The following is a 121,256-nucleotide window of genomic DNA, read 5'->3' as shown; positions in this document are numbered from 1 at the left end:
ACTTCTTAATTTACTCACGATTATTTTTACAAAGTTCCAAAGTTAATATCGAGAATATGAAATTTTCATTTTTCAACTTTTTTTCTTATGAACACTAACTACTTACTATGTTTTTTAGCTCATTTTTTTCAAAACTTTTCGGGAGGTAGCATCTGAAGTTCCAACAATCCAAGGAAACAAGTTTGAACGAACAATTACACCCCTTATCCTTTAAAACTTATATACTATAAGAATCAAATTGGTCAAATACTATTTCACCAGTTAGAAAATCTTTTTAAATTCTTGTGTATTAAACTAAAACTATGTAGGATTCTAATTGCTCATATACAGAGTTCAATAACCATAAGATAGATTTTGAACCGCACAAGTTTATGCCTTTGTCTGTTGTCAACTTGTCATTTAGCTCGAGGACCAACTTCTCCTAATGATCAAATGACTACGTTGAGATTAACTGCAAAAACAAACACAGATCTGCCCTTTACGTTCGTGTTATGCATATCTGAATAAGGCTTTAACACAACTTTTAAGTTGGCATGTTAAGATGAATGTTTTGTCCGTTCGATTGAAAATTTGGTTTGGGAAAGGCGAGCAAGTCCTATACTGTATGGGAGAACACCAAATTATCCTATCCACCTGTTTGGACTATTTTCATAATAGATACAGACACAAGAGGATTTTAGAACTGACAAGGAGGAATCACAAGCTTCTCGTACTGTTCACAACAAATAATATTCATCCTTGGCAAACGATTCATCTCTCATTTTTAATAATTTAACAAAAACAATGGAGACTTTCCGCTTGGTCATCTTCACAAGCCGATTCCCCTCGCACCGTCTTCACCTCACCCTGACAACGAGGACAGAAAGGGGTAATTGAACATCGGCTTAAAAGATGCAAATATGTGAAATCCTAAACTTACCGATCTACTTAACCACCCAACACTTCTGCCACCAAAATTACCACAATAAGAGCCCAACTAAGAACTAACAACACTACCATATTTATTGCGATAGCAACACCTTTTAAATAAATTATATCCAGCCACCATGCCGTACTAAAAGCAATACTTGAAACATGCATTTCGGATATAATAGCTGCCACTGCGTTTTGAACTGTGAGAATTGATTCGGAAGCCCAAGAAATTCAGATGGACACACGTCATTTGACCCTTAATGCAACAGAATTCAGTCGAATTACAGATAATGGAATCATACCTCCAATACAGCTTTAGCGTCTTCATTAAATGCCTTGCAAAGAATTTCATAGCTCGTTTCGACTGCCATCTGGGAATAAGCAGCAACTAAGTTCAGAGTACTGCTTTAGAAAACGTCAGCCTGCAGTCTAATGCATGGTAGTGCAGTGCATAGCATACCGATAAATTGACACGCGAGGGTGAAATAGATGAAATGGTATAACTGTAAAAGAGAATAAGGAAGGCAAATATGAGTCAATACAATAAAAAATAAAACAGCTACAGATAATTCCAATCAATTCAGCATTAAAACCCAAGAAGTGAATTAGATGTACTATTAAGTTGGCCTAAACTATACATTTCATAGCAAAAGCAATCTTGGTTTTCACGTAATGTCCTAAGTCCCGTTTCGTCTAAATGAAGTGTCAATCAAAACACATCTCCAGATCCTGCCAACTCATCGAGGACAGAAATAACGTGCATGGCATAGGATGCGGTTTTACAGTGACATTTTTTCATAAGAAATAGCTTTTCCGTTGGGAATAAAATAAAATAATATACGGGCCTCCAAAAGAAAAAAAGTATCCCATATCCAAAGGAGAGCGCTTCCACAGAAAGGCCCTCCAATCCAATATTGTAAATGACAACTACCCAAAAAAAAAAAAAAAAGAAAAGAAACAGAACCTTTGTAACAAAAGCCAGGGAGAAAACATGAAAAACTAGAGGTCCATACATCACTCGGATCACTTCTTAAGCCTATAAACACTTAATATTCCTCACCCCCAAAGATTTCACAATTACGCGCACACTCTGACCATTCTCCCTAAAAAGCAGATGGAGAAGAAACTCCACAATCATATCAACCTGGTTTTTATGGCAAGCCAGTTGAAACATATACACTATAGAAAAAAGTAACTCCACACGGAACACGCAACGTTGCAATTCCAATGGAGATGAGTTGATAAGTTAAGTCACAGACTCGCAAAGGTATTTGTTAGTGATATATAATTAAATTTGTTTTCAACCACCAGCTTAAACTTTTGGGTGAATTGGTGGTTTAATATGGTATCAGAACAGATGATCCAAGGAGGTCCTATGTTCAAGCCCCTGCATCGTCTTTTTCTCCCCAATTAAAATTGATTTCCACTTGTTGGGTCTTTCAAATATTTCAAGCCCACAAGTGAGGGGGAGTATTAGTGATATATAATTAAATTTGCCTTCAACCACTAGCCTATACTTTTGGGTGAATTGGTGGTTTAATAGTATCATTCTTGCAATCGTAAGAGCTCAAATTGTGGCATTTGATCAACTTCTCAAGTTGTATGCTTCAGCTAGTGACTTTAAAGAGATTTGGGATAAATGTGTTGATCACCAACCATATAATGATTTTCATATTGTTGATGGGTTTCTTATCAAAAGTGATGTACTTTGTGTACCTCATACTTCCCTTCGAAAATCCATCATTCATGAGATTCACTCCGGAGGTGTTGGAGGCTATTTTGGTAGGGATACAACTTTAAATACTATTGCTTCTAAATACTTTTTGGCCTCAATTTTAGAAGGATGTTTCTAATTTTGTTAAAAAATGCTATATATCCCAAACTGTCGAAGGTTTGGTTCAGAATACAGGTTTGTACTTTCCTTCCCATATTCCTTCTACTATTTAGGAAGACTTGTGGATTTAATTTTAGATTTACCTTGGACACAACAATGTAACGATTCGATGTTAGTTGTTGTGGATTTTTAGCAAAATGGCCCACTTTAAAAAACATCTAATGCTTTAAATATAGTTCGCCTTTTCTTTGTGAGATCGTTAGGCTTCATGGAATTTCTAAGATTATTGTCTTTGATCGAGATGTGAAATTCATGAGCTACTTTTGGAGATCTTTGTGGAAGAAATTTGGCACGGATTTATATAAGCACTCAAAGTCAATCCTCAAACAAAGGGCCAAACTGAGGTGACAAATCACACAATTGGCAACCACATCCAATGTGTTAGTGCTGACAAACCTAAACAACGGTGTTTAGCCTTGCGCAAGCACAATTAACCTTAAATCATGTGCACAATAGATCAATGGGGAAGTTGCCGTTTGAGGTGGTTTGCACTCATCTCCCTCGCCTTACTTTGGATTTGGCTAACCTTCCCTCTTTTGTTGATGTTAGTTCGGTAGTTGAAGCTATGGTTGATCAAATATCAAAGTTGCACCAAGAAGTTAAAGATGACCTTGAAGCTGCCAGCAATGCTTATAAACCAGCAGCTGATTCAAAGAAGAAGCTGGGCTCCAAATGTTTCCAACCAGTTGAACAATTATTGTTTTTCAGCAGTTTTGTGGTTTCATCTTAGCGAAGATTCAGCAAGGCTGGTTGTTGTTCTCTTAGTGTTTCCTTTTCACTCATCTCGAAGCTTATTATGGGCAAATTCTCAGCTTACTTTGGGTTCCTTTTGACAATCTGTTTTAATTACTTTGTACCTAGTTTAGTTTACATTTCAGTTTCCATTTGTTGTTCAGGGTTAGAGGATTTTGATTAGCTCACTGTTATTGATAACTTTGTTTTGGTTATTGTTTTTTTTCAAAAGGAGACAAGCCTCTTAAATTATTAATAATAAAAGAGACTTTAGCTCAAAATACAAGAGTATTATACTAAGACAAGAGAAAAGAGAAAATTCAGTCTACCTCTGCAAAAAAGCTACAAAACAAATTCAAACTAAACATAGAAGAGATCAAGCTAAACAAAACCATATACAAATAAATCTAATTACAAAGCATAATGCAAAATCCTCTTGTAAAGAACTAAATTGAAACCAAAAACTCTCAAGAAGATGCAACCCACTACCTCGAAACTGCCTAACCAAATTAATCCATAATCCAGAGGAAGCTCGAAGAAGTCTTCCACTATTTAGCATCGCCGTGAAGGATTTACTTGCCACCCATATGAAGGGAAATCCAAGAATGACTAATGTTGGTCTTACATTGAGGAAAAATACATTAAACTACTGAAAGATCAAATAAGAATAATTCCACAATCAGCTACTATTGATTTTAAATGATCTGGTATTTCGCAAGACCGGGGACAAAACTGAGTAGCAGACGGAAACTTCGCAGATCCCGGCTCTTCCTCGCATTGAAACAGGACATTGAGATCGGTTTTTAGAGATTCAAAATGTTTCTGACTTTCAAGTTCAATTGACCTATCCAAATGCTTCAATTCCTCACTACTAACGCTGAAAGGAGAGTCGAAAAAAGGCTCATCCTTCTTGTTGGATTGATTGAGAGAGGTTTAGGATTTATGTTTTGGCCCTTTTGCGTTCTGTATAATTCTCTTGTACTTTGAGCGTTAGTCTCTTCTATTATTATTAATGAAGAGGTGTCTCCATTTCAAAAAAAAAAAAAAAAACAATGGTTGATATCCATAATCGGGTTCAAGACTTTAAAATTAGAGATTTAGTAATCGTTCACCTTTAAAAGGCTTGGTTACTCGCTGGAAAACACAACAAACTAACTAGTCGTCAACTTAGACCTTTCCTTAAGAGAGAGTTTGATAGAGAACATATGTTGGGAATCTTTCATATTCTTTCTTCATTCTTAGCTATCTTGTAAAATTCATAAAATTTCTTGTTTTGAACTTGTCTCGATTGGAGAAAGTCTTTTGTTGTATTTAGTCTTTTATTTTGGGTTGTTTTCTTTAGCTAAGCTGTTAGATAGCCAGTTAGTTGATTGTATCAGCTTGTCTAGCTGTCCTTTTGGGAATTCTAGCCCCTTGTTCTAGTTAAAGGGGCTGCCATCTATAATAAAATGATCATTGAACTCATCTCTACTTTTGTTTGTGATCACTCTTTTCGCTTTTAGTATAATTCTCCCATACTTTGAGCCTTAGTCTCTTTTATTAGTACATTTAACAAAGAGGCTTGTATCATTTTAAAAAAAAAAAGATCATTGAACTTCTTTGGAAATCCATGTCTTCCTCAACTTCATCAGAATTGGAATAAATCTTGAAACCTATCGTGAATGCAACTAGGAGGAACCCTTCCCCAAATAAAATTATAAATAAAAAGAAAAAAAGAAATCCAACTCAAAATTATATGGGAGAAAATATATTCAGCTGAAATTAAAATAGATTAGTCCTTGTAAAGTGACACGTTCAAATGGTTCACCGGAAATTACACCACCAAAGAATTAGAGTTGAGAAGATATTTCAGTATTTTACCGCAGCTTGCTTTGGTAGAAATTCAAAGCTTTAGAGTTAGCTTTTTGAACAGTGAAAACCACCGCACCCATGCAGTTCTACAAAAATTAACACACAGATTAGAGGAATGATTTGGTAAAAGAAACATCCTAGAGAGAGGTTGGCAGAAGATATAAAGACGATATGGAAAAACTAGTTAAATTAACCTAAGAAGAAAAAAACTTTTGTTGGAGTTTCAAGTCTTGTTTGAAATTTTATTTATTCAATGTATCAACGTTTGCAAACACAAGGAAACAAAGAAAAGGCAAAACGGAGAACAACCTTGCAAGCAATAAGCTCAATTAACTCCATTAAGAAAGTCCCCAAACCCCTCCCTTGGAAACGAGGCTCAATCTGCAGTTCATATACATAAAGCACCGGAATCGTCTCTTCTAATATAAATCGAAAGTGTACAAATGCAACCACGGGATCCTTTTTATTTAGAGTAGTGGTTGTCTTCTCCGCATCTGATTTTGAAGACATCCCATTGGCATTAGCATTTGAAGTCTCGTGCACAAATATATAATGAGCGTGTGTTGAAACCATTTCCCTGTGCTTCACCTTCTCTTCAGTTGGCCACTGGGATCCATATGGCCCCGCCATATTGATCTTAGGAAAAAAAATTGAATAATCTATCAACCCAAAAAATAATGTGTTCGAAACATTTCCTGAATTAGAATGACTGCATATAAATGAGAGAAACAAGACAGTCAATTTGTTACCTTGAGGAGATTTTGAACGTATTTCTTAACAGAATGAGAAAGTTTATTGCCATGGCCTGATTGCAGGTATAAAGAAAGACCTAGAAATGAAAGAGAAGTAGGCATCCTATCAAGTGAAGCATATGTTTATACCTCAACAAATGTGTCGGGACAATAGCTGCAATAGAATCAAAATTATGGCCCAAACAGAACAAAATGTTTAACAACAGTCCCACTCATGCAAAACCATCCAAACTAAGTTGATAAGCTCGTATTCAAGTTAACTCAGGAAAGAAAATGTTTGTGCCTGATAACATGATCTAAAACCTTAACTTGTAATATTCAAAATCAAGGAGACCCATACCGCCGCAGTTGAAGTGGTGAAAGGATGGAAAAGATGAAAGATGGTCCTTTTGAGCGCAAGCAACATCAATAAGTTGATCCATGACTTTTTTCTGCTCAAGTATCTATTTTTGTAGTAAAAACGTATTAAACATCCTTAACTTCTATCAAATTTGAAAAACATTATAGATATACATGCGTGTGTGCTAGTTCACGAATTATTTACCTTTCTTCGCTTTGAACTTTGGTCTCTATTAGAATCACCAGAACCGTTGTTCTCAAAACGACTATGAGAAAGCAAACCTTTATTCTCCATATGATTGTTTCAACAATTGCCAATAGCCACCCCATGGTCTCATCGCATAATCTTTGTGATGGGTAACATATTCAGTCTTACAAAGATTATCTCAAAACATCACCAACAAAAAATATATTATTTATTGTAATTAATTAATTAAATTTTAATGCATCAACTTTAACTGCTAGCCATTTACTAGTTGAATGAATTCAAAAAGAACAATTCATGTGTGTAATAAAACAAAGCTCTATTGGCTATGTGGCGTTTTGCCCTTGAGCCTGGATCCTTGTGGCATAGAATCATTTTGAGTAAGCATGGCTCCCATCCCTTTGAATGGGTGGTGAAGAGGTTAAAAGTGCTAGACATCCAATTAAGAAAGTCTACAAAAGGAGGGGCAAAAGAGGAATTACACCCTGGCAAAAGGGTTAGTTGGGTGTGGTCCAAAAAGTACGTTCTCAAGGGAATGTCAGTATTTAAGCATCTCTTTGTTTGGGGTTAGTTATCTTGAGTTTTGTGTATGAACAATAGTTTATTGGTGGGAGAGAGCAACCTTCTGATTTGGCTGTACTTTAATTTTGCTTGTTACATTTTGCGATCAACACTATTTTCCCCTGTATTTTGGTTAAGAACTACTTGAAATACTAAATCAAAAGGGAGTATCCTTACATAAAAGCACATACCAAAACCCTTGTGAATATATTTATCTCGAGTTACCCTCTTTCTCTCATTTGGTCTGTTGCATGCATTGAAGGGGATGGTAAGAATATGTACTTTTTGAATGATTGGTGGGTGGGGAATAGTCCCCTTTGCTTTGCATTTCCTCGTTTTTATCATTTATTTTTCCTTAAAAATTGCATGGTCTCTGATTTTTTATTTGGTTGGGGAGCTCCATGTCCTTTTCTTTTGCATTCCATCATCATTTATCCAATAAGAAGACAACGGAGGCTGCCTCTTTTCTTACTTCGTTGGAGTCCAATTTTAGGGAGGGGAACGGGATGTTTGTGTCTAGAGCCCTAATCCTATTGATGGTTTTTCTAGTAAATTCTTCTTTAGATTGATGTTGCATCCCTCTGTCATGAGTGAGTCAGTCTATGATGTGGTTTGGAAAAAAGAAAATCAAGTTCTTTTTGGCAAGTTTTGCTACGTTGAGCGAACACTTTAGATAGGCTTGTTAGGAAAATGGCCACATTAATGGGTCCTTTCTGCTGTATTTTGTGTCAAATGGCAGAGGAAAACCTGCATCACCTTATTTGGGGTTATCATTTTGATAGGCTTGTGTGGATTTGCTTCCTGAAGGAGTTTGATACTCAGCTAGCCAAAGGGATATTCATGAGATGATCGAGGAGTTCCTCATCCATACGTCTTTCAATAAGATAGGTTGAGCCGAAGGAAAATTCACAAGTCCAATCAGATAATCTAAGTGTTGGGTCGGGTCACTGTTGCTTTTTCCCCTCCTCCTCCCTCTGTCTCTCACTCTCTCCATATTGAACCCCTTTTACCTATATTGTGAATGACCTACAAATCATTAAAAGTCAAATAAACGATTTCCTCCTCCCTCTGTCTCTCACTCTCTCCATATTGAACCCCCTATACCTATATTGTGAATGACCTACGAATCATTAAAAGTCAAATAAATGATTATAACAACTGATAGTTGATACGACAACAGTTATAAACTACATCGACAAAATTATCAATAATATCCTAATATAAACACAACATTAGTACAATACTGGGCTGCCTCGTTTGAACTGTTTGCTGACTTTCTTGATTTGGGATTTCAAAATCACAAAAAAGGTTAAGATTTTCTTATTTTCCATGGCTCGCAACAAATTGAGTATCACAAGATAGTCTGCCGAAGAAATATCCAAACCTCTCCCTCCATCCATCAATATGTTTTTTTCTGGTTAGCCGATGAAAGAGATCTTGGATCATATTATGTTACATTGCTCTTTTACTACGCAATATTGTGGCAGACTGATTGAATTTTTTGATATTCAACCTTTTCTTGCCATGAAGGTGGATAATTCACTGTTGGAGTCACTGGACGGTCTCTTTTATGGAGTTTGTAGTTGGAACAGAATAGAAGGACTATGGAAGATAAAGGTTACCTTTTTCTTTGGGGGGGGGGGGATTATGTTCAGCTAAATGCTTTTTGGTGATGCCAAAGTTTTAGGCTGTTCTTAGATTGTCTTTTTTTCTATCTCCTTGGCCAACACAATATAAATTCTATGAAGTTGCAAAAAGTAAAATTGAACTAAGGTCCAACCTCGATGGATTTAATTGCCACTTGCTTGACACTTTCTGATTCCCAATAGAACTCCAAATTCATTGTTAGGCTTCAAGACACTATAAATAACAAAAAACGTTGTTTGACATTAAAGTAAAGTAAAATTCATACAAATAGAATGTGATATTTGATAGTAGAAATTTAGAAGCATAGAACAAAATTGAATCACAACTCAATTTCTAGAGTTCCTAGAGTTGTCTCTCTCACTTCCGATCAAAGAACAAGTCCATTTTGTCAACCAAACACGACCAATCATCAACTACAAAAACCAGAACTTTACAAGTATCTAATCCGGACAACAATCTAAAGAAACTCGAAACTACGTTTCAATCAATCTAAGCATCAACAGATATAGAGATAGAAAATTTATATCGATAGATAGATCGATATGAGGTTAAGTCTCACGTCATAAATGGTGAAATCCAGAATACCAATTTCTTCAATCACAAAAGCCAGCCTTCAAATTGGCATTTAGCTTATAATTAAATGAAATAACAGAATATTCACAATTCTAATATCAACTACCACAATGCCCTCTTTTTTCTCCTTCTGATCGAAACAATCCAAACAACAATACCTCCTTCTTAAAGATACGGTGATAGATAAATGAAGAGAAGAATGTAACTAGCCGTAGAAGACATCGGATAAACGGCAGATACTTTGGAAGCTTTGCAGCCTGCAAGTCGCCGGAGAAGCTTCGCTACAATTTCAGTGGGGATTCAAATATGGTGATTCGTCGTTGGTGAGAAAATGTTTGGGCTTGTTCAAGGTTTTTTTTTTCTTCTTCTTCTTTTTTCTTTTTACCTAGGGGCCACGTTTCTTAGTGGTCCTTTGATTACATCATCACCATACAAAATTATCACATTGTATGAACTTCATGAGGGCTGCTTGATGCATGTTGGTTGATACACGGTTGCTGTTACACGTCTTACGATAAACAATTATTATTTTATTTACTTGGTTGGGGATGCTCTCTACGGGTTACACAAGACTATTTATAGTAAAATGTGTTGGGAAGAATTATATGTCGAATAACGGACATCGACTGTCGAGTGACCTTCACGAAGTTTAGACTTGCAAACAGGTTTGAGGGACAATAAGATAACTTCGTGCGATGACGTTGCTTTTCATTTAAAAAGAACCATTTTTTAGTTGGATCCCTCAAAATGGACCACTCATAAAAAGAAAAAAAAACCCAAATTCAAGTAAATGAACTTGCTTTTACGATTTACTAGATAGAAAAGTATGAAAAACTAGCTCTTTGGAAAAAATAATTAAAATGTTATAATTTGAAATCAAGTTACTCGTACTACGACATATAGAAATATTAAATAATAAGCGACGTGTTTAATAATGAATGAAACGAGTGTCGACATTATTTTTTGTACTTTTTCTTCTTCTTAAGAGTTATGTTATTTGTGAATGTAGATAAATACATAAAATAATTACATGCTCGAAATTATATATATCGTGCCTCCTATAGAATATTTCAAGACTACCCTTAGAATTACTTGTTAATTAACAGTTATTTTATATATTTGTTAAACATACACAATATATCTATTTGGGTTGATTTCATATGAGTTTTATCATCTAAAATAATTATCCTATTTGTTTATTTTTAATTTATATCTATTTTTAAATCAATATAATTTTATTATAAAAATTATTTTAAATGACAAAACGACTCACCATTCACAAATATAACAAACAATCCCGCTTCTTTTAGGTATTACATGACGAAACTAGGTAATTCTGAAAATGCACATAAATTCTTGTGAATTTACAAGTTTACTATCTGATTATATTTATATTTTATAACAATTTTAAAATTCCAACTAAATTTGGAAGACAATTTCGATAACTATTATTTTATGTTATTTAAACATTAGCTTTTCCCAAAGGTGAAACTAAAATTAATTCATAACAATATTTATACAGTAATAATCTAACTCCTTCCCCCCCTTTTGTTTCGGTTGCTTCCTTTGTTTTGTTCCGCTGTGCAAAAGTCAAACTAAAAAAAGTAATAAATAGCGTGAAAAAAATTTCAATTCAATCAACAACGAAAGACAACCGAAAAATAAGAGCCTGGAGATCGGCTTTAAAAAGGTCGTGGGAGCTGAGGAAACCTCCGTGACTTGCTGGCATGGCATTTCAAGGAAAGAAGCTCATCAACAATCCCGACAGTCAGTTCTCCTGCTTGGCACTGTTTATTTACCCGATTCTTTCCTCTTTCCATCCCTACCGATCACCGATTTCATTCGTTTGATTTTTTGGATGTCCGCTGATTCAGTATCGAGAAAGGATAACTGAATAAGCTTCTATTCTTCTACATTTGCTGATATACTCTGCATTCTCCGTATATGATTTATCTCTAATTATAATTGCATATTAAATACTTGGAATGAAAGCAGATAGAAAACGAAATGTGTTAAACTGGCCTCTAATCTACTTGCTCACACGTACTGCTAGTTCGTGAATACCCGAATTCCCGATTATCAGACATTTCTTTCGGTGTTCTTTTTCCACCCCATCAACAAAGGATACAACGCTGCCCCTTCTTTTTCTCCTCATTTTTTCTTTCTTAACCTGAATAGACGTAGAAAGAGCGAGGACTCATTTAACTGTTTTTTTTTATTATATGGATGCATTTCAGATGTGGTGACGGAATTTATCGAGGGTTTGGTGGAAACATATCCTGGATTACAGTACTTGGATGGTTTCCCTAAGGTTATTACGTTTGTCTACCCAATTTGATTCAGAAATGATCTTTGGTAATACTAAGGCTAATTTTGACCTGTCCTTTTATGGCAATACAGGTGAAGGTTGTTTTACGAGCCGATGTTTCAAGTGCAACATACGACAAAGTCGCCATTATATCAGGTGTACAATTCTAAATAATATGATAATATTATGAAGTGTTTGTCAACTTTAATATACGTTGTCCTAGCATGCTGAACTGGGTTATGAGCTATAAAGATGACAACCTTGTAGAGGCCATTCGAGGTCGAATATGCCTTACTCTTGACATGTGGAATTCTAGTCGATCAGTAGGTCATGTGTTTATTATGGGTAGTTTTATTGACAGTGAGTGGAAGTTGTACAAATGTGTTTTGAATGTTGCATTGGAACCATTTCAAGAATCACCTAATGCACCTAGTCATGCTGTTGCTGTGTGTCTCTCTGATTGGAGATTAGGAGGGAAGTTATTCTAATAAAAGACAGAATGAAGCTTCCCTTGACAACCTCAGGCCCCTACTTGCCATAAAAAACTCCCTTATTCTCAATGGTTAGTTTTTAGTTTGAAGTTGTATTGCTTGGACTTTAATCGACAGTGCAAAGGATGTATTAGAGGCAGGAGAAAATAAGATAAGTCAAATTTGGGACAATGTGAAATATGTCGCAACATCCGATTCTCATGAGGAAAAGTTTTTAGAGCTTAAGCAACAACTTCAAGTGCCTAGTGAGAGAAATCTCTTCCTTGATGATCAAATGCAACGGAATACAACTTATCATACGTTGGTGGCTGCCTTCAAGACGAAAGAAGTATGTTCCTGTTTGGATACCTCTGATCCTGATTATAGGGAAGCATCCTCACTGGAAGAGTGGAAGTTGGTCAAGATTCTCTGCATGTACCTAAAACTTCTTCTTGATGCAACAAACATCTTTACCGCCATGACTCACCAATCTGCCATTATGTCTTTCATGAAATATGGAGAATTCATTCAGAATTAGCTCAAGCAATTACGAAGGAGGATCTCTTCATAAGCAGCCTTAGTCAAATGATGCTTGAAAAGTTTGCTAGAGATTGGAAAGATTGCAACATAGTTTTGGCTGCTGCTGTCGTGATGGATCCTTGGTTCAAAATGAAGCTTGTTGAGTTTAGTTTCACCAAAGTCTACGGTGAATGTTAGAATTAGTGGGTTTGTTGTGTGTTGAAAGCTCAAGGGTAGTTTTGTAATTTATGTTACCCTAATTATTCTTTTCTTTTTATTTAGGCTCTTATTGCCTATTAATTTCCCGCTTTGTAATCCTTTGTTGCATAAGAAAATAATAAAAAAAGTTCTATCGTGGTTTTTGCCCCTGTACCAGGGTTTCCGCGCAACTTGGTTTTATTTTTCTTTATTGCTTTCAATATGGTAGCAGAGGGGGATAACGACGAAACCCTAAACACCGATCTTGATGGAACCCAAATAGAGAACCACATTGTTGGCAAGACTGCCGCTGTCGACGCTCGAATCAGCATCGCCATGGACGATTTGATCTGTCACCTTTAGATCTTCCTGACTAGTACTTTCCTCTAGTCACACGCACCGCCGCTTCCTCTAGAGCCGAATGTGCCGCAACCAAATCCTTCTATCTACATGTTGTCATAAAAAACCCAGCCAAACCCCACTGCTGCAAAACCAGCCAAACTCCACCACCCTTCTGCAGCCACCGCCATAAACCCAACCAATCCCTACTGCCCACACGCCGCTGCAAACACAACACATGAATCTGCTGTAGCTGTCTTCCTCCATCCTACCATCCTTAGTGAGTCGTAAACCCTAGGTCAACCAAACCAACTTCTTTCTCAACACTATCCAACAAAAAATTATGTCCTATTGGAAACTCTATCCAATGGTCATCCAAGTGTTGGTAACTTCCATACCCAATCAGAATTTGAAGTTGGTGAGTCCTTGGTCCAATCTAAACCAAGTGTATAATACCACCCAACAATAATTGGCTATGTTTCGGCAAGAACTTCCAATGTTTGATGAGCCCTTAGAGCCCCTACACACACACCCAGTCCTGACATCCCAACCAATTCACCGATGTATTCTGAGAATCCGATAATTTTGTTCCCTAATTTGTCTTCTACTTGCATGTTTGGATTTGTGGCACAAAGTACAGAAGTCTTTACAAGGGAGAAGTTGAATGACCAGAACTACTTCTCTTGTTCACAACCCGTTAAAACGATCCTAGAGGGGCGTGACAAATTTGGCTTTCTAACAGGAGAAATATCTCGCCCTCCATTAGGTGATTCCTAGGAACGTTTTTGGGAAGGCGAGAATCCTCTCATTCAAGCCATGTTAATCAACAGTATGGAGCCACAGATTGGCAAGCCTTCGTTGTATGCTACAATTGGCAAGGATATATGGAACACAACTTAGACACTTTATTCGAAGTGTCAGCATGCCTCTCGTCACTATACTCTGAGAAAACAAGTCTATGAATGGAAGCAGAGGACTATGGATGTCACATCCTATTTTAACAAACTTTCCCTCATTTGGCAGGAAATGGTTCTTTGTAGAGAGATTATCTGGAATTGTCTTAGTGATGGCATATAACACTCTAGACTTGAAGAGGTTGACAGAATATATGACTTCATTGCTGGTCTAAACTCAAAGTTCGATGTGGTTCTGTGGTTGTATACTAGGTTATAGCCTATTCCCTCCCTAATGGAGATTTGTTCTGAAGTCTACCTTGAGAAGGACCGTACGAGAGCTATGAACGTTCTAACCACTCCTGCCATTGATTCTGCTGCCTTCAGTGAGAGGTTCTTTACTCATGACGGTGAGAAACACAACAGATAATCGGTTCCTATTTGTGAGCATTGCAAGAAATAATGGCACACCAAAGAACAATGTTGAAAATTATATGGTTGTACCCCAAGAGGTAAGAAGCGTCCTCCAAACAACAAACAAAATGCAGAGCGAACTTATGTGAGCAAGTCTATTGGAACCCCTCAACCATCTAGTCTCATTGGTAACCAGAACAATCCCAGTTTGTCCACACTCGAGGCCATTGCTTAGTCAGGTATGCTTCAATCCCTCAGTCTTATAAGTATTAATGAGAAGAATGCTTGGATTCTGGATTCAGGTGCTACGAATCATCTAACAGGTTCCTCTGAGAGTATTGAAGATTTGGGTGTGCAAGTTCTTATATTCGAATAGACTCCTCTTGAGAGAGTTGTCAAATTTTGCTTTGTATTTAGATTTCTACGGATGTCGCCTTGGAAAGGCTTTGTACCATTTGTTACTTTTTTGTTTGACTTCGTTTGTTTAGGTTGTCTTCTTTTTGTTGCCCGAGTTTTCACTTTAAATTGTATTCTCCTCTAGTTCTTTTGCTTTTAGTACAATACTCTTGTACTTTGAGCTTAAGTCTCATATATTATCATTAATAAAGAGGTTTGTCTCCGTTTTTTTTTTAAAACCAGACGTAGATCTTCTGTCTGTAGCACTTTTTTCCAAATCTGCATCTATGTAGACTTCTAATTGGAATTGATTATTCCATTTGAATAGAATGCCTTTCTCAGGAGACCTTTTCTAATACCTCAAATTTCTAGAAGCAGCTTCAAAATGAGTCAATCTTGAAGCATGTTTAAACTGACTAACCATGCTTACAGCATACACAATATCAGGGCGTGTATGAGACAGGTAGGTTAATCTACTAACAAGTCTTTGATATCATTCCTTGTTCTTTATTTCTTCACCTTTTGCTAGTAGTAACTTCTGATTAGGTTCAATAAGAGTTTTTGCAACTCTGTAACCAAGAAGACCCGTTCTTCAAGTAAGTCAATGACATACTTTCTTTGATTAACAAAAATTCCCTTACTTGATCTTGCAAATTCCATTTCCATGAAGTATTTCAACATTCTTAGGTCCTTGACAAAACAAAAAAAAGGTAAGTTCCCTCCCTTCTCCTCCCCTTTGCCTGTAGCTGGTTTTCTCTACAAACTTTTCCGACAAGTCTCAAAGCACAGCATGGAGATTGTCGGTTGCAAAATTGATCAGTCCCACTACTGCATTTGGAAAGAGGAAGATAGTTGTTTCATTGAAGATGTGGAAGCTTGCAGAAGCATTTCTACTTCCATTAGCCAACTTAGATGGACTAAGTCAGTAATATCTAATTTACTCAGAACTTTGGTGGACAATAATTTCAAAAAATTTGGGGACATCGATGGAGGAAGATTGAGAATTTCGAAGTTTCAAGCAAAGTCAGGATGGGTCCTAAGCTGCGATCACTGGCCATATTCAGGGGGTCTTTTCAATATTAGAGATTGCTCAGGAAAAAATCAGCAAGGATGGATGTCGCTTTGCAGGATGCTGGAAAAATTTGTTGAAAAAATGGATTATGTTAGATGGTACTTTGGCAATATCTATAGTTTTCCTTCTCCTCAAACGGTAGAAAAGATAAGTTATGTTGATAAGGCTTATCCTCAAATAAGCCCTATACCAGTTTTCCTTCTCAAATAAAATTTTTATTTTGAAACATGGTAGTACATTTGCTTTCTCTGAATAGATTTCTTTATTATATATATATATATATATATATATATATATATATATTTACTTATACACTTCTATAATGCTAATTTCTCTATTCTGTAATTCATGATACAGGCGGTGGAAGTGGACATGAGCCTGCACATGCTGGATTTGTTGGGGAAGGAATGCTGACAGCAGCTATTTGTGGTGATGTTTTTGCCTCTCCACCAGTTGATTCGATTTTGGCTGTATGTTTTATTGGCTGTGTATTTACGCGTACTAGCTTTCTCTCATGTTATTACTTTGCATTTAATTCACATGTTATTACTTTGCCTTTAAATAATTAAATTTCAGGGAATTCGAGCTGTAACTGGACCTATGGGGTGTCTTCTCATCGTGAAGGTCTGGAATTTCTTATCCTTCATTAAGTGTGCAATATTTGTAAATTTCTCATTTCATTGGACCCTTCATTTTGTAGGTTCTTTTGTGTCATTCGTTCATTCACGTCTTTTTCTCTATATGAAGAAACAACATTTCAAAGATTGAAAATACATTCAAGGAATTGCTCTTTTATGTTTGTATATACTCTTACACGTGTATCTTACTTTGCTTTGCAACTTTTTGCCAACTTAATAAAAGGACATTTAAGTCTTAGAAGTCTTTGGATAAGTATCTCTAAATCTTGGAATAACATCAAAGATCATCGCTCGTTTTTGGATCCAATGACGAAGTAGCCTTTAGTATAGGGCATGAAATTGAAGGAGGTTGTTGTTGACCATAGACCTTAGTGATGGGTGGACGAATAGAGGTAGACACATGTAGAGATGAAGTGGGAAGAGGATAGAAAAGGGAAATAACACTATAGACAAGGAAATCATCCTCAGACTCCTAATGCTCCCCCCGACTCGTATTCAAAGAGAAAGAGGGTAAGGAATTAAAGGAGGAATGCTCAAAGCATATGACATCAGGAGAGATGAAATATTTGTTTAGACTAGGATAATAACACCGATACCCTTCTTGAACAAGAAAATAACCAAGGAAGATACATTTTAAGGCCTTAGGATCCAACTTTGCATGTTGGGCCGAGCATCTCGAACAAAGCATGTCACACCTCCTCCCAAACTACTTACTCTTAGCCTAAGAGATGGTGTGAAGCCAACAAATATCGTTCTCCTCTTAACAATACTTGCTGACGCTCAACTAACACTAAACCTAACCTCTACACTAAATGCACAAAACATTCACACAACGTGGAAACTTGAAAACAAACTTTATAAATATAAGCAGTGCAACCCATAGAACTAAGTTCTGACAAGTCTGATATAGACAACATATGCACAACATCCCAAAGACTAACATCTGATCATCCCACAACTTTACTCAAAATACAACTAAGAACACATACACAGGCGACATATATGTTTCAATTGCAAGACAAATTGGAATAGAACTCAAGACTCTTTAGCAAATAGGCAGTGGTAGTCAGCTCTGGGTCTACAATCTCTACTTGGAAAGTGAGAAAATATTTTGAAGAGTGATATAAAACTCAGTGAGTGACTAGCTTTTAAATACAACATGCTTTCTAAAACAGATTATATAAATAATCTCAATAAGAAATCTCGTAATAAATTCTTAGTGAGAAATCTCTAGCAAAGCAGTTTATGTTTGAACATAACTAGCATGACTTTTACGTTGTAGTAGGGCACCTCCAGTACTCCCAACGTCTCTAGCTATATAATAATCTATACGATGTAGTAGGGCTCGCCCAATACTCCCATCGTCTAGGATTAGTGTTGAAGCTGAATACAGAGCTATGAGTTTGAGAATTTATAAAGAAATCTGGCTACAAAAAGTTTTGTTTGATCTTTATCAGGATGGTAAGTTACCCATGCAGCTCTTCTGTGACGATAAAGCTACTATAAGCATAGCCAACAACTCAGTTCAATATGACAGAACGAAACATGTGGAGATGGATAAACATTTTATAAAGGAGAAACTTGACAATGGCAGCATCTGTATCTTGTACATTCCTTCTAGTAAACAAATTGTTGATGTCCTAACACAAGGGTTACTCAGGCAAAGCTTTGACTATTGTGTTAACAAGTTGGGTCTAATTGACATCTACGCTCCAACTTGAGGGGGAGTGTTCCTCAAAGTGCCTTTTTAGAAGGAAGGCAAATCTTCGATCCCTTTCTTATTGCCAACGAAGTGGTGGAAGAATATCGAGCGAAAAGGAAAAAAAGGGTGGTTGATTAAGTTGGACCTTGAAAAAGCCTTTGATAGAACCAATTGGGACTTTTTAGAAAAAGTAATGGTGCAGAAAACTTTTAATAACAGAAGGATAAAATGGATAATGGGCTGTGTGCGCGACACCAAATATTCAATCTTTATAAATGGACGACCACGAGGAAGAGTTCAAGCATCAAGAGGCCATCGACAAGGAGACCCACTTTCCCCATTTCTCTTCCTCCTAGTAAGTGAAGTTCTAAGAAGCCTAATTTCAATGATACATGGCGAAAGGATTGTATGAAGGCTTTGTTGTAGGCAAAGACAAGGTTCATGTTTCCTTACTCCAGTTTGCTGATGATACACTCATATTCTGCAAAATGGATGAGGCAATGATGGAATCCTTCGAAAGACTTTTGGTCTTATTTGAATGGTGATCAGGACAAAAAGTCAATTGGGAAAAATCTGCCATTTGTGGAATTAATATAGAGGAAAGAATGATTAGTGAAACGGCTTCAATTCTAAGATGTAAGACAAAAAAGCTTCCTTTAATGTACCTTGTTTTACCAATTGGAGGCTACCCAAAATGTTCCTTATTCTGGCGGCCTATTATAGATAAAATCCAAGGTAAACTAAGCAAGTGTAGGAGTTCCGACTTATCTCGTGGTGGGCGAATCACACTATGCAAATCAGTCCTCTCCAATCTTCCTAATTACTACATGTCAACTTTTCTCGTGCCAATCTCAGTGTCTATTTCTTTGGAGAGAATCATGAATTTTTTTTTTTGGGAAGGTAATAATGGGGAAAGCTGAACCACTTAGCTAAATGGTCTAAAATAATCAAAAGCGAAAGAGATGGGGGCCTCGGCTTAAGTGATTTGAAAATAAGAAATATGGCTCTTTTAACTAAATGAGGGTGGAGATTCATGTCAGAATAGAAGGTCTTATGGTGCTAAGTAGTTAAAAGTATTCATGACACCCACCCCTTCCTTTGGCACATCATAGGGAAGGAGGCTTTGAGTTTGAGAAGCCCGTGGATTGGTATTTCAAGGGAATGGCGCAAGATAGAAGCTCTAGCCAATTTTAGAATTGGTAATGGCAGGAGAATGTTTCTTTTGGAATGATCCATGGCTAGATAGTATCCCCTAAACAGCAAGTTCCCTAGATTATTTCGTATTGCGCTTTTGCCTAAAGGGTCGATTTCTGAGCACTGGGATAGCCAAACTAGTTCTTGAGCGGTCTACTTTAGAAGATTATTGAACGAGGAGTTTGTTGACTTTCAATCACTGATGATTTCCTTAAATGGGAAAATGATAAATTCTAACCAATACAAGAAAGTTTGGTCCCTAGAACCAAATGGCTGCTTCACCGTTAAATCCTTGGTTACTCATCTATCGTTTGCTTCTCCTATTGATGCTTCTTTATTCAGGGGGCTTTGGAAAACTAAAAGCCGTAAAAGAGTTAACATATCCGTGTGGATTATGCTTCAAGGGAATTTAAATTGTGCCTCTACACTGCAAAAGAAGCTTCCCTCTCATTGTCTTTCTCCTCATATGTGTCATTTATGTTGTATGAATCAATAAGATCTTTAGCACCTTTTTTTCGAGTGTCCTTTTGCAGCAAATTGTTGGTGTAAGCTGCTGCAAATTTCTAATTTCAGATGGGTTTTTTATGGCAGTTTTAGAGGTAATATGCTACAAATTCTCTCTGGACCAAATTTAAAGAAACCTCATTAATACTATGGTGCAATGCAGTCAATGCTTTATTAGTAGAAATTTGGTTTGAAAGAAATCAACGCGTTTTCCATATTATGGCTTTAGTATGGTCTGATCGCTTTGAGTATACTCGTTTAAATGCTTCATCTTGGTGCTCCATGGTTAAAGGATTCCAGGATTTTTCCTCATAAGACATTCATCTTAAGCGGCAAACCTTTATTGTTTAGTCATTTTGAGTCCAGCAAAGGAGAGTTAGGAAAGTGCCCTGTTTAGATTTTTCTTTTAGTCTTTTGTTCATGAAAGGATGTCGATGTAAAGATCTAATGTTTTCGACCACTTTCATTAGCTCTATGTCATTTCATTACCTTTGTTTTTGGATATGATGAGGACGCTAAGAAGGTGTCAACCTAGTTGAGATATCCGGGTACGTCTACTGATCCCTAGTTTTTTAATTGCTCATTGTATAACTCTCGTACTTTGTCCTCTGCCTCACTTTTTAATAAATGAGATTTGTTTCCTTTTTAAAAAAACTTGGGGGAGTGACGGAAATTAGGGTCTAGTGGAGTGTTTATAGCCCCAAGGGTATTTGTGTAATTTATTGTACCCTAGTTTTATTTCCTTTTTTGTTAGGGATTATTTTATCCTATATAAATTCTTACTCTTGTACTCTTTTGAATTCATTAGAAAATAACAAGAGCGGCTTTTATCGTGGTTTTTTCTCCCTGTACTAGGGTTTTCCACATCTACCTTGTCTTCTTCTTTTCAATAGTCTTCCATGATCTCTTTAATGGTTCAACCATTTTAGGTGTTTAGGGTTCGTTGTTCATTGAAAATAGGATTTGTGTGTAAAAAAGCATGGGATGACGGACAAACAAATTTACTTATTTTCAGAATCATAGAAGATTATTTCTTCATCTTATGCTTTAACACAGTAACCTTGTTGCATACTTGTTTATATTTTTCTTTGCACCTTAATAGAAAGTGCTTTGATATTAATGTTCACAGAATTATACTGGTGACCGTTTAAATTTTGGTTTGGCTGCTGAGCAAGCAAAATCTGAAGGATATAAAGTAGAGGTAACTTTTCACATTTTTTCTTCTGGTCAAGGTGAAGTGTAAAAGCAGTAATAGAATTAAAATTTAACATTTTATTTTAAAGAAGTTAGTATTATGATTTTTAGTAGCCATCTAAAAAAAAAAGTAACTATTTTTTGTTTGACCTGGAAGACTGTTATTGTTGGGGATGATTGTGCCTTGCCTCCACCTCGAGGTATAACCGGCCGTAGAGGATTGGCTGGGACTATACTCGTTCACAAGGTTTGTACTCTCTTTCTCTCTCTGCAACTGCATGCATTCATATATGTCTGTGTGTGCATGTATATATATAAGGGGATTTAGATTTTTGTTTGGTTTGTATTGGCTCTTACGTTTGTCGGGTCTTGGCTCTCTTCTATTACTGGAAATGATGAAAGTGCTAAGGGAATGTCAACCTAGTTGTGTCATCATTTTTGTATTGTCTATTCATTATTTTAATGATTTCCATGCAGACCAATGTTACCTAGATTCAAAATTAGTTTTGGATTAAAATTTAAATGTTTCGATAACAACATATACAAAATGTTCTACCTTTTAGCGATTATAGTCTAAACTCATTTCTTTTTTTGAAACAAGAAAAAAGCCTCCTCCTAAAGATAATGGAATGAGACTAATGCTCGATGTACAAAATGATACGAAAGAAGGAAGGAAAAGTCTCACCTTGACTAGGCGTGAAAAGGATTTCTGAATTACTCCAAGGGCAGGTTATTAACTTCTTCCTTCGAAAAGCCAAAAACGATGAGGGGGTTGTCAAAATTTCAAAGTTCAAAGATACTTCAGGTTGGGTGTTGCGATGTGTCGTTTTGGCCTGCAAGCGGCGGTTGTACCTTCATTCATGTCCCGATGGGCCCATAGTATCAAAAATGGAGGTTGTTCTACGAAATGTTGAAAGGTTTCTTAAATAAAATTGAAATGGAATTTGCTTTGAAATCAACAAGGGTGGGTATGATAGAATTTTCAGCGATACCTCAAAAAGAAAGGGAGAATCTAATGGACTACTCGGACAATGATAAGAAAGTACAAACTCAGAGTAATGACCCAACCTGCAGAGCAACAAGCCTCTGTTTTTGCACCAGTAAAACAGAGCACCTTGTCATCATCAAATCAAAACATTTCTTCCTATTGGGTTCATAAAAATAATAAAGTGTTTAAGGAAGACTTTAATAGTTTGTGGGTTATATCAAGGTTGTTCGTTTTCAATGAACAACATTAAAAAACTTTTAGAAGATTTTTCCAAACCAAAGTTTCCATTAATCCTCTTTTTCGTGGACAAGGCTATCATCAGAATCTGAGAAAGAAATTTGGAAGAGCTGATTGAAAATCTAGGAAAATGGCCGAGGATTGGTCATTTCTTTTCGAAAAATGGAATAGTTTCAACCATATTGGACTGGTTGTTGTCAAAGAGTTTGGAGAATGGATTTCTATTAAGAACCTACCTCTAGATTACTGGAGCAGGAAGTTTTTAGTGCAATTGGAGCTTATTTCGGATGGCTCGAGTCCATATGATTAGAAATATTGAACTTGATCAACTGTTCTTAAGCAAAATATAAGTCAAATCAAACCTTTGTGGTTTTATTTCAGCAACAATTGAATTAAAAGATGAGAACCGTGGTAACTTCTTTCTTAACTTGGGAGATATTGAAGCACTTGAATAACCAAAGATTGTCCAAGAAGCATTATTCATTAAAGACGTCTCCAACCCGATAGATTTAGGAAGATTGAATTAAGTTTAAAAGATAAGGGTCTGATCTAAATGTCTTGAAGTCTAATTGGGCATTTTAAAATTCAGATCAGTCGAAACCAGGATTCGCAAGGAATCCATTCACGGACCTTAAAGAGAAGAAAGCAAAGGGAAAGATGGCCGGAGATTCTTCCTCCTCTCATCAGAGTTCTTCATCCACGGCAAAAGATTCAACATTGAAAAGTCAGTCTGGTGTGAACGCATCAAAGGAAGCTGAAGAACCACTATTAATGAGGAAAGAGAAGGAGGTGGCTGTGACCCTTTCAGATTCCAATGAGAATTCAAGGATGAATTTTTCCAATGAAGAGCAACGGTCTCCTCTCTCTCCTATAGTTTTCTTTTCCTCTGATATTTATGTTATGACAGGCTGTAGAGAGCAGGATAGAGAAAGCAAAGATGTTGATATTCCTATTTTGGTTAAAGGAAAGTCAAAATTAATTCCAGATGTTCTACCCAAGCTGGAAGCCCAAAAGGCATGAAGACCCACTTCAACCAATCCAAAATCAGTAGGTTTTGCTGCAACAGAATCCAGCCTGTCGTTTAGCACTCGAGTGGCTTCTCCTCTTCCCTCTCGACTTCTCCTTCTTTTGCCACCTCTTCTTCAGCTAGATTCACTTCTGGATTAGGGTCTAAACGCAACTCAGAGGCTGGTATTTTCACATCCCTTCAACCTTTTCCTAAAGCATTACGTTGGAAGGAACAGAAAGAAGGTGAACACTAAGAAGAAAAGCTCCAAGGCAAAGTTGATTGCAGAAATTAATCCTGTTGGAAGAAACGTGCGCTCAATTGCAAGTTCCTGCCCAAGTTGTCAGGTCTAATTCTCAAGCTTCCCATACTCACCAATTCAAGTACTCTTTTTTCTCTTTGCTGAACTCGAAGGTGAAAGTTTTTAGAGAGAGTTCCAAATCATACCCCGAGCTTTTCATCTAACAGGAAAGGAAAGTTACGCATTGATTCCCCTTTCAGTGTAACAGCGAGGAAGTTGATCATTTTGAAAAGTGGGTTGAGAATGAGAGGAAGAGACAAATTGAACCAGTTGAGGCATATCTGAATGTTTTGTTTCAGTGTGAGGAAGATCTGGTTAATATTCAGTTGTCCTTGGATAATCTATCTCAAAGTCATTCTTGTGGTATTCCTGAACATTTGAAGTCCTTGATAGCAGAATGCAATCTTGTTTTTGGATGATTCTTCATTTCATAGTGTTAGTAACACAAGCCGGTTTTGGTGCTTATTCAAGTTTCATTGCGTGCTTAGCTTCTTCCTTCTGTTGATTGGTCAACCTTTTTAATGCCTTCTCAGAATTTCATCCATCCAGCTTTTAATCCTACTCCTAATCCGGGTGTTCATTTTCCAAAAGATTGAAACTGTGTTTCTTTGCTCGAAAATGATAAACGCTACCTTAAACTCTTCCCAGCTTACCTCGCTTTGTCTGTTCTCTTCCAATGCCCACCAATCTTCTCCTCCTTCTTGGAGCAAGAAAACTGCTAAGTCCACCTTTTCCCCTGGGGGCACTGCATAACTCGAAAACACTTTTCTAGCGTCCTTAACCACTTTTCCGCCTGCTTTGGTTCCACTATTCCTGAGAATTCCTTGGCTCCTAACGCCTTAAGCTGTTCTGTTCCATACTTCTTCTTCGGCTCTCTTGACAAACCATCTATTAATCTTTGCGCAACTTGATCATATAATTCCTCTTCCATCACTCTCCTAGGATCTAAGTTTACTGACTGAGCTTCTGAGTCCATAGTGGGCTCAATTGTTGTATGCGACCTATTCCCTAATCGTTCACGTCCTCTTCCTCATGACATGATTCTTCCAACTTTTCCTACAAAGGGCAACTTTAGTAATTAACTTAACTTTACTTAATTCCTCAGGCTTTGCTTACTTCTCAAGACTTTTATATATGCTTTGATAGCAAGTGTTTAAACATAGGTCCTCCCTGAACCACCTGCTTTGATACCATCTTATATCACCAATTGATTCAAACGCTTAAGCTAGTAGGCGAAGATAAATTTAATATAATGTCCAACATGTTATTTAGGGCTTCTCGGGAGTTGTTATTGGTTTGCTTTTTTCTCCTATTGGTTTAGCTTGTTCTCTTGGTTCAGATGTTTTGGGTTGGTCCTTTTTGTTTCTTATGATCTTGTTGTGTTTTGACTCGTTACTTTGTACTTTGTACTTTGAGCTTTAGTCTCACTCATTATATCAATGAAGAGGCTTGTTTCCGTTTTTTTTTTCAAAACCTCTTATCCGTTGGATCTATTTAAAGGAGGTTAGGTTTGGATAGCTAGTTAGGTAGTTGGGTATTTTTTTAAGAGGAAACAAGTCTCAATATTATTAATGTTTAAATATAGAGAGACAACCCCAACAACAGGCGCACAAAAAAAAAAAAGTAGAGAGACAAAAGGTCATAGTACAAGAGGGTTATACAATGAGCAAAGAAAGAGATCTATTTAAAGGAGGTTAGGTTTGGATAGCTAGTTAGGTAGTTGGGTATTTTTTTAAGAGGAAACAAGTCTCAATATTATTAATGTTTAAATATAGAGAGACAACCCCAACAACAGGCACACAAAAAAAAAAAAAGTAGAGAGACAAAAGGTCATAGTACAAGAGGGTTATACAATGAGCAAAGAAAGAGAGAGAGACGGATGAACAGGTGCACCCGGACATCTCAACAAAGTTGATACCCTTTTAGCGCCCTCATCATATCCACAAAGCTAAAATGAAATAAAAATTATCCTTCCTCTAGGCTGATAGTAGCCAATACAAAGCCAAAATAAAGTAGTCGGCCTATACAGAACATAAAACAAATTCATAAAAAATACATTAGAAAAGCAGTTCTCATTTATTCTAGGATCCGGTAGAAGCAAAAGGCTATTCAAAGATCATGTTGCCCAAGGCATCAAAGTGGGGGGATATGAAGGCTGGCCAGTTCAGCAAAGTCTCCTGCAGAGAGTAATCCTGAAAGATTTTGAATCAGGAGCAGCACGATGTTGCATTCAAGCCAGCAGATTCAAAATGGTCCATCCATGTCGAAGGCTTTGCATGGAAAACCCACTTATTTCTTGTCAGGTAGTTAGGTGTAAAACCACCTTTTCCCTTTGGGTTTATTTAAAAGGATCATTGCCAACATTTGACTCATTATTCACATTCAATAAAACTTTTACTTCAAGAATTTCTCCAATAATTTTCCAAGACTTTTAATCTTCACCAGTTTTCATTTTTTTTTTCTTAAAAGAAAGGATTAGATCTTGCTTTTAATAGGTCTGACCTTAAATTTGATACTGTTTAACACGATGCTTGCTTTCTCATCTTTTCTCTACCTCTCTCTTGTGTGTGGATAAGTATCTGCTTTTTTTTGTGCAATAAACACAAAAATCGTCACTTACTTTAGAATGCTCATAACAAAAATAGCAGAACAGTGTAAACAAAACCAAAATCAACAATATCGGTGGAGAGAGAGACTATCTGCTTTGATGTCACCTGTTGAGCTTGTAGATAGGCACAGACTTCCTTGTGTATCAAGTCTGCGTAGTAAGAAGCTAACTGTTAGGTACCCAACCTAACAAGAGACACTCAAGAACACACAAACAACTCAAGAACAATCAAATATGGAAACTATATTGAAATATATGTTATAATATCACAAGAACGAGTAACAATGTAATCCTAGCCTTTCGAGAGGGCTTGACTCTCCCGAATTTCCATTCAAGGAAATCCCACAAAATTCTTCATCTCTTTCTCCAACCCCTTTCCTATTTATAACTAAAATTCCCAACAGACTTAATATCTAATTACCTATATTCCACTTCTAAACTCTTTACTAATATTCTTCTAGTAACCCCATTTATCTCTAACTAGGTCCCTTACACTGACCCTCTGACCAGTCTTTTTGTTCCATTATTGACGGTTTTAGATTGTGTTATTGAGTTTCAATAATTAAGCACTGAACTTATTGTTTCACTGCTTCCCGAGTATTCAGACAGGAACAACTACTTCTTTTGCTTACGTTATTTTTCCTTGCATTGTGTTGAGGAAAGGTTGCTGGAGCTGCTGCTGCAGCGGGGCTTTCTCTTTTAGATGTCGCCACAGAAGCAAAACATGCAGCTGAAATGATTGGAACGATGGGAGTTGCATTGTCAGTTTGCACACTGCCTGGCCAGGTCACATCAGATCGTCTGGGCCCAGGGAAAATGGAACTTGGTCTTGGAATTGTAAGTTATTGTTTGAGTTATCTCATCTTTAAAACTAAAGCATTTCCAGGAGTCTTTTTTTCTGTAATCCCTAGCCTTGTCGGGTTATCTTATCTCTTTCTTCGGTGCTTCTTCTGCTAAACGTGTACTCTCCTTATAACAATGACTGAGGACAGAACAGAACTAAGTTTCCTCATCTGACGTTCAATATTTTTTCCCCCTTCACTCCCAGTCATTTCTCTTGGGTTCAATACGTTTAGGGTCTTTGTGAATTATGATCATCTTTATTTATGATTTCTCATGTTTTAAGTGATATTTGTTTTGTTTCAGCATGGTGAACCTGGTGCTGCTGTGGCCGATCTTCAGCCTGTTGATGTGATAGTATCTCATGTTCTCAAACAAATTTTATCACCGGTATGCTGGTAGTTTGGTCACAATTTTCTCAGCCTTTGTAAATGTTGCTTGTTAAATGGCAACATTTTTTTTGGTGCTCGATTGTGTTTGCTTATGAAAATCTGAAGCAAATATTTAATGGAGTACACATGTTTAAATAGGAATGAAACAACTAAACTTGCTGGACTTTCAATTATAGTCCAATTTCTGAACGGTTCTACGACCTCTCCTTGGGACATGCTATATTCTTTTCAATATTCAATCTTTGGGAGCAGGGAATTTCCTTTTTGGAGGGCAAGGAGTAGACTACAAGACCTCTTATTTGTTTATTTATTTATTTATCTTTTTGAGAAAGAGAATAAATTTCATGGATTAATTTAAATGAAGGGGGAAACCTCAAAACACTTAGGGGGCATTGAGGCGAGGACTTTGCTAAGACTATAATAACCATCTCTTGCTAGAGTAAATACTTTCTTTTTGAAAAGGAGACAAGTTTCTTTATTAATACAAAAACTCAAAGTACAATAAAATTATACAATGAGGATAATAGAGAAACCTAAAAGAAGAAGAGAGGAGAGGGGGAGAGAGAGGACTAGGAGGCACACTTGGACATAGAGTAAATACTATTTTGTACTCCCCAATTAGATACACAGTCAAAACTATCTTACAACCCTCGTTTGCTATGATATTTACTATTTGCTACAGTTTTTACTATTTTACCTTCATTATTTGCTACAGTGTTTACTATTTCCTTCTCAAACTAAATTAGTTTACACCTCAAACACATACTATTTTCTTTTTAAGAATACTGGCCTCTTTATTGTTAACAATAAAGCTCAAAGTACAAAAGGTTTATACAAAGAGCGAAACAAAAAAGACCAAAGGATTAGCAGGCATTTGGACATCTTAACTAGGTTGATAGCCCGTAGCGTCCTTATCATATTCAACAAAAGATACAGCCCAAGATAAATGATAAATCTTACAATAATACAACAAGCTAGGACTATAAAACAATATAAGCAAATAAAATAAAAGCAAGAAATCAACACAAAGGATGTTAAGAGGTTATCAACCTAGTTGAGATGTCCAAAGTGCATCTGTTGATCCAAAATTTTATTTTGCTCATTGTATAAACCTCTTGTACTAGGAGCTTCTACCTCATTTATTCTTAATAAAAGAGGCTTGTTTTCCTTAAAAAAAAAACTACCATCGGTGATGCAAATTTTTTCATTGCAATATATAGGGAGTAGGATGCGAATAAGGAAGAGAACTGGTCATATGATCAGAGGCTTCAAAATCTATAATTTATGGAGACGAGTTTATGCAAGAGAGGGTTTAAGGAAAATTATCTGAATGTGCCAAGGAAACACTAGGATTACCAGATTAAGTAGTTTTTAGCCATTTCAAGATTTGATCAATTTTCCCCTTGCTAAACAGGTTGGAATCACCAACATTTGCATTTAAGGTGTGTAGGAGGGAATTTCTCTCCCCTTTCTTAGTACTTTTGCAATTCGCAGGTTTTCCATAAAGCTTCTAATAGATTTCACGTGTATATCGAGGTTAATTGGAATGGTCACACTAGACTCGAGGCTTTTCATGTGCCTTGTTGAAGTGATCGGAGGCCTTCATGGCTATTTGTTTAGTCATCAACGCATAACTTTCTACTTAATTAATAGGCTTTTTTCCAATCATAACATTCCTGCGGCTTTCTCCCCGAACTTTAGAAAACACATCCTTAATAGATGGAAGAGAAAAACTTCAAACTTGTTTAAAACATAACAGGTAAGTTCTCTCCCCTCTCTCCTTTCTCCTCCCTCCTCTCCTCCCCTCTCCGGCAGTTGGGTTTCTCAGCAGATCTCTCCGTTAATTCTCAAAACACAACATGGAGGTTGTTAGTTGCAAAATAGATCGGTCACACTATTGCATTTAGAAAGAGGAAGATGTTTGCTTTATCGAAGATGTAGAAGCCGGCAGAACCATCTTTCTTTCTTATAGCCAACTTAGATGGACTTGGTCAGTAATAATCGATTTACTCAGAATTTCGGTGGACAACCATTTTAGGAAATTCAGGGACATCGACAAAGGAAGATTGAGAATTTCGAAGTTTCAAGCTAAGTCTGGATGGATTCTAAGTTGCGATCACTGGCCATATTCAGGGGGTCTTTTCAATATTAGAGTGTGCTTAGGAAAAGATCGGCAAGGTTGGAAGTTGTTCTGTATGATGTTGGATAAATTTGTCGAAAAATTGGATTACAATAGATAGTATTCTGATAATATCTCTAAGATCCCTTCTTCAAATATGAGAGGAAAATTAAGTTGTGTTGAAATGACAAAATCTAGTCTTTCTATCTCCCCTACTCCAAGGTTTAAATCCAAGGAAATCGGTTAGATTCCTAGTCAAAACAGGAAGCTTTAAGCCCACCATTCTTCCCCTCCAAAACAGAAGCTGTGGTTGATTGAACGATGAAGTTGTGAAGGTCAATTTTGAAAATCTATAGATTATATCAAAATTATTTGTCTCAGACAATTGGAGACTGATCCGTAAGAGGTTGGAAATTTTTTTCCAAACGAAAATTGTTTTAAATCCTCTTTATGATGAGAATGCCCTCATTAGCATTGACCAAAGATCAATATTTGACTTCATCTGTGAGGAAGGTAAATGGCAGACGTTGGGAAACTTTCATCTCAAAATTGAAAGATGGGATAACCTCAAACACAGCTGGCCACTTGTTCAAAAAGGCTATGGCGGTTGGCTCAAGATTAAAAACCTCCCTTTGGATTACTGGTGTAGAAGTACCTTTGAGGTTATTGGGGATCATTTTAGAGGTCTCACGGATATAGCCTTTGAAACTTTGAACTTAACCAACGTTAGTGAAGCTCGGATTCAAGTTAAGAAGGATTTATGTGGTTTTGTGCCATCCACGATTGAAATTACTGACCTAAAATGCAGAAATATCTACCTTCATTTTGGAGATTTTGAATTCCTAAACCCTACCTCCAAAGTTCCTTCCTTATGAAATGATTTTAATAACTCTATTGATTGTTTGAGAGTTAGAGATGTTTTGCTTGATGAAGATATTGATCATTCTTCCTTTCCATCAGTACCGAAAGTCTCGAAATCAGTGTTTGCAGTTCTTCCCTGAGGTAGAAATCCATTTGAAATTCTTAAGAAATTTCCGGCCATCCCGTCGGTGCTGGAGAAGAAGACAGTGGCCGGCATTCAGTTTGAAGGGGAATTAATTACGTGGGCAACTGAATAGGCTCCTAATTTAAATTTTACCGAAACCAAGACTAACAACCGTTGAAAAAAGGCAGTGGGGTCCACTTTATTAATCCAGATTTTAAGATTCTAGTAGCCGAAGAGTCATTAAATGAGTCATTAAGTGAGGGGATTAATGAAAAAAAGGCCCACTTTATTTCCAATAAGAGTAATTATGAATTTTGTCCAAAAGTTTCTGTTGACAACTTAACACTTCTAAGGAAAAAACGTTTCAGATTGCCCCAAAAACGGAAAATTCAAATTTTGTTAGTGCAGGGGTCCATCGTTTCATATGTGCCGAAGGAAGTAAATCCTCTCATGCTCCAAAAATTCTCAAACATTATATCCGCAAGCAAACCTCCTTCAACAATGTTTTGGACTGCTCTACTATAATCTGAATTAAATGGGGTTTGTGACCTTAAAGTTTCCCCTTTGGACTCTCTTCGGATTCATCCCATCAAGCACTCCATTTCTGATAAAAACCCAGATCTGCTGGAAGTATACAACTCTAAAGTTCAGGCCCCTGAATGCTTCATTTGGTCAGTAAATGCAGATTCTACATTTGAACTTTTCAATTTTTCTAAATCCACCATCACTAACACAAAGGCTTCTATTCTGCGAGGCTCCCCTTGCAAAGCTAATTTTTCTTTCAAGAACCAACTTGATATTTCTTCTCCATTAAGTGTTAGTAGGGAAGAATCAGCCGGTGCTTTCAGCGTGTTTGACCTTAAATTAAACTTAGAAATTGAAGGGGTGGATCTTAATGCTCCGTTTAATGATGAAGGTTTCTCTCCAAATAAAGTTACCATGGATCTGTCGAAGGATTTGTTGCCAATAGTCAATGATTGTGGAATTATTTTGGCTTAAATTAGCAGTTCAGCCCTCCATGTTGTTAGTCCCCCAATTTTATTCCAGTATAGTAAGAGAAAGCAGAAAGAGAAGTTGGAGAGAATGTTAATGTTTCGTGCAACTCATCTTTGGAAGTCTTCATTGCAGAAACTTTGGCTGCCTAATATTTCTCAATCCTATTCTCTGAGATTATCTTGTTCATCATGAATCGTGTTATGGTCGAAAAAGGTGCTGGTATCTATTAGAGTGGCTTACGGGAGAATTATTTTGGTGAATACTTTTATACTTCTGCACACTTGGGGGATGTGTTTCCATTTGAAACATTAATCTTTGTCTTTGAAGTTTCAACATGGGGTGTTGAGGTGTTGCAAAAGGAAGTACAACCTTTTGCTGTTGCCGATATTTCGAAAGATTTTTTCAGGCCCCTTCTGGTTTTGGACCACTTTGGCATGATAGCTCTGAGATAGCTGACTGCTTTTTCTTGCTAGTCTCTAGATTCAAATGTTTCCTTTTGAGAGAGTTATTTCGTTATACTTTGTATTCAGATCTCTTCGTTTTGGTTCTGTTTTAACTTCATTTTTCTGTCGGATTTCACCTTTTTAGCTTGTTCTTTGTGATTGTTTTGTTCTGGTCTTTTTTCCTTGTATTGGATGAGATCATCTTTGGGTAGTTTGTTTGGTAGTTTTTGTCTTTTCTTTTTGCTCTTAGTATAATTATCTTGTACATTGAGCATTAGTCTCATTTCCCATTATTGATAAAGAGGCTTGTCTCCGTTTAAAAAAAAAAGATGGAAGAGAGGTTTTCCCAAGCATTCAACCTCTAACCTCATAAAATTCAACATCGAGGCCAACAAGAAACTTGTAAATATGACCGTCTTCTATAGTTTTCATGTAATGCTTTTGATCATCTGCAGATGTTCACTTGTATGAATTAAAGAGATCCAGGTCATGCAAAATCCTTTTAGGGAGTGAAAGTATTGTGTCACCGAGTTATCTCCTTGACATATATCTCCTAATTTGGGATTTAACTCAAATACCTATGATTGGTTGCCCAAATCAAAGTACATTTGTGTCACACTATCCCACAATTCTTTGGCTGTAGAGTAGTACATATACTTACAGTTGATGTCTTCAACCATAGAGTTTACAAGCCAAGTCATAACCATGGAGTTTTCAGCATCCCATGTAGCAAACAAAGAATGGTCTAGTTTTGGGGCAATTTTCTCTCCGGTAATTTGGCCAATTTTCTCTTGTCCACGAATGTACAGGCTAACACTTTGTGATCAACGAAGAAAGTTGTCTCCATTAAGTTGAATCGTGGTTATTTGTGTCATGACCCCACTTGGAACGGATCCCCCACGTTCTTGGGCGCTAATGTGACTTGGGCGACTCCAACACCTCTAAATGCAGTGCCAGAACGACTACTCTTTACTTAAGCTTAACTTGTCCTTACTTAAAAGAGAGTGTGCTTTGCGAATTGGAAATGCAACAACTTGTAGCTTGGGAGAAACTTAACATCTTTATTTCTTCTTTAAAACTTGATACAAATATAGGGCAAAACTTAGAAGAAACCAAACTAAAACTTCAACATCTTGCGCAACACTTATCGCTTGGCACAACCAGCGACTCGCGTACTCTACACGGCCTCCTTGCGTTGCTTGCCTGGGAAGGAAAACTTAAAATGTAAGCCTAATGCTTAGTGAGTGACATTTTAGGAAAACCCTATGAGGATTTATGCATAAAAAACATCATAGATTCTTGATGTTTCTTTAGGTTCTTGATGCATCTTTAGCTGTTTCTTAAGTTTCTTGATTTTAGTTTAGGCTTATTATTCTTGTATCTTGAGTTAGTTCAAAAATAACTAACTCATAACAAAGTTAGCTCACAAAAAACTAACTCATAACCAATTATTGTTAAGCTTTTAACCTATAAAAGGCTCCCGTATTCATTAATAAAATCATATCTTGAAGTATTATCATAAATTTTTCCATGCTTTGTGTCATAATTTCTCAACGCCTCAACACGCGCTGAGAACAATAAGTACTACATTAGCCTCTACTTATTTCTTTTGCTTAGACATTAAACCTCCTTAACGCAAAGACTACTGTGATGATTCTCATTTCACCACCCGTACCTTTGTGGAACCTCGTCTAATTCCAGTTGCTTCGGCGATCAACTCGAATGCAGACCTCTCAACACATCCAGCCACCTTCTCACCGTTCGGACCACTCAACACATGATTGCCATTACTCTTATGTGCACATACTAGCTAGCTAATGATAGGAATTGGTTTACTTGCATACAAGCATCACAAGAATGCATACTTTAACTCGTAAATGTACTTCCAAAACCGTCATGCTTTTCATATAAATTATAAACAGGATTACAACATGCATTACAGTATACATAACATGACATGAAGGAAATTTAGAACTTTGCTTTTTTCTTTGGAATGATCACTCACTGAACTAAGACACTTCCTCCTAACCCCTTTCTTATAGCCTAAGCTAACTTAAGTTCTCCTCTTCTTGTTTGATATTCTCTTGGCAGAGCTTTAACACTTAGAACTTCCTTGTATCTTTTCTTTAGACTCATAAGGACTATTTTTACTAATCAAAAACGGGATTAGTCCTCAAACTCATCTTAAGTTGTCAGCTCCTTCTATTAGTCTAACACGTATAGGTTTAATATTTCCTCTAATATGCTTAACTTTAATCCAACACATTTTTTGCTGACTAATCTTGATTAATGAGTCACTACCCTTTCACTTCCTTTCCTCACATGGCTCTTCCTCGCCTAGCACAATTAGTACACTACCCTTCCTTACGTCGCCTAGCCAAAACACATACTTTACTTCCCTTCCTTGTGCCGCCTAGTCAGGACGCATCAAATTCTTAAACTTAGTAATTTTCCACTTCTTTACAGAAGTCCTTCTTCGCAGCCCTTCTACTTCGGATCGTGGGCTTCACAATTTGGATAGTGGAGCTATTGGAATGGATACGATTGTTGACTTTAGCCATAGGCGACTTAGTAGTATCTAACATGGTTGTTGCAATGAAGGTCAGAAAACGGACATAACATATTTGAAAAGAAAACCCTACTCGTCACTGACGGTGGACGGCATGGGATAGTGACGGGTGGTGGCAAACGTCTCGGGCAGGGGCGATCAGCGAGGAACACTAGGAACGACAACGAAGACAAAAAAGCCACCAATTTACAGCAAAAAACTCAAGAAAGAAAAAGCAATTGTCAGCGATGTTCGCAAGCTTGGTGGCCGTGACTGGTCGGAGTAGAGTGATCGACGGTGCTAAGCCTCGAGGCGATAGACATACGTGGGCGGCGAGGTGCTGTAAGAGATCTAGGGTGTTTTTTTGGATTTTTCAAAACATTAGGGTTTTCAGGGTTTTTGCTATGATACCATGCTAAAATAATATAATTTTCTGTATATTTGACACATAGAGAAGAGTTTTCTTAAATAGAAGAACAACTCATTACAAAGAAAGGAAATATAGATTTGGTAAATATAATACAACCAATGCAATAAAATATAATACAAGAAAGCAAATAATAAACAATTATTCATACCAAAAATGATTATCAAAATTTTGACTTTGTATTCTTACATTTTTATGGGTACATTATCTGTCTCAATATTCTTTTTCCCTTAAAAAGAACGATGGGGTTCAATTTAACCAGCATTCTTGTTCTAAAATAATTTTGTAATATTGGCAGGAAACTAATTATGTTCCAATAACACGAGGTAATAGAGTGGTGCTCATGGTTAACGGGTAGGTTGATATATATATACATTGTTTTAAGTTTTGTGCCTTCTAGTTTTGACCAGCATCATGTTATTGAGAATTATAAAATCTTAAAATTTTTTGCTTTGCTTACATATTTATGTGAAATTTAAATGTCATCATTGTGTTGAAACTTTGGTCTCAATTCTCATTGAGATGGAATTGTACCTGAGAAGAAACAAAAGTGTTTTCTTAGAATAAACAGGGTTAAAATGGGGAGGTCTTCTAATGGAAATTATAGAATTATGTATTTATTTGTTATTGTAGATTTTTTTTTAGTATTGTTGATATGGTTGAGGTGTATATTTATGTATCTAGGTTTTTTAGGTAACAGAATATTTTGTAGATTTTTCTCCTAGTTTGTTACTAACCCTAGATTGTTAATTTGTATCTTTAAAAAGGTCATCTGACCTAGTGAATTATGAAAGGAAATAATTATTCTTCTCAAAATAAACCAAGTGAAATAAGTTGGCACAATGCCTACAAAATGAGTTATTACAAACATTCTTTGTTTTTGGTTGCAAATGAAGGGTTTGCTTCTTTCAAGCTGGACTTCAACTCTCAGATCTCATTTTGGACTGATAGTTGGCTGGTTGACCAACCCCTTAGCCTGAATCTTCCTTGGTTATTTGGAGTTCCTTACTTGTCATTTGTTTTGGTTGCAATATTTCTGTTTTTTGGAGATCCTGTGCTATAGACTTCAATTTAATTTTTAAAAGGCCTTAAAGATGCAGATTTGTGCATTTCTAGCAGCTGCTTCTCGATTAATCAAGTTCAAAGCTGGGGTTCTTCCTGTTTTAAATTGTTCTATCTCTAAGATTTTTGTATTTTCTCTATTGAGGTTGTAGCTTTGGGGGCGTCTCGTTTGTCTAATTATTAACATTTGGATGTACAATGACACACATCAAGCTTTGGTGGAAGCCGTGTGGAAGGAGCTCACACTTCTCTGCAGTCTTCGTTATTGACATTTGGATATATTTTCTTTTATTTTTTTTTCATCTATTCTCAAATTTCTATTTTTCTGTATTTTGAGCATTGACTTCTTTTCATTATTTTAATAAAAAGTTTTGTTTTCTAAATCTAAAATCACCAATTCAACCAAAAGCTTAAGTTGGTGGTTGAAGGCAATTTGATTATATATCACTAACACTTCCCCTCACTTGTGGGCTTGAAATGTTTGAAAGACCCAACAAGTGGAAATCAATTTTAATTGAGTAGGAAACAACAACCTGGACCACCTGCTCTAATTTCATTTTTTTTAAGAGACAAAACTTCTTTATTAATAAGAACTCAAAGTACAAAAGAGTTATACAAAGAGAGCAATAAAGAAGTTGTAATCGAGGGAGTCTTAGGGGGATCAGGAGGTGCACCCGACTCACTAGGTTGACACCCCCTCAGCACCAAACATCATATCCCGAAAAAACATAAAGGCAAAAAACCGACAGAGGAACAATATCTAATTTCATTTTAGATCACCAATTCAACCAAAAGCTTAAAAGAAATTTAATTATATATCACTAACATTAAAAGGAAAAAAAAATCTCTCTCAGCAAGTTTTAAAATCTTTCATTTTTCATTTCATTTTATGATCCAACAAAGAAGGTAAGTTCTCTCTCTTCTCTCCTTCCTCCTCCCTCCGCCTCCCTCTTTGATTCCTTCTCTCTTTGCAGAAGCTCCACCATGACTGCATCCTAGACTACCAGCACTAGCCCTTCGATGGCGGCTGCCTCTGACCATTCACCAAACTTGCGCAAGACAGTTTATTATTCCGGCAAATTTTCAGTCTACCGTTCGTTCGAATTCAAAGTTAGAATGGGTGTCGAAGGATGCAAGATAGACAACCTGTCCTACATTTGGCACGAGAATGGTATTTTCTAGGTGGAAGACATCAACACCAACAAAATCCTACCAATTTTGAACTCACAGCTTTTTTGGTTTCTTGAAGTCATCTCGAAACTGAATTGAAGAACAGAAGATTGTTATTTTTATAAAAAAGAAAAAGTTGAAAATGGAATGGTTGAAGTTTCTAAATTCAGATCTGAAAAAGGCTGAATATTGAGATGCCTTATTTGGCCTCATACAAGTGGAAGATCTTTCATTCATGTTCCCTTAGGTGCAGATAAACAGAGTTGGAAATTATTTGGCATGATGTTAGAGAATTTCAATTTCAGTCACGAGTATAAATGTTGGTACTTTTCCCAAGCTTCGCCCTAAAAATTCCCAACAAGTTAGAGAAGCAGTCATACGAGAGGAGGAAAGATAGCTTTGTTGATTTGGTGAAATCTAAGTACAGTCAACACCCTGTTTGGGCACCCAAGAAATAGAGCACAAGCAATTATTGGGTGATTAAAAATTCTGAAGTTTTCAAAGCTGATCTCGACAACCTTTGGGTGGTTTTGAAGCTCTTTGAGTTTGATAACTGGGTAGAGATCAAGGATACTTTGAAACTGTTCTTTGATTCAAATGTCATCATTAGTCCCCTATTTGCAGAAAACGCTTTGGTGGATATGGACCGTGGACCTTTAAACGAGCTCCTTGAGAACCCAGGTAAATGGCAAAAGTTTGGCGCCTTTCATTTAAAATTCGAAAAGTGGAACAGATGTTCCCACAGCAGGCCAGTTTATTCGAAGGTTTATGGAGGATGGATTTCAATTAGAAACCTAGCTCTAGACTATTGGAGCAGGCAAACGTTTGAAGCAATTGGAGCTCATTGTGGGGGATTAGAAAATATTGCAGCTGAAACCATAAATTTCCTTAATGTCTCATAAGCTAAAATCCAAGTGAAGAAAAATGTATGAGGATTTATCCTTGTAACTACTAAAATAACGGATGATAAGAGGGGTAGCATATTTTAAAATTTTGGTGATATCTCATCAATCAATCTGCCCAGCAAGGTTCTTGATCTCTTCATATATGATCTTTCCAATCCTATAGATACAGTTCGCTTAAATCAGCTTATGATTGATGAAGAAATTGCTTGTGAAACATTAAATTCTAAGTTAGATTTCCTTCTCCCCTTGAGGTTCAACTTGAACTTTCAAAGGAATCCTTTCGTTCCCACCAATAAGAAGGTTGTACCTCACTGGAAGTCCAAGGAAGATTCTGAGTACAGGGAGCAATCTTGTCCATCTCCGGCAATTGTTAACTCCTTTAAGGGTAGTTTGTCGTTATTCACTAAGCTGTTAAGTAATTCAAATTCAGAAGGGTGCAAAGCTGTTGAAGATGAAGAGGTGCAATTAGTGAGGGAAGACAAAAATCAGGTTGTCCCACCTGTCTTACCCATTGAAATTCCAAGGGCCACTCATGAGCTTAATGATCCGGCGGCTAAGTCCTTTTCAGTAACCAATAAGAAGTTCAGAGTTAATTTTCCTGATAGCAAAAAATTGAATGCCAAACTGCCCAATCTTTTTGAATCTTCATCAAAGGCTTCTCGTCAGTCACAAGGCTTTCTTGCAAACACTTCGACTCCTCCAACAGCAGGTTGTTGCCCCAAGTTTATTCAGTTCGTTAGCTCCTCTTCATTTTACGCTACAAAATCAAGCAAGGCCTTGTTTGGAAAACGCGCAAGTAGCTCTTCCTCTTCCCTTTCAAATTCTTCTTCGTCTTCTTTCTCGGGTAGGGATACCTTAGAAAGAAAAAAAGGAGCAAGAGCCAACAAAATGCGAGGAAATACTCGCAATTATTCAATCCTTTCCCAAAGTTTTTTGTTAGAAGAAAGAGACCAATGGAAGTAACTGAATTTAGACTCATCAAGGAAAAGTTGTTCCCTGAGCAGAATCATGATGTTTTAGAAAATTATTGTTATAAAATCCAAGCTCCCTCTCAAGCTAATAGGTTAGATTCTCATTCCTCTCATCTTCACCACTTTGAATACTCTAGCTTCTCAATGCGTAATTCAGAGGTGAAATTCCTGAGAGGAGTTCCAAGCCATTCTCCCATCATTCCATCCGAAAAGAAGAGCGAGACAACCTTCGATTTTCCATTAAGCGTGAGTAATGGAGAGTACGAACAATTTGAAAAGACAGACGGAAATGAGGGGCAGTTGCAAAGGAGCCCTTAGAAATAGACCTAAATGCTCTGTTTCAAATTGATGAAGAGTTGGAAGACGAATCGAATGTTGATGATAAATGTTCAACTTGGCCGCCATCAGTGCAGCCCATTGGAGTTCCAGATCATCTAAAATCGAATGTAGCTGATTGTGGTGTAGTGTTTGTTTGATCATTCTCAGTAGATTTTGCGTCCTCCAAAGGCCCCGTGGTCTTTTTGCTCGAGTGTGAGCAGTGAAGGGTTAGAAGAGGGTGTGCATTAGGGGTTTTTCATCAAGTTTGCCTTGTCAATTGGCTTGCCTCTTTCAACTGAGGTTTAGAAGTTTTCTTCTCATGTTTGGTACCTCGGTGTGCATCAGAAGTCTTGGTAGTAGTTTGACAGCTCGTGCAGTTTGAATGTTTTACGAATCAGATGGTTTTTGGTTGGAATTGAGATAATTACACTTTGAACGCTGCTCCTGGCAGAAGATTAATTGGCAGAAATCACCCTTATATGGAGTTAATGTGGAAGAGGATGAGCCGAAATATATGGCTGGGAGAATGGGATGTTCCGCGGAAAATATGCCCTTCTGATACTTAGGGCTTCCTTTTGGGGGTCAAGACAGGGCTCTTTTTGGCAGCCCATGATTGATAAAGTGCAGAGAAAACTAGACAAATGGAAGACATTCAACTTGTCACGAGGAGGTAGAGCTACTTTATGTCAATCCGTACTAGCTAATCTTCCTACATATTTTCATGTCTCTGTTTGCAATGTCGATTTATATAGCATCATCTTTGGAGAGACTAATGAGGAATTTTTTCTGGGAGGGGCACACAGGAAGTAAAATTAATCATTTAGTTAAATGGGCCAAAGTTATCCAATTCTAGCTTGACGAAGGTTTGGGCTTGGGAGCATTGCAAAATAAGAACATGGCCCTACTTGCCAAGTGGGTTGGAGGTTTATGAATGAAGAAGACTCTTTGGAGACAAGTCATCCAAAGCATCCATGGAAAAGAGCCCTTCGATTGGCACACGGTGGGGAATTCTGCCACAATCTAAAAAGCCCTTGGATTAGTATCTTACGGTATGGAGGAAGGTGGAGCCTTTAGCTACTTTTGAACTTGGAAATGGTTCTATGACTGCCTTCTGGACAGATGGGTGGATTGACAACCTTCCTCTCTGCACTCAATGTTCCCGCCCTTTCAGAATTACACTTCTACCAAAAGGCTCCATAGCATCCCACTGGGATTATTCAACTTAGATGACTCAACTAGCTCCAAAAAGGATCTCGGACAATCCTGAAAGAAGGATTTGGTCTTTGGAAGAGCATGGGAAGTTTACGGTAAAATCCCTTACCATACACCTATCGGCTTTCTCCCCATTGGACAAGGATCTTTACAAATTCTTGTGGAAATCCAAATGTCCAAAGAGAGTAATTATTCTTGTTTAGATTATGATTTTTGGCCTCATGAATTGTGCTTCAGTCATGCAACGGAAGACACCCAACAGATGCCTATGACCTTCAATGTGTCCACTGTGCAAGCAAGATGGTGAAGATTTACAGCACCTATTCTTCAAATGCTCTTTCTCTGCAAATTGTTGGTGGAAGCTTTTCTTGATTTTTGATGCGGCTTAGGTCTTTGGAGATTCTTTTGGCCAGAATATTCAGAAAATTCTAGTGGGTCATTTATTTAAGAAGAAACTGAGGCTAAGGGCACTAAGGGGGGTCAACTTAGTTGAGATGTCCGAGTGCGCCTTCTGATCCTATATGGTCTCTTATTCTTTTCTGCTTTGTATAAATCTTTTGTACTTTTAGCTATTATTATCAATAAAGAGGCTGGTTTCCTTTTCAAAAAAATTGAGATAGTTCTGCTCTTTCGTTTTGTCCTCTTGAGATGCATCTTCTTCAAGCTTCTCAAAGAATTCTTTTTTCATGGTCATGATTTTTTTTTTTGGTGCTCCTTTGTTTTCCCTTCCCAGCATCTTAATTGTATTGATTTTTTTCAGCTGCTGTTTTGGTTGTTTTTCTGCCTTGTTTGGAGTTTGTTTAGCTTTTGGGCCTCGTTTTGTTTGTCCGCGTATTTGGTTTCCAGTTTCTTTGTCCCTTAGAAATTCAAGCTCTTTCTATATTTTTCTTTTACTTTGAGCATTAGTCTCATTATACTAATGAAGAGGCTTGCTTCCTTTAAAAAAGACAGATTGCTGCCATGGATACTTTTCACCACTTAACTTCACAAGGCATTTTCTTCCTTTGTGAATCTCCATCCCCACTTAACTAATAAAGCTAAGTTTTTTGTTTTCCCCATTTGACAAGATGATTGAGCTTACCCCTTATGACCTTCCCAAAGAAAATTCCTCATAATATGTTTAACTTCTTCAATTACCTTTTCCGGCATCAGAAAAACTGACATGTAATAAGTTGTAAGATGGGAAATAAAATATTTGCATAGAGTGGCTCGGCCTCCCCTTGATAGGTTATATCTCTTCCATTTTTCCAATTTGCCTTGAATTTTATCAATGACCGGCTGCCAAAAAGTTACCTTCTTTAGCTCATCTATGATAGGAGATGAGATTTCAGCGTTGATGGGAATAGTAAGAACGGTGGAGGCAGAATCAACTTCCAAAGACTGATTTTCAAAGGTGAAATCCATGGATGTATACATTTTTCTAGTGGTTGGGGAATAACATTTGTACCCCTTTTTTGGGATGCATAACCTAGAAAAATGCGCTTTATTAAGTTTGACTAAGTTACCTTAGTTCTTTTTGCTCTTAGTCGTTGTTTAAGTTTTAGCTTGTATTTTCCCATAGTTCTTTTTGCGCTTAGTATAATACTCTTGTACTTTGAGCTTTAGTCTCATTATCATTAATAAAGAGGCTTGTTTCCGTTTCAAAAAAATTAAGTTTGACTAAGTTTGATGAATTCAGTGAGAAATTTTGTTTGAGAAATTAGCCAAAGTTATTCTTTCAAAATTATGGATTGAGAGAACTCAGATAATATTTTAGAGTTATTTTCCATCAACTTTAACAACAAAATATGCCTAATTCTCCAAAGAATCAATTTGCAAACCTTTTTCTTAATATCTGAAAGTAGCAAAATTATTCTGTTGTGAATCTTGTGATGATGAACTTTCTGGGATGTAAGAATTTTGGTCACTTCATTTGCTCTTTTCTTTTCAATTCAGGTTAGGTGCTACCCCAGTGATGGAATTAATGATTGCATCTGGGAAAGCAGTTCCTAAGTTGCAGTTGGAGCATGGGTTGGCTGTTGACAGGGTGTACAGTGGTTCATTTATGACTTCTCTTGATATGGCCGGTTTGCTACTTCCTACATGAAAGAATTTTCCTTTTAATTATTTATTTATTTATATAAGTTTTTTTTAGCTCAGTGGTAGAGCGCGTGGCTTTTAACCACGTGGTCGTGGGTTCAATCCCCACAGACAGTAGTGTAATCTAATATATAAGTTTTTTTTTTTGGTCTTTAACAATAAATAAACATTTCATTGATAGAAGAAAGGGAAGATGATAGGTTTTCTGAAAATGTGTGTCAGGGTTTTCAATTACCATCATGAAATCAGATCAAACAGTTTTGCAACGGTTGGATGCTGCAACCAAGGCTCCTTCTTGGCCCATTGGTGCTGATGGTCCGTATCAAGTGTGAACTATACTTTGCTTCTTCTGGATGCTTTTCTGTTCTACTGATTAGGTATTTTTTCTAGTATGGGGTAGATATTTAAATGAGGTATTGTCTTTTACTGTAGGTTGTCACCTACCTTCCAAAATACCTGTTCCACTACCACCACCTGCTCTTGCTACAAAGAACGGTGAGGTATGGCCATAAAACCACTAAATAAACTGAGAAAAAGTTATGCCGTGTACATGTTTTAGAAAGTTACCACATTTGATAGCTATTTGTACTCTTTAATTAGACACTAGGTGGACCCGTTCAACTAAATCAACAAGGCATTATTCTAGAGGCTGCAATTGAGGCAGCTGCCAAAGCAGTGATCAATCTCAAGGACACATTAAATGAATGGGATAGCAAAGTGGGGGATGGTGATTGTGGGTCAACGGTCGGTATTACTGTAATCTATATCTTATTCGTTTATGAATCACGATTGAAAAGATATTCAAGTGTTCATTCTTTCAAATTTTTCTACAGATGTTCAGGGGTGCAACAACTATTATTGAGGACCTAAAATGGTAAATATGCTTGCAGTTAAATGGTCAAATGCATCTTTTCCTTCTCTGCAAGGGAAGTTCCTTTGTGTATGCGTGTGTTTTTGTTTTTGTTTTTTAAAACCAGAAACAAGCCCTTCATTAAAGAAATGTGTAGAAATTGAAGGAATAGGAATATTTATGTCCCTTTTTCTCTTATTGAATATGAGCAAATTAGGTCTTCTTATGTAGAAGAAAGACCCTTTTACAAGAATGGAAAGAATAAAAGCAATAATTTGTCAAATTGCTCTGAAGATGTCTTCCATAGCCAGCTTGTCAATCAATTTGCCAAATTGTTTCTTTGAATGACCTTTAATTAACACATCGGCAATTTGGTCTGATGTAGGAAGATAAGGAATGCATATTGTTCCTGCTCCAATTTTCTCTTTAATGAAGTGCTTATCAAGCTCAATATGTTTTGTTCTATCACATAAAATTGGATTATGTCCAAGACTTTAGACCAAACAGTTTAACCACTTTAACATATAAACTTGTTGCTAAGGTGCTAGCCGAACGCCTCAAAAGAATCATGTCTAGTGTAATTGCCTCCCCCCCCCCCCCCCCCCCAAGCTCATTTATTGAAGGAAGGAAAATCTTGAATCCAATCCTTATAGCAAATGAAGTTGTGGAGTATTGTTTTAAAAGGAGAAAAGGGTGGATTCTAAAACTGGATATAGAAAAGGCCTTTGAGAGAGTAGATTGGGAGTTCCTCGAGAAAATTATCATAGAAAAAAACTTTGACACTAGATGGATCACATGGATCCTCGGTTGTATTTCTAATCCAAAATTTTCAATTTTCATTAACAGGAGACCAAGGCATCAAGGCTACAAGAGGAATTAGGCAAGGAGACCCACATTCACCCTTCATTTTCTTATTAATCAGCGAACTTTTAAGTGCCTTGTTAAGTAGGCTTTATGAAAAAGGAAAGTTTGAAGGGCTAAAGGTGGGAAAGAACAGCATTCATGTCTACTGCCTTAATTTCGCTGATGACACATTAATTTTTTGTAAATAGGATTATGGTATGCTGGAAATTCTTAACAAGACAAATGAATTCTTTAAGTGGAGCTCCAAGCAGAAGATTAATTGGGAAAAATCTGCGCTTTGTGGTATTAACATTGAAGACAATGAGCTGCTTGAAGAGGCATCCAAGCTGAACTGTAGAGCGTCCCATGTTCCTTTCTCTTACCCAGGGCTCCCCCTCAGTGGTTAGCCTAAGCGAGCTTCTTTTTGGCAACCAGTAATTGACAAAATTCAAGGACAATTGGAGAAATGGAAAAGTTAGTTCTTTCAAGAGGTGATCGTGCCACTTTATGTAAGTTAGTTCTTTCCCATATCCCAACATATTATATGTCAATATTCGTAATGCCGGAAAAGGTCTCCTAATCAGTGGAGCGTTTATCAAGAAACTTCTTTTGGGAAGGACACTCGGGAGGTAAATTGAATCATCTAGTTAAAGGGAACATGGTGATTTGAATGCAAGAGGATGAGGGGCTTTCTTTGGGGGACTATGGAAAACAAAGATTTAGCAGGAAGGACACGATGAGGAATCTCACCATTGAAGACAGAGGAAGGCATTTGATTAATCAGGAAGCAAGCAGTGGAAACAGCATCAACCCAAAAGGGATTAAGCACATGCATCTGAAATGATAAAGCTCGAGCTGTTTCAAGTAAGTGCCTATTCTTTCTTCCCGCGACTCCATTTTGGGATGGATTGTCTGCACAAATGGATTGATGAATGATGTCATGATCACGTAAGTAAGAACCAAGTACATGAGAGAAATATTCACCAGCATTATCAGTGTGCAAGGTTTTAAGAAACATTTAATTGAGTTTGAATTTCAACATGAAAAGTACAAAAGTGAGACAACAACTTTGAGCGATTTTCATTAAATATAGCCAAGTTACACAAGAGTAATTATCAACAAAAATAACCAAATAACGAAAATCTGTTTAAGACAATTGGACAAGGACCCCACATATCGGAATGAACTAACTCAAAAGGAGCACTGGCTTGTTTTTGGACTCTATTACTAGAACTAAGACGATGAAATTTAGCAAACTGACACGAATCTCAATTCAAAGAGGACAAGGAATGAAATTCTGGACAAACTTTCTTCAACATGAACAAAGATGGATGGCCCAAACGGCAATGAACTTCAAATGAAAATGAATGCCAGAGCAAGCTACAACTTTAGGTATCGGATGGTAAAAAACGTAAAGGCCCTCCGACTCCTGTCCCCTACCAATAATCTTCTCCTGAAGCAAGCAATAACCAGGAAAAAACAAGACAAAACAGTTAAGATCACTAGTAAGTTGGCTAATAGAAATTAAATTGAAAGACTGGTTGTTGTTTTATACTATATGTTTGAGCTATAGTGGATGTGAGATATAGACTCTAAGTTTGCGACTAGACCTAGCGACTAAGATAGGGTCATGCGATAAAAGAGGTTGACACCGACTTAAATGTTGCTATGTCTAAGGATATATCATGTACGTACAAGTTTTCCTCCCTCTTGCCCAAGTGTAAGTGAAGAGAGGTTTATTTATTCTCTATGTGAAAGATCATTTTGTACTCTCAATTATTGTGATTTATTCAATATATTATATAAAGTTATCAGGCCTAACAAGTGAGAATCAATATTAAATGGAGAAGAAACAACGACATAGAGACTTGAACACATAATGTATCTGGACCACTTGCTCTGATACGATCTTAAATCACCAATTGACCAAAAAGTTTAAGCTAATGGGTAAATGTAAATTTAATATAATATCTAACAAGAGCAAAGGTTCTTGGTCACCTATACCATATGATTGGGTAAAACCTTTGACAACAAGTCTAGCTTTAAATCGTTCATCCATTGCCTTTTTCCATTTTGGATCTTTAAGAGCATCATGAGTGATCTAAGGGATTTGAAAACTATCCTGCTGAGTCACAAATGCTCGATAGGAAGGACGCAATTTCCCATAGGCAACATATTTTTCAATAGGATTGGTGTAACTTCGAACATCTTTTCTCTAAGCAATTGGTAGAGTTGAATCATCAATTAAAGGTGCCATATAAGTAATATCCTCTTCAGTAGAATTTAGCGATAACGATTCTTGTTCTGGTGATTAGCATTCTTGGTCGTGGGAGGCAACCTCTCTTCTTCTCTTATAAACAATAGGTGTTTGGTTTTGTGATGCTTCAGGGATATGATGGTTAGACTCATGAGTAACTGGCTCATTTGTGGTAGAAGATGAGACTTCAGCGGTGACAGGAATAGTTGGAATGATGGAGGAAGATTCCACTTCTTGCTTGTGGCTTCTCTATACGAAGTATTTGAGTATAATCTTCTTCTGATGATAAGATACTTGAGCTCGGCGAAATCTAATCTTTGGCCATCTCATATTTAGGTGCAAGAACAACTAAGAAACTAATGATAAACAATTTTTGAAGTTGAGCCTTTCATTGGCCAACAGAACAGATTGTGTGATTGAGAGGATACACCCAGGTAATCTTGCATTTCTTCAAAAGTTCATGTTGACGACCACCTTAGGGCAGGCCTGTAGGGCCATTGCAACTCCCAAGTAGGTTCAATTTTGTCTATAATGTGAAGAATTTATAATTTCATTTGTTTGCTTTTACTTCTTGCTTACTCATGTGAATTGCCGTTTTGATTCTGCTATTATCTGCTTCGCTTTGTAGTAAATTGAAAAGTTTGCACATACTACTTTCCGCTCCTTTAAACTTTATCTCGGTAACAAAATATTTGTTTCTAGATTTGGGAGATTTTCATTCCAAACTAAAGTTATAACTTATATCATATTATGCTGTGCTACAAAAGTCAAACTTATATCATATTATCATCACTCTCACCTTAGTTGCTACCCATCCTCAGCTATCCACTGAACGATGCTGCTGAGACAGTGAATGAAATTGGATCGTCCATTAGAAGGGTTATGGGAGGAACTAGTGGGATTATGTACTTACTCTGCCTTTCTCTTTTATGTGGGTCTTCATCATTAGTTTAAAATTCGTTACATTTTTTTTTTGTTCTACCAGATATACTATATTTTGCAAGGCAGCATATACAACATTGAAATCATCCAACCTAGATAACATCACCCCGCAAAAATGTAAGATATCTTCACCAACCAGTAGTCGGATTATCTTTTGGACCAATGTGCCTTTTATTTGTTTTTTTTTTCTTTTGTCTTCCATTTCTTGTTTTCTGGCTGCTACTATCGATTTTTTTGCCTTTTTTTCAAGATCTGATTCTCTTTATCTTAATATAAATCATATGTTGCCAAAGTTTCTGACAATCGAATCCAACACAATAACCATATTGTCCAAAGAACCACAATTCAGCTTAATGGTGATAACTTTCTTCATTGATCTTATAAAGCATTTAGATGTGTATTTGCAGACAAAGAAAGATTGGCTACATCTCTGTTGCACCCGACAAATTTCCCTTCATTTACTGGGGATAACTTTCTTCGTTGATTTTATTTTCTCCTATTAGTTTTATACTTTCACATTTTCAAATTTCCTATTTTGTACTTAGAGTATTGCTATTCTTGACACTTCATTCTAGTATTGCTTTACCATTGCCATCCATCTCAAGCACGCGTTAATGTTTCCTTCAGGATCAACTCCAATTAATTTTGCCTCTTAACCTCTGCGGAAAAGCTCTAAGTGGCCTCCCAAAATCTGATGATGAGAGTTGATGCAAGGCCTCCTCATTTATGTAGGCAAACATTTTTCAAAATTATATATATATATATATATATATTTTGGAAAAGGGAATGAGAAAATTCATTAATATAATGAAAAAAAGGTACATGGTACAATACAGTGATGGAAATAATAATATAAAGGATCTAAAAGTGCATTCAGGCTCCCCACAGTACCATCACATGCCAAAATGAAACGAACCAAAGAAAACAATAACTTGCATACCCTACATACATGGAGTAAAAATGTCTTTCCAAAGAAGACCCACCACTAAACTACCAGAGAAACGACATGATGAAAACTACACAAGGGAATGCTACAAGCTTTATGATCGGAGAACAGCTTCACTTGTCTCAATGCTCTTGTGTTATCATAACTTTTATCCCATTCCTTTGAAATAAAAAATCTGTCTACGAGCGATCTAGAATTTCTGTTGCTATTCTGACCCAAGAAAATCTCCCATTTTTCAAAACTATATAGGATTTAGATTCCTAAAATGATAAGTAAAAGATATAACATCTATTTGATTTGATTATCAAAAGTAGATGAAATAAAATGATAATTAAAAAATAAAACCTGTAACTACAAAACATTTTGTATTGTCTTGGTAATTGTGGTTTCAGCTTTGTTTTTCTTTTTTCGGCATGCCTCATCCTGTTGTTTTATTGATTCTATAACTTTTTGTTACTTTCTTTTATCACTTGTAAAGTCTCGTCGTACTTTCATTATTTCAATGAAAAAGTTATATTTCCTTTTCAAAGAAAGGTATAATCTAAAATATAATGTTGTAGATGGATAGAGCACAAAAAAAATGAAAAAAAGGGGTAGTCATTTGCCTAATATGGCTACCAATTAAAAGTTATGACCAAATTACGAATTACGTGTTTGACAATACAGAATGTAACTATTTGCATGCTTTCTTTCTTACCATAGGTTGTCTGACTGTCATAAAGCCTTCACTTCTAAGATAGCCAACCTATTTATTCCATGGAATGTAGTGGAGGTGCTAAATTTTTTGAATTGAAGAGATGAATGCTTTAATTAGAAAACTATAGGTGGGACGTAGTTAACTACCTAAGAATAAGAAAATTGTAGGATGCAAATAGGTATACGCGGTAGTATTGGAAAGTACAAAATCAGATTGGTCACTTAGGGGTTCACTCAGACAGTCAGACCTATGGAATTTTGGTTGGCCTTCTATCAACTCAATGTCTAGAATGTATTTGTTAGTGGAGTCTTGAAGAAGAGGTATTTATTGACTTGCCACTTGGTTTTGAGGGAGATCTTGGAATGATCAAAAGTTCGCAAGTTAAAGAAATTGTTATATGGCCTTAAACGGTCACAAGATATGATTCATTCTATAAACATATTGGAAATGACTAAGTTATTGTTCTAATAGTGTATGTTTATGAAATTATTCTTACAGAAAATAACGAAACAAGGCCGACTATTATAAAAATAAAAACTAGCTAATTTCAAAATTACGACATGGGAACTTTGAAGAATTTCCTAAGGATGGAATTTTCTAGGTCCAAAAATGGCATCCCTATCAACCAAAGAGACATTACGTGGGTGCAGGACAAAAAAATTCCCTTCGAGACACGATTACTTGGGTGCATGATAGCAAAAACTCCCATTGATTAGAACTTTAAATTGCGAGTTGCAATGGAGTAAAAGACAAGGAAAAGTGTCAAAGACTTATGGGGGAGTGCTGGTTATTTTCTTCAAGTTAAATATATTCTTGGTGTGCATTGTATAACATTCTGATTTTGTATTTACCTTATTTGTGTTGGGTGTTTCTTTTATTTAAGAAACTCTCTCTCTAAGCAAATAAGACAAGCCATTATTATTTTCAGCAGTTTCTACTTTAATTTTTTTTTAATCAGGGGCTGAAGCATTAGAAGCTTCCATAGCTGCAATTAGCAAGTATGGTGGGGCTACTGCTGGTTATCGAACATTACTTGATGCCCTCATTCCAGCATCTGAAGTTCTTAGGAAGGTAAAAATAATAATATGTTTTACTAAATTTGTGACTGCTGCTGATTATTAAACATTAGCTGATGCCTGAATCCAGCATATATAGTTCTTTTGAAGGTAAAAAAAAGAACGGCATAGTCTTCGTAAACTTGTCTTATGATTTACCATACATCTCTGCTTGGATATACAGAAATTAGATACTGGTGAAAATCCGATTACCGCTTTTATTCACTCATCTGAAGCAGCATTGGCTGGGGCTGAAGCAACAAAAAACATGCAGGCTCAGGTATCATCTCATTGCATTTAATTATCTGATTAGCTTTCTATATATTATTGGGGAATCGTCTTGGGCACTGAATAGGGTTCCAATTGGTGATGGCATATAACCTATTCTTGTCCTTGTTCTTACAAGGCTGAAAGCCTAAGACTTGCTCAATTGTTGGGTGGTTCAAACGCCTTTTAGTTTTGTTATGCTAAGATAATCTTGAATTTGAGTGAATAAATTATTTTGTATTCCACTAATTAATCTTGAGATACAAAGCCCTCTTATAGGAGAAAAGGCTATATACATAAAAGGAAAGTATCCTAATAAGAATAAAATAAGATCTCTAATGATTTTGCAACATATAACAACCAACATTCCCCCTCAAGCTGGTTTAAATATATCAATGTTCCCCGTCAAGCTGGTTTAAATATATCTTATATTGCCAGCTTGTCAACCATTCTATCAAATTGTGCTTTTGTTAGCCCTTTAATCAACACAGGAGCCTTTTGCTCTGTACTAGGGAGATAAGGTATGCATATCACACCAGTTTCAATGTTCTCTTTAATAAAGTGTTTTTCAACTTCAAATCCTATAGCATCTCGAAGCACTCAGTTCGAGTTTCTTGGCTTCTTTAGTTCTGCAGCAGTGTTTTGATGCCATCTTTCGGGTTGAAACACTTCCTCGGGTCTATTGGCTTGAATTCCAATTTTCATGACTCAGATGCTCAGTTTAGGTTTAATTAACTCCAATTTGATTTTTTTTTCTTCTACGAACTTCAAAATGACCTCAAATCATTCAATTTCTATAAAACGGACAATTGTACATATTTTCTTCCATGCTTACCCGTTTGGATGGCTTGTATAGGCTGGCCGTTCGTCATATGTATTTGGAGAAATTCTCGCTGCAGTTCCAGATCCAGGTGCAATGGCCGCAGCAGCATGGTATAGAGCTGCGGCTGTGGCTGTCATGGAAAGGTGCCAGGCTGCTTCATGAGCAAATACATTATGCTTTAAGATCTGCGCCTTTTTTACCTGCAGATTTGACCGTTGTGATTTTTATTATTATTATGTTTCAATCTTCAGTGCTTTCCATTTACGCATTTTTTTCATAAAAACTTCATTTTTTTTAATCTTATTTTTGCATAATGCCGAGAAAGCAAATTCATCTAGGGAGAGAGATTGTCTTAAATCATCTGCTCCATAAAAATCATGTGCTTGAAGATATGTATTTTCAACTTTTGTCCAGTTGCTTACGATCATTGTTCTCTACTAGTTTTTATTTTTTACATTTTTTAGGTTCATAATATATGATGTATATATTTTGATTTTTTAGCATATTGACAGTATATCTAAGACATACTTGACATACTTGACAGCTCAAGATAAATGGATATCGATTTTCAGTTATAAATATGAAAGAAAAATTTTATAACATTAATTTGAAATATCATGCATTAAATAAATATCAACTGAAATTAATCATTAACAAAAAAAAAAGTTAAATTTTGAAAATGATCTTGACAAGAAAAGAATTAAACAATTTAAAGTTTTTAAAATTTTTAATGTTATTGTTAAATCGATTAAATTTTCTAAATAAAATCATTTAAATTTTAAGAAATTTATGAAATAGTCACTAAATGAAATCAAGGAACTGAAGAAAAAGATGATGGACGGTGAAAATAAAAATGTAAATGATTGGTGAATAAAGTCAGTGAGGGGATAAATTTAATAAGTGAATGAATTTGATAGGTAGGGGAATGATGAAAAGTTTAGAAGAATGATCTAATACGTTACATTATTTCACGAGGCTTAAATTCTTAATTATTTACGTTAATAAGATTTAACCCGTTTGACTGTTTTTAGAATAGGTTTGATCTCATCATTAGTGTGAAAATCAAATTTTATATATATATAAATGTGAGATAATTAAGCATATACATGTATATATATATATATGATAAAGTACATAAAATATATATTTTATTATTATGTAACTTACTACAAAACTATAATCGTTATAATTATATTTGATATAAACATTATATATTTTGAAATTAATAATTAGATCAAATAAGTGCGTGAATATAATTTTTTTTCTCGAAAAACTATAGAATCTGTAGAATAAAAAAATAAAAATAAAAAAACGTTACATATATTTGTATAAAAGATAAACATAAAAACATAAAAATGAAAAAAAATCATGTAAAAAACCATATAACAATAACAATAAAAAAATAAATGAAATTTATATGAATTAAATATATGTATGTATATATATATATATATATATATATATATATATATATATATGTCTCTTAAATGCTCTAAATTAAAATGAATGATCATAAAGTTGAACGTACCTTTTACGTAAAGAACGGTAATTTTTAAGGTTGGGTTATTTGAGTTAAAACCCAAAGAGAGAAGGGAACAAATGAAATATGGGCCACTTGAGACAAAATATATAGGTTAGGATAATTAAGCTTGTAGCCCATACCTTTTATGTTTGCTATGGTAAATTTTGAAGCCCAACCGACCAATATCAAACTAAATGCCCTTCCCATTTTGTCTTCTACTTATCCACTCCTTTGTTAATTTGAAAGGAATATTTTCCAAACAATGTATTTGAGGTGAGTGGAATATTTTCCAACCAACTAATTTGAAAGAAAAATGTACTGCTATTGATATACTAACTTTCAAATATAACACTGATAATATTATTAATTTTATAATGATCACTTGTTGCACTTAACTAATATACTTAATAATGATATTGTTAATTACAAACTTTGATAATATATTGTTATCACACTTTATACTACTATATACTAGACAAACATATTATTATGTGATTGTTGTATAATTATATATTTAATACTGAGGCAGTTTATAATTGGCACTAGCATCTCCTCAGCAACACTGTCGAATCACACTTTCACTATGCCTTCTCAACATCAAAATTGCAGTATGATTGCTATTTGGTTTAATTTTTATTTGATATTGATAGTTATATGATTGTTAATGGTATTGATTGGTATCTTATTGCTATATAATATATTAATTTGCTAATGATATTAATTGTTATCATTTGATCCTCATCTTATTACTAAATGAAATTGAATAAAAGGTTTGTAGAGATAAATAAAAAATTGTAATGACAAAACTTTTGAAAATATTTACAAAATGTAGTAAAATTTCAGATTTTATTAATGATAGATATCGATAAATTTTTATCGGCGTTTAACAATATCGCTACTAGACACCTATAAAATTTTTATAAATATTTTGATTTATTTTATTATATTTAAGAATATATTAAATAAAATCTCTTTTTTATTTTTAGTTCTAAAAAAATTTAGGGAAACTCTTAACAAAACACCAAACTATTTACGGCCCATATAACAAAACTTAGCCATTTTTTAAATATTACAAGTTTGTCTTTCCATCTTTCTTTTCTTTTTGTCGATTTTTCTTTTCTTGCTATTTCTTTCATCGTCTTCTTCGTGCGATTTCGTCTTTCTTCTTTCCTTTTTTTTCTGTAATTTCTTTCCATCATCTTTCTTATTTTTCAATTCTTTATTTACGTCGTTTAATCTTTCCATCGTTTTTCTTCTTTTTTTTTCACTTTTCCATCGTTTTTCTTCTTTTCCGGTTTTTTTACGTCGTGTACAAAAGAAAAAATCTAAAATATCGTGTATAAAGAATCTTGAAAAAAAATTATTTAGATTGAAGTAGTCAAATGAAAACTATCATGTAAAAAAAAGTAAACAATCGTGTAAAAAAATAAAAGATCGGGCATAAAGAATCTTAAAAAAATCATTTAGATTGGAGTAGTCAAACGTAAACGATTGTGTAAAAAAGTAAACGATCGTGTAAAAGAATAAACGATTGTGTAAAAAAAATAAAAGATTGTGTATAAATAATCTTGAAAAAAAATCATTTAGATTAGAGTAGCTAATGTAAATGAAAAAATAAACGATTATGTAAAAAAATAAAATATCATGTATAAAGAATCTTGAAAAAAAATCATTTGAATTGGAGAGCCAAATGTAAACTAAACAAAGTAAACGATCCTATAAAGAATTGTGTACCAAATTTTGAAAAAAAAAACTCATTTAAACGATCGTGTATCAAATAATAACCAAATCTAAATGATCGCAAATATATTACCCGTGTTATTGACAGCGTAGTTGACGAGACATTTTTTATATTTTACACTATGGATCTCTTGGCTTTTTTCGTTTTTTGAATTGTTTTATAGAGTATAAATATTTTTGAAAAGATCCCAAAAAATTATTAAAAAAAAGGTTAAAGATTTCAAAGTCAGAATGAGATGCTTTTTGTTAGAAAATTTTTACATCTTCATGTCAGATTATATGTTTTTTTACTAGTGATACATTGAACAATCTAGTCATATACTTTATATACTTTATGTTAGATTTATCTATTGAAACCACATGATAACCAAATATCAATCAAATAGGAATCAAATGTAAATTACATCAATAGAAATGAAGCAAAAATTAGATACACATCATCTAGCTATTTTTATTCTTAATGCAATTAAAACATTCACTTGTGCTTCTAATTCTCATTTTGATTTTTATATCTTTTGGATATATTACTAGCAATCAATTGCTATATATAATACCAACCATGAAAGTAAAAGCATTAGTTGGATTGGAAAAATACAAAGTATATATCTATCAGTTGTGATTATTTAGTGTTGATACATAATGATTGATACACTTAAAAAATAACTTAAACAATCAACCGATACATTAAAAAACTATTAAAACAAGATAATGTTGTACTCACAAGAAAACAAAATAACAAAGATATCTTTGATGTCAACAGCGTATGAGTGATCAAATAGATATATGAACTTAAATACATGTTCTTCTATTATGATGAATATGCTTAATTACAATGACCCCTGTGCTTTGCACTTCAACAATTTTAGAAATCCTCTCTTTTTGAGATTTTTTTTCTTCCTTTCTGACGTTCTACAATTGAAGGAAAAATAGTGTTGTTTACCTCTACAACACTGATAATAAAATATCAATTAGTTAACAATTTTATGGCTATCAAATCCCTACTAACGAATCTACATTCCTTAATCTCTCCAAATCTAAGCAAAATCAACTCAATGGAATATAGGTAGAATCTTCAAACAAACAAATTAAGAAGAATCTCCGATTAAATACAACAAATTTTTAGCTAGATTATCATTTTAGAGGATGATCATTGAGAACAAAATTTGATCAATATAACTTAAGAAGAATCTTTAAACAATTATGTACTTCAATAAAAAAAAACGAACAAAATCTCCTAGCAAAAATGGTGAGAAATTAAGATTGACTCTATTTCTGACCATTGCTCTAACCAACTTATTAGTGACACGTTAAGATAATCGTCCAACTTTTGCAAATGGTATAGCAAGTCACCCTATAATATTATAGAATTGCATCAAAGACTGAAATAAGCAACCCTATTTATTAAACAAATAGTTGTAAAACAACAAGAACTAGATATGATATGTAATAAAGTATCAAAATACATGAAAATGAGAAATTATAATACCTGTCATATTCATCGTCTGAAGGAAAACATAATAAATTAACGGTAATCTAAAAAAACTTGATTGCCGTTGTTTGTTATTGGACTACCAGTATTTTGTGTGGTAATGAACTATGAGATTCACTCAATTTAATTGATGATCTGATTGAAAATAAAAAGAAAAATTTGACATTTATGACATAGAACGGGTGGACGTGTGGTTAATAACTCGTTGTTATACAATTTAAGAGCACAAGATTAAATGATAGTAGGATATGATATTATATGTTAATTAATTAGCATGCATGAGGTGTATTAAGTTAGAGTACGTGGCGGTGGTAGTGGTAGTAGGACCCAGGGTTGACCAAAAGTTTGACTAAATATTATAAAGGTAATATTTTGGAAGGGAATGTGATTGTTTAAATTGTGCCTGCCTAGAAACAAGAAAATGGATGAAAAGGTCACGGGGGGTTTCATTGAATAAACTAATGCATGCAAAAAGCTAGTCTGGGTTAGAGAACTTTTGCCAAAATTGATAAATTAATTAACGTTTCACAAGTCCTCCAAAGGCCATATGGATGCCTTAGCAGTGCTGAGCAGATCAATATAATTAAATCATATACATCTTTTGAATATGAAACAAAGTAAAAGAAAAAGATGATTATATAATTAGATATGTACAATGAGAAATATTAGAACTACTAATAAACAATATGAACATTAAAAGAGAAATTGAATAGCACATAATTGAAGAAACTAAGTTAATTTAGAGAAAAGTAAAGAATGAATAATTTTTATAAAAAAAAGGGGGGGGGGGGGGGGGAGGAGTTGGAGAGAGAAAGTGGCAGTTGAGTTGAGAGGGACGACTGAAGGCTGATTATGCCATCAACAACCTCTTTTACCACAGTGGCACTGAAAAACATGCTGCCTCTGTCTCTCCCCGGGATCCCATTATTCACATTTATCACTCACACATTTACATTCCTCTCTCTCTCTCTCTCTCTCTCTCTCTCTTCTTCTTTTATTTTTTTCTTTATTTACTTTTTTTACTCACCTAAATGTAATAATATTCAACAGTTATAAATATTGGTCAGTGCGTCTCTTAAATGTTACAAGAAGAAAAAAAAGGTCGTATCATATATCCTTCCTTCGGTGCAGTGATATGACCAACACACAACGCTTCTGCACCTGCACCTACTGCATATATACTCCAAACACTAAATCCAAAAATCTCTCTAATTTCAATATAAAAATACTACATATACCCCTAGCTTAGCTTCTTTACCTATACCCTCAATTTCATGTTCTTTCTTCCTCTCCCTCCATTAGATCATTCTACAACCCACAAAAGGGTTGGCTTGGCTAGTTGGCTGGCTTAATTAATCACTGTCACATTATTCACCTCTCCAATTATTAATTAATTTACTGAATTAAACTATAGATATCAACTGCCAAAACGGTATAACACTACTCCATCACTCCACCTATAATCACACCACGTACTCTTTCTTTAAATATTTATTCACTACTAGCTAGCTAGAAGCATTAAGAAATAACAATCATAATATATAAAGGCGAAGATTATTTATCACTGAGACAAAAGAAAGAAACAATATTTAAAAAAAAAAAATACAATCCATTTAATATATAATATATGAGATAGGTAGGGTAGGGTAGGGTTAATTGTTGGGCGGTTTAGGTATAATAGTTGATTGATCTTTCTCTACTTCACCTTCGGTTGTAATGACGGAGGAGACATAACTGAATGCTACGGAGGAATAATTGTCATGATCAGTGGCTGCACTCGTGGTCGTGGTAGTGGTAGTAGTAGTAGTTTTAGTTTTAGTTTTAGCTTTGGCTTGAAACTGCTTCTGGCAAGCTTGACAAGTGATCTCAAGAATGGTTGAGTTTATCTGTTTGATTGCTGCTTGTTTAAGGGCTGTGGCCTTATCTAATTCAGCCTGTGCCTGTTGCCTCATCCTCTTTGCATTCCCGAATTCTTCCTCTGCCATTTCTATTTGCCTCTTAGCCTGCTTCCTTGCTTCCTCCGCGTATGCCTTCTCTGCCATCGCCACCCTTAGCTCCTCCCGTGCTTCTTCTCTAACATCCCCAGCCCCACCATCATCCAATTTCAACATCTTTTTCTTCTCGTCCTCAAAATCAAATGACCCCATCGACAGCTCAAGTTTCGTTGAAGAACCCTTATTACTATTATTATTGTTCCGCCCTTTCACACCATTTGATGCAGTTGACAGTTTGAGGTCTAAATTGTGATCGTTATTGTTGTTGTTGTTGGAGTCCCCCGTGGGGGTTAAGAAGATGGCATCCACGGGCTTCAATGTGGGTGGTGCCGTTACTAGAGCAGGCCAATTATTGCTGGGAGCGGGAGTGCTGCTGAAGTTAGTGTCGCTGGAGGGGCTTGGACTCGATGCCGTTCTGGACAGACATGCGGGCTGGACTTGTGGTTCTTGCCGGAGATGCCCCATATTGCAAGCATCTTGGTGCTCTATAAAGCTCTCCACCCTATGATCACCAGTATCACCTCAACTAATTCAACAAAACTAACTAATAAAAACAACATCCAACTATTTATTTATTTATATATGCATATATTATTCTAATTAAACTCAGTTTTTTTAGTATAAAAATAATATATCGCGATTTCAATCTTTGACTTTGCAAAAGAACTAACTAATTAATTAATCGATTAAACTAAGTGTATGTCTAATGATGGGAAATGCAGGTTTTGCAGTGAAAGAGAATTGTGGGCTAACCGTTGACATGAAATTAAAATAATAATGTTAAAACGGAAGCTGCGGGGTTTGGCCTTTGGGGGCCAAAAAGAGATGATTTGAAATTACAAGCAAGGGAAGGAAGGGGTGCATGATGTTCGGGAAATGTGTCAGTTCAGTTGAATGCAAAACAATATGGGATTTTATGGTCCCTTTTTCTTTTTAGGTTTAAGAAAAGAAAAAAAAATAGTGAGTGTTTGATTTTGGAGAAAGAGAAAAAGATGGATGAGGGTGTATGATAAAACTTAAACAGGGAAAGGGAGGGTGTGGGATAATTAATATAAATAAGGTGAGAGAGTGTAGAGTTTTTAATTTTGAGAGATAGCGCCGGGATACCTAGAGAAAACGCGGCCGCAATCGCAAGAGTGGCCTCTAGTGCCGCAGGTTTTGAGATGAGCCTTATAATCGGACTGAACCGCGTAGCCCTTGGAGCATTTTTCGCAAACCCACTGTTTGTGGTTGCTGTGTTTCCTTCGGAAGTGCTTCTTGATTCCAACGAGGTCACCGAGGGCATGGCAAGGATCGTGATGTAGGCAGGTGGGTTCCGGACAAACGAAAACCCTCTTCCGCACAACAGGACTCTCCCTCTTCAGCAGCTTCCAAGGAACCTTATGCCGCCGCCTATGCATCTGCAGGTTCTGATCCCTCTGGAACCCTTGGTTGCAAATCTCGCACACATACCGGTCCGATTCTAGTAGTGTTTTTGGGGACAGAGACACCACCTCTGCATCCGGATCTACAGTTATAGTGCACATAATACACATTATGATTATTATTATGTAATTATATATAATCTCTCTCACTAGCTAATTTATTTTAAGTTCATTAATTTATAACCTATATCAAACATTTATGTTACATACCTGGGGTCCCTGCAGGCCTTCTTTTCCTCTTGTTGTTGATGTTGTTGTTTCCATTTTCTAAGCAAGAGTATGGTTCGGAAGAATTAGGAAGAAGTGGGGAGGCCGAGGTTGCCGTATTGCCTATCATCGAAATTTTTCAAGAAACCAACTAATAATTTAGTCGGTTCTCTTTTTATGTCTATGAAAGTATGAAATGAGAATGAAGGGTTTAGTTGTGGTGTGAGAGTGAAAAAAAGAGGATGAGGGCCTGAGTCTGAGCGTGAGGGGGAAGATAGATAGATAGATAGATAGATAGATAATAGAGATATTAGATATTAGATATTAGATAGAGAAGGAGGGTGGAAAAGAGAGAGAAGGAAAAGGAGGAAGGTATTACTTTCGGTTACCTCAGCTTTCTTTTATAAATATCTTTTTTATGTTAAAAAAAAAAACTATATCAGCTTTTTTTAATATTATTATTAATATTTTGAAGGGAAGAAAAGGGAGGGAGGGGCTACCATCTTTCTCTCGTTGTTTTCTTCTAATAATCCTCATCTTCAGCAGGTGTGATATTGTGAAGTGTCCTTAAGATCATGAGAAGAACTAGCTTAGCTAGCTCTCTCCATCGATGAAGAAAGAAAGGAGAGAGAAGATTGTTATTAAAAAAAAGAAAACAAAAAAAGATTAAAAATGGGAACTTGATCCCACAGGCATCAATGGGCTCCATAAGGGGAAAGACATCCCCACAAAGAAACAAAAACAGAAAATTTATTACAAGGGGCGTAAAATGATGGTTGTGCATGATCATAATACACACTGCCAAACTCCAAAACAATACACGTACGCTACCCTCTTTCTCCCACACCCATTATATTCCTTTCCTTTCCCAACATTATTATAATAACATCTCTCAGCTTTCTTTCTTTTTTTTTTTTTTTTAAGAAACAAATTAAATTAAATTTATTTGAAAGAAAAGAGACGAAAAATATTAGATGATATAATATTTATTAATTAGTAGTATTTTGACCGAAATGCCCTCCGAGGGTAATTCACTAGCTACTACTGTGTCTGATCTGTGAATAGGATTAATTAAATGTGTGGAAAGAAGCAGCTTTTATAAAGTTGATACTGAAGATGTAAAGTCACCTTCCAAGGACATGATAGTGAATGAAATCATAATTCCCTGTGGAAGATGCTCCAGCCCTCTTCCCTCCTTCCCTTTTTTCCTTAACTTTCTGCATCACACACACCATCAACAACCCCTCCCCTTTTCTTCCCCCCCCCCCCCCCCCCCCCCCCCCCCCACACACACACACACACACATTATTAATATATATATATATATTACATACACATTACTTACTTCCAATTCTATACCCTTTAACTATATACTTTTTGCTCTATATTATATTTTCTAGGGCTACATATTTTCCCTTCCTTAATTAAAATTATTTCAATTTCACCATCATCATTTATTTTCTTCGGTTTACTTAGTTCATTCATCACCAAAATTCCCCAACATTCTTCTTTTTCTATTTATTTTATTTTAATGCATGTGTACATCCCACGTGATTAACTCTTGCAAAAAGAAGCTTTTCCATTTCCCTACTTTATAATTACTTTTTCTTCGATAAACATCCAGCCTGCCACATCGCTGCCCTGTCCGTATACGATTACAATTTGTAATTGCAACTAACTAACTTAATCAAGATCAACCAAGAGAAATTGAAATGGAAGGTCGTTTGTGGGTTTCATCATACGTAGTCTTGAAACTAATTAAATTAATTAATTAGGTCGGGAGAATGAATAAGAAATTAGCATAATGATGCAATAGGGAGACAAGAAAGAGAGAGAGAGAGTGAATAAGAGAGAGGTTCAGTCCTGTTTGATGTTTATTCAAAAAAAAAAAAAAAGCTGTAATGATTTGAAATATTGCATGGTCAAAACCCCAATCCTCATAAACAAGGACTCCTTGGAGGAGCTTGTTTTACTTAAAACCCCATATGCAAAAATAGTAAGAAGTTAATTATTATTCATTCAGTTTCTTATACCTAATAAAATAACAGCATATGCAAATCATCAAATTTATGGCTGAATTAGATTTTGAGGTAACTGGATGAGCATGCGCGGGGGCGGGGGTTTGTGTGTTTAGAAGGGTAAAAAATTAGATGATCTATCAAATCAATATGGAATTAAGCTACCTAATTGTTCTTTTAGTGTTAGAATGAATATTGATGAGGGATAAATTTGTCAAGTAATTTGTTTTGGGGGGAGGGGGGGGAATCTTATAGCAAAACTTTAATTGGAAAAAGAGTGTCCTGTGGGTTTGGTGGCTGCCGGAAGAAGAACGAAGAAAAAGTGGGACCCAAGGCCATAGGCCAATGGAGATTAGGAGATCAAGAGAGTAGAAGATGAAGGGGCGTTTTTGTATAAGCAAAGCTTAAACCTAACATAAATAATATTCACCACACCACACTTGGCCTTACTTTCTATAGATCATGCATCAACCATATGTATATGTATTATATTATATACATCCCTTTATGTTTGGATTAAAAAACAAGAGGAACCCAGCCAATAAATTAACTAATTAAAAAATATATAATAAAAACTCATGAAGGAGAGAGAGACAAAAGGGATTTAATAAATAAGAAAACTGAGATTTAATTAGATATGGAAGCTGGAAGCTGCATAAAATTAATTAAGAAAAAGGGTTAAAAAGGAAAAAGGGAGGGTGGGTGGAAGGTTATGTAGTTTACAATGAAACATGATTAGATTCTGTTAAGAAAGTGCTTTATGATTGAAACATGCTCATGTGTGTTTATCTTTGTTAAGTTAATTTAGTCCAAGTTTGTTCCTATTTCTTAGGAATTAGTCATTCATGATTTGTAATCATGGAGAAAGTCTAGGGTCATGTTGATTAGTGGAGAAAGTTTAGGGTCATGATGTTAGTGGAGAAAGTTTAGGGTCATGATGTTAGTGGGTAGTTATTTTTAAGACTTTAAATACTGTATTTTTCTTTGAATGTAATTGAAATGAATTTGTCTTCAATTTTCCATTGCAATATTTATTTTTACTCTAGAAAATAACAGATTCGGGATCAGTAAGAGAAGGTTGGGGAAGATGATTACAGACGACTCACACATTATTCTCTTTTCGTCCATGCGATATGGATGCCGGCCGGACAGAATCACTCTCCCCACCATTTCTCTCTCTACTTCTTTTCATTAATAATATTATTCCATTCTTCACACACTATACCTATACTTTACTTCCCCTTTCTCATTTAATTAATTTCATCAATTATAATACATCCATCCTCTCTCCGGCCGGGATCCCACCTCATTCTCTAAATTGCAATGTGAGGGTGAGTGAGAATGATTTGGTGAAAGGAAGGCAGGTAAAGATAGATAAATTTTGTACGTATACTCAAGTCATAAAGCTAGGTAGCTAGGGGAAGGGACAACAGATTATTAAACGGTCTAGATTTGACGTTTTAATTAAAAAAAATGTCCTCTTTGAGAGTACTACTGGAAAATACAAATGAGTGAGTGAGAGAGAGAGAGAGAGAGAGAGACAGTGGAAGTAGAAGAATTTGGGATCATGGGAGGGTATGAATGTTGGTTGAATAATGGTGTGCACTGCATTCCATTCTCGGATGTGTTTCGCAACTACTCCCTCCAAAGTCCATCCCCAATTTCATTTTAATTTACTCCTTCAAACATTAATTAATGTCATTATTTGTAGGAATTTAGTAGGAGTACCACACGTACATGCCTCTACCAGTCATACGTGCGTTGTCTCCATTTTTCTTTTCTTTTCTTTTCTTCTTTTTTTTCTTTCTTTTTTTTTTTTTTAGGCAAAGGAGTGTGGGGCCTCCTGGAGTGGTGGGCCGTGAGTTGTCACAATCATGGGCTTCCACACTTCCTTAGTGGGTTGGGCCGAACCTTCTCTCCCTCCCCTAATTACCTCCTTGTCTTTTTCTCCCTCCTCTTTAATTCATTGCCTTTCTCTTTGTCTACTTTCTTATACTCTCTATTATCTTTTTGTTTATTTTTATATGTTTGTTATCTTTTACTATATTATTCCAACCACTATTTTAGCCTCTTTCTATTTTCCACCCTTTTCCCATCTTCCCCCAATAATACCTTTCATCATTTATAATTACCTCTACCTAGCTCTTCAAGAATCAAGTTAATTGAACATAACCCAAATAAATATTAATTTTATCAAATTAAAGACGGGGAAAAGTAATATACCCCTACCCCTCCCTTCAAAGTTGTGTTTAATTAAATTATTAGTGAATGAAAAAGACCTTTAATTTAGATGGATAATTTTAGGTCTGAGGAATGATATATATATATATATATAAGGAGAGTCATGAGAGAGAAGAGGTGGAGGGGACAATGTTACATGGGTGCTCAATCCCATGTTTGCTTTTTCATGTCCTCTTTCCTTTGGGGCTACACACTCTCATAATCTCTTACATTTGTTTCCATATGTTTTTCCAGCTTTCAATCCAAGTCCCTTTCTTAACTAAACTCATTTTCCAATCATAGTAATAACACGTATTGTGTATCTAAATCACTTTTATCTTTTCTCTCTCTCTCTTCCTTTAACTTATATTTCATAGATATATTCATCCACACAAATCCAACTTTTTTTCATTTCAGACCAAAATGAAATGTACTCTCTCTCTCAAGTTAAGTCACATTTTTTTACCAAGGTCTAATCCATTATTAATCTGTAATTATATTCCATCCATTTTAATTAATTAGAACATATAAACAGATGTATAGTTTAAATATTGTCCCCTCAACTGTGTCAATAGAGCTAGCCAAAAATATAATAAAATTCATTATAAAAAGATATATAAAAAATATAATCTCTATCAGCTTAACCATAGGACAAAAACTTACAGCCGCTATATATCCAATGGGCCACTACACAAGATTCTTTCAATTGAGTAGCAATCGAATTATTGTAGTCACATTCGTGGATGAATATTTTGAGGGGGCATTGAAGATTTAATGAAACTAAAAGAAAAAGAGAGATTTAATTAGTGAATAAGGGACGAATAATATCTGAATTAAGGAATAACAAAGCATGTCATAATTATATTATATAGAAATAGTTGGATAAGGCCAATAACAATGATACATATGTCTGATGTAGCCAAGAAGTGAAGGGGTTGACCATTCAAAATGGGGTGCACCACTGCACAAGATAATTAGGGCAGGGCGGCTGGTCATGAGTCATTAAATTCGTTTGCATTATGGGAACAGAAAAAAATCAAGAAATTAATTAAGCGCAAATTATGGTTGCATTAAGCCAGTGGTGGAGTGGAGAATCTAGTAACCAAACTTCAGTCACAAGGCTGCTTTTTTCAAAATCTCCAACTTTTTGTTTTCCTTATCAATATTCCTTTATTAGCTCAAAACAAGATAAAAACCCTCGAGCTAGTGCATATCATGTATATATATACACACACGCATAAGTAAAAGCTGACTGGCCAATTTAAAATTTGATTCCTTTCTTGGAAAAATAAAATTGTCCCATCTTTATGTAAAATTAACAGTATTTTGAGATAGTTATTGAGAAATAACAAAAAGAAGAAATACTAAAATTACTAATTCCATATAATGCAATGTTGAACAAACTTAATTATAGTGATTATGATGCTAATATATATTAAGAAAAATGAAAATATTAGAAGACGGAGTTTGAACTTTTGAACGAAGATCCTCTCCATATCTTCCAATTCACAAAAATTTGAATGAAGGATCTAGAAAATAATAATTAAATGTTTTGGTACTCCGTATCCTAATAAATTAAATAGTTAGTGATTAATTAATAATAATAATAAGCAGAAGATCAGAAAAACAGAACAAGAAGGGGATTGAGTTTCACCAAACAAAATTTAAAGAGGGAATAAGTTTGGGATTAAAGAAGAAATTAGGGTAGCTATATATGGAAACATCAAATCATGAGAGACAGAAATATATAAAGAAAAGAAAAAGAAAAGGAAAAATAGTAAGTTGATATATAAGTTGTCTTGTCTGATTTGGGGCCATTATAGTGAAGCGAGACGTTAGAATAAATAATAATACAAGAGCTAGGTACATATGAAATAAGATGGATGGGTATAGTTTTAGGCTTTGGAAGTTAGTGGTTGATTGATGAAGCTTAGTTCAGAAGGGTATATCTATACATATGTTGAAAAAATGAATTATATTAAACGCCAAAGACTGAATTGATCAAGTGTGTGAAATAAAAATATATTAATAGTGGGAATTTTGGAAGAGACAAATACATATTGGTTGATGATTTGTGTATTAAGGACAGGGTTGAGGATGGAAGGGTGTGGGATGTCGGGGTTTGAGGCTTGTAGTTGTTGTCTCGGCCTCCATCATATGATTATTGAAATTTATATTATGCATAACTGTTTATGCCACTGTGTCTCCATGTTTTTATGTTTTGGCATTTTCCTTCTCTCCTCTTCTCTTCTCTTTCATATTTTATTTCTAATTATATATCTAATTTCTTGCCAAACATACTTCATTTCTTCCCAATTAATTAATAATATTAACTGCTTTTATTTGTTTTTCCTTCCTCAAATCATGACCAAATAATCTAATTTAGTTATGGAAAGAATTAATGATATACATTGTGTTGTGTTCACAACTCGATCTTCTTTTTCCTAAGGTGTAAGTTTGTAGTATTGTATGCGTCTTGTTTTGCTTTGTACAGTGAAAGAAGATATATATATATATATATATATATATATATATATATATATATATATATAGAGAGAGAGAGAGAGAGAGAGAGAGAGAGAGAGAGAAAGAAAATTAAAAAGTATTGGTAGGCCGCTAGTTGGGGTAGGGGCAGCGGGGGAATGGGAATGACTGTCTTTTAATTAAATATATATAATATTTTTGATAAGGGGGGTTACGTTGGGTTCTTTTTTTTTTTTTTTTTTTTTATCGTTTTGGTTGTAAATGTGAAGCCTTTTTTGTTGGAAGATAAGCTTTTTAGTATCCATGTGCCTTTCTCTATCCCCTTCAATCCCCATGATCTCTCTTTCTACATCTTTGATCACTTGTGTGTGTTGTTGTTGTGGGTCATACATTATATATCTCACATGCAAGACAAAACACACACACCCTTGCAAATATATATATGAAAAATATTGATCTCAGTACATTATATACAATTTTAATTAATAACTATCAACTCCACGTGTCCTGGGTTGATGGCGATAACATGGACCTTCCATGCAACCGAGTCAGTGCCCAAAAGCCATTCCCTTCCAACTAAAGTAAAAAGAAACAAAAAGGCGATGTCCACACAGAAAAGAAAAGGCAACAGAAAAAAAAACAAGTTAATTAGTGAGTGGCAATGCCACTGTGGCGCTAAACAAAAACACATCTACCTTCCATGGGATAAAAGAATAAACACACACACACACACATATATGTACCTTCAACTATTGTATTAGTATGTTATGAATCAAAGAAGGAGATGGATATCTCTCTCTTGTGGACTCTGTCATAAGGGGATGCATCCAATTTCTTGTACTGTACAACATAACACACATGCACACGCACAATTTTTGTGTTTTGTAAATTAAATTGAGTTTCATAAATCACAATGCAACGCAATATAATAGTGTCATATGTTTTAATTTTTATGATTTAATAAAAAATATATTATATTTCGGAAGATCATGAAAGAATGAATGGAAGAAAGAGAGAAAGTTGGGCCAACAAAGGGTAATCATGAACTTGGGTTGCAGCTGAGGGCCCATGGGAGTTCGGGCATCTCTTTTTTCTTTTTTTTAAATAATAATAATAATAATTATTATTATTATTTATGTTAAAAAGTTGAGAGAGGGATGAGTAGTGATGACTCAAGAAACAGACCATGTGAGTGGGGAAGACTCATCTTTTAAATCCAAAAAGAGAATTTTCCCACTCAACCCTAAAAGTCAAAGTATCAAATTCACCCCCTTTTCCTAAAAACAACCCTCTCTTCCCCAATCTCCAAATATCATACATTACCTTACCTCCCTACACACCGCCCCTATATTCTCTCTTTTCCTATACAATATTATATACACCTACTCAACTAACTATTTATCCATTATTATTTTCTCTCACACCACATAATCTCAATATCTTAATTCCTGTGCCCAAACAAAATTATTATTATATCTGTTGATGGCCAAATTTGTGAAAACAAGAAGCACGTGCTCCCATGGTATTTTTCTTTCTATTCATCGGATGAATGGATCTTAAATGAGGTGAGAATTGCAGTGAAGTGACCAAAAATCAGGTTAACTAGTCAAAACCAACTGAAATGGTTAGGTGACCGAGTGGTTTGAGATGAAGTGATCAAAAGGCAAGAGATGATCAAAATGAATCAACAGGTATATAGTGTCTACGTACCAAAAAGAAAAAACAGCATATACAAGTGCGCTGCTTTCATAGCCTCTCACCAAAAATAATATTAGATTGAATATTTATCTCATCACCTGCAAATCCTTTGTAAGATCTCCGGCAATAATCTTCGGGTAATATGACCCTTAATTGGTGGACATAAATCCTTTGAAAATGTTAAACCCTTGTAAAGAATTTAGAATTGTTTGTGAGTAATTGGTGAATCTCAATGATGTTTTGTGTATTCATCTTAATTACTTGATTGGATAAATGGTTTGATTTAATTTGGTCATCTTTTAATCTCTTTTGGCTCAAAGATCAACCAAATACAAAATCCAATGGATTGAGCTCAATCGTCATGCCAAACTCAAACCCATTGCCTCCTAGAAGCTTTACTGATAGATGTGTTCTTCATGATTAGGTTCTAATTATTCATTTAAATGTTTAAAATCATAGTTTATTACTAATTAAATAATTGTGGTAGTCGTAATTACCCCTAAAATTATTAAAATAAAAAATTTAAGCATCCAAAGTAATTATATAAATCGTGTTGAATATATGAGTTTGGAAACTAAATTTTTGTCATTTACAAGTCAAATTTTTTATAATTATTGTAATTTTAACCATTTTAAAGATTTAGGGTCTAATTATTATTATTAAAAGTTTGATTGTGTAATTACAACTATTTGGGTGGTTTTTGTAACTTAGCACATCTCTCTGAAATATTTGTTGATATTTAAGTATTCATCCATAATATTTGATATTTACCCCCGATAACAATATCTTTGTTCGTGAATTAAACATACGAAGCAACAACTACATTATATTGGTACTAAAGAAAAGTATAATAATACGGGATTGGTGGGGAATGGAACAACAGAATTGGCTATAGAGAACAAAGAATTAAATCAAAGATAATTATAATGGGTAACAATTTTTAGAATAATTATTAAGTATATAGCAATATTTTTAAAAAATTACAAATATAGCAAAATCTATCGGCGATAGGCTTCTATCATTGATAGATTCTTGTGGTTTATCAGTGATGGACTCCTATCATTGATAGATTTTGACAGTTGCAATTTTTTTAAAATGTTGCTATGTATTTAATTATTTTGAATATAATTGTTACATTTGCAACTCTCCCAAAAATCAACGAGAAGGCGGCTCCGATGATTGGGCTTCCGTCTGCTGGGCTTGGGAAGATTGGGCCTCAAGCTTTTGGGCCTCGGGATCTTGTGTGGGAAGAGGAGTTGGTTTGATCCGATTGAAGGGAGAGAGAAGGAGGAGAGTGGCCATGGAGATGAAAGCAAGGAAGAGAATGGCAGTGGCAATATTGGCCTTATCGAAGAAATCATCTATCAGTGACTTCTGCTCATCAACTTGTGCACTGAAGAACCCATAATAATCCCCAAATTCCTTATTAATTCTTGAATTCACATAACTTTTCAGCTCTCCGGAGACCGCAAAGCCAGCTCCAACCGCCGTGGCCAACACCCAAGTTATGACCTGCATATCCATAATGTATTTGATTCACTCGTAAGCCCAAAGTTTTCTTAAAATCTCAATAATAATTTGTCTAAGTCACCAACCTGGTCAGCGTAGTAGTTGACTTGTGGAAGCCCATTCCAAAAGAGTATGTTTTGGGTAAGCACATGGTATATGGAGAAACCCAGTTGTAAAATTGTATGGGCTAATCCTATAGTTGCAACAGACAACACGTACCTGCATTGCAAGAAACAGTATGAGCAAAGCATAATTTCTTGTAGTAAATTTGTATTGATTGTGAATGTATAAATGAAATTGATGGGCAGAGCAGAGTAGAGAAGAACCTGTATCCATGGACATCATTGAAGGTTGCTTTGAAGCCATTAATGAGGGACAATTTGTCAGTGGCAATTACGACCAAGGCGATGAGGAGACATATGAAGACGAAGATTCTAATTCCAATACCAATCAACGGTAATACCTTAGGATCCATTGACCTTACCTGCCTGCCTCGCCCTTTAATTATATGTATATGTATATCCCATGGCCCTTTCCTTTTTCCTTCTTTTTATAACATCAATAAGTACCAATAACTTTGTCTCGGTTACATCATCAAAATTGAAACAATGAGCCAGCCACCCACCCAGCTTTGGTCATGTCTCCCTACCTTCCAATCAGATGTCTTTTACTTCAGCCCCATCCACATTCCCACAAATAGCTGGCTTCTCTTGTTATTTTCTATATTTTTCATTTGGTGGTATGCCAAGTCATTTTTAAATCTCGACCGTAACCATCCTTCTCATATCAAAACAATTGAGTTAACTGACACAGTATGAGATGGTTAATCCTGTTGGGTTATTTGTTCATTTTTTAAAATTAATGAAGAATGTGTAACCTTCAATTTGATACTCTTTCGTACATACTTTTTATATCATATAGTTTTATGTCATAGTGTATTGGATTTATTTCTGATTTGTATAAAAATTGAGGAACAGACGAAGCAAACGAATTGAATTCCAGAGCTGACCAGTATTTCATCATAAGCGGGTGTTAGACACTTGAGAGGAAGAACAATAATGTGTTGAACAAAGTTCAGATTAAAACAAAAGTGTTGCAACTAATGTAATGGTACAAACTCCGTTCCCCAAGTTCGTGCCTGGCACGGTCATCCATCCTGCCACCATACCGCTGCCCTGCTCTTAGAGCATATAATATCTAAAGAAATTGCTGTTCCCTTTTTAAGACATATCACCAAAAAAGAACAAATAAAGGACTGCTGCAGGTAACTTTTCTACATAGAAACCTATGAATTTGAAAAAGAAACACAACTCGACTTCTCAGTATTGAGTGATGAATACCCAGGACTACTCGCACTTGATAGACCGATATATGTGGCGCACAAAAAGCAAAGCTGCTCGAAAACCAATAGCTCCAAGCATCAGGAAGAAGCCATAGCAGACACAAGCCATGTAGCCGAAGAAAAATGATGTTTGCATAAACCCAGACATATCTGATCGAGCGTAGTAGTAGTACAAACAATAAGCGTAGATAAATAAGCCAGTTGAACCACCGCAAAGAAAAGATCTGCAAAATAACGAGGACAAAAGAGTTCAACAAATTAAGTATGGCTTTATAATATCACCTGTGCTTGAAAGGCCATAGACATATTAGACAAAATTACTGGAAGCATATCTCAACGGTTCTAACACTCCAAAGATGTTCAAATACCTACATAAACTGTCATCTCAACCTTGCCGACACTGGAGCCTAAATGCAATCCAACTTTTTTTTAATATCCATGAGTGTCAGGACCAACTTATGCGTATCTCAACTAATCTCACGAGACAACCCGCCTGACCTTACAATATTTAGGTGTCAAGGAAACTTGTGAAAAATTAATTCATAGATAGGTGGCCACCATGAATTGAACCTATGACTTCTTAGATAGTTATTGAGACTATATCTCGTCTAAATGGAATCCAACTATTCTAGTATTCGCTAAAAATATGAAGTGAGATAAGACATCTGGCAAAAATCCTCAACTAACATGCAATGTGACAGCAAATATTCAGCAGCCTTGAATAATAATTTCCTCGTATAAACACATGTCTTGCATACTTAAGCAACCAATTTTTTCAAAGTAACAAAAACTATCAACAGAGTAATGTTTAAGAAAGAGAAGGAAAACGATGGCACGACCCAATTATCCTGAATGGCTATCATGGGATTTTAAGAACTTTTACCTTGTAAACAAATTCATTTCTCATAAATGACATGTTCAAAGAAACCATTTCATAATTATTAAAAACAGGCTTCATCCTGCCTCTATATCATCAGAAACTTGACGAAGCAAAAATAATATCCACCTGAATTATTATGCTAATAATGAGAATTGTAAATTTGCAAGGATGAAAAAAGGATGAAAGGGAACACACATGACGAATGTTGAAAAATTACTGAATAGTTACTGAGTGCAACAAATCATACCTCCACCACCATTCATGGTCCTCGGCAGCAAGTTGAAAGTATGTTAATGCCACAGTAATGAATGCCGTAACTATAAGGAGAATGATGAACACAATAAACAAGATGCTGTATATGGTGTAAATCCTGTGACCCCACACGCTGGCAAATATATAGTATAACTCAATATATATGGCACTGAAAGGCAGAAACCCTGCCATTGCCATCTGTGGAATCGTCCCACGGTACCAAGGCAAAGGTGGAATCTCTCTAGGATATTTAGTGGTTCGAACTGGAGCTTGAAATTCAGCCTTGCTGTTTTTACCAGCAATCCCACCCAACACCAGCAAAGGTGATGTTACAAGAGTCCATATGAGGACTATTACAACAATAGTACCAAAAGGAAGGGCCGCAGTTGCTGTATAGGCAATTGCGACAGTATTTAGAAAGCAAAATGTCAGAAAAAGAGGCCCGCAGAAGAGGCATCCAGTCAACAGCAGATTCCTTACCTATAGTTGAGAAATTGAAAACCTTGTTAACGCAAAATACTGAAGAAATCGAAAGAAAAATAATTCAAAGAGAAAGTACCCAGTTTGTTCCCTCGAGCTGGCAGTAAAAGGAAGTTGCGACATAGCCAGCAATCCCAGATGTAAGGGCGTAGATTACAACTAGTGCAGTAAATAAAGCCCCTCGGTTGTACGGATAAAACACTCCAACAAGCGCAAGTATGAAAATGAACACTGTACTGTAGAGATAAATGTAGAACGTAGTTACTAACAAAATGTTGGGAATGAGGGGAACCTGAGGTTTCTAAATATTAGCTCAAGATACGCTATTACTTACAGTGTGAACAGTTGGGTACCAGAACCAAGACAAGCTGCAAAAAGAGACTTGTGTTTCGGGTACCTAAATACATCACCATGTATGTATTTCCACCCAGTCTCTTCCTGGTCCTCAGCCGATTCTTCATCGTGGGCATATCTATATCATAAGACACAGAAGGGTAAGAAGGAAAAACAAAAGCAGAACAAACACCGTATAAAGAAAGAATGCTAAAATCTTCTTACTTGACAAAGTCATTTTTCAGTACTCGCATAAGAATGGTGGCAAGAAATCCAGTAAGGAGGAGGACAGTTACACATGAGTTTATAATTGAGAACCAATGAATTTCCAAATGATGAGGCAGTGACGATGACTGGGAGTACTTATCCATCCTATTCTCAAATGGGGTGGTTGTCTCCTTCCATTTTACAGTGTATAAAAATTCAACATCAACTTCCTTATCCTCTGTGAGATCAACAAGGGCATTGGGGTCTGTTCTGACATTTATTTCAATAACCCGATCCTTGTTATAAAATATATCAAAATGGATATGTTTGTATAGGTAATATTTGAAATCACTAGGATCTTTCCCTTCCTTGTCAACCTTCCCTATGAAACCCCAAATTGGCAAATCATCATAATACATCTGAAAGTAGTAGTCCTTGTCTACCGCAGCACGAAATCTAGCAACGTCTTCCTTTGAAAGTTTTTTCTGGCAAACACTAGAAGAATCCTTCTCTTGCAAGAAGTCAAGTTTGTATGGGGCACTAACTAAACGATCTCCATTTAATACTTCACCAAGAGCCTCCTTTTTCTCCTTCACGTCATCTGCAATTTAGATTCATCTAGTTGGTTTTCCAAATTCCAACTAACAAATACGGGAATTAGCACAATAGATGCATACCTGGTACGCAGAATGGGAGATCGAAGTAGCGGTAAGTTTCACTGTGACCAAATGAAAAAATAAATACAATATATGTCAGATAAAATAGGGGTAGCGAATTACAAGACCTTCTAACGCCTATGCAGCCATAACGTATACTTCTCATAAGTTAGGATATCAATAAAAATCTTATTTCTAAGAACCAACGAAAAGATGAAGTCAATCCTTTAGCATTAAAGATGAAAATTCCGATATCCTAGCAAGAAGGCGCGCCACAAAACAAAGTTAGTGAGGCTGTCACTTTATTTAGGAATAAACAGAAAATCTTCAAGACAGAATCTCGAGTGTCTTGAATATTCATCATGTATACGATAGACGAACTTTGAGAAGAAAAAAAAAATTGTGCAGTAATTGAGATAAACGATTGAGCAGATCAGAAGTGACATTGCGGTCAACGCATTGACTGCAAAAAATTGCTCAGATCTGGATTGAAATCGCCAAATCTAGGAGTAATTCAATCCAATGAAAGATAGGAGCTAGAAGTGAAGAGAACAAATTAAGGGAAAGAGAAAACAGTGATAAAATGGCAGATCTTATGAAAGAATGAAGAATAGTGAAGTAGAAGAATTACCTGGGATTATGAAATGGGCCAACTTTGTTAGCATAGAGCGGAACAGGATCTCCATCTTTGTAGCGATGGTCGGATCCATCAGATCTCACCGGAACAGATCCGCAGAGGAGAACAAGTAAGGCGATGAAAGGCACCGCCCCAAATCTTCCCATTGTGAAGGAAGCAGAGAGATAGAGACAGGGAGTGGACAGAGAAGAAGGGGGGAAATGGGAAGAGGGGAATGGGATGGGATTGCGATAATAAGGGGGGTTTAGAAAAAATGACGGGGGAAGAGGGCGTTTTAAGGTCGGATGTCGAGGGGGTTGGGTTAGCCGGTTAAGGCTTAGCCGGGGGTTTGTTTGCTGAGCCTGAGCCTGACCCACTGTGAAACTGAAAGAGATTTGGCGCCGTTTGAAGATGTTTGATGCCTCACCTACGCTCTGCCGTAGCGGCCTTTGCAAGGGCACTTCTTCGCCCTTTCTTTCCTTTTACGCTTCCACCCTCCCTTTCCTTAATCTTTCACATTACCCATTCCTTTTTTCTTTTAATCCTCATCTAACCATTTAATTCAGTTCGGTAACAATTTAATTATGGTATTAATTATTTCAGTTTTTTTTAATAACTTGGTGTTTTTTTAGACTTGCAGTTCCATAAAATATCACACACCTAATGCAACAATATCATTCCTTATCATTCGTATAGAGTTTTTGTTTGTTAAAGTTTCAATCAGTTTTAAAACGATTAGCGATTATAACTATGTTGTATAAATGTCAATATTAACCATTCTAATCTTTATCTCATATTTAAGTAAAATTGCTTCGTATAAAATAGAATTGCTCGCACCAACAAAAAAAAAAAAAAAAAAAAACTTATATACTATTGATTTATTTTCATCAATAATGTTACCCTTGATCTAAAAAAAAAATGTCTTACAAAATTGCTCTTTCAACTCTACCTTTTTCTTCTATATCCCCTTTACATTTTCGCTTTCTTCTCTCTCGTTAAAGTTTTTAACTCTCGACTTCAATTAAAATATTTTTCTCCTTTACACGAATTGACTGTTAGATAAACTGAGTATTAAAGAAAAAAGAGAAAAGATCAATCCCACTATAATACCAAAATGTTAAAAGGGAGAAAAACAATTCATCTAAATTAAATATAGACATTGTGCCGTATAAAAAAATAAAACATTAAAAGGAACAAAAATCACCATAAAGTAAGACATTATGGCATTACCCAGATAGGGGATAAATAAATAAATAAAAATAACCATTTTTCTTTTTTAAAAAAAATATTTTGCATTTATCTACTTGGTGAGGAGCCTACCTGTCCATTGTATATCCATCTTGATACCACTTGTTTCAAATAAATAACCACTTGTTTGTATATATTTTTAATCTTCATTACGATAGTACTTATTGATGTATATCGAGATTCACGAAAGAATTGATCTTATTCTAGTGATAATCTTTATGGGATTCAGTCAAATTTAATGATCCCAAATCGAAACTCATTTACGATAAAAATTTTACTTTTATAGGTTATAACTTTGAGTTAGCTTACCAAATTGAATGATTTTCTTTTATAAAATGAGAGGGGAGGGGAGAATAATTTAAAGAAGTTATTAGGAGAAAATAAAGGAGGAAAATTTTTCATGGGTGTTGATGCCACAAAAAATAGATCAACCGTAATTTGTATTGTGAGAGAAAGTAATCCGAGTGCCTACAAGATAAAAGAAATTGAGCACCTGTGTGGTATCAAGCTATACACGCTTCAACGCTCAAGTTAGTAACGAGATAATGGTTCATCTTTGATGCTTGGTTCATAATTGTCCATATTTAATTTTTCAAACCTCTAAATTAATATATACTCGTTGAGTGGTTATATTATCACAGTTTGAGGTTGTAATTGATGCTTGAGTGCATCATCCATCCAATTCCTCAACGGTCTCTTTATGGATTGTTCATTGAGAATTTAAACGGTTTCAAACTCAATCCCTCTAAAGTCTTCTATGGTTCCTACAGGAGGTCACTCATGGTCTTCTATGGGAGTGTTGAGTCCTCCATAGGTCATGTAGATGTCTTCCCAGGAAGGACTAACTTCGTTGTCAGACCTCTAAGTCTTCCATGGGTTATGTAGAGGTCTTTCTGTGGGTCTTCAAAAGTTCGTGTATGACTCCTAAGTCCTTTATGGGTTTTGCAAATAACTTTCATGGGTTCTCCATGGTCCTCCATGTGGCTTTTAAGTTCTTCACGGGTTCTATTAAAATCTTTCATCAGGATCCTCCATGTGATTCCAAAGTCCTTCATAGATCCTCAATGGATCCTCCTCACAACTCTTGTATCCTTTGTGGGAATTTATTCAGATCCCTAAAAGCTTTTTGTGGGTTTATAAGTCTCCACTAGGCTTTCTATATGTCTTTGAGCTACCTCTAAGCTCTTTTCCGAGTCCTTTACACTATTCTCCATGCTATCATTGGGCTATTTCATGTATCACCCGAGCTACCTCTAAGTTCCACATGACTCTAGGCTCCCTCATGGGTCCTTTAAGCTCTTTATAGGCTTTCTCAAAATGTTCTCACTCCCTCTTTCTCATAGGCTCTAAGAGCTCCCTTAACTATCACATGGATCCTCGAAGTTTCGTCCCTCCAGGCTCTCATATAGCTCCCTTTAGGTTATTTGTTTTTTGAGCTCTCTCTATTTGTCCATAGGTCTCCTATCTCTATAAACTCTCAAACTTGATCCATCTCGGTACATAAGATCTTCAATATTTTTCTTTCAGCCTATAGGTAAAAAGGATAATTTTCACTCCTCAAATGGGTAAAATTCGTTGTGACTTCCTACATCCACTTATCTTTTGAGAGTATACTTACACATTTTCTTATGGTAATTTTTTAAATAGATCCATTTTGTTGAAAAATTCTGGTTGTGACAAAAAATCATGTTTACTAATGTTAAAATATTAAATTTCTCGAATGTATCACCAAAATCATTTCCCCATTAGTTATTATAACAAAAATCCATCTTTGGGGCACAACAACAATTTGTATTTTCAAGGATAATTTTCAATCCTCAAATGCGTAAAATAAGGCATTTTTTAGAAAAAGTATTCTTTAAAACTTATTTTTGGATTAATTTTAGCAATTTTCCTTCATTTTAGATGGTTATAGAATGTTGAAAATATATAGCAAATACTAAACTTCATCCACTTACTTCATTTTTTACATCGTTTACTATAACAATTCTTTTCTCCTCCTTTATCTAGGGTTTCTTTTATTTAAGAAACTCCTTCATCCTCAAAGTATTTTTTTTTAAAGAAAAGAACATAAACAAGTCGAGAACAAGAGAAGCATAAAGAATCGAAGTCATCTCTTACAATAGAGGCTATTCGTACACCAACTAGGAATTTGAGCAAGGTTGTGTTCAACATTATTTCTCAGACACAAACAAAAACAGAAATACACTAAAAGTATGTTGTATATGCATCAAGCCATCAAGGTACAAATAATATTTTGGTGAGATCAACAACTTCAAAATGAGTAACTTGACCATTTTAAAGGTGTATCAAATAACATTTCCTCACGCCTTTATAAATAAACATAGCCTCAATTATCTTAATATTTTGAAAGTGTTCATCCCTTTAAAACCTTACCCAAAGAGAAGATATAAGAGAGTCGTGAATAACTCAACCAAGACATTTGTAGTTGAGGAAATTATTCAAAAGCATGTCAATTTTGGTTTTAATTTGAGAAAATGAAATTTTTTCCTGGATTGATTTGGATCACTCATAAAATTTTGAATACACCAAAGGATTAAATCAATTTAACCTTTTACTGCATCTCTAGATACACTCATGATTGGCTATCTCTAAGCTTTAGAGATACAAAAGTATGCACTAAATCAAAGTACGCAGTAAACCAATAGCTAGATAATTACCATAAAAGAACAAACGATACAAAGATGTATAATGCTTCGACAAATTTAGTCTATAAAAACTAGCTTAGAGGAATTTTATCAAGAACAATATACAAGTTACAGATATCAACAAACAAATAATATGTATCTGTAATTTTATGACCGTACTTGATTTTACTGTGATCAAATGTCAAGAAATTGAGAGAGCCAAATGCCAGATGTTGCCTCTAATACCGAGACTAAGAAAACGCCGAAGACTGACTCCTTTGACCAGAGATCCACGTTGAAATAACCACAACAAACCCAAGAGAAGCCAACTGCGGACAGGAGCAACCACGGCTAAAATTGCCGTGAATAAGCGCCGAGAATGCCGGAAGAACGCTGCTGAAACCCCGATCCGAAGCAAGCCAAAATCCGTCTCTGCCCGTCCCCGTAACTGCCGAAAAAATGCTGTCTCTTCGCCGGAAACCGCCGCGGCCCAAACGTGACCCAACCCCCGAAATAGACCTGTTGGGGCAAGCTTTCTGCCCTTACCGAAAACGCGCCGATGTCGAATGGAAAGGACGCCGAACGTCGTCAAGAAAGCCGCCGCTCTCTCCCGCCGTCAATCTCTCTCTTATTCTTCTGCGTGTTCTGGATGTTGCGGCTGCCCCTTTTTTTTCTTCTCTTTTCCTTTTAATAACCTAAATGAAGAAGATAAGAATATTTGCAGAAATGCCATTGAGGCATAATTACCCTTCTCCCTCAACTTAAAACCCCATTTTAAGTATTTCACTTTTCTGCAAAAAGAGACAATTAGACGAGTTAATGTTGATTCCCTTATAGATAATATTAGTTTTTGTAAGAAGTGCATTCTGAAAGACTTACAAACCTTCTATCCATAACAAGTATTTTGGATCAAGATCCAAACCCAAATGATTTTATCTTGAGTGGCATGAGAACACGTGCAAATGCTCAAAATTATTCCAGTCAAAGTTCTACTTAATTTGAAATTGCGATGTGAAGGATGCAGCAGTTTTAGCCACAATGGAAGGGACAAAATCTATTTAATATGAAATTGTGATGAATTATTCAAAAATTTTGTGCCGTTAGATATATATTGATTTGTTAAAGAATAACGATAGAAAAAAAAGTGGTGGAAGGAGGAAGTGCAATTTGGTAAAATGACGGGAAAAGTCATGTGAGGATGGTTTGGTAGTTTGTAGTGCAGTGGAAGATTATATGTATGCGTGAGAGAAGCTAATTAACTAATTAATTTACCCCTTTCAAACAAAAACCACTCACGGATTCTCTTTTCTCAACAAATAATAAGTTTGTTTCAAATACTTTAATCCGTTCATAGTAAAAACTATTTATAACTATTTTATACAAATTTTAATTCTATGTCTTTAATAGACTAGAAAACCTTTGAATTTATTCTTCCTCTCCCTTTACCTTTCATTCATGTTTCGGTCCGATTCTACTAGTTTCTCATGAGATAAAAATTTATAAATTAAATTCATAAGTTTAAAAGTTTAGAGACCAAATTAACACTAATCTCAACATTCTTAGAATTAAATTTAATATTGAAAACGAAGATCTATTCATTAATCTAAATGTCCAATACTTCTTAATTTCAAAGGTATATACTATCGTGAGACGTGCTTATTTCTACAATGATATATAAAAACCGTATGAGGCAAAGATTATCTAATACTACAATAATCCTTTTTGTTACACTAAATACTATCTAAAAGTTTCAATGTCTACAACTAGTTACAATAAACACTATTTCAAAATTTCGAATTTACTATAGTATTTACTATTTGACCTACATTATTATTGTTTTTTTAATCTTTTACCACAATGTTTACTATTTTCTTATAAAACTAAAATAATCTATATACTAAATATAAATTATATCAATCATAAGACTACTATAGGAACTCCACAGTGTTTAAACTCAATACTCGAGGAAAAAGTATTAATTTAATAATTGTAGTGTATATTTGAATATTAAAAAAAAAGAATGCCAAAATGAAAAACGCAATTTGATGAGGAGGAGAGAAATGAGAGATGTTGAGCACAACGAAACGATGAAAGCATAAAAAGAAAAAGAAAATAGAAAACTAAGGGGAGGGGGGAATATTGTTTAAATATTTGATGTATTTAAAATAATGGAGAAAAAAACAATGAATGCCTCGAAAAGTATCTAACTGGCCTTAGGTCCACGAGTTCAATTCGACACAGCAGGCTGGGCTCCGAGAGAAAGAAAGAAAGAAGGGAAGCATTAGCAGCAGCGACACCGCGGAAACAGCCCTCATCCTCCTCTGTCACCACCACTACCACTTTACCAGCAGCAACCACCAGGTGCTCCTCTCTTTTCACCTCCATTTCTTTTTGTTCCTCCTTTTTCCTCTTGCTATTTCTTTAAATCCACACACCCCTATTATTATTATTGCCCAACAACAACAAAATCGTCAGATCCCGCTTGTTTTAGGGTTTCTCTGAACATTTCATTTTGCTTAGACATGTCCTTAAGCTGCCCTCCCAATGAATTCAACTCCACCATACCTTGACTCCTTTTCGATTCCTGAGATACTGGACGGAACAATCCAACACAACGCCTTCTCTTGCTTTTACTACCAAGTCTCGCCCCCCATTTTCGATCAAAATTTAACAATCTGCGATTGATCGGCGATTCCACCGAAGTGGGACGCCCTACATGGCCTTATTTATGCACCTTTGCTTTTCTTTTTTACATTTACCTCAATAAAAACATTATTTTCCATTTATTGAATGCTCTTTTTAATTTTTATGTGCGGGAAGAAGCATCTTCCAATTTCCTAAATCTTGGATTTCCCCGTGTTCCACAGCGCGAGAAGACGAAATGGTGCCGCTGAGTTGAGCTAAGTAAAAGGTCAGTTTCCTTCAATTTTTTAGGGGAATCTAGCAAAATCCCGTTTACATCACCCGTATATCCTCTTTCTTCTTTCTTCTTTCTTCTTTCTTCTTTCATATCCTTTGCAACCAATGAAGTTGCATCTCAGTAATGTTATGTTATAAATTGCTAAAATGAATCCCACTCCCACTTTGATGATTTTTCAGATTTTTAGAAGCTGAAAATGGTCGAAACAAATTCAATCGATGTGATTCTGGAATTCTTAAAACGGAATCAGTTCACAAGAGCCGAGGCAGCATTGCGGAGTGAGCTCAATAACCACCCAGATTTGAATGGGCTTCTCAAGAAACTTACGCTTGAAGAGAAGGGTTTAGGGGACACATTGGAGGTAGAAAATGGGGACAAACCAATGGTGGAGTCCGGACTGTCAGGTCCCCAAGTTAATCTTGATGTTTCCAAGGAACTTATTGTAAAGGAAATAGAGTGTGGAAGTGGTCGAAATGGTGCTGAAAGCAAATGGAAAAATGATTATACATTTGGAGAGAGGAGTAAATCAAATGATGCAGTTGGAACAAGTGACAGGAACTTCACCTTTTCTCAAGGTTCAGAGGATACTGTGCTCGATTTATATTCATGGAAAGTAAAATCTAGCAACGGTCTGGTTGGAGTCACTAAGAATGATGGGGTTAAAGATGCAAATAACTTTCCAGAGCTTCAGGTATCTGAAAAATCCAGATATCATACTGGCGAAGTTTCTGAATCAAGAAAAGCCAATTTCAAAACAGGTGAAAGTGTGATTTCATCTAGTGAAAAGAGAGACTTGTGGCATGGAAATGCTAGCACAGTGAATGTAGAAACTAAATATGACGTTGCCCAAAAATCTGAACCAAAGGAACTTGATCAGCAGGTTAAGGCTACTTCTGCATACATGAAAGAAAACACTTCAGATTTGTCATGGTATAAAGGTAAAGATTCTTCATCATCCGATTTGTTGATGGATTGCTCTGTGAAGACTGTTTTTCCATTTTCCAAGGGAGATGTGTCAAACAGTTATGATAGCATGATTTGTTCTGACAAATCAGATGCAAAGAGAAAAGCAGAGGTGAATGATATAAGGGCAACAATTAAAGAGCAAGTAGACGAGGTGGGAAGAGCTTTATATTTTGGTAGATCTCAGGAAACTGCTGATCAAAAAACTCTAGGCAGTTTAAGTTTAGCTCTAGTGGCTGAAAGTCAGAAGGAGGAATTGCCTCGATTGCCACCCGTCAAACTGAAGTCTGAAGACAAACCTTTGAGTCTTAATTGGAAGGAAAACTTTGAACGCGATGGACAAATTGCAAAATTTACTAGCATTGACAGCTCCCTTCTTATAGGGTCTTATCTAGATGTTCCTGTCGGGCAAGAAATTTCATCAGCTGGTATGGACTTACACTAACAGAGACCATTACTTCTACTCCATAGCAAATTGATACTTTCTGGATAATCTTTGGTTTATCCTCATCCTTTCCTGATAATTTTGGCATTTTTCTTTCCTTGCACTCTCTTGATTTCAAATAGGGATTAATTAGAACAATTTCTTTACCCAGATGAAACATTCTCTTTTTCCTTCATGATCCTGCAAATTTATGGATTGACCGAATTAGTACCTTTTTTTAAAAGTAAAAATACCTTTTCAATTTCATCCTAACTTAATTGGTGTTGACTTAATTTTTCCCCAAAACTTACAATTTCCGACGTTAATACCTTGTGGTACCTCTTATAAGAATGAGAATTTGAATGGACTGTTGTTGCAGCTAAGCAGGTTCGGATATGTAACCTAGATCGAAGGGGTGTGTGTGGGGGTTGGGGGGCGGGCCTATGGAGACGATATCATGAATCAAAAAATGAAATTGGAACAGCAAAAATTCTTGTTAAAATTTCCGTGTCATATCTCACATGACACTATGACACGGAAATTTTGTTGGCATGTTTTCCCTGTGTCCTTATGCATTATTTCATTTCTCTCAATAAGAGCATAATCTCTTACTTAAAAATGGTTTAGCGTCGTTTCTGATTCAGAGTATTCTAAAAATATTATAAACTTTTTTGTTGTGTATTTATTGTGTTAATTTGATTATAAATATTCAGAGATATAACTTTGAGTTTGAATTGAAGGTGGAAAGAGGAACACTGGTGGCAGTTGGTTGTCTGTAAGTCAGGGAATAGCAGAAGATACATCTGATTTAGTCTCTGGTTTTGCCACTGTTGGCGATGGCTTAAGTGAGTCTCTGGACTATCCAAATGAGTATTGGGACTCTGATGAATATGACGACGACGACGATGTTGGATACATGCGACAGCCTATTGAGGATGAGACTTGGTTTTTGGCCCATGAGATTGATTATCCAAGTGACAATGAAAAAGGAACAGGGCATGGAAGTGTACCAGATATGCAGGATAGAGCTCAAACCAAATGTGAGGATGATGATCAGTCTTTTGCTGAGGAGGACTCTTATTTTTCTGGTGAACAATATTTTCAATCAAAACATATCCAGCCAGTCACAACCTCAGAGGATCCTATGGGGTTGACTGTGACGGAAATGTATGGGAGGACCAATGAAAATGATTTAATGGCTCAATATGATGGGCAACTGATGGATGAAGAGGAATTAAACTTGATGCGCGCTGAACCTGTGTGGCAAGGTTTTGTCACCCAGACTAATGAGCTGATAATGTTAGGGGACGGGACAGTTGTAAATGAGTCTAGAAAATCAAGACTTGATGATATTTGTGTTGATGATGATCAGCATGGCTCAGTTAGATCGATCGGTGTAGGGATCAATAGTGATGTGGCAGATATTGGCAGTGAAGTACGTGAAAGCTTGGTGGGAGGCAGCAGCGAGGGGGATTTAGAATACTTTCATGACCATGAAGTTGGAATTGGTGGCTCTAGATTTCCTTATAATGATTCAGACAAAAAATATTTGGATAGATTAAACAGGGATAAGAAGAGCTCTAGTAAACAGCATCCAAATAAACAAGCATCTAGGAATGATACTAGCACGTGCTCACAGAAACAGAATCCAAGTGATGGGGGATTTTCATTTCCCCCACCCTTGAGAGATCGACAATTGGTTCAGGCATGTTCAAGCAAGTCTTTGTGGTCTAACAACTCTAACAGAGTGATTAATGATGAAAATGATGCTTCTTTAAATGCTTCGATGCAATCTAACAATGATATGCTTGTGTCTTGGGGGCCAAAAGATTCTGATTCTTCACCTGATAATAGTCTTAGGGATGAAAATAATGCTAATGCTGTAAGGTCCGGGAGTTCAAGTCCTTCCATGCTTTCCAACTATCAATACACGGAAAGAGTGCCCAAGATAGAAAATGATGATAAAATCAGTAGTCTAAGGGAAGAAGATCCTGTGGCATCACTTGAGGATGAAGAGGCAGCTGCCGTACAAGAGCAAGTAAGGCAGATAAGGTCTCAGGAGGAGGAATTTGAGTCTTTCAACCTCAAAATTGTTCATCGTAAAAACAGGTATGCCTTGGATATAACACATCTGTTTTGAATCAATCAATCCTTTTTTTCTGTAGTTTTATTTTAGATTCTGATATTGAGTGATCTGAGGACTGACTAAACCCAAACAAATAATATGTAAGTTGTATTGTTATTGTCCCCCTTAATTGAAGAAACATTCTCCACTCTTTCTTCTCAATAGGAAATCTTTGTGCTTCTTTTGCAAGTATCTGCACCTTCAAATGCGGTATCATGTTTTACTTGTTAGGAGTTCATGATGTTTTGCTCCAACTATATGTGATATTTCTTTCACCACTGATCTATACGTTTTTAGAGTCAATTAATTAATCTGTAAATTTAATATATAATATTAATAACAACAATAATAATAATTAATATTTTTCTGATGAGGATATTTATCAGAAAATTTAAATGAGAAACAAAGAAGTGGTTTTTTTCCCCTGTCTTTTGGAGTGCCAGAATATCTGAAGGTGATGGATTTGAACATGGGAGGGAGATATTAGATATTTGATTGTGACCAAATGGCGACTGTTTTTTCTGAGTTTTCTTCCCTTACTGTCTGGTTCTTTGGCTTGTTGACTACCTTTTTTATATAATACTATCTTTTCTCAAAACTTTTCCTATTGTTATCTCATTAGAATTTCAAAATGTTTGTTATCACAGCCCTTCTGTGACTTTTCCGTTCAAGATATCTCTTGAATCTTGGACGCTTTCATTTCCCGTTCTTAATAAGTCTTATTTGTCTTGGACCTCTCACCCTTGGGTATTCTTTAACGTTACTAGTTTTGTTGGAGGCAAAGGCATATCTTTCTCCACCCCTCTCCTCAACTTTGTCAACTCTCTTTCCTTATGCTAACCGCTATGTGGGCCTCGAGCCGCTTTGTGCCTTTTTGGGCAAGTGACTCAGTACGTCTTCTTGACTTTTGATTACGTTAGTTTGGGAATCTTTGATCATTTTAGAGATTGATGAAAATCTCGTTATATGAGTGAATATTCGGGCTTGTTATTTGTCCCAAGGCTTTTTATTTTTTTATTTATTGTGGTGTATTTTGAGCTAGACTCTTTTCATTTACTTACTAAAAATTTTTGTATCTTTTTTTTTTCAAAAAAAGAAAATCAAAATTAGATAATGTTCCTACAGGATTTTATGAGCAATTCTTTTGAGATTGCATACTTGTATTTGGACCGCTATCTCTTTATTGAGTAGTGGAAGACTTCGTTGTGTGTGTGTGTTTTAATCACTCTTACTGTAAGATGGAAGCTATTCTTTTGTCTTTTTATTGTAGTAAGATATTTACTTTGTTTAATGTAAGTTCTTCCGGACTAAAATAACTCTCGGAAGTCTCACAAGTCTGGTATTATGAGTACTTACTAGTAGTGTGTCCAAGATTTTGATTCTGTGTCATTGTTACTCAGAACTGGTTTTGAGGAGGACAAGAATTTCCATGTAGTGTTAAATTCTGTGATAGCTGGACGCTACCATGTCACTGAATATCTTGGGTCAGCCGCATTCAGCAAGGCTATACAAGCACATGACCTGCACACAGGCATGGATGTGTGTATAAAGATCATAAAGAACAACAAGGATTTTTTTGATCAGAGCCTTGATGAAATAAAGCTTCTAAAATATGTTAATAAGCACGACCCAGCAGACAAATACCACATCCTACGACTATATGATTACTTCTACTATCGGGTAAGTGCTGACTGATCATGGATGCTTATTTCAGTGGTGGATAATTTTTTCCCTGTCCAGTCACATATGGCTATTTGCAGTAATTGTTTTTGAAAACGCTTAAAAATTCCCTCAGATTTTCAACGGTATATGGAGTAGGTAATATGCCAAATTAGCATTTATTGTCATTCTTTTTCCTTAAAATTGTCTCAACAGGTTTTAATGATTGGTTGAATTGGCCCCCCTTCCCCTCCAGGAGCATTTGTTAATTGTATGTGAACTTCTGAAGGCAAACCTGTATGAGTTTCACAAATTTAATAGAGAATCAGGAGGAGAAGTCTACTTCACCATGCCAAGATTGCAGGTATGCGAAGGTGAATAATTTGGATAACATTTTTGAAATTGGCGTAGTTTTAAACCAATTTCATTGGTTTATTGCAGTCAATTACAATTCAATGCTTGGAGGCACTTCAGTTTTTACATGGTCTTGATCTCATACATTGCGACTTAAAGCCTGAAAATATATTGGTGAAAAGTTACAGTAGATGTGAGGTGAAAGTTATTGATCTCGGAAGCAGTTGTTTTGAGACAGATCATCTCTGCTCTTATGTTCAATCCCGATCCTATCGTGCCCCAGAGGTTATCTTGGGACTTCCATATGATAAGAAGATAGACATATGGTCTCTTGGCTGTATCTTGGCAGAACTTTGTACTGGCAATGTAAGGTTTACAGTAGCATATATATCAACCATATTGTATTTCTCTAGGATTAACATTTACCTACTTTTTCAACTAAAAAACATTTATTTATTTTTTATTTATTAGAGAGAGTAAGACAATGAAAATTGCTTGGTTAATTAATATACATTGGACAGGTGACATATAATTAAAATTGTCTTGTTTTGTTGTGAAGATGCGTGTAAGTCTTTGGCTATTTCTGCCTTCGCCAATTAGTAATCTTAAAGCCTTTATGATGGATTGAAAGTGTTGTGATGATTTCCTTCCCACATCATCCCCACTTCATTGCCGCATCATCTAGTAGTTTTACATATTCTGATGAAGAGTTTCTTTTCCAAAACATATTTCTTACCAAGGTTGACTTGAATTTGGAGTTCTTTTCGTAAGTGCCTAGAGTTTATTTGGGGTTAAAGTTCATTATTCTCTCAGTAGCATTTTTATTCTTATTTTTAACATGCCGTTGAAAATGGTTCATATGATACTTCGCTTGCAGGTTCTGTTCCAAAATGATTCACCTGCTACATTACTTGCACGTGTGATTGGAATTATAAGTCCTATTGATCAAAGTATGCTTGCTAAGGGACGAGATACATACAAGTACTTTACCAAGAATCATATGCTGTATGAGCGAAATCAGGTAAATTTATGCTGTGTAGTAAAATATTTTCTTACCTGTGAATGTGATATGAAGCCTCCATATTCTTCAAAATCATTTTTTATTTTCAAATATGCTGCATAATATGTATAGTAGTGTGCGATGTATGTTGCAGTTTTTTACTATGCACATGGAATTTCATGTTTTTGATTAATGTAATTGTTAATTTTTCCCACACAATTTACAATATGAGCTCTTATGGTGTGGTGAGAAGTATGTGATGCAAGTATTGAAAGAGCCGTCTCTGTCACATTAGTTAATTTTACTTGATGAAGATCTCTTTTCAGGATCTTGTTTATTTACTCCTTTTTTTATTATTATTTTTAAATTTATTTTAAACTGCAAGTGGTAAAGTCATAACAGAAGATCATAGTTGTGTGAATGTGATATGAAGCCTCCATATTCTACAGAATCATTTACTTAATTTTGAAATATGCTTGCATGATATGATAGAGTAGTGTGCAGTGTATGTTGCAGTTTATTACTATGCACATGCAATTTCATGTTTTTGATTAATGTAATTAGTTATTTTTTCCCACACCATTTAGTGTTCGAGCTATTATGGTGAGGTGAAAAGTTTGTGATGCAAGTATTCAAAAATTCTGTCACATTAGTTATTTCTACTTGATGAAGATCTCTTTTCAGGATCTTGTTTATTAACTCGTTTATTATTATTATTGTTCATGTTATGTTACGTAAATTTTTTTTTGTTTTCCAGGAGAGCAATAGACTGGAGTATCTAATACCGAAAAAGACATCATTAAGGCATCGATTACCAATGGGGGATCAAGGGTTCATTGACTTTGTTTCTCATCTGCTTGAGATAAATCCCAAGAAACGCCCTTCTGCATCTGAGGCACTGAAACACCCATGGCTATCTTATCCTTATGAACCCATTTCTTCGTGAACGGTCTGGGGTTTCTTTTGGATCTAATAATAAATTACAGCTATCTTCGTGATTGTAGTTTATTGGCTTTTCAAGCAGGATGGAGCCGCAATGTGATTCATGGTTTAACATGGTTGGCCTTTCTAACTGATTTTTGAAGGGATTTTTGCACTTCAAATTTCTTCCCAATCGAATGAAAGGTTTGTTCAGTTTTTCATGTTGTACCGAACTTTTTATCCCCTCACCAAGTTGTGCCCTATTTAACCACAATCAAAATGTAGTTTTTGCTGACTTTATGTGTATTCTTGGGGTTTCTCTATTTTTATCGATTTGGAAAGGGGATAATCTTGTTGTACATGTGTGATAATTCTTTAGGTTGTTAGCTATATTTTGCGAAAATACTTGCACCCAAATTTGTAGCAAGGGCAGTCAGGATTCAGTATGTTGTGAATGTCTGTTAGGTTTTATTAGAAACTACTAACTGGGACTTTCCTGCAATCTCTAGGGGGTCTGGTGACTAAAGAAATGGATATTCCACGCCGATATTTTGAAATGTCGCTACAAATATCAATCCCATTTTGTTCTTCCACATCATCTTTATTTTCCTCTCTCTCCCTCTTGTGTTCGTTCTGATATTGCATATGACAGATGTTCATGACACGAATTATGTTAGATGTGATCAAATGTTAAAAGACGAGATCAAATATATTACAGCTATCCTCTCTCCCCCTCGTGTTCTGATATTGCTTAAAGAAATTCATTTAAGATACAAACGTCTGTATAGATCTTTTCTGCCTGCATGGTTTCTTGCAATAGAGAAAAGGAAAGTTAAAAGACGAGAGGGAGAGAGAACATTGGAAATTTTATTCGTGGGATTTTGATTCTAATCAAGTATTCAATCAAATTCCTGTGTAAATTCGTGAAGGCCCCAAGGGTTCATATTCATTAACTTGAAACATTTTTAGCCGTAAATCATGAAGCCAAAAAGCAATCGGAGAGCTAGCTACTAATTTAGCTCACAACTATTGTCGACAATTACCAGAAATGAAAGTTCTACAATTTCTTTTAGATCGTGCCATAAGCATTTGAACATCCTTTTGATTCTTTCTCAATGAGTTTGTAATTGTCTTGACATAAATATTCTTACATTACTCATGGATTGAGTCAAATACAATGTGAGTGAAGTACATTGAGCTTCCCTTTACTTGGTACAGATTTTAGTGATCTGTTGTAGACTTAAAAGTACAGGATCACCGAGAGAGAATCAATTTTGCGGTGTACCTTGGGCGGGAAAGGAGTTGATTGATTGATTCCAAAAGAGTAAGTAGGTTTCAAAATCTCACTATATTTACTAAATATATGATTTCCTAAAGAATCGTAAAGTCATCCTTAATTGTTGAGGGATAGTTGTGTTTGACACTTTCAAAATATTTTCTTTTCAGAACTAGAGCGAATGAGAATTTAATTAGATCAATTTGGTAAAAGTGAGATAAAAGTCCAATTTTAATAACTAAACAAAATAGGCATTAAGACAAGTCGAATGTCCAAACAAGTTGTCTTAATAACCAAACAAGTTCACTTAAAGCCAAAGTTATTTTTTCTCAAGAAAAAGTTGAATGTCCATTTTGTGTTATCTTCCTAGTGTAGGATCATGCTTCTCAAACTCTGCATGATGAGTTGATCTTTGACTTTTCCGGTTCTACCACATTGTATAACTATACTCATATTGGCTTTTAGTAGGTGTTGAAGCCAACAACATGTTCAACGTAATTTACAATACACCAAGTGGCATACTTCAATTCCCTGCTCTTGATTAGTTATCAACCCTATATATAAATTTGATTTCCTTTTATTCAATCACTGATAAGACTGCTGCTTACTATATTGATCAATCTATTACATATACATACATACATATATATATATATATATATATATATATATATATATATATATATATGAAAAACTAAAGAGTATTTATACGTTAAGCTTACTTGTATGTGGATAGATTAATTAGTAATTAAAACCTGGCAAGAAGTTAGAAAGAAAAAACGCAAGTTTAACAAGTAATTAAGTAGGCTACCAAAAAATTTAAAAGGGCCTTACTATTCAAATAAGTCTCGCACACAGTTTTTTTTGCTGGAAAAAAGAGTTAGAACCCGCTATTAGAGCTCCAACATATATTATACACTAAATAAATATATGTGGAATTCATAGTGAATTTTGAAGAATTTTCTGATCTTAATTACTTCACAACCATCTGTATATTTCTCTCTCTTGATATTGAATTAGGGTTACTCTCATTTCAAATATGACATCTCTTATTTGATTTATTATCTTTTATATAGTTGTGAGTAATATTGGAGAAGTAACCACCTTTTTTGCCTAAATTCTTCTCACAATTTCTATATGTCACAATATGTCATAACTGTTAACAAGATTATGGACAAGGGATGAGACAAGAGAGATTATGAAAACAAATAGAAAATATTAGAAGTGATGTGTGTAAGTGTGTACAAATTAATTAGCAGCATTATAATTGATACAATATATATACATATATGGTATGTATGTATATATGGGGGCGGGGTATTGTGATTTCCATGATGCATCAAGTGAGTTAGAGGAAATGTGAGAATATATATATAAAGCAGCTCGAGGTTTAATTTTTTGGGTTGGTTATATATGTGTGTGTGTTTAGGAGGATCATGAGATGGATGTGTCGTTATTGGAGGCAGAAAAAAAATCAATGAAGGGAAGTAGTACCGCCTGTTGTTCTCCACTATTATTATTATTATTCACCTCTTCATAATCCTCTTTTCTTGATGAGTTATCTATCACTTCACTTCCATTCGTAGAATCCGTACTATTTACTTGGAGAAAGTCATAATAATGAATAATGGAACAACTACTATGCGCTGCTGCTGCTGCTGCTGCATCATCTGCCATAGATACATATAATTAAATTATAATAATGGAAACACATACACACACATGTAAAGAAAAAAAGAAAGAAAGAATAATGTATATAATTAATTACCAGATGGTGGTTTGGGGACGAATGAAATAGTAGAAGTGGGATATGCATGGAGTTGGAGAAAGGAAGAAAGAAGAAGACGATGATTATTATTATGATTATTATTGTGTGTTTGGGTTAGGGTTTGTGTTAGGGTTTGGGTTTTGGATTTATTTCTAGACCTACGAGCCATGATGACGTGCCAGTGGTTCTTGACTGCGTTATCGGTGCGGCCGGGGAAAAGCCTTGCGATGATGGCCCATCTGTTGCCATGAACCCTGTGGGACGCCATCAGCCTCTCTTCTTCCTCCTCGGTGAAAGGGCTTCTGTTGATTCGAGGATCCAACTGATTGAACCATCTCAAGCGGCAGCTCTTCCCAGATCTTCCTTGAAGCTTTTGAGCTATGGCGTTCCAGTTATGAGGTCCGTAACGCTCCACCAGCTCTCGAAGCTTCTCGTCTTCTGCAGGCCGCCAGTGCCCTCTGCTGCACATTATCCTAAACTAAATTCAGATCTTTTTTGATTTGAACAAATAATAATACGAAATATATTTGGTGTGTGCGTGTGTGTGTGTGTATATATATATATATATATATATATCTTTGTAAGTAAGTAATAATCCAATCCAAGTGTGACAAGTTATTGCTTGGTACACTAGCTATCTCATTTTGGTTCTCCTTTCAACGTCTTTATTTCCCAAGTTTCTAACCTACAACTTCTACTTATAAACTTTTTTATAGTTATAACACCCACCTCCTGCCCTCCTTCTCATATCATATATTATTCTCTTAATTACCTTACCTACCTTATTCTCTCACTTGTTCAAGAAATATAATTCATATTTATTTTTCTTTTTTAAAAAAAGTGGATTATTCTGTGTAGAAGCTTAATTATATTAATTATATGGTGTGTTATATGGGATTGGAAAGGTGATTCAGGTTGGCCTATAACTTTCAAACCTAACTAACTTTCTAAACCTCCAAACTTTTAACTACCCATTCCTTCCTTCAATTCAAATACACGTGTTCTTTTGATCTTTTTCCTATTCCATATTTCATATATATATATATATACATGCTTTGCTTTAATTTGAGAATATATATATATATATAATATTCTTCAAAAGGGGAGAGGCCAGGCAAAGTCAAAACCAAAAATATATATAGTTTATAGTTAATTACACAAATCCAACAAATATTATATTAAACCCTACAGCTTGTACTTGGTTTGATCTTCATCAATTTAACTTTGCTTCATTTCGTTTCTTCCCATAAAATGGTGGTTGGTTTAATTTTCTCCATTTTCAATATCAACTTAGTTAGATGGGTTGATTTGATCATTTGGTTTTTCAAAAGGTTAGTTTCAACAACAATTTTTTTTAATCTTTTAAATCATATAATTCTTATAGATAGATCCAAACAATAATTAATATTGTTTATATGAGCTAATTAAAATGGAGCCCAACGGTAGATTTATGTATTGGTCCGAAAGCAGGGACTAGGCCGGCGTTAATTACAACTTTACACAATTAAAACTATATTGTGATATAATTTTGGTCTTTCGTATTTTGTACTGCCCCTATTATGATATAATATAATACATAACTTTAGACAACTAAATTATATATATTGAAGCTGCTCAATATAACTAGACATGCACAACCTTTCTTTAGTTTCGATATATCCAAATTCTCATATTCTTACATTTGTTACTTCTCTACTCGACCATGACTTAGAGAATATTTTGTGGCATTAACCAAACTCACTAAACACAGAAATTGTTGTACGTTATTATATATACATAAGAAAAAAACTTCAAAAAGCATGAAAAAGAAAAAACAATTATGACATACTTTTGTACTACTGGTTTAAGGCACTTGAGCGTTAGGATATGAATATTTTTAGGTACACAATAGATTACTTCATGTAATGTTCTTTAAATTGTTGTGAAGGCGAATTACTATTTATTGTGTTTGTTCCCGTCCATAAGTGCGAGAAGGTTACTTATTTATTCAAATTCGATAATTAATAATTTTTATTGGTCGTACAAAGTTGTAGATTAAAAAAAAAATTGGGTGTACGAATTTGGTAGTGTAGATATAACAACAATTTTAGATTCTGTGAAGATGATGATGTTTTTCAGAGTCTTCTACTCCCAAACTAAAGAAAGGCTTTTGAATGCTTCAATGCATAAAGTAAAAGCAAAGCTAAAACAAAACAAACACTAAAACTTTAATTTTGTATATATATTATTTTAGATGTAAATTCTTACAAGTGATAATGTGTTCCATAACCCAATATATATAATAGTAATATATATTTATTAGGTAAGACTTTGGCTTTAATTCTTAGCCATCTGAGCCGCCCCCTTCATACCCATTATCAACCTTGTTTCTTCCTTTTGTAATTTATATATTACCAATCACAAATTAAATCACATACCTCTCTCTCTCTCTCTCTACACACACACACACATTAAAACCAATAATAATAATAATTATTATAATTTTTTAGAGTTGGGGTAGCATTCTCTGAGTTAGGAGAAATAATATAGTGTGTGAGAGAAGGAAGAGTAAATTAAAGAGAGAGTGTCAATTAAAAGTGGTGTATATACATATATATATATATATCTTTCAATCACCCTCTTTAATTAGCTTTATTATGAGATATATGTTGTAATTAAATGTATGATTCCCATTAACAGTACACAACAATGTGCTCAAATTCCCTCGCTAATTAAACTAATTTACTTTAAAGATTAGTTAGTTCACACTTTTCTCTGATTTTCTCTATTACATAATTAGTCTTAACATAATTTAGTATCGCAAACACAGAACAGAAGTACGAAACTCTTACTCAGGATTCCAGGAACTTACTGTTTCACCTACCTCCACTCTTCTCGAAGTTTAATTCACAATTTGTTGTGAATTGATCCTTAATCTCTATATGTAAATGTGAAATATTTATTTTACCTAAATCAAAAAAAAAAAAAAAAAAAAAAAAGAAAAAGAAAAAGGGAGAGATATGGTGGCTTTGAGTTCCTAATTAATTACTTTATAAAATTATATAAAATAAGAGAGAAAGAGGTAGTTGGGAAAATGGCTACCAAACCTAAACCATATAATTAGAAAGCAAAGCCCTGCACTTAACAAACAATCTCCATCATCAAATTATATTCTAATTTGGCTGCCAAAGCTTTGTCTGATAATAATAATAATAATGTTTACAGCAGTCTCCATCATTTATTTGGAACAAACAAAACCCATTAAGCTAATAATTATTCTTAATTAATTAGTTGAAAAATTTAAAATCACTGGACACAAAACCCTAAATGAAAATTAAAAAACTTGGAGTGCATCTCACTTTAAGTTGAGGGGTTTGGATTTGGGTTTGTGATTGCTGGAATACAGTTAGGTAAAAGACAGGGATATATATATATCATGAAAACCTAAACTAATCAACTATCAAAGACATCATCAGATGATTTAGAGATAAAGAATGGGTAATTATTGACATTATCCATTATTAATTAATATTGTTGAATACATGCCCATTGGAAACAATATATATACAAAGCACAGCTACATATCCAGAAATTACATGTCAATTAAAGGATGTCACTCATAACTCAAAGATTGTAGTTTTCAGAATACTTTTCTTTCGCCTCAACTTTTTTTGTGTTCGGTTGAAACTAATCCGTTTTCAATACAAAATATAATTTAGGAATATCACATCACCATCTTGTCACTTCCCAGTTCGATGAAACACAATAATAAAATTTAAAACCCACATTGGATTACATTGATTGAGCAGAATCAATCCATAATAATCCTTTAGCATTACTCAAAACTCCACATTAATTAATTACCAGTTTTCTTGAAATAAGAATTGCTAAAGTATTTTATATTCAGTTAAAATTTGTTCTATTACTTCAAGAAAAATTTCACGAGCATCTAAAGATAAATTTGTGTTTACATAATCCTAGACCACACACTTCTACTTGAAACATTTTGCAATTTTGAAAGAATAAAAACTTGTTTTCAAGTAACTGAATATATATACATATATATTATTCAAAATGATATTTAACCTTTTTTTCCCATATTAGAATTGTGGATCACATTATAATTCCATAAAAAGAATACCAATTTATCTCTTTTGTCTATATTAAGAAAAAATGCATTAACTTTTTTTTTAAAAGATAGACAACTTATGATTAAACAACCACCATGCTCAAAGGTGTACCTAAGTATATTTCATTTCAAGATTGAACTGATTGCAAAAAGTGTAATTATAAGGAAAGAGAAATGTGGTTATCGGATATTTTACTAGTTAAACAACATTCTAACAAAAAGAAATGGACTTATCCAACTCAAATGGAATGTGTAGTTGGACTTGGATCCAAAAACAAGAGGGACGATGGTGCTCAAAATTAAACTTCTTACCTTCCCTGAAAGAAAGAATGGAACTAACCAACCAGACGTATCCAGTTTGACAAGTCTTATCAAACGGATACCCAACTAATTAAACTACCTGCTTTACACACTTCAGCAACCCTCTAAAAGTATGGGCAACCACACTTACCAAAAAAAAAAAAAAAAAAAAAAAAAAGAGAGAGAGAGACATTTCCCTCATTATTCTTTCAACGCTCCTTACGGTTAACCTGTATCCATGATCCGATCTTGTAACAATATAACAAACATTACAAGGCATGAACTAATTATCTTTTTCTTTAAAAAAAAAAATCCATCAGGTGGGTGAAGAATTTTTAGGTTAGTTGTTGATCAATACACCATCCACCATTAGAATGCATAATCTAAAAACAAATATGTTACTCAGATTTACAATTGTACATCTAACGAGATTCCTAACGCTGCACCAATGTTGAAATCACAAAACCCTTCTGCATAGAGTTAAATTCTAGCCAGTGGTAATTCTTGGTGTGCACCCACCAGTGCAACTCCCAAGATAAAGAATGATGCTATAGGATTTCTCATTCACGTTCTAAACGAATTGTAATGCTACATAAAGGAGTGTGCCCGCCTTGAATCTGGCCTAAACTTTGTAATAATTTACAAGGCAGACAGTTCAACTTCTTGATTGCAAGGACGATACGCCACGAAAGTGCTATCATTTGTGAAGGAACCAGGATTAAAGCAAGTGATTCCTGTGTATTTGAACGCTTGTTGCTTACTTCTATCCCCCAAAACTATCTGCACAAACCAAATAAAGATGGATATAATTATCTGAAAGTTCATGCAACATTGAGATTCTATCGCAGTAGAACACTTATCATTCATCAGAACCTTCATTCATTTTCTGTCTCCAGGTGTGGAGAGAAAGGACATCCAACTTAGGATGTATAAATAGATCGTTAAAACACTAGATGGAGAGATGGGTAAGTACCACATGAGGAGTAGGATATAGATGAAGACAGTGGTCGTAATTCCAGATAATTGGTTGAATAACTAGAGGAAGAGGACAGAGATGACTTTGATGAGTTATGGTGGCAACAAGCTGCAAGAGAATCATGAAACCTTAAGGCCTCCGTATATAAATATCCGAAAGGGTTAGAATCCATAAACAGAGAACTAGAAAAAAAAATAACAGAAATATAAAAGGAAAAGAAAAAAAGTCACATGCTCAAAAGGATCACTTGTTTCTTCTGTAGAAGGTGGTATGAGACAGGAACGGCGCATTCTATAAAGCAGGTCCTGTCGGAAAAATACAATTTCCTGAGTGTAGAATCTGACCCTGCATTCAATTATGACAATTATCCACCACTAAGGAGTAAAAACGGAAAAGGTATAGCATTCACCAAAGGGAGCATCATGTCCTCTTAAAATCGATTTATTCCTCTTAATTAATTAAAAAATCAAACGCTCTTTTAGAAGACCAATTATTTTGTCCATCATAGCTTTGTTCTCTCTTGTTAATAAATGACCTTTTTCCCTCTAAATTCAATAGTTAAAAAAAAAAAAAACTGGATAACTAAATCCATACCATTAACACTAGCCTTTAAATCTATTAAATACAGTTCTGTTGGCTTATTCCAAATAGAAAAAGATGATTTATTTCACGAGTAAGCTGTAAAAGTGAAGCCCCTCATGCAACAGAATACTATAATTAAGATTAGAAGCACCATTATTAAGGCTACAAGTCAGCAATCGAAGTATTCACCTGCAAGGGTTACTTGAGAAAGTGGCATTTGGAACATGCACTTGAAGCTCTTCGGTTAAATACTTCGGCAAAGCACACCTAGGTAGAACTGTTGATGGCCCTATAAACTCCATGTAAACAAAAACTCAGAAAATATCGTGCATAGTTGAACTCAAGGAGAGAAGTTTCTTAACAGATAACAAAACAAAACCTGCATCATCTGGACCGGGAATAAAAAGAAACTTGCTATGCTTGTTTAATCGTGGATGAGCTGCTATCATTTTTCCTAACTTACCAAACTGTAGTCTGCACATTTGAACTAATTATTGCACTGAACTCATCTCAATAACACAGAAAACAATTGCAATAATACATACCTGAGACTTGAGAAAGAATTAAAGGCAATATTACAAGGATGGGAACAAAAATTCCCCATCAAAACAAATAAGGAAGGAACCACTTCCACATTCTCGAAACCATCAAGTATGGTCTCCAGTTTTCCCATGGCCTACCACATGAAAAAGTTTCAATAAGGCCACCAAGCTTCATATACACACAATACACATGAAATATAAAAAGGTTATTTGTCACCTCTTCACTATCCAACCAAATGTCAGAGAGTATGACAAACATATCGTTAACAGCTTTCTTTTCCAGATCTGCAAGCCTGAGCTATTGATGATTAAGGAAAACAAGTAGATTGCACGGTATGTAAGTGTATTCACCCCTTTAATAGCCAAAATTCAGCACAATAAAATGTCAACTATAGCCCTCCTTTCCAATGCTTATTTAGAAATTCATTTTATAGACCGAAACAGGAGGATACAGTCTCCTCTTTAGGTAGCACACCACCTCCAAAGAAGTCCTGGCCTGCTAGCAATTTAAGAGACTTGTCCCTTTCCTCTAATGGAGGAAATCCACACGTAACAACCTAAATAGAGGCCAGGCAAAGCACATTATTACTACAACGAAGAGTATTTGAAACACTTCTATGAAACAAGTTCTGGACATTTTCCAAAACGTTTGAGCAGGAAGGTATCCTTGTGCTAGGTAGAAAACAATAAGAAAGTAAAGGACAAGAATGAAATCCCACAAGCAAATCCAATTTTGAATAGTAAACATGCTTTTGATGAAGGCAGGACATTTGCATCTTCATCCTTAACTGTGTTGTGCTTAAATGTCAACCTCATGTTATCAAAGATTCAAAACCTTTTGAGAAGAGTGTAGGCGGAACTCGCTCAAAAAAATAAAATAAAGATTTGTTTAGAAAAATGAGGTTTCATATCTCTCAAAAGTAAACTTTCAATTTCTGGATACCTAACGAAATATTAAATAACCAGCTAAAAGATGGTGTTATCCACTTACCAATTGAGAACTACTTGAAATATAACTTAGGCATGCAAAACTCTGACCAGGACCAAACAGAACTAAGACCCAACCCATATCATTGTAAAAAATCATCTCATAAGCATGTAAAAACTTCAAAAAGCATTCAAATTAGGAAGAAGTTATAGTAAAGTACTGCTATACATTAAAAGTACCAAAACTGCAAAGTTTTTTTTGAAAAGAATATAGGAAAATATGCAAAGATATACTTTTTAAAAACGTAACCAAGCATAATAATCTGATAAACTACATAAACTTCGTAAGCAAAGTACATCCTGTCAATAGCCAATAGGAAAACTGGATGATCCGTAGAGAAATAGCATAATTAACACTACATATGTCTTTAAGAAAGCAAGTTCTCTCTGAAAACAAGGAGGGTTAGAAATACCCAATAGAACACTAAGGGGAAATTCCAACCACCTATTTATACAGAACTTGAAGGCAAACGTGGTACAAACCTGGAAAATTCCCTCCACGAGCATCTCTCCTTCAGCTACGATAATGGTGTTCTCTGTAAATAGACCTGTAGTTATCTTGTGCTAATTATTAATGAAAACTGCAGGGCATGTCATCTTCAAATATCAAACAAGTTCAGACTTTTCCACATCATAGAAGTTGCCAGTAAAGGATATAGCATTAGATAAATTAATTTCCACAGATGCAGTAAGGTCTTCCAAGTAAAAATGGCCATCTTCCATTTGAGAGATCACTCCCATGACCCATTTCCTCCCTGTTTGCCCCACCAAAGATTGAATAGGAGAAATCTGGGAAACACATCACAAACAAAATTAGTGTAAATGCTCATGTTCAATTGTAAAGGCTAACATGATCAATTCATGGGTCAAGAGAAATGGAGCACCTCACAACTTCCAAAATGAGACATGCCAATGTCAAAAGCAGGTTTGGAGAAATGCTGATCTCGGGAGAGCCTTTGGGACAGCAAAAGAAACCTATCTCTATATAAAGCAGCTTTAGCAGGAGCATCTCCATGAATAGGAAGGTCCCCTGTGTGCCTAAAAATATATATGTATACAAGGTTCAAGAACAGGTGATTTCAAGTGCAGAGAAAAGGAATGTTGACGACGATAGTTCTCAGTTAAATCCATTATATCTCTCTTTTTTGCAACGAGCTCCATCAGTTATCCGCGTCTAATTATCCCAAAAATCCAACTAGTAGTTTTTTTTAGTTCAAGCATTCAACAACACATGGGAATGAGAGATTTTGCTCTGACTTCTGGGCCCAAGGTATATGCTTAAGCAGGAATGCTTAGTTTAACAACTATTAAAAATAAATATAAATGGGAGAAAACCATACCGATGAAAGATCTTTTTTATGGGATCATAACGAAACTTGGAGATATCAAAAGCGTCGATGATGCAAAGAGCAGTTGTACTGGTAATGGTATTGGGACTTGCTTCTTCCGCTTCTTCAGCTGCAAGCAGTTTGCTGATAACCCGATGCACCCCATCCTTTTCTAATATTGGAGATTTCACTGCCATAATAGACAAAACAAAGAAACTGTCCATGAAAAGGAATGAGGTGAATTGCAGAGAAGATATAAATGTAGTATGAAAGAAGAAGAAACAGTACAAGATTCTTCATGGAGATCGTCAAGAACAAGTTCTATAGCGTCATCTTCGAAGCCATGGAAACGAGAGACAAAGGAAACGATCTCGTCAAGAGCTTCCAGTTTGATGCTGTAAAGCCCTCTGATTTTAGCTTTCCTCTGTACCTTTTTCCTCAAAGTTAATGCGTCCATTCTCTGACTTCTATCTCTAGATTGTTTGGTATATATTTTAAGTTGACAATAAATATAGTTTACCTGAAACTAAATTTTTAGTTAATTGTTTTGGGATTCAAGCACGGGTTTTGGAGTTTGAAAATAAATTTTTACTCGAACAATTTCATCACAACAAATTCAACAAATTTTAACGAAGTCAAAATATTTAACTTACAAGTGTAAGCAGAAAACAAATTCAACACCAAATTCGAAGTGTTGGCGGGAAGGCGGACGACAGGAAGGAAGGGAGGGCGGACAACATTATGAAAGACGAGCGGTATCAAGGGCAAGCGACTGGACAGAGTTAGAGAGGGGGGCGGCTGGCTTGAGGTGCGAGCAACTGGACACCGGCGGAGAGGGTGCGGCCGGCTTGAAGGGCGAGCGGAAAGGTAAGGGCCGGCGGGGGAGAGGAAGCGGCCGGCTTGAAGGGCGAGCGGAGAGGTGGGCGGCCGACTATAAGGACCGGCGGAGAGGAAGCTGAACTGAAGATTGAAGAAGATGGGGCGACTGCGTGCGAGGCGAGCGGCTTCAACTTCAAGGAGGCGGGATATATATATATATATACATATGCCTAACCGGTTACAAGGACTCGAATATTTTTTTGGATTACCGATTTTTTTAATAGCGCTGGACAATCGAGTCTTTATTTGTGGAAAAAATAAACTTATGAGCTGCAATTTTTCTTTTTCTTTTAGAAATTGCAAAAGAATTATAAAAATTAAATCGTTAATTTCAATTAAAATTAGACCCTCAAAACTTACCCAATAATAATAATAATTAGACTATAAATTTAACGCTTAAATAATTAATTTTGAAGCATTCATAGTGATGGAAACAAATTGAAATTAAGATCATACTTTGCAAAATCTTTAAAACAAAAATACAAGTTGTAATGACCATACTCATCATTTAATCTAATAATACAATTTTTTTTTGCGTATTAAAATAATTCGAAATATGATAATGCTTCGGCCTTTCTGAGTTTGAAAATTGAACATCGAAATTTAATATTTAACACTCAAATTGAAGCTTTTTGTTTTGTTATCCATATTTTGAGTATGTTTTCAAAAATCATTCAACTAAAAAAAAACCTGTTTTTTTTTAAAAAAAAATTGACTGAGAATATTTGCATAAATGTAAAAACTAAAAATAAAATGGTGGAAAAAGGGTGTGTATTGTGTATTGTTTATATCCATAAGAGAACATAATTATAGATTGGGATCCTTATATATTGATTTGATGATTTGATCCCATCATGAGTACAGCACACAAAGTCACAAACACTGATTGCACAATCGTGAAGAAGCAAACTGAAAGACAATCAAAAAAGCAACACCGACCACAAGCCAAGTAGAATTGGATTAGGCAGAAGTTCACTAGCAAGCGCCAGTTCTCTTCCCATCCACAAGCCGTCTCCAATATGTAGTTACTTCCTCCTCAATCTCCCGTTCACTCTTCTTCACATGCTTTCTAACTCTCCCACTATCTTCAACTCTAGCTTTCACTTCTGCCAAAGACACCCGAATCGGCAGCGCCTCGACTTCCTTCAAGACTTTGTCAATGTCCGAGATCAGTCTCTCCGCCAAACTGCGGCTGAAGTCCTCTCTAATCACCACTCGCAGCACTGCGATATGCTGAGCATCTGGTGGCATCGTGTAAGCTGGCACAATCCATCCAAACCTCCTCAGGTTCTCTGATATCTCGAACACAGTGTGCTTACTGCTGTCTTTGAGTGTGAAGGCTACCAGGGGCACTCCAACATCCTTGGAAACAACATCAAACCTTCCCATCTTCTCTATTCCCTCTCTCAGCACTCTTGCATTCTCTCTGCAGTTTTCCATCACGTTTTTGTACCCCTTTGTTTCCATTCCACCAAATTCAAAAAAGGATTTTCCTTAGATCTTCATTCAAGAATATTTTATTAAAAGAAAGACCCCCTCTAACTTTGCAAGTGAGTTTTCAGAAGCTAGAGGAGGTTCAAATCAATGGGTATATGTTGCTAAGTACTATAGACTTTATAGCTGCTCTTAGTTTGATGCCTAACGAACATGACTGGGTAGTACTTATTACTTTCTAGGAGACACTCCAACAAATCATGCAAGAATTTTTTAGAAGAAATGTTAACTTGAACTTTGAATTTACCTCAAATCCAAGCCGTATAAACTGATAATATTGAGCAATGATCTGGCTAGAACCTGCCAAAGAAATCAGAATAAATTAGTGAAGAATAAGGAGGCATTGCTAAATGCTAATGACAACCTCATTCAATTTGAGGCTATTCACTGCATCTGAAGAAATAAATTCTGAAGCCAGTAATCAGACATCCCACACCATGAAGAAATGGTGACTAAATCAATATTCAACTAGCCAGACAGATATGATTTTAGAACTCGCAAGTGCCATTTATTCATTTAACTCAACATATATGTACTAGTCTAATACCACCTTTTGAGAAATTAAGAGTGAAGGTGGGTTGATCAGAACCAAGATAGTTAATATGGAAAACAAGCTCCTCAGGCAAATCTTGATTACTCCTCCAGACAACCCATCCTACACCAGGGTACACAAGCCCATACTTATGACCACTGACATTGATACTTTTCACTAGAGGCAATCTAAAATCCCACTCGAGATCAGGATAAAGGAATGGAGCAATAAAGCCTCCACTAGCTGCATCAACATGAATTGGGGTATCCCAACCAGTTTCCTCATTCTTCTTAGAAAGAAGTTCATTAAGGAGTTTTACATCCTCAAACTCTCCAGTCAGAGTGGATCCCAAAATTGCTGCAACACAAATAGTATTCTCATCAACAAGTTCAACAGCCTTCACTGGATCCATCACATAAAACCCTTCAGAAAGCTTCACCTCCTTTAGCTCAACCTCAAAGTACCTTGCAAACTTCTCCCAGCACACCTACACAACGCACACAAGGCATTTACACAGAATCTTTACTAAAATCCCAAATATGTGTTCAATTGTACATAATCTAGCTAACCTGAACATTAGCACCAGTGACTATATTAGGTTTATCATAGGGTTTGCCTTGAGACTTTCTTCTTTGTTGCCATTTCCTTTTAAAAGCAAGACCCGCCAGCATTATAGCCTCTGATGATCCCACAGTTCCGACACCAACTGCAGCTTCTTGATCTCCGATGGGAGCATGAAAGAGGCGAGCAATCATATTGACACAGCGATTCTGTAAGAAGAAAGATGAGAGTTGAAACAGGAAAACTGGGAGAGAATCCAATGAAAGGAAAATACCTGTAGCTCAGTAGTGACAGGGTACTCATCCATGTCAACATAGTTCTTGTTGAGAGAAGCCATGATGAGATTGTCACACTCTGGTTCCATCCAAGTAGTAACAAAAGAAGCCAAGTTCAGTCTGGGAGTTCCATCAAGCATCAATTCATCGTGTATGATCTGATATGCTGCATCCTTTGGAATAGATTGCTCTCCCAGTTTGAACCTAGTAATAACAAATTCATCGTTTTCAATTTTATTTTCATTTTCAAGAAAGCAAAATCAAATCTGCTGTGGTTGTGATTGTGAATGATTCCAAAACAGAGATAGAGCTTACTTGGGAGGAGGAGAGCGGAGATATCTGGAACCAAAAGTGCAGTTCACAGAATCTCCAGAGTCTGCAACTGTCGTCAAAACCATATCTTGGTGATGCCCTTTTTCAGTAAACAAAGAAAAGATACAGATTAAAGAGAGACAGAGAAATCTGAGATATGAACCAAATAAAAACAGAGAAGGGTTAGGATGTGAGTTAAGTTTTTTGAGTACATCATCGCCCGAAGCAACCAAAGGACACTTCACGTCGGCTTCGGGTCCCACCACTTTCCTCAACTTTTTTGTACCATAACGCTAACTCATTAATATGTATCATTACTTGTTAAATCTACACATTGTTATAAGCTATTGGGAAAGAAGTTCAACCTTAAATTGTATTGCACAGTGATTCATACAACTTTAAGGCAAAGCAATAATATGACGACACATAAAAATGGAAAAGTAATTGAAATAACGTCTTTTTTCTTTCAGTTCTAAATGAAGGTATTAATCATCCATTGGAAAATGTTGACATGAAGGTGATGGACAGGTGTCGAGTGGAGAAGAAATGATGTGGCACAACATTGTCGTTTGTTAATTAAAAAATGGAAGTATATCATATTTTATAGAAATGTGTGGAATGGATATATGAAAAGGGTGTTTGTTCTCCGCATCCGTTGACAAGTGGAAGCCATCAACAATAAGAGGATACTGTGAGAGGTGATGTCAAATCAAGCGAAAAATGATTCCTAGCGTCGCCTTTCATTTATCTTAAAGTTTCTTCCTTTTTGTGAAAATTCGAACGCAGGTTTGAAATTAGATTTTTTTAGGGTTGAAAAGTGAACCCTTAATAGCGAGTCTGATTTCATGTCCGTGCCTTGTTCTCTCTCATTCATAATTACCATCGGATGTTATACTGATTCTTATATTGGCTGAGGAACAACTGAACTCAAAAATTGCATCATGAAAAAAGTAACGACAATGTTGCAACCAGGAATTAATTAGAGTATTAATTAATGATGAAAATGTTTAAATCAACAAGCTTTGAAACATTTTATTTTTTAAAAAAGTATTTTAGCCCGGAATCAAGGACCATAATAGGTAGAGGAGAGAAATGAAATGGAAGGAAGCTAATTGGAATGAACTTCAAATAATTTTCAAATTTAATATAATGCATAATGAATGTATTTTGAGTTAATACAGAAAGCATTCACCAGAACAAGGAGCGGTAAGAAAAGGGTAGTCCCTCGTCCCTCGTCCCTCGTCCCTCCTAAATAGCTGGATCTTTATATCTTCGGAAAGTGGCTTCAATGTCTTCCAACACTTCTGCAGGCAATGGCCGCTCGGTCATTGTGAAAGCATCGAGGTCTTCTTTAAGCTGGTCCATGGAAGTTGCGCCAATGATCGAACTCGTCATAAATGGACGGTCTCGCGCAAACCCAAGTGCAAGTTGTACTGGAGTTAGGCCATACTTTTTGGCCAACTGCACGTATTCGGTTATAGCTTCCTGAAATAGAAGAAACGTTAGCCTAACATCTCAACATATATATTTTTATTTTTATTTTTCTGGGAGCAGTTCGTTGGGGACGCATCTCTTAGTTATAATAATAGCATGGTTTTACTATATCAAAGAAATCATATAGAACATAAACATGCGTAAATGCTAAGATAGAACATTTAGATTACTGGCAAGTCAAGATTGGGCGGGTTAAAAATCAATTCATATTCTGTCAAGGAAATGCTCGGGAGAGTCAACAGTAAAAGACATCAACACGTTCCAAACATTTTAAGCTACTATTACATTCTCTTGTCTAATCATTTGGCCAGCGGGACAGGCAAGAGGGATGGAACAAACCTTGGCAATAGATTTATTGTATCTATCCATGAAGCCGGGGAAGAGGCTCAGCCTTCCTTTTCCTGAATCTTGATAATTAACATCCAAGTATTTGCCACTCAGCGTTCCACCACCCAAAGGAGAATAACCAAGCAAGCCAACATTGTAGTTGTTTGGATGACAAACCTCAACAAGATCGACTGCAAGTAACAACTGGATCATATTTCTATTCCAAATGAATATATGCTAAAAGCAACACCAACTAATCATGGTTGCAGTTATCAGATTCATTATTTGATACATTTTAAATTTTTACTGCAAATATATATTGAACCCAAAACATCTTATGTCTAGATACATGTTGAACCCAAAACCATGAAGACCAGTTGGTCATATTTCACTGCTCAAGGTTGATAGTCAATATGATGGCATCTAAAAAATAATGTTGTGCACGAGATCCTTGAATGCCGATTTGGAGCAAAGCTCACTACAAATCTATCCTATAATGATGATAGCATATTGTTCAATTTCCTTGAAGTTCGAGTAGAACACTAAATTGCAAAGTGGTGGTATCTAATGACAATGATTATATTTTTGCTGGAAGGGGAAGATAAAGAAATCTAAAGATGTACTCTACTATTTCCAGTAAAAACACATCCATAAGGTCAGGCAGCATCAAATGTTAAAAGACCAAGAAATCTCTAAAACTCTCAATTAATAAAACTGAGAAAAATGTATTAAAAGATCATCCACCTTCAAAGCGGCATCTGTTAATAAGACTGTAATTGTTTTGGATACTAACGATCTTTGGCAATCCTTCAATTTTTGCTGCGTGAACAAATTCCATCACTCCATATGAAGTTTCATTTGAAACACCAATATAGCGTATCTGCATCATAATTTCAGAATCACATATCACCCAAGTGACACAAAAGAAGAAAAATAACCAGAAGATTGGAGTAAACGCTAATCTAACTGCACTTTCACATATTCATAACCCTCAACCAACCAAATGATTTTATTTCATTACTCATGAAATTGTATCTCAGAAAAAGCAAAAAGAATGCATTTCTGTTTTATAAGAAATGCATTTCATAGCGAGTATTCCAGTTACGTGCATTTTCAACGTGTAACTCTTCAGTAAACTGATTCCTACCATAACTTAAAAATTCATTTCAAGATATGATGTATTCCTAACTTAATCAAATAGGAACCACCTTTCCTTCGTCAATAAGTTCCTGAAATGCCTTCAGTTGCTCTATAAAAGGCACACTCGGCCTCCATTTCGAAGAATCATAAACAAACGTCCCAAATAGGGGAACATACCGGTCTGGCCTGAACAAAAACCAAACATATTAGATATAGCAACTGGAAACAAGCACTAAAAGACGCAAGTATTAGTACGAAATTAGAATAAGGAAGACAAGTTAATAAAAGTAATAAGATATTTTATCACAGCAAGCATTAAAGTAAAAGAAACGGATCGGAATTTTATTTTTTATTTGTGCAGGTGCTTCTAGTTTTACAACTACAATGCAACTTATTCGTCCCTTTTCTATTTTCTTTTTCCTTTACACACATACATATACATTTATCATGGCCACATTCATTGAGAAATGTGAAAGTACAAAAGAGAAGCCTTGTACAAAAATATGAACCAGCAAAGTGAAACATTAAATCTAACAAAGAACCATACTTTACTAGGATCCCTTTCCAACCACCTAAACACATGCACTCCCCCCAAAGATCCTACATAATAGCAAAAACCCTAGCGAGCCATAAAAACTAATCCTTCTCACGAAAGAGCAGATGAAGAAGGAACACCCCGATCATATCATGACACTCCCTATTCCATGCAAGCCAAAAACCAAAAGTCTAAAAGAATTTACACCAAACAGCCCTCACAAACTCACACCTCCAAAGAATGTGACCTAGGTTTTCCTCCGCCTTCCGATAGAGAACATATGGAAGCAAGACAACTAACAAGGGCATCTTCTTCACAATGTTATCCAAAGTCTTAACTCTTCCATGCAAGACCTACCAAGAAAAGAACTTGTGACTTTCCCAAGGATCTTAATTCTTCAAAGCGCAAATAAGACTGACTAACTTGTGGGAGAAGGATCAATAAGCCTAAAAAAGAAAGAGTAACACGAGAATCCCTCCAAAGCATTGGGACTCCGCACCCAACAATCCTTCCTCCCTGTCTAAAAACAACTGCTTCAAGCAAGGCTACATCCATCACTTCCCTATCAGACAATGAACGACAGAACCCAAACAAAAAAGAGATGGAACTACCAGACCAGACTAAAAAGTTTGGTACAATGCAATTTTCTAAAGAGGAAAGGTGAAAAAGATGTGGAAACATCGAGCAGAGGGGTCTATCCCCAACCCACTGGTCTTCCCAAAAATAAGCATCCCTCCCCTCCCTCACCACATGACGAACCAAAGGAGAAAAAGAAGGGATCTCCTTAGAAATAGCCTTCTGTAAGGTATCTCCTTACAAACAAGTGTTATTGGATGAAAAAAGAGCCCCAAGGCTACAACTCCTCTCACTGTGAGAGTCTGATACTAATTCCAAGCTAAAGAAAAATGAAATACCAACCTCTACTATTATACTACCTCTTCCTACCCAAAATACCTCTGTACTCTCACCTGGTCCCCTTATTTCCTTTTCCACAATATTACCAGTTCTCACTCCCATACATAACTAACTTCCTCCTACAGTTACATTCGTGCCCGTACTCTTATTAAGGGTGAGCATCGGGCGGTCGGGGTCGGTTTTCCGACCAAACCGCCCCCGAACCGACACCTTGTCGGCATGGAAGTTGGAAAACCGGCTTCAGCCGCCGGTTCCAAGAAAACCGGCTGGTCCAACCGTCGGTCGGTTCGGTCGGGTTTTTTTCTTTTTCCTTCTTTTTTTTTCTTCTCCCTTTCCTTCTTCTTCTCTCCTCCTCCTATGTTTCTTACTTTCTTTTCTTTTCCTCCCTTTCTTTTTTCCTTCTTTTTTTAAATGTGAAATATATAGATTCAATTCAATTTCTTTTTTCTTTGTCCTTTGAATTTCCTTTTACAAATACTATGTGGTTTATGGTTGGAGCAAAATTTTCTTTGATAGAGGGTTTTAAAAATAAAAAATTGCATTATTTTATTTCTCTTTTTAAACCTAAACTTATTGTTCAAACCGACCGATCAACATCTCAGTTTTTGAGTTTCTAGAATCGAAAACTGACCGCCGATTGTACTATTCCGACCGCCCGACTTCGGTTCATTCGGTTTCGGTTTTTCGGCCCACCATGCTCACCCCTACCTCTTATACTGATGGATGATTGGTGGTCTCACACCTTCCAAAGATTCTGTAAGTCCCTAAACCCCTTGTGACAACCAATCAAAAGAATGAGGACCAAAATTTAACAGTCTTATAATTGTCAGTCTTGATCAGTACATGAGAACCCCTTGCCTAGAGGTTATAAAGTTGCTTGACTTAGAATTGTAGCATTAATAGCCCTTGCATACTTTCGAATTAAATAAATTTATTTAAAATAAGAAAATAAAACTGTGGTTTCTTTTCAGTAGCCTAGAAACACAAATTTGGGAGGTTGGAGGTTGGAGGTTATGATCATTTTATGGTTGGAGGTTGGAGGTTATGATCATTTTATGGTTGGAGAGGTGGATAACATGTACAGATGACGAACATTAATAAGGTAAGTAGCAGCAGGAAGGTGTAGTATTCAAATTTGAAAGGTAAGGATGCATAAAAGAGTAAGGTTAAGGTTGATTCAGTAAGGTGACGGTGATGGACTTAGAAACACCTTTTTGTTGAGGGGTTTAGGGGCAAGTAGTTTGATGAAAAATGCCTCACCGTCTCAATTAGATAAAAAGACTTCAAAGGAGTTGATTATGTATTCCCTTTCCCCATCAGTTCTCAAAATTTTAATGGCAGAAGAAACATATTTATCTTTTCAAGGTTTAAAGATTTGATAAGTGTTAAAAACTTGAGACTTGTTTGTCATAAGAAAAATCCCAAGCGTAACAAGAGAGCAATTAAGAATGAAATGTAATACTTATAGTAAATATATGAAACTTCTTGACTAAGTCCTCGAACATTACTGTCTAAAAGAAAAAGAGGAGACAAAGGCTTTGATACCGTGAGATAATTCTTGGGTAGAATTTATTAATAATGCTCTTGATGATTACAAACGTGATTCAAAGCTTCTTAGAAGCTTTGTATACAATAACAAAACAACTAATTCTTTAATATGAAACTAAATACAACTCAACCTTCTGGTACAACCGCTACTTATTTTATACCCACTAATCAGACAGTTCACAGTTTAAATGCTTTGGGATGGATTCCCACTTATAAATACATGGAGGCAATAACAAGGATTATCAGGACAATGTTATGCTCCTCTCATGATTCTTATGGGTGATCATTATTAGAACTTTCGATGGGACTTCTGAACAAGTTTTATCTTGTCTTTTGATTCTGGGATGTTGCCATTTAGCAAGTCTTTTATGTCTCGGTTTTCTTGTTTGGTTTTGCTTGGTTCTTTGTTTTTAAGGTTTTTATTTGTACTTTGAGCATTAGTTTCTTTTCATTAACCTAATAAAAAAATTTATTTCTTTTTTATTATAAAAACGAACCCTCAACCACTTAACAAATGTTAAACAACCTAACCACTTCATGCTCACAACTTTACAACAGACCAGTGTGTATATCACTCTCAATGACTATAAGCCAGTCAATTTCGTGAACTGCTCGGAAGAAAAGATCAACAATTTCATTTCCCTTCAAACAAAAAAATCAATTTCAAAGCAAATTGAGCTGTGTGTTCCTTCCTAAAAACTACATCTGATAGATAGTATCCTTATAAGTTGCTCTCCATTAAAAATTTAGTGGTTCTCATAAGTTCAAGAGGACACACATGAAAGAAAGGACGACCCAAGAATAAATGGTAAAATTAATGCGGAGAAAATTGGGTTCGCTTTACATGCTTCAAGCACAACCTCTTAGAAAAAGTTCGTGTTTATTCATTAGCTACTTTCTACCAATTTAGAAAATTAATATGCTAAAACGTATAAACTCACCAATGAATTTGCAGTAAGTCAATGTAGTCAGTGTTCAGCCGCTTGAGACTTTTCTCTACACTTTCTCTGATATTGGAACGATCAACCCGTATGGCCTTCGCATTTTCTCGCAAATAAGTGGATCGCTCCAAGTATCCACAGACTTTTGTCGCCAAAATAATCTACGAGATAAAGAGCTCCACTTCTTCAGCGATACAGAAATGCAAATTAAGGTGACGTGATTATCCATCAAGCCCATTACCTTGTCTCTGGGCTTTGATTTGAGCCAGTTACCAATGTAGATGTCGGTCCTTCCCTGTGTCTCCTGTTTCATTGGAACTGGATACTGCCAAATGAAATATGTGGTATTAGAGGTATAACGTTAAATAATGAATTTGATAGGGAATAAAAGATTGATGAGAAAACTCACTGCCTCTGCGGTATCTATAATATTGATTCCATGCTCATAAGCATAACTCAGTTGTTCATGAGCTTCTGTCTCGGTGTTTTGTTGCCCAAAAGTCATCTTCAAACACGCATAAAACAATACTAACAAATTAGAAAAGATGTATCTACGCAACGCAATCATAGATGAAAATAACCTTACTTAGTGCTCCAGCATGAAAGCTTATCGGAGAGAGAAAAAGAAACTTCAAAACAAGAGAAGAAGAGCGCATTGGTATAAAATGGTTACCGTTCCAAGCGTAACTTCCGAAATTTGAAGGTCAGAATCCCCAAGTTTTCTGTACTGCAAGGAACTGGCCTTGCTTTTGTTCTTGGCAGAAATGTAAGACCGTCTTGCTCTCTTTTGCGTCGCCGAAGAATTACTGGAAAGAAAAGAAGAAACTAGAGAGTAGTTATTAACAGCTGTAGAGAACGCCATGGCCAGTGTTCTCTAAGCTTCTCTGTCTCTGTGCCTCTGCTGCCTTATCAAAGAGCTCCAAGTCTCACTGTGCAGCTGCAGTGGCAGTTGCCAAATCCCCCGCCAGTGCCACGCAACAAGGCATATGAATGGGCTTTTTCTCGAGATTGTTTGGGCTTCACTCAGACCCAACATGTGGGCCTTATTTAGGCTCAACCCTATTATGAAACAATTGTAATTGGATCACAACGTCCAATCATATATTTGACCAAAGTGTCTTTTTTTATAAAAAAAAATTGTTTGGTTCCTTATATATCCTTTTTATTGATGTCAAGTTATCATAAATAGCAATTATGAATACTATGAACAAATCATTTAAAATAGTGCTCATGGATAGTTAGATCATTGCCCAAAGTGGGTGGAGGTGGTAGTCGTAGGCAACGATTGAACGACTTTAGTTATAGGTAGTTACAACCCATATGGTGAAAATGAAATAGATGACTTACTAATTTTAAGAATTATAACGAATTAGGGAGAGATTATAATAACAAGATATTAATTTTGAGTGTTTATTCTAAATTATCTTATTTATAAAACTCTTTTTTTTTTTTTTTTTTTTTTGCAAAATCGTTATCAATGATTTTAGATGAATACATTTAATTTTCAATTCAAATGGAAGGCACATAAAACATATAATTAAACTATGATAGATTTTTTTTTGTTTTAATTTGGTGTTTTCAAATGTGAAGGTAAAGATTCACATCATTGATTTTTTAGTTGAGGCAATAATGTAATGATCATTTTTCCACTTAATTTCAACTAGTCTTAATCAGCGAAATTACAAACAAGTTGGCATAGAAAATTTTAGATTAATATATTAAATGCAATATTTAGAGAGAGAGAGAGAGAGAGAGAGGCAGCAAATGAGACATGAGGAGAGAGAAGTTGCCACTCCACAGTTGCATTTATGCTGTTGTTATTATTGCTATTATTATTGTTTTGAGTTTCATTTCTACATTATAAAGTATACAGTACACATATATAAATTTTACCTTTTTCTGTATAGATTATATAATTTTATTTTTGGCCTTTCCCTCCACAAGAAAATAAAAACTAAAAATAAAAATTGGCCTTTTCCCCCCTTTCTTTCTTATGAAGCAAAATGAATATTTATGGTATGGTTCCTTAACTTTTTCGTGCAATTAATGTCCAATTAATTGATTTATTTAATATATTTGTTTGTTCATATATTTTAAATTTTTTTCTTCTCTTTGAATTTGAAAACAAAATCAAATTATATTCTTTAACCGATTACTTTATCAGACTAAATTATTGAAATTAGGGGTGCAAACCATTGTATATACTTACAACTTATACAACGAGCTATACAAATATAATCATTCATTTACTATATTTATCTTTAAATACCATTTTTCAAAATAATTTATTTAGTATTTGCATATTTTCTCGAAGAAAGTAGATATCAATTTTTTTCTTAAAATAGTATAGATTTGATAAAGAATCATATTATAATAAATGAACTCTATTGCCTATTTCATGTTTTCGTATAAAGAAAAGGTCTAGAAAATACTTGCTATTTCTTTTTTCTAAACACTTTTATTTCTTAAAAAAAAAAAAAAAGAGTATTTATTTCTTTAAAAAGAGTTGCAAATAAAAGAGTTTTAGTATTAATATCACTTGGATTTGCAACATTAATTGCAGTATGGTAGTGGTAGGAAGAAGAATAAATAGAGTTTCTCAGCATCAGTGTCCCACTCCCACTATGGTGGCATGGCTTAACCCACACCCTCCTCCTCCTCCTCCTCCTCCTCCTCCTTCAATCTATATACCTATATACTCTATATATATATATATATATATATATATATATATATATATTTAATTTATTTCCTTTTGGGTTGCTTTTTTTCACTCATTAATTTTATTATCATTATTTTAGACTTCCTCAAATATATTGAATATGAATAAACAATATGCATTATATTACTATAAGAACACAGAAATAATGGGTTGAGTAATACAAAAACTTTGTATCCTTTTGTGCAATCCAAAGTGAATTATTGACCCAAACTTAATGCTCCAACGTAACTCATCTCTATGGATAATAAATTATTGGTTCTTATTTTTATTTTCTGCATCCTCAAAAATGTGTCAGAAGCTAACGAGATCCATTTTCCCATCTATACCAAATTAAAACACATTATATTATTCATCATTTTTCTCTAAATATTTTCTTTTAACATCTCTCAAATAACTTCCTATCAATTTTTTTGACGTCCACGGACCTTTTTAGTTACTTATTTTCTTTTTTCTTTATAAAGAAAATTTACAAAACCATCCATTTTTCTTACAATATTTTCTATTTTATTATTTTTAGAACACAGGAAACCAATAAAATAAAAATTTCTTCATATGTTTTTCTAATTATATACATGGACGTTTTTTACGAAAAAAAAATTCCTTTTAAATTTTTTTTAATGATTTTAGTATCGTTTTTTTTTAAATAAATTAATAAAAAACACAATATTAGAAGACTATCATATAAAAATCCATAATTATTTTGTATCACACACATGTATTTATGTAAACACTGGAAGTTTTAAACAACTGAATCTTATTTTGGTCTATTTATGGAGAAGGCCCTTAAATTAATAACATTATTGAGAATAAGCATTAAGCACAATCATATTCTGAAATGATATGACAGTTGAAACCAATCTCTTACACAGCAAAAAGCCAAACAATATTGTTCAGAATACAGACTGAGCATATCGTAATCATAATGTCACATAAAACAAAAACCAATCGGAAGCACTGAGAAAGAGAAGAAAATATTGAGATAGAATCAGTAAATGTAAAGTATCCATTCGAGAGTCAATGCCCGAACCATACAAAGTTTGCAGCATTGGTGGCTTGGGAAGGAAAAAAAAAAAAACAAGTGTGGAAACACATATGGTGCGTTCTTGACTCTCTCAGTAGACTCTGAAGCTGTGATATAGAACATGAAAAGTTCCTCCCAAAACTAAACTAAACAAAACCAATTAATAACAACAACAACAATATTGGCTGTAAAATGGGAGTGGGATGACAGGAGCTTTGCTTTGGCAGTAGCAGTAAATAATGGTTTAGCACATTCAAAGCTCCCAACTAACCCCCAGATTCAATTTTGCCACCACAAACACTCCCACATCTCATCAATGTATTAATGTTATGTAAGACCCAAACAGTTGTGGAGCAGAGATCCAAAAACCAAAACAAAAAGGAAAAAAAAAATAGTGTTGAATTGGATACACCCTTCCCTTCATCATTCCTCTTCCTCCTCTCCTTACGAACTATGACAATTTAAGGCTGTCTTGATTTGATGGACAGTGGTGCTGATAAGGTTGTTAACCGTTGTCACCGACTCCAAGTTCAGCTTCCCAGATGGCAAGCTGCTTACTAGTATTTGAAATGCAACCGTCACCAGCGAACCCCCTGACCTGTTGTGAACATCTGAGCTGCTCGATGCACCCTCTCCTTGGTCCCGTCGACCATCTGGTAAAATTGTGAATCCCGAAGGCAGTAATGGAATACTTGATGGATCCTCCCCACTCATTGCAACATTCATGGCTGGTAGATCCACTGGGCAGTACACAACAAGTGACCCTGATGAGTCTATGCAACTCTCTTGGAGAATCAACATGTTGTTCTGACTTGTATTGAAAGCCTTTTCCAAAAAAGAAAAAAGAAAAAAAGACAAAAAATGTATACAATCCATAAATACACTCTTCAGGTTACTCCATCATTAAACTTGCTAGAAAAAACTTTGGAACAAAACAACAGAAGAGTCTCACTCTGAGAACAGATATGCAATTCCCTGGATGGGATCCGTTGGATATATGAGCAACCTCTTGAACTGGATTGCCATCCGAGAGAACATCCCACTGATGCAACATTAAAACTTACACAGTTAATGAATGAAATCATTGTCATCATAAAGTGTTTGACTAGTCTGAAAATTTGAATCACAAATACCTGGGATCTGGTTCTGTCGTTCTTAAAAAAGTTAAAGATGGTTTGAGGGGAAACTGGGAGCCAAATGGTTGTAGCTGCACTAAGAACCACACCATTAGGTTGGCCAGAATCTGTGCTTTTATGCACCGTGACACGAACACCAACCTCATTCATCCCAGAAAGGGTGGTCCAACGGTGTCCGTGAGATGTGCTGATACTAGCACAAAAATTGTTTACCATTCGTTGTGCTAGTTTCATCATACTTCTTTTTCCTTCTAGTGATGGAATTACTGGGAGAATATAACAATCTTTAAGACATTGTAACAAAAAAAACAAAACAAGTACTTTATTGTAAAACATCAAAATCAACCTTGGGTCGGACGTTACCTCCGCCAAGATCCTGATTGGAACTACCAGTCACCATTAAACAGGCAAACCTTTCAGACATCCGCTGAAGAGTTGCAAGCCACCGTTCAGCACCAAAGGCTAATCCACTATGAATAAGATCTCTAAAAAGCCAATGAGTCGAGCCTCTATCTTCCACTTCTACATGCTCAATCCAAGTAACCTGTTTTCAATGAGCATTGTCCAATAAGAAGAAATATTTGGAAAAAGAAAGTATGAAGTTTCAATTATAAAGAAAAATGCATTACACAAATAAGGTGGCAAAACCTTAGAGTAACCATTAGGCATGTCCTGGATCAAGCAACCAGAGGGAAAGCGGTGACATTGAGGATGAGAAACTATTTGGTTTTCCCTGGGAATATTGTAGGAAACATCAACCACAGCCCATACACCCTGCTCAATTTGTTGACAATACCGGATGACGTAAAAGTGACGAGTTGGAACCAATGGGGAGAGTAGCTGCAATTCTTGGTACATCTGCAATTCAAACACTTTGGACTCAAAAATTAGGAAACTGAAAAAGTAAAGTGACATTGGAAAAGTACGTCTAGCTAATTATATACCAGTTGCAAGGAGCCATTCTGACTTCCCAACATCCCGGACGATACAACTTCAATTGTTCTTGCCATTGAGACAATTGTGGGAAATAACTCTGTCCATTTGTTCTGCACACTCAATTCAGTAACTTCAATTCCATTGTTGTAACTATTAAGAAACATCGATGTGCGAAGAAGGATGGAGAGAATTGTTGCCATACCGAGTCCATAAAAATGTCAACCAATGCTGCACTACTTATGATCACGACGCCTGAGTCTCTCGATGCTTCAGTGCGAAAATGTAGATTCTTCAAGGGAGTGTTGGGTCTTGGAAAAGCATGTTCGTAGGTTTCAAGGTCGAGAAGGTCACGACCATCAGTTGGCGATTTCATCCAGAAAGGCTCATTAGTTTGGGAAAGCCTAAGCAACTCTGCCATGGCATTTGTGGCAATTTCAGTCATGAGGGACTTATCCACGGAGGATAGGTGAATTGGGTGATGGTATGGTAAATTAGGAACACTTGTAGAACTTGCAGAAAGTAAATCAAGATCAAGAGAAGGACATCCCATTTCTTGGGAGGGAAAACTACCCATGGACAGTTCTAATGAGGAAAAATGAGAAGGTTGAATGGGTGGAAGTTGAGAGATTGGCCTCCCGATATACTTGGCTGCGATGCTAGATACTCTATCAAGCTGCCAAGAAGAAAATTACACATCAAAATTCAGTTTTTCTTATGTTATGATAGATTTTGTAAAGTAATAAAAGATGGGAATAAGAACCTCTTCTTTCAAATGGGCGTTTTCGATTCGAAGTTTATGCTCGTCGAAGTAGGGGTCCTGAAGGGGAGGGCCACCGCAGGAAGGACAAATAACATTTTTGAGTGCCTCTCTGATGGCTATGTTCTCGCATCGAATCTTGTCGTTCTCTGCTCGAAGTGCACTATTATCTGCCCTTTCATGTTGAGCCTGAACAATCATTAAAATACGAGCATATTACAATCTGTAACAAAGGCTCCAAAATCTAGGAGTTTGAGAGGGAGAGAGAAAGACACAGAAAGAAACCTTCATCTGGGTCCTCCGATTCTGGAACCAAAATTTGATTTGTCGAGGAGCCAATCCCAGTTCTCTACTTAACTGTAATCTCTGCTTCTCATCTGGGTGTGGGCATTCTTTGAACATACTTCATTTCCCAAACAAAAGAAGTTGAAAATTGTAAGAAGAAGAAGAAGAAGAAGAAAAATGAAGACATTAAGAGAGAAGCAAGAAAATAAAAGAAGAGAAGAAGAAAAGGGGTTTACGCTTCGAGCCTCTGAATCTGGTTGGCATTGTGACGATGGTAGCGTTTTTTTCTGCGTTGAGGGTCGGAGGAGGAATCGTTGTCCCAACCAGAGCCACCGCCAAAGTCCATGGTTTTTGGTTAATGCTTGTGTTGAGTAGAGTCAGTTAATGAATTGGAGCATCTTATATCATGTTCATGAAATGTAATACGAACGAGTACGACAGCAAACAAACAAGGAAGAAGATATGATCGTGAGTATGTTATTAAAATATATTTTTTTAAAAAAAAAAAAAAGAAAAAAATATATATATTGGGTTTCAAACTTCAAAGACGACAAAACAAGGCTTCCACTACAATGGTGGGCTAATTGGGTTCCACAAAGAGTGAGCGAAATTTGAATATGCACAAATACCCAAATCTCATTACTAAATATGCGGAAACGGTTACGGCGGAGCTGAAGAAATGGACAAGATTGGATGAGGGATTTGATTTGGGAGAGAAATCTTGGGGAGTAATTATTTTTAAAGAGATTGTGGAACGAAAAAATGCAAATAAAAAGGCGAAGTCAGCGCCGGTGATAATCCGGTAGCCACCATTCCTCCGCCCTCCGACAGAGAGGAGTCCCCCTAATCTCTCTCTTTCTAATTCAAAAATTGTAACCGAAAGCCAATGTAATTTCCATTTCAGGCACAAGGGAAATTCATCATTCGAAATTCAAAAAAAAAAATATTGAAATGGAAGAATAAGAAAGGTGGTGTGAGATTGGGTCGGTTTGGATTTAGAAATTAGGATGGGAGGGAAGAAAGAAAGAAAGAAAGAAAGAAGAGTTTGGGAGGGAGTGGAATGGACATATATTATATTATATATTATTGAAGCTGAGCCCCACGTGTGTACACTGTTATGGAAAAGGAAAACCTTCATTTTAATTAATATTAATGTCTCACTCATCCCCTCTCTCTCTCTCTATGTCCGCCGTCAACAGCCCATCTTTTTTCATTTTCCGGCCATCCTCTTTGTCTCTCTCTCTTTCTCATATTTTTTTTTTTTTTGCAAATTACAAACCCATTCCTTCTTGCTGCTTTTCTTTACCCATGAAATTACCACATCAAACTCAGCAAATTGTTTCAATACTTTTCATCTCCCCATCCTCAACATTACTTTCTTCTCAAACGAACCTAATCGTATAAAATTCCAGTTGTTTTAATTATTACTTACTTATTTTAAGGGGAAAAAAAACGTAATTTTGGGCTAAATGGATGGAAATTAGGTTAGATTAAGATGAGGTGGGTTTTTTGTTGGTGGAAGGGTTATGGTGGTTCATTTATAAGAGAAGGGAAACGTTGTCAGAAAAGTTAGAGGGTTGGTTGTGTTGTATTGTGTTGTGTTCTTCCCCTTTTACGATGCCCTCCAAACCCACATCTCTCTGGTCCACTCCTCTCCCTTTTGACTTTTTTAACATCTTTTTTTCCACATTTTCTCTTTTCAATTATAAATAATCTTCCCATTCATATTTCATTTCCAACTTTCTTCCTATGATCCTCTTCTTCTTCTTTTTTTTTTTCTTTTTTTTTTTTTAATTTTAAAAAACTAAAATAAGGATAACAAGACTCCAACTCTAAATTCTTTTAAGAATATTTTGCATATTCATATATTTCAGTTGTGATTTTCATATTTGACTTTCTTATAAAAAGATGGAATAATACAAATAGATGAAAAATTAAAATTGAGATATACGAAGAAAATAAGCATATAACATCGTAGTCCTTTCACTAATTTATAGGCTAATTAAGAGAGCAGTAATAGAGGTTAAGACTTTTTTTGGGGGAAGAATAGAGGTTAGGACTTTGACGTGAGGTTGAGTGTAGAATTTTAATGTATATGAGATAGGGTTTAATATCAACGACCTTACTTTCTTTTTAATTCAAAACTTTATTATTATTTTAATAATCAAAACATCGATCAATTCATAACATCAAGTTCAAAGCTCTCATCTAAACGCATGCATGATTGATCATAATTTGATACATATTTGAAGCAACCTATTAGTATATCTAGCATCCATTAATATTTCAAGTATATCATAATTAATATATCGAACAAAAATCAAGATTCAATTCAAACAACTCCATCTTTTAATAAAATAAAATGTTTTGTATATATTTTATTTTACAAATATGATATTTCATGTATATCAATGATGTAGTATATCAAACCCTCTATTAGTAAATGTTTGATTTAATTAAAATAAAGTATACATATCAATAGTATATCATCTAAAATGAAAATAAACAAACAAACAAACAATGAGGGATGCAATATCCATTTATATTTTTAATCATGTGATTTTGTTACGGTTTAGTACATTGATGTTTGATAATTTCACAACTTCATTCTTTTTTTTTCCTCAAAATAATAATATAACAATAATTGTTAAA

The 121,256-nt window shown here is 35.4% G+C and overlaps 11 protein-coding genes and 1 non-coding gene across 31 annotated transcripts; 3 read left to right on the top strand and 9 right to left on the bottom strand.

The window, feature by feature from the left end:
• Positions 1-536: 536 nt before the first annotated feature.
• Positions 537-9,987, bottom strand: LOC103489882 (uncharacterized). Of its 10 annotated transcripts, none has more exons than XM_008451027.3 (10): positions 9,677-9,987; positions 9,027-9,106; positions 6,686-6,826; positions 6,482-6,584; positions 6,139-6,218; positions 5,699-6,025; positions 5,399-5,475; positions 1,373-1,415; positions 1,215-1,283; positions 537-846 (listed from the first exon to the last, which is right to left on the bottom strand). In XM_008451027.3, the coding sequence occupies exons 3-10, from the start codon at positions 6,773-6,775 to the stop codon at positions 772-774; spliced, it is 864 nt and encodes a 287-aa protein (XP_008449249.2). In that variant the 5' UTR covers positions 6,776-6,826; positions 9,027-9,106; positions 9,677-9,987; the 3' UTR covers positions 537-771. The 10 variants fall into 10 exon arrangements, with proteins under 10 accessions (XP_008449249.2, XP_050936419.1, XP_050936415.1 ...); XM_051080462.1 differs by having other exon boundaries at positions 9,573-9,851; XM_051080458.1 differs by having other exon boundaries at positions 5,696-6,025; positions 9,625-9,851.
• A 1,081-nt stretch (positions 9,988-11,068) lies between these two features.
• LOC103492190 (putative 3,4-dihydroxy-2-butanone kinase) lies at positions 11,069-52,007 on the top strand. Of its 5 annotated transcripts, none has more exons than XM_008452851.3 (21): positions 11,069-11,233; positions 11,704-11,777; positions 11,867-11,930; positions 16,433-16,545; positions 16,652-16,699; positions 21,243-21,314; positions 21,465-21,554; positions 27,111-27,284; positions 27,594-27,677; positions 35,496-35,551; positions 42,771-42,901; positions 42,975-43,028; positions 43,137-43,229; positions 43,347-43,414; positions 43,515-43,658; positions 43,748-43,788; positions 47,686-47,769; positions 47,850-47,923; positions 50,408-50,520; positions 50,689-50,784; positions 51,628-52,007. In XM_008452851.3, the coding sequence occupies exons 1-21, from the start codon at positions 11,194-11,196 to the stop codon at positions 51,754-51,756; spliced, it is 1,842 nt and encodes a 613-aa protein (XP_008451073.2). In that variant the 5' UTR covers positions 11,069-11,193; the 3' UTR covers positions 51,757-52,007. The 5 variants fall into 5 exon arrangements, with proteins under 5 accessions (XP_008451073.2, XP_016899463.2, XP_008451799.2 ...); XM_017043974.2 differs by having other exon boundaries at positions 43,137-43,240; positions 43,347-43,409; XM_008453577.3 differs by lacking the exon at positions 42,975-43,028.
• TRNAK-UUU (transfer RNA lysine (anticodon UUU)) lies at positions 42,959-43,031 on the top strand. The gene has a single exon. It is a non-coding gene; the product is annotated as a tRNA-Lys (tRNA).
• Positions 52,008-57,863: 5,856 nt separating the features above from the next.
• On the bottom strand, positions 57,864-60,605 carry LOC103493520 (zinc finger protein SHOOT GRAVITROPISM 5-like). The gene is made up of 3 exons (XM_008454680.3): positions 59,974-60,605; positions 59,447-59,846; positions 57,864-58,841 (listed from the first exon to the last, which is right to left on the bottom strand). The coding sequence occupies exons 1-3, from the start codon at positions 60,098-60,100 to the stop codon at positions 57,998-58,000; spliced, it is 1,371 nt and encodes a 456-aa protein (XP_008452902.1). The 5' UTR covers positions 60,101-60,605; the 3' UTR covers positions 57,864-57,997.
• Positions 60,606-69,275: 8,670 nt separating this feature from the next.
• LOC103494310 (CASP-like protein 4D1) lies at positions 69,276-70,934 on the bottom strand. The gene is made up of 3 exons (XM_008455806.3): positions 70,226-70,934; positions 69,986-70,118; positions 69,276-69,902 (listed from the first exon to the last, which is right to left on the bottom strand). The coding sequence occupies exons 1-3, from the start codon at positions 70,372-70,374 to the stop codon at positions 69,546-69,548; spliced, it is 639 nt and encodes a 212-aa protein (XP_008454028.1). The 5' UTR covers positions 70,375-70,934; the 3' UTR covers positions 69,276-69,545.
• Positions 70,935-70,960: 26 nt separating this feature from the next.
• On the bottom strand, positions 70,961-75,156 carry LOC103500066 (transmembrane 9 superfamily member 3). The gene is made up of 7 exons (XM_008463596.3): positions 74,681-75,156; positions 74,071-74,111; positions 73,412-73,994; positions 73,188-73,325; positions 72,933-73,089; positions 72,369-72,853; positions 70,961-71,465 (listed from the first exon to the last, which is right to left on the bottom strand). The coding sequence occupies exons 1-7, from the start codon at positions 74,830-74,832 to the stop codon at positions 71,246-71,248; spliced, it is 1,776 nt and encodes a 591-aa protein (XP_008461818.1). The 5' UTR covers positions 74,833-75,156; the 3' UTR covers positions 70,961-71,245.
• A 5,484-nt stretch (positions 75,157-80,640) lies between these two features.
• On the top strand, positions 80,641-89,520 carry LOC103496406 (uncharacterized). Of its 4 annotated transcripts, XR_539353.3 has the most exons (10): positions 80,762-80,922; positions 81,429-81,472; positions 81,661-82,872; positions 83,609-84,977; positions 86,394-86,673; positions 86,909-87,016; positions 87,094-87,372; positions 87,884-88,027; positions 88,764-89,131; positions 89,437-89,520. XR_539353.3 is itself a non-coding variant. In XM_008458610.3 (9 exons), exons 3-9 carry the CDS (start codon positions 81,678-81,680, stop codon positions 88,950-88,952), a joined length of 3,564 nt encoding a protein of 1,187 aa, XP_008456832.2. In that variant the 5' UTR covers positions 80,641-80,922; positions 81,429-81,472; positions 81,661-81,677; the 3' UTR covers positions 88,953-89,520. The 4 variants fall into 4 exon arrangements, 3 of the variants coding, with proteins under 3 accessions (XP_008456832.2, XP_008459336.2, XP_050936413.1); XM_008458610.3 differs by having other exon boundaries at positions 80,641-80,922; positions 88,764-89,520; XM_051080456.1 differs by having other exon boundaries at positions 80,767-80,922; positions 81,385-81,472; positions 88,764-89,520.
• A 1,688-nt stretch (positions 89,521-91,208) lies between these two features.
• Positions 91,209-92,486, bottom strand: LOC103495663 (transcription factor MYB52-like). The gene is made up of 2 exons (XM_008457579.3): positions 91,972-92,486; positions 91,209-91,873 (listed from the first exon to the last, which is right to left on the bottom strand). Exons 1-2 carry the CDS (start codon positions 92,438-92,440, stop codon positions 91,638-91,640), a joined length of 705 nt encoding a protein of 234 aa, XP_008455801.1. The 5' UTR covers positions 92,441-92,486; the 3' UTR covers positions 91,209-91,637.
• Positions 92,487-96,658: 4,172 nt separating this feature from the next.
• Positions 96,659-101,843, bottom strand: LOC103501415 (DNA polymerase epsilon subunit B). 4 transcript variants are annotated; one of them, XM_051080455.1, is made up of 14 exons: positions 101,448-101,843; positions 101,083-101,320; positions 100,807-100,984; positions 100,351-100,504; positions 100,124-100,255; positions 99,950-100,027; positions 98,932-99,036; positions 98,697-98,777; positions 98,483-98,613; positions 98,317-98,411; positions 98,127-98,226; positions 97,603-97,700; positions 97,353-97,463; positions 96,659-97,159 (listed from the first exon to the last, which is right to left on the bottom strand). In XM_051080455.1, the coding sequence occupies exons 2-14, from the start codon at positions 101,249-101,251 to the stop codon at positions 97,143-97,145; spliced, it is 1,449 nt and encodes a 482-aa protein (XP_050936412.1). In that variant the 5' UTR covers positions 101,252-101,320; positions 101,448-101,843; the 3' UTR covers positions 96,659-97,142. The 4 variants fall into 4 exon arrangements, with proteins under 4 accessions (XP_050936412.1, XP_050936411.1, XP_016899382.2 ...); XM_051080454.1 differs by having other exon boundaries at positions 96,701-97,159; positions 97,586-97,700; positions 101,083-101,267; positions 101,448-101,827; XM_017043893.2 differs by having other exon boundaries at positions 96,701-97,159; positions 97,586-97,700; positions 101,083-101,314; positions 101,448-101,826.
• A 584-nt stretch (positions 101,844-102,427) lies between these two features.
• On the bottom strand, positions 102,428-104,941 carry LOC103502192 (glutamate decarboxylase). The gene is made up of 6 exons (XM_008466382.3): positions 104,851-104,941; positions 104,535-104,739; positions 104,269-104,469; positions 103,718-104,186; positions 103,415-103,467; positions 102,428-103,128 (listed from the first exon to the last, which is right to left on the bottom strand). The coding sequence occupies exons 1-6, from the start codon at positions 104,931-104,933 to the stop codon at positions 102,649-102,651; spliced, it is 1,491 nt and encodes a 496-aa protein (XP_008464604.2). The 5' UTR covers positions 104,934-104,941; the 3' UTR covers positions 102,428-102,648.
• A 1,015-nt stretch (positions 104,942-105,956) lies between these two features.
• On the bottom strand, positions 105,957-112,714 carry LOC107990488 (uncharacterized). The gene is made up of 8 exons (XM_017043896.2): positions 112,421-112,714; positions 112,157-112,252; positions 111,989-112,072; positions 111,748-111,908; positions 107,877-107,994; positions 107,413-107,548; positions 106,681-106,859; positions 105,957-106,332 (listed from the first exon to the last, which is right to left on the bottom strand). Exons 1-8 carry the CDS (start codon positions 112,607-112,609, stop codon positions 106,096-106,098), a joined length of 1,200 nt encoding a protein of 399 aa, XP_016899385.2. The 5' UTR covers positions 112,610-112,714; the 3' UTR covers positions 105,957-106,095.
• Positions 112,715-115,424: 2,710 nt separating this feature from the next.
• On the bottom strand, positions 115,425-119,636 carry LOC103488762 (homeobox-leucine zipper protein HDG11-like). The gene is made up of 10 exons (XM_017043328.2): positions 118,841-119,636; positions 118,605-118,722; positions 118,323-118,508; positions 117,765-118,235; positions 117,571-117,672; positions 117,275-117,484; positions 116,990-117,170; positions 116,624-116,892; positions 116,443-116,532; positions 115,425-116,315 (listed from the first exon to the last, which is right to left on the bottom strand). Exons 1-10 carry the CDS (start codon positions 118,948-118,950, stop codon positions 115,935-115,937), a joined length of 2,118 nt encoding a protein of 705 aa, XP_016898817.1. The 5' UTR covers positions 118,951-119,636; the 3' UTR covers positions 115,425-115,934.
• Between the last annotated feature and the right edge of the window lie 1,620 nt (positions 119,637-121,256).

Source organism: Cucumis melo, chromosome 12 (genome assembly GCF_025177605.1).
Source record: "Cucumis melo cultivar AY chromosome 12, USDA_Cmelo_AY_1.0, whole genome shotgun sequence".
In the NCBI taxonomy this organism is placed as follows: domain Eukaryota; kingdom Viridiplantae; phylum Streptophyta; class Magnoliopsida; order Cucurbitales; family Cucurbitaceae; genus Cucumis; species Cucumis melo.
This window is presented reverse-complemented; position numbering and strand designations above follow the sequence as displayed.

What these genes read in the sequence shown, in the direction of transcription:
- LOC103492190 (XM_017043974.2), top strand. Translation starts at nt 11,194, where the DNA reads ATGGCATTTCAAGGAAAGAAGCTCATCAACAATCCCGACA. An exon ending in TGGAACTTGGTCTTGGAATT is followed by an intron (nt 27,285 to 27,593) that starts GTAAGTTATTGT and finishes GTTTTGTTTCAG; the next exon opens with CATGGTGAACCTGGTGCTGC. An exon ending in GTGGTGCTCATGGTTAACGG is followed by an intron (nt 35,552 to 42,770) that starts GTAGGTTGATAT and finishes TTTTCAATTCAG; the next exon opens with GTTAGGTGCTACCCCAGTGA.
- LOC103488762 (XM_017043328.2), bottom strand. Translation starts at nt 118,950, where the DNA reads ATGGACTTTGGCGGTGGCTCTGGTTGGGACAACGATTCCTCCTCCGAC. An exon ending in AGAATGGCTCCTTGCAACTG is followed by an intron (nt 117,485 to 117,570) that starts GTATATAATTAG and finishes TTTGAATTGCAG; the next exon opens with ATGTACCAAGAATTGCAGCT. An exon ending in TGCCTAATGGTTACTCTAAG is followed by an intron (nt 117,171 to 117,274) that starts GTTTTGCCACCT and finishes CATTGAAAACAG; the next exon opens with GTTACTTGGATTGAGCATGT.
- LOC103493520 (XM_008454680.3), bottom strand. Translation starts at nt 60,100, where the DNA reads ATGATAGGCAATACGGCAACCTCGGCCTCCCCACTTCTTCCTAATTCT. An exon ending in AAGGCCTGCAGGGACCCCAG is followed by an intron (nt 59,847 to 59,973) that starts GTATGTAACATA and finishes CTATAACTGTAG; the next exon opens with ATCCGGATGCAGAGGTGGTG. An exon ending in TGCGGCCGCGTTTTCTCTAG is followed by an intron (nt 58,842 to 59,446) that starts GTATCCCGGCGC and finishes TGGTGATCATAG; the next exon opens with GGTGGAGAGCTTTATAGAGC.
- LOC103501415 (XM_051080454.1), bottom strand. Translation starts at nt 101,251, where the DNA reads ATGGACGCATTAACTTTGAGGAAAAAGGTACAGAGGAAAGCTAAAATC. An exon ending in AAATTAATTTATCTAATGCT is followed by an intron (nt 100,028 to 100,123) that starts ATATCCTTTACT and finishes AATAATTAGCAC; the next exon opens with AAGATAACTACAGGTCTATT. An exon ending in TTTGGTTGGATAGTGAAGAG is followed by an intron (nt 98,614 to 98,696) that starts GTGACAAATAAC and finishes TTCATGTGGTAG; the next exon opens with GCCATGGGAAAACTGGAGAC.
- LOC103496406 (XM_008458610.3), top strand. Translation starts at nt 81,678, where the DNA reads ATGGTCGAAACAAATTCAATCGATGTGATTCTGGAATTCTTAAAACGG. An exon ending in ATTGTTCATCGTAAAAACAG is followed by an intron (nt 84,978 to 86,393) that starts GTATGCCTTGGA and finishes ATTGTTACTCAG; the next exon opens with AACTGGTTTTGAGGAGGACA. An exon ending in ATGATTACTTCTACTATCGG is followed by an intron (nt 86,674 to 86,908) that starts GTAAGTGCTGAC and finishes CTTCCCCTCCAG; the next exon opens with GAGCATTTGTTAATTGTATG.
- LOC103502192 (XM_008466382.3), bottom strand. Translation starts at nt 104,933, where the DNA reads ATGGTTTTGACGACAGTTGCAGACTCTGGAGATTCTGTGAACTGCACT. An exon ending in CTCCGCTCTCCTCCTCCCAA is followed by an intron (nt 104,740 to 104,850) that starts GTAAGCTCTATC and finishes TGTTATTACTAG; the next exon opens with GTTCAAACTGGGAGAGCAAT. An exon ending in TTATACGGCTTGGATTTGAG is followed by an intron (nt 103,129 to 103,414) that starts GTAAATTCAAAG and finishes ATGGAAACAAAG; the next exon opens with GGGTACAAAAACGTGATGGA.
- LOC103495663 (XM_008457579.3), bottom strand. Translation starts at nt 92,440, where the DNA reads ATGTGCAGCAGAGGGCACTGGCGGCCTGCAGAAGACGAGAAGCTTCGA. An exon ending in CGTCCCCAAACCACCATCTG is followed by an intron (nt 91,874 to 91,971) that starts GTAATTAATTAT and finishes TATCTATGGCAG; the next exon opens with ATGATGCAGCAGCAGCAGCA.
- LOC103500066 (XM_008463596.3), bottom strand. Translation starts at nt 74,832, where the DNA reads ATGGGAAGATTTGGGGCGGTGCCTTTCATCGCCTTACTTGTTCTCCTC. An exon ending in GGCCCATTTCATAATCCCAG is followed by an intron (nt 74,112 to 74,680) that starts GTAATTCTTCTA and finishes ATTTGGTCACAG; the next exon opens with TGAAACTTACCGCTACTTCG. An exon ending in AGCTCGAGGGAACAAACTGG is followed by an intron (nt 72,854 to 72,932) that starts GTACTTTCTCTT and finishes TCTCAACTATAG; the next exon opens with GTAAGGAATCTGCTGTTGAC.
- LOC103489882 (XM_051080458.1), bottom strand. Translation starts at nt 6,775, where the DNA reads ATGGAGAATAAAGGTTTGCTTTCTCATAGTCGTTTTGAGAACAACGGT. An exon ending in AAAGTTCAAAGCGAAGAAAG is followed by an intron (nt 6,585 to 6,685) that starts GTAAATAATTCG and finishes CTACAAAAATAG; the next exon opens with ATACTTGAGCAGAAAAAAGT. An exon ending in CCTCGCGTGTCAATTTATCG is followed by an intron (nt 1,284 to 1,372) that starts GTATGCTATGCA and finishes GCTTATTCCCAG; the next exon opens with ATGGCAGTCGAAACGAGCTA.
- LOC107990488 (XM_017043896.2), bottom strand. Translation starts at nt 112,609, where the DNA reads ATGGCGTTCTCTACAGCTGTTAATAACTACTCTCTAGTTTCTTCTTTT. An exon ending in TTATAGATACCGCAGAGGCA is followed by an intron (nt 112,073 to 112,156) that starts GTGAGTTTTCTC and finishes TTCATTTGGCAG; the next exon opens with TATCCAGTTCCAATGAAACA. An exon ending in ACAATAAATCTATTGCCAAG is followed by an intron (nt 106,333 to 106,680) that starts GTTTGTTCCATC and finishes CTTCTATTTCAG; the next exon opens with GAAGCTATAACCGAATACGT.
- LOC103494310 (XM_008455806.3), bottom strand. Translation starts at nt 70,374, where the DNA reads ATGGATCCTAAGGTATTACCGTTGATTGGTATTGGAATTAGAATCTTC. An exon ending in AATGATGTCCATGGATACAG is followed by an intron (nt 70,119 to 70,225) that starts GTTCTTCTCTAC and finishes CTTGCAATGCAG; the next exon opens with GTACGTGTTGTCTGTTGCAA. An exon ending in TCAACTACTACGCTGACCAG is followed by an intron (nt 69,903 to 69,985) that starts GTTGGTGACTTA and finishes ATGGATATGCAG; the next exon opens with GTCATAACTTGGGTGTTGGC.